The sequence below is a fragment of the Zosterops lateralis genome (assembly GCF_965231275.1).
Source record: "Zosterops lateralis genome assembly, chromosome: 1".
NCBI lineage: Eukaryota > Metazoa > Chordata > Aves > Passeriformes > Zosteropidae > Zosterops > Zosterops lateralis.
Window position 1 is genome coordinate 147,362,052 of NC_139762.1, and position 118,971 is coordinate 147,481,022.

Below are 118,971 nucleotides of genomic sequence, written 5' to 3' on the forward strand. Positions count from 1 at the left end.
CATAATATTAATACTGTAGGAGGTAAATATAAACAAAACACAAGATACTTTGCTCATGTCTGTGCTGGATGCCAATTTTGATATTGCTATAAGGTTAGAATATATATGAAAAGCAGTTTAATTTTAGAAGGTTAAGAGAGGAGATCTCTTCAGAAGGCAAACAAGCTATACAAGAACTACTGTTGTTTCTAAAATACATTTGCTTCTCTGTGCATTAAATAATATTTTCTCTTTTATTATGAATCAGGGGACTTCCAACATCACCCCCGAATGCAGTTTGGAAGGACTTCCTACTTGCCAAATCCCAATCCGAGCTGCATTTTGCAAAACCCCACTTCACTAGCTGACTTTGCTTGTAATGATACTTATTTAAGGCTGCTTTGGCAAGCCAGGAAAGAAGGGGAGGGCAGATGCTCCTACCGTACCAGCGAGTCTTTCTTCTCCATGTCTGAAACTTGGCGTGGGAGCTGTGCTCGGGGTGATCGGGAATGTCCTGGGGAGATGGGGAGTGTCTCAGGGAGATGGGGAATGTCCCGGAAAGATGGGGAGTGTCCCGGGGAGGTCGGGGCTGTCCGGCTCCACCGCAGCCAGGCTGAAGTCAGGGTGCCACAGCTGCCCTGGCAGGACAATGGCTCCATTGGGAGATGGCTGGGGGACAAAGGCGCTGCTTTCAGGGATGATTTTATATGCATACAATGTGACCTTTGCCTGAAATGGCTCTTTGGAAAGTGTCCCCGTCCTGAAGCTCTGCTTTCAAATGCAGAACTCTCGGGTCTTGCTTAATCTGTCCTTTTATTTGTTTTCCTTTTTTATTTTGTGCCGCAGATGCCTCAGGAGAGGTCATGTGCAGATAACAAGGTAGTGCTGAGCTTTTTCTCATCATTTAATAGAGCTGTTCAGTAATGGATAAGATTATTTTCTTCACTTTTCGAAGTCCTTCACCAGAATCTCCCATCTAGAGTGTTTTTTCTGCTTTTAGGAATTTAATTACAAAACCAGAGTACCCCAATTTCCAATTCCATGCCTTGGGCAGCCTCCACTGGCTGACACTTCCAGACAATTCCAAGCTCAGTCCACCTTTGCTAGAGTGAATCTAATTTTAAACTTATGCATCCAGATAACAAGAGCTGGGCCTTTGGGTTTTTAATGGATTGGATGACTTATTTATTATAAATAAATTTATTATGAATTATTTTTTTTAACTGTTATTTTTAAGTCTTTTGAAGGCTTCTTACTTGAATGGGTATAAATAGTGGCTGTCATTACACAGTGCATGAAATCCAGCTATCATGCTAGCTGGGCTGGAGGTGGAGGGGTGAAGACAGAATTTATCACCTTTACCTTGGGATATGGCAGTGAATGCTGCAGGTGAAGTGATGGGCCCTCAGAGTGATTCTTTATTAGATTACAGGGAAAGTTAATAGCAGGTTAGTCAAATTTTCCTTTATAAGACCTTGATTTTTGCTGTTTATTGCTCTGAAAAACTTATATTTGCACTGACATTTTTGTGCTGAAAAGATTTGGGAGTTTTGAATCTATTTTTAGTTTACAGCAAAACACACCAAACGTTTTTGAGATTAAAACAAAGAATGTGTTCTTTTCTATATACAAATGTTAACCAAAATTGTCTGTCCTTTCCATAAACAGATCTCAGGCTTACATACCCTGGAGCAACAGATGAGATTTTGGGGACCAGGGAAGAATGGCCTTTGTCAAATGAATACCTTCATTCACTGCTACCAAATTCCGTACAAATTTTGTTAAGTTATAAATCTGTAAGAGATCTTTGAGTGTGCTGAGCTCTGTGTGCAACTTGCTTACACTTAATGGCTGAGCTCTCTGGGGATCATCTTCCCTGGGTGTCTTTGAGGCCCTTACTGACCATGGGTCACACTGCAGGTTTATTTCCAAGGAAAAGAGTTTTAAAAGCACTCACATTCCCAGCCAGATCCAGGAGTGAGGTCATGGCTGTCTGTCATACATCACTCCCTCAGCACAGTTGCACACACAGCTTGCATCTCTGCCATAAAAAGTGTGGTGTTGAGCATGCTGGAAAAGCAAATTTCTTGTGCTGAAATAAATCCCAGCCCACCCCACAGAAACCCCAAACCCCACTGTGAAATCTCCCCAACCATCCTCCCTATTCCCTACAGCTCCTTCCTTCAACATCAGTCTTTCAAGGAAGGGAACATTGAAAAGGAGGATAAAATCAAAGCTTTGAGGAGCTATTGCATAGGTAGTAGGTCCTGTATCATAAATGAAACGGGGCTGCTGTTGGAAAGACAGCACAGAGCACCTGATAATGCACAGAGAACACAGAAGCAGATAGATTTCAAGTGTTTGGGGAATATTAAAATGTCAAAGAATTTTAGATACAAATTCAATTAGAGTACTACAAGTAATGAATGCAAGCAAATTAAAACATACATATCTTCTGCAATATCTAAACACAAAATATCTGTGCAATGGGAGCAAAAAAGTATCAGAGAAAGAGAAACAAACTAGCAAATGCACAGATCTCCACCTCATAGCAGGCTGTTCCCAACACTGTGCTCTCTAATACCTGTTTGAATTCCATGTAAAAAAAAAAATGCATCTCACTTGCCTTAGAAGCTAATGTGCAGCCTGTCATGCCATTGACAACCATTTAGCTTTATATCACTGAAATATAATTTTCCTCTTTTTTTTTCTTTGATTTTTGCTTACCACTTTAAATTATTTGTTACACGTTGAAAAAGAATCTATACTCCAGCAGAGGGGCTTAAACTTACTGTTACAAGTGCTCTGCTGAATAAAGACATGTCTACATTATAAACTAAATGATTTTTCCACACTTACAGAGTTAATATATACCTGTATTTGGAGACAAGCACAAGTTTTCCCACTTAGTCTCACTTGAGCATGATTTGCAGGAACTGCCAAGATTTAACATTTCCCAATATATTCATCACACTCTAAAAATATTTTGGTCAATCTTTACATCAGTTTAACACCACAGCATTCTTGGTCATACAGCTGCTCACTTTGGAGTCATACCCAATTAAAATAAATCTTAGGCAACTCTCACTCTGTACAAACACATTCAGGCTATTTAGCCAAACAGATGCTGTTGTCCCTAAGTGTCATGGGGAGCAGTGGGGATTGCTTGAGGTGGTGCTTCCTCAGAATTAACTACCACAGTTCAAGCAGGGGCACTGACCTGGGGCAGAGGGGCACACAGTCATAGAAGTGGAAGCCAAAGGGTTTTGGGAATGGATTTCTACCCAAACCCACAAAATTTTTAAATGTGTATGTATAAAAGAGTTATTTAAGATCCCTAAAAGGCAATCTGTGCAGTGCCACCACCATTCTTTACAGGCTGTGGCCATCACTGCATTTTGACAGAATGGTTTAGGTCAGAAGGGGCTTTTAAAACTCATCCAGTGAGAAATTCCTTCCTAATATCAATCTGCACCTGCCCTCTTTCAATTTGAAGCCATTTCTCCTTGCCCTATCACTACAGCCCTTGTGAAAATATCAAGCAGCCTCTCCCTGCAGCATAGCCTCCGTGAGCTGTGATCAGAGATGTTGGATCTGCTTTCTGGACTTGGCTTTAGGCAGCAGCAAGGCACAAATTGCTCAGATCAGGGCAGGGCTGCACTTGCACAGGTATAGCTCCCTGTAAGAAATTTCAGACACCAAGGTCCTGTTTTGATCATTCAAAACATTCAGACTAATGAAAACAAAAGTGGTAACTTTCCAGGTACATTGGGTTGGAAATTAGTATTCAGGAATTTGATTTTACAACAAATGCTCTGAGGAGAGTACTCACTGTAAAGGGGCATAGGCTTGTGCTTTCTTGTCTAGCTTAGGTTAATGAAAATGATAAAAAAAAAAATTTCAATATTCAGAACACATAGGAGAAAAGATTGTACTAAGTCAGCTTTAAAGCAGCTGTTCTCCTCATCAGAAATCTGAACATCTCTTGATCTCATGCAATCAGAGGGAGTAGCCATATAATTAAATCAGGCCACACATTGAGTAACTGTATATGGATTTCTGGGGCTAACATTAGGATCCTATTTTTAAAAGGTGTGTTTACAGATATCCCAGACTGCTAGAAATAAAGACCTTTTAAACATAACTCCTTTTAATCCCTGCACTTACTGCACTCATTTTAAACAGTATTGATGCATATAAATTAATCAGAAAATTACACTGGCAGCTTGATATGCCATAGGTATTGCAGCACTAAAATCAACCATAAAAACCAGTGCTTCAAAAAAATTGTACTGCAGATAGTCATGAATAAAAGAAGACTGTGACTTACAAGAAATATACAACCCCTCCTCCTGTTAATCTGTTCCATATTTGATCACTGAGCTTGCATTGCAGCTGAAAAATATCCTGGGGGACTACTTAGTGTACTGCCTAATCCAGCCATCCACCCCCTGCAAAGTACAACCTCATGCGGTTTTGTTTCATTAGGAGTTTCTCTGCAGCTCCAGTGACCCAGCTCAGTTTCACCTCCAGCAAACAGGTCTGAGCATGAAGAAATGGCTTCTGTGGCCAGGACTGTGCAGAAATATGCAATTCTGTACCAGCATAATTGCACGAGCTGAGCTAATGGAAAAAACATACTTTGTCCAGTTACCTTCTAGGCATGGCTGGAGTTACTCCGTCTGCAATCTCAATGGATTATATGGTCTTGTATCTCTGACTTTGCCTTGGCATATTTTCTTGTTCTTAACCCTTCATTGACAGTATTACAGCTACATAACAGCTTTGTTCAAACTCCAAAGGTTTACCACTTCTGTTAAACAGTGATTTTCATGCCATTAAATGCTTTTTATTTCCACTAGACTTTCCCACCAGTAGGGATGTTATACTATCTTTTATCCTCAGTTAAAGGAAAAACATATCTTCCCTCTGGAAAAGTCATCGGACCCAGAGTTTCTAAAAATCATCAGTGAAAATATTAATCTTCTTTTTCCTGGGCTCTGTTAACCACAGTATATCAGGCTAGGAGTAGTTATAAAATATCACAGCTTTAAAAACCTGCACCAGCAGGATCCACTTTGTGAGGGTGTCAGCCATGGGGAGTTTGGGATGGAAAAGAAATGGCCATAAACTGCAGCTGGGGGTAAATGTGTGTGGGGAGATGAGGTTTAGGTATGTGAAGAATCACAAAGATCGTAAACTAAGGCTTCGTTCTCTCTGACCAACATGAAAAGACTTTTCCTCTGAGAGAGCTAGACTAGCTGAGATAGCTCCCAGCTCTCAGCTTTATCACTTTGGCTATCTTGCAGGGCACTCCAAGCCCTGGATAAGGCCAATGAAGAGCCACACAGAGCAGAGCATAGAGCCAAGATCTGTGGCCTGAGGGCTGACACCATGGTTCCTTATCTACCTGCCTTATCACTAAGACATTGCTCTCTACACCTTCAGTCCTTCTCTTCTACTGGTTTTCTTGTCCCAAAGACAATCCCTTTATGCCCTAAACCAAACAACATCTCTTTAATCTAACACAATTACAGGTCCACCTAACTTTGAAGTTCCTAGTCTTGTACAATATGTACAAGTGAAGTCAAATTCTACCTCCTGCACAAGATATACAAATTTCTTAAATTAAACAGTAACTCACAAATTGTAACTAGGGACCAAGCCAATAAAATTCCTAAAGAAGGAAACACAATAAATTTCAAGGCTACTCTTACCTGCTACAGAAATTCCAGTGTTGAAACCTGACTATAAAGGCCTAACAAGAGATGCTGCACTAGGAATGGGTGTTATGAAGGTTAAATAAAAAATAATATGATGATTACATACTCCCAGATGCTAACACCAATCCATAGGTGACAGAAGCCAACATAGTCACAAATACAGCCAACATACCCTAGAGAACAGAGAAGTAAAGAAACTCCAGACAAGGCTTACAGAGGAAGGACTGATGACTTCCAAGGGTTCCACTGCAGGGCAGAGGTTGAAAATATAAGTGGATTTACAGGTGAGACACCATGTGCCCTTGGAGCACAGCCAAGAATTTTGACCACCCACCATCTACTGTTCCAGCAAGAAGCTGTTGGTCCAAGCTGTGACATGACCTGGGTTGTTGATGCAGTGTTTGTAATTCAAGATCACTGGGTTGGCCACCATTACTACAGGGCTCGGATTTTCATCTTCCTGAAAATAGAGTTGAATCTCCAGAGAACATAAACATCTCAATCTTTTTGGGGCAGGGGAAACTGGATAAATGTTTTAGAAGTAAAAAAAAAAAAAAAAAATTATAATAAAAAAATATTATTTCTTATCATTTCCAGTTGGGGAGTAAAAGCTATTTCAAGTGATTAACAGCTCGTCCTTGTTGTGTGAAAATCCATTGTGAGAGGAAGCTACAAGCCCAACTTCAACATGGATTAGGGCCTTACAAGTGCTAGATTGAGCAGGTATCAATCACAGTGACAGCTGCTCCTGCACTGAAATGTACTTGATTGTGGGGAAAAAAAAAAACCAAGAGTGAACTGGCTTGTTTAGCTTTGGATGCTGCAGAGAGGAATGACTGTGCAGTGAAGGTTCTTGGGCTGCACAAATCAATTTTACACACAACTACTTGAGAATTCTAAAAGGACTTGTTTGTTCACAAAGCTTAGTTTATATTTCTGCTTACAATTTATACTTCTGTTTTTGATTTCTCACAACGTTTGTGTCCTATTTCCAGACCCCCCTGCAAGTCTTTATTCACTAAAGCTTTCAGAGTTTTTTTGTTCTAACGTTTTTGCCATCTAAGTTGTTTTTATTATGATGTACCACACGGAGTGCTATAACAGCCTGTGAGGGATAGTTTCTAAGAAGAATAAATTATGGGCATTTACAACAAAGCACAGAGCTTTTGAACATTTGGTTTCAACGTGGAAAGATTCTCTTTCATTTGAGAATCATGTTGAGGATTTATTTCTAGGGGACTTTTTTCTGCTATTAAGATCTAACAAAGCAATATTCTACTGAAGGCTTGTTTTTTCTTTGCACACTCTGTCATGGTTATTGCAGAGCTCTTCTGCCATTTCTCATTTCACTGCAAGGTACCTATGTGCATATGAAAGATACACTGTGCAGGGTTTGCTTTCAAGTTTTCCATTAAGTGGGGGGGAAGGAGGGTATGGGGATTTTGTTTGAGCTTCTTTTGTGGAGAGAGATTAAGGGAAGGATACGGAAACCAGGGGCAAAGTAGTTCTTTAAATAAATCCAGATCTCCCCTCTGTAAACACATGCCAACCAAATACACAAATTACAGCAAATTGGTTGTCTATGTTCACAACTGCGCTCATGCTAAAAACTAAGAAAACTGTAAGCATGAGTTAGAACATTTATTTGGACCTCCTTGAAAAGTCTTCCTTTCAGTAGGTTCAATCCTGCAACATAAGTAATTTAGCTCTCATGAGTAGTCCCATTGACTAAAAGCAGGGCCTGGATTTACAGGGTCACCTAAACCAACAGAGGAGTTTTGAATGCAACATTTTCCCATAAGTCACTTCCCATTATACGCTTTTGCCACCTGGACTCCATCTCCTTAAATCTGCTTTATTGGTCCCATATGCCTTTATTCCATGAAGTGCTCGAGCTTTGATGGAATGGAAGGGACACAAGCAAGCAGCAAGCAGCTTTCCTGAGCCGGTGCTGCAGCCGCGCTCCCAATTAATGCCTCCATTCATAGAGCCGTGTCCCCACACTGCACACAGGGAACAGCCTCCCACTTGTAGTGGCCAAACATGCTGGCTTCCTCCTCCAAATCTGCTCACAAAATCCACTGTGTCATGGCTGCCTCCAGCCTGCAGCTCTGTGCCCGTGTCCTGTACAGATGGAATTGCCTTTTGCTGAGTGCTGCTGAGGGCCCAACACCAAGTGCTTCAACTCCCGAGGGGTTTGTTCCCTCCCAGTGCCCAAGAGCAGGATCTCACCCGGAGCCCTGCAGGTCTGGAAGCTGGCAGCCTCCAGCTGGCACCACTGCCCCCTTCTTGTACCATCTATGGCTCCCACTTGGCTCCCAGGGGATTTAATTTAGTTCTTCAGAAGGCATAAAATACTTTTTTCCCTCCTGGTTTTGGTTGGATCTGTTTTCTGGCTGTTTAGCAAACTGACTCACCAGATCCAGCTGAGCCTCTGGGCTGATTCTCAGGAATCCCCAGAAGTGGAGTGGGAGGAGGACAGGACCACCACATTCAGAAGTCCTGTATTAACTAATTGTAGAATCATACATGGATTAGGGAAGAGAAAGACACAGCTCCACCTATCCTTCTGGCTGCAAATACAGCCTATTCTGTATGCAGCCAAAATAGGCTGTATATATCTCCATAGACGTTCTCCTTTTTGTCTGCATTTTACAATACAAAAAAAGTAAGAAAAATATTTTAGTGCAGATTTCCTGAAAACAATGGCAGTTTTTGGACCTGGACAGATTTTTAGCAGTACCTAAATGTATTTAAAAGCTGGCATGTCAGCTATGCACCTACTTTTAAGGTAAAGATGGAAACAGTTTGGTTATATCATACTCCAAGTCAAAAAGTGGGGGGTGGGAACCGCAAACTTTGCTATGTTTGACTTGAACTCAAGTGAAAACATCTGAAGGCTTTTGTGGGTGTTTGAACTTCTCAGTGACAGGAATCAAGGTAAAAGCAACTTGATTGTTTCTTTTTATCACTTTCCAGCCTTGGTACAAAACCAGGAATTCCTTAATTACTTCAGACACCAGTGGGGCTGGATTGGCAGCAGCAAGGAGCAGCTTGTAACTGCTGTGCTGAAAAACTCCCGTGTGTTTCCTTCCTCACAACGTGTCTCACAAAGAGATTTATGGCTGTGTTTTAACCACGTGTCGGTGGGCCAATGCATCAAGAGTTACAACAGAAAATTTGGAGGCTTATCTTCAGCTGAATTTTCCCACCAATAACTATTATAATTTATAAGTGTTTGAATATTTAATTAGCTGTATAGTAAGAATAAATACTAGAGAACAGTGGCCTAGATGAAGGAAGCAGGTCAATGGCACTGTATCCCTTCCCATCCCTGCAAAGGGCAAACAGGACCTGAGTAATGAGATCAGGATTTTTAGCTGCACCATGCTGCTCACAAGCAGCAGCAAGTAAGTGTGTAGGAATACCAAGAAATGGATGTTTATTTGCATGTCCTGAGGTTTTGCTTTCGTTCTTGTAGGATCTCTTACCATCAATGCTACTTCTGTCAATTCGTTTTCAACCAGAATCCCAAACATCCCAGCAGAGACAAGGACCCATGCAGTAAATTTAAGGTGGTGATCACTTGCTTAGCCACCTTTCACTAAACAAAGAATTTAAAAGCCACTTCTCCAGGGTTGATTTATTTTGATTTTGGTTCCTTTTTTGATTTTGGCAGTCCACATGCACAGGGTAGGGGTCTGTGAGACTGGAACAGGGAGAGGCAATGCACTTGTGAGGGGATGCCAAGGCTTGGGGCAGGTGAGAGCTGAACACCTCTATTTACTTTATATCTCATAGCACTGTACTTCTTGATAGCTCTCATGACATGGATGCCAGCAAATGAACAGCACAGCAAGGAGTCCCTGCAGGTGGCCTAAGCAACACAATTTGCTGTTATAGAGATGTGCTTTTTTCTCAGACCTTTTTTCAGCCAACAAAAGCTCAAATCCAGCTAAGGTGATGTCAGCTCCTCCCTCTCATTTTCTGGCTCATGCCCAGAGCATAATCTTGCTCTACATTTCAAATAAGAAACCTTTCGTTAGGGCTTTGAGCATTTCCAGTTTGAGCTGCTGCAACCTCTTCCATGTACCCAGAAGAGCATATAAAACTCAGCCACCACAGCAACTTGCCAATTTGTGTTCAGCTGAGTTTCTTGCTTCCATTTGGAGTTAGCTGTTACAGATCACAGTATTGAAATAAACATATGCCAGACTGCATTAATGAAGAGCTGTTGAGCTTAGAAAACTCCAAAAAGCTCTTAATCACAGTCTAATTTCAGGTTTCAGATTTTTTTTGGTTCATCTCAAAGTTCCAGATCCATTATTCTCAGTACCACTGCTGATTCTCATCTCAAAAGGTGAGAACACCTTCAGATTCAGCCTGCTGTGCCTCTTGCTATCATTGCACCCCTAAATCCATTACCTCAGAGTAAAAACATTTAATAGAACAAGCCTAGAGAAGACTGGCACAAGTTAACAGCACCTGTCCTTCTTCCGCTTTCTCTTCTTGCTTCACTAACAATAATTTCCATATAAATTTTAGCATATAAACGACTTTCTGCAAAAAACACATTTTACCTTTTACAAGGTGGCACCTTCAGAAAACACAAAACTACTACTAAAGTAGAATTTTGCTGTTTGAACTGTCAGTCCTCACACTTCTTCCAGGGGATCAATACAAATTTCAAAAGTAAAATTAAGCCCAAATATACTTTAAGAGATGACTTTTTAAGGTGTCTTCCTCCATTTTAAAGGATTTGTAGAGCACAATCCTGTCTTGTTTCCTTCCCAAGTTTCTTGCAAGACACTCAGGAATTCTTGATGCACAACAAAAAGCCAATTTAGGTATAAATGCAATACATGCATAGTAGAAATAAAACAAGTAATCATTTTTTTTAAACTAATTATTGGAGCATGTACTCTCCAGCAGAGTTTCACCCATCTATTAATTCAGCTCATACTTTACCAATAGGTAAAAGCAGCAGGATCAATGTGTAACTATGCAAATAACAGCAATAATACCACATTGAAAGTATTCCAAGAGTGCTGCCTCTCTCTTGCAAAGCAACAGTCTACTCTCTCTGATCCCTTATGCTTTTGCCACTCATCTCAGGTCAGACTTAAGATGAAATTGTTAAATCAGAGGCTGGGGAGAATGCCAGACTTCCAAACCCAGGCTGTGAAAGGCCCTCTCTGTCCATTGCAGAGTTTCACATGGACTGCAGACAGCAGATCTGAGACAGCCTTTCAGGCCTGTCTTTATCAGTCAAATCTCCTCTTGTTCTCTGGAGGAACCCCTGGAGAGACTTCAGCTCCCCGGTTGTGCTGGCACGAGGGGCCTTGGCTGTGTGCACCCCCAGGCTGCCAAACTTTCCCTTTACACAGGCCAGCTCTCAAGTGGCACCAGCCTACTGCTGCTTGCAGGACTTCTGATTCTTGAAAAAGGTTTGATATACAGAAAAATAAGATACTTGTCAGGAGGAGAAATTAAGCCTCTTTCAGTTTTATTACATTCATTCTATTTTATAGGTAGGCTTTTTCTTTTCTGTTTGTTTTGCAAAAGACATTATAATATAATAATCAACCACTGGAAAGAGTTTGCTTTTGATTGCTTTGGATGAACTGCCTTAGACAGACTGTGTCTGAAGTAGAAAAGATTAGTCCTGTATTTACTAACATGCCACAGGCTCAGGGAGAAAAGGGGGGAGTAAACCCTCAAAAAGGGCTGTTTGTTATAAAACCCACCACAAGTAATCAATATACCCCAAAAGAGCAAAGGCAGTGATGGAGCAAATCCTTAATGTGAACCAGACCGAGTAACATGCAACAATCAGCTTGATGGGTGAAGTAGTGATTTGGCAAATGTTCTGACATTTCTTGCCATGGTTTTTCCGGACAGTCATGGTGAAAGTAAGTAAACATGCCTCATCAGAAATAACATTAGCAACAGGCACAACAGTAACACACAGATGGGCTGTTCATTCAGAGCAGGGATTCCTTCTTTTACCTGGTACTAAATCTTAACCCTCCACATGGGGCCACAAAGCAGCTTAGATATGAACTTTAGATCAAAAATTCACTTCCATCAAAATACTTCTGAGCTGGAGGTGCAACAATGTGATTGCCAAGTTCTCCCTTCATGGCAAAACCAAGAGATTCCCTGAATTAATCAATATCCATTACAAATGTTTGAGGAAACAATCCAGTAGCTGACACTTTCTGCCTCCCCAACTCATGGACTTTCCATTACACAAAGAAATTCTGTATTTCAGCAACAGGATTACCCAGGCCTTTCTGGGGAATTTTAAGCCAAAACAATTTCCTCGCCTAGAAAACAAAAATAAGAGGGTTAAAACATATTGAAGGTTTAAAACATTGAAAATACTAATTGCTATTCCCATGTAGCAACTAAATCTTGACTTTTTTGTTTGCATTTCATGAAGGAACTCCTCCCATCCCTGGGGAGCATGAACTGTGCAGAATGGAGAGAAGCAGGAAAGGGATATCACATTTTGTCAAGAGATACATTCAGTCCCTTGAAAAGGAGTATCATATATAAAATCACTTAATAAATCTTCAGCTCAAGAGCTACTAATCAAGGGCTTTTTCAGCCTCTGCAAACTCAGATGATCTTCTAATGCCCAGCCCTTCTTTCTGATTATCTGCAAAGAGATGTGAGCTTTTTTTGGGACACCAAATTTGGGGGGAGGGGGGATTGAGACAATTCTCTAGACTGGAAATCAACAGCAGCAATTGTATACAAAGGTTGGGACTTTTGGATAAAACATCAGGGCCCATGGGGAACATTTTTGCATTAAAGTCAGTGTTTGATTCCAAAATTTGATCTCTCCAAGATGGTAAGAGGGATTTCGAGAAAACAAGACCATCACTCAAAGTGTGACAGAGGCTGTTACAACATCATCTCCAACAGGCATTAACACTGAGTACTGGGGTTTGATTCTGCTCCAGGAAAGTGCTATGCTAAGCTTTGGAGAAGATGTGCTAAATTGAAATGTTGTCCAAAGAGAAAACCAATTATATTCACCAAAAGTCCATCTAATGTTTTACAGTGACCCTAAACCAGGCAGATTTAACAAGGGATGGCAAGTAGCCACTGACTTGACTTGAAGGTCACTTGTCAAATACAAACAGTGATCAAGTACTGAGAAGCCACATGGTGTTTAAAAAGCAGCACAAGGCTGAAGGGAACTTGAAGTATGGCTGAGGGACAACCTCCTGCCTAATGCAGGCAAAGCTGCCAGCTGGTTTTGTGCTTCTCTGCTACCAAGGACCTGACCAAGATAGCTACAAATTCTGTGTTGTAGAAGACATCCAATGTAGGCCAGCAATTCTCTTCCACTTTTTAGTATATTCATATCTCTGCAACAACCAGCTTTAGCATGCTCCTAGAGTCTCAGCATTATCACCTAAATGCAAAGTACATCACCCAAAATGTACTTTAGGTCACCCAGACTAGGTTAGATTCCCACTGCCACTCAGTCTGTCCTCTGGTCAGACACTGATTCATGTCTGTTGCTGTGGCTCATATACATCCAGTTCAGGTGCTTTCTGCACAGGTCTCGGTGCCGTAGACCCTTGTTTCAAACAACATCAACCACAGCAACAAACAGGTGTTCTTACACCCTTGCTTCAATCTGCTTCCCACATCAAAACCACACAGCAAACCCAGGCAGAGAGCTGTTGCAGATCAGAAATGTTGAGCCAGCTTGCTGTCAAACACATCCATTTTGCAATGCTAAATGCTGCTGAGAAGAAAGGGGCACAGAACACACCCTTGCTGTTCAAATGCTGCAGAGCTGCACATCAGGGCTGCAGGACCAGCTGAATCTTCCAGGTGCTGCCAGTGATACTGACAGCAGCACAATGGCTCAGCACAGTCACTGCATGCAAATTCCTGATTTCTTTATTGTGGAGCACCATTCAGCTTCTCTGTGGACAAGATGATCAAGAAATGTCTTTGCAGTCATGTCCAAGTAGCTTCCAAAATACCTTGACAGCACTCCTTTGAGGTAAAGGCAGCACCACTTGCAGATGAGACACTGGGACATTAACAAACTATTTCTACCACATTAAGGAGTCTATCTTAAGACTTCAAGAATGCCAGTTTCAAGAATGCACAACATTATAAACCACTACTACCACTGTCTGTAATAGGCACTACCAGAGACTGGCTGTACTGGATGTGTGCAGAACAGACCTGTTACCTTCAGATGAACCCATCAAGACTCAGCAGTTCTAATCAGAGCTGGGCATTTCAAGCTGAGTGCTGAACAGAGAAGTTAAAAAGTGACCTTTTCTAAAAATTATAGCTGAAAAGACCTGACAGCAGCTCTTAATAATTATGTCTATGGAGACACAGAAACAGGATCCAGCTCTCCAAAAAAAGACTGAGCTGATTTGAGCATGACCAGATTTCTCCTGCAGCCCCATTCCCCACTCGAGACACTGTGTTGAGGTTGTCTCATCATACCTGAATGCCAAGGTACTGTGCAAAATTGCCCAGATGGTCTTATGTCCATTCAAATGGACTTTATTCATATTCTCCAAAGAGAGTGCTTTGTGGTTTGTTTTTTTCTAAAGTATTTTAAAAGACTGAATTCAAAGAAGAGCAGTTCCTAGTGTGCTGCCTCCTTCATGGTTCAACAGCAGTACCAGAACATGTCTGGCTTGCATGAGGTAAGAGATTGGCAACCACAGCTGCTGTAGGCTGTCATGTCATGGTAACTCATACCTACAGAGGAATAAAACATTTATTTTAAGGAAATGGATTTGAAACCTGTTGGCCAGGAGCAGGGAGACTCCTGAACCTCTGGTTATATCCTAGTGGATCGTGTCTCTAAATGATTCTGTCTAGTCATCTTTGCCCACTGTTCCTTGATGCCCAGCTTTTCTTCCTTGTTGCTACGGCCTCTCAGATCTTCCTTTGACTTTATGGGCCTGTCACTGGTTCCCTTTCACAGTTCTTGATCCATTAACTCAGCTCCCTTCCTCCCTGGGCTAGCTTAGCTTTTTATTTCATGTTTGATTCACTTTCACCAAAGATCTGTCCAAGCCAACAGACTTCACTCTGGAATGGCTGAGGCCAAAGTTCCCTTCTGCTGCCTCTGCCCTGCTGGCAGTGATAATGTGACTGCTTCAGCCTCGTGTCAAGGTGCTAACTCACAGAAATTCCCAGGGCTTTGGTTTTGCCATGCTGGAGTCTCTTCTGGAAACCAGGCAAGGACTTCTAAATCACGTGAATGGTTTGGCCAGTTTTACCTCTCACATCCACTGAAAAATGTGAATCTTTCAGTATTTCAGGCAGATGTTAGTGGATGATTCAGGGAGCAGATACACATGGTTGCCAGCCATTGAGTTGAAGAAGCCCCAGAGAGAGTCCAAGAGATATTAAAGTAAGCAAAACTGAGAGTTAATCCAAAGCTTGTAACTTGCTCTCAGCTCCCCTGGGAACACACAACACACACTGAGCAATGGATTCCAAAATATTAAGAAATAAGCTAGCGTGTAAGAAAAATAAGGATCTCCTGTTGAATTAAGGAGTTAGGTCATTAATGCTTGTTCATATTACATTACTCACACTTGAGAGACAAATAACTATCTGTTGCCTCACTAACCCACATATTTATTTGAACAAATATTTCCCAAGAAGTAGGGAGAGAGACCCATTTCAACAGAAAAGTTCTATATTATGGTCTTATCATAACAAGCCACTTCACAGTACGCTGATGTGTGTCGTGTACAAGCATCCATTGTGAAAAGCTATTAACTGTATCTCATTTTACAGTGCTGACATGTTGGTTCCTTCACAGAGGTCATTAGCTCACAATGGGGCCTCTCATTTCCCTATGCCTTTCTAAGGTTTTGCTGTATTTCAGAATCAAACCTTAGTATTAACCTTAGCATTATTAACTCAGAGGGGCATGATCAGTGCCATATAAAGTCAATTTATATAGAAATCTTGTAATCATTCAGAACAAATGTTATATATATATATATATATATATATATATATAAGGAAATCTACAATCTCTGAATGGAAAGGACATAGTACATGATTAAGTCAATTTCAGATGCTGAAGATGTTTAACAGAGTAGCCTTCCAAAAAGGAAAAAATACCTAAATCCTAAACAAAACTACCTATTTTCCTCTAAGCTGAAAATGCTGCTCAGTCACCTGTTCCCAGGCCAGCCTGTAAACAGTGCTGGACATGAGCAGTGTGTGGAAGTGAATTGCTGCCTATGTTTTGATCAAACAGATCCCTGATTGCTGCTGGAACACCAGCATGACCCCCAGTCCAGAAAGCAGAGAGATGCCAGGCACTGGTGCTGCTCCCCATCCCCAGTGACTCCAGCACCCCAGAGCTGTGCCAAGGGCAGAACACTGCATCCATCCAGGCTGTAGAAAACACTAGAGACTGTCAAAATCTCTGAAAAAGCAAAACAACAAGGTTTGGGAGTAGACAGTGGCAAATGCCCAGATGCCCTCACCTGCACACATGCATTTGCAGTTTTTATCATCTCTGTAATTGTCTCAAGGCCACAAGAGACTATTTGGTGGCACCTACTGATGCCCTATGCATAAACATACTTCCATCTTCTGGTTCAGCTCTTCGTCTCAATGAGGTTTGAAATCATGTCTGAGCTGGGCAATTGTTAAACAACAGTAGAGGAAAAGAAAATTGAGAGAAGGAAGAGGGGAGACAGAAGAGCAAGGGGATGGTGCCAGGGAGGAGCTTGAGAGCTGATGGGGTGGAAGGTGGCCTTATCTGTGCAGTGTATTCAGCTCCTGAGAGCTACACAGTGACTCACCTTCCATCCCCGCCCCCCACCCCACCCACCCCCCCCCCCCGGCAAGGTGCTGATACAGCAAGTGCTGGCACATGAAATGTCCAAAACAGCTCATTTGTGTGGTTGATGAACATTTCAGTCACAATGCAGAAGGTGGGCTGGAGAAAAAGTCCTTGCAAGCACCTGGGGTGCTTGCAAGTGCTTTTTTGCCCCCCTGAAAAGGCAGAGAAGTAATTAGTAAGTAAATAGAGGACCTCAGCAGTAATTTGAAGGAAGAGGGAGATGCTGCCTTCACAGAGATGAACTCTGCAGATACAAAAAGAAAATAAGTTCTGAATTATACCAGGATCCAAAAAGCTGGGAAAGTCATGTCCTTCCAATGAATGTCAAAGACCTAAGAATATTAAGTATTACACATACAAGAACTCACCACCTGGACCTTTTTAATCACTAATAGCATTGTGGATGCTTTATACTAATTCATCTTTGCATTAAATATCAGTTACCAAAACCACTGTAGGATTTACAGCTTCCCTCTTTTCTGTAGCAGACAAGTAACTGCCAGGAGTTGCTTCAGGAGCCCAGCACACCTCAGGAGCAGAATCACCTCAGCCTGAAAATCTGCCCAGATTACTCAATCTCCTGTCATCCTCGGGTGAAGCCTCCAACATATTTAAGTACAAGAAATGAGAAAATCTGGAACTCACGCTGAGCAAGCTGGAAGGGGCTTTCAATGGTGTTGTAATATCTGCTTCAAATGGTGGCACTGATTACCCAAAATCATCTCAGATTCTAGTGAAAGGCCCAAGTCATTGCCTTAACTCACAGCCACAATCTGAAATACATACTAATGAAAATACAGCTCAAAGGCTAATTCCCAACTGTGTTTCTGTCTGCCCCAAGCATACATTATACGCATTATTACAGAACAGGTAAATCAGGTTCAGAGTATATTTGATTTTTGTAAAATAACTGTAACTGAGTCCTTTATCAGTTCTCCTACAGTGTAATTGCATTTCTCTTCCATGAAGAGATGTACAAAAAGCTTTTATTCTCTCTCCTCCTTTATGTCTTATCCTACTTATTGAGTGCTGAATGTTTCATAGGGCACCTGGAAGATTTTCAGTGCTATTAAAAAAAATGTCTCTTGTAAAAATCTGACTCTCAAAATAAAAGCAACAGAAAATGTTCAGTATTTTGAAATTAGTCAGCTACTTAGTAACATAAGAATTCCAACATTATAAAATGACATTTGAGATAGAGAAGCATTTTTTATACATACTGCCCCAAACACAAGAAAGATGCTTGCACCGACTCTCGAACTGTAAAAGGTCCACAAGGGATGTCTATGTTTGATTCTCAGAGAGGAGAAATAAGCTGTAGCAGCCTGCTGGCCACAGAGCTGGGCACGCACCATGAAAAGCCATGACAAGGCTCAAATCTCCAAGTGTAGGGTATCAACCTGCTCCTAAAGCAGCTTAAACCCTCTGCTTTAGTGGATGTCTTTGAGTGATTTGTCTTTCTTGAAGCTTGGACTGCCTCAGACATCTATTATATCTATAAGCTGCAGGAAGACTTGAAGGCAAAGAAATAGTAGAGAAAACAAGTAATGACAGCAGCAGCTCTGTAATATCTAAAAAGCAGCAGAAGCTGCCTTAGGAGGGTGAGTGAGAAAGCTGATGGGACACCTTTAATCTCTCCAAGTCTCTCTTCCCTGAGGTAACAGACCATCCCAGACCCTTCTGTTCCTCCATATCTCAAGTTTTTCACTATACAGAAAAACTAGGAATTTACTAAAATCGCAAGACAATAATGCATTGTTGAAAACTTCCACGACCTCTTTATCAATTTGAAATTTGTAGTCAAATAGTTTCAAAACTTCGAAGTCAAATAGTTTCTATCTTCTAAGAAACCTTCTTCCCCAGCATGCTTTGGTTCAGCTACTGGGTGGGAAATGAGCTACAAAACAAATAAGTTTCAAAAGAGTTTTTCCTCCCAGAAATGCAGTTTTGAAAAGGGGAAGAATCAATCAGGCCTTGCAATATGCTCTCATTTGTTATCTGCTTTCAAACTATGCCTTATGTTTTAGGGAATATTTTAATTTAGAAGTTTAAGTTACTTACACTTCCCAGAGTGCTTAATATACAAAATATAGAAATATTTAGAAAATGAAAAGTGAATTTTCAGAACGAATTACTTCAGAGTAACTCTTGTGAAATTCAATTCTGTGGATAAAAGAAAAATACAATATAACAAATTAATAATAATAATGGAAAGCATAAAAGTAATAAATAATGTTCTATTTCACTTGAAATGACTTTTGGAGTAATTTTTGAAGTTTCTTTTCCACTCTATCATTGAGACCAGTTTTTTTTTAACACAGCAAAGAAAAAATAAGCTCATCTCACTCCAACCTTCCAAAATGTCCAAAATGAATCTGATTCAAAACAATCACTCAACCAATTCACAACAAAATTAACGCTCCCAAAGAGACACAGATGTGAAAACTTGAATTCTCCCTATTGTATGATTTTCTCAGAGCAAAATCACAAGAAGCAGTGGAGCCAAGTGAACTGGCTGCTGCTGCCAAAGAGGAGTTTGTTCCTGCTCACACCTCCCTCCCTCCCTCCCTCTTCCCACTCCACCCTTGACTCCAGAAGCCAGGCATGAGCCTTGCTGCCTCCTCAGCCTCTGCACAAAAGTTTCAGCTCAGTAACAGTGCAAGAATAATCCCAATTTTATTCACAGGTTAGAGAGTTATATCAAGCCAAAGAAGAGCCCAGTTAGCAAAAAAATTCCTACATGTAATTGTGGGGTCAAGGAGCTGTGGGGGAAAAAGAGCTTCTTGCTGCAGGAGGGACAAGGTGTTAAACCAGCCCAGAGCACACCCATGTAGATACACTTTCATTCAGAAATTAAGAAAATCCAGCTAAATATGCTTTCATTTGTTCTGTCACTTTATGGTGGTCACCACAACCTAAACACCATACTAACTGTAGGATTTTTCAATAAAATGCAAAGTCTTTCAAATGAAATCCCAACTCTTCTACATCAACAAAGGCTGCTAACATTGTAGATTTATCAGGACAAAAATAATAGTAAAAAAAAGCCTTAGAAATATGTTTAGAATACCTGTATTTATGGTATCAGATGACTGTGGAATAATGCAGACTTTAAATATCAGCTGCTGTGACTTAATTAATATGTACTCATATATTATTGTCATTTAAAATTATAAAACCAAAAAGTAAATATATATTTTAAGAAGATATATTTTAATTAATATATAAAAACTGAAACATACAAAAGTAATTAAATCTCATCTAAAACATTTTTACTTACCTCGTGTATTTTAAGGGCTGCTGTTTAATACCGATACTCCATTAAAAACTGGGTTCTTAAGTTCTGAGAATGAACTATCATAAGGAACTGAAAACAATGGCATGACTCAAAATTTCTATTAGAATTAAAAAAAATTCTATTTCTATGAATATGAAATCAATTAAAACTAAAAAGCTTTTATATTCCCAAAAGCTAAACACTGTGAGACACTAATTTTCATTGATAGGAGCCCCCATGTCAGCTTGAGTGCTTTATGAACAGCAAAGCTTATAGATACAAAGATGTTACGAGCTCACCCAAGGACTCCATGAAGGTGCATCCTGCTGTCCCTCCCTCCACAGCACTGGGACACTCTGACAGGGCCTGGCAGTGACTGACCAAAGCTGAAACTCCTGCTTACTTGGACACCCAAGGCGAGGAGCTATGTCCTGATTAGATGCTTCAGCATGCCTACAAATTTAAGAGATGCAGTACTTACGTTGTGGAGATTTTATTCTATAATTATACCGAGAAATAAAGAAAAAAACCCAATGGAACATCTGCATTAGAAATGCATACAGATATTTTAACCTTACGTATTTGCCCTACACTTATGTGTGTTCTAAAGTTTATATTGAACAAAATAAAGGAATTCATGTTAAAAGCTGATATACCAAAATAAGTTCTCCAGACTTTGCTTTGTGTATTTTCAACAACACATTAAATCTACTTATATGTGTAAGGTGCATTCTCACAGTATCTGGGTAATACCCTACTCAAATAAAACATTTTACCTTTTGTTTTAAGAAGAGTGCACTATAAAGCAGGAGTTTCAACCCAAAACCAGAACTCACATCAAAAGCAACTGCACAGATTACAGACAACCTGTGAAGTTTGAAGGTGGAGAGAACAGAGAGATTAATCCACCATCTGAATATCAATCTTTAACCTGAATCAATGTCACTAACTTTGAAATAGTCAAATAACTATTTGAAATTATTCAAGTAACTTTGAATCAGTTTTTCAGCAGAAGAAAAACTCAACCTAAATCACCACTTGTGAGATTTTTGGCAGGCAAAGGCCTCAGTTTCCTAAATCTTCTGCAAGCGCTGATCACATCCACGGAGGCACCATGAGAACTCCACTGACAAAAAAGGAAGATTAAAGAAACCACGAAAACAATCACAGCAGTGAGGTCCCTGCACTGCGGTGGGGTGAAGCATCCCATAAACATCCCCTCCAGACGTTTGCCAATCTGCTGGTTAAAAGCCTACAAGAAATGAGTTTTCACATCATCATTAGGTCTCTAATTAGAATGCTTTTCATCTTAATATTCAACAAAAATATTTTTTCTTGTGAATAAAGCTAATCCCACCCTTCCCAAAGGAAATACCAAGAACAACTGATAAACATTTTTTGTTGTAGCAATATTTTATGTATGTGAAGGGTGAGTTCCTCCCTCCAATTTCTTTTATTGTACACCAGGAATACTCAGTTTTTATTATATGCAATACTACCTCTTGCTTCCATCTGCCCACTTACTTTTTAAAATGTTGCCCCAAATCACTGGCACTCAATAGAACAATTACTTTCACATCTTACATAAAAAAAAATCTGGTTAATCCTTAAGTGACTTTTGCAATAGTATCAAACTGCAACCAGATCCTTATTTTTCCACTGCACCATACAAGATGAGGAGACTGACTTGCTTTCATGCACTTCCCGTTCCCTGTAGTACAGTATTTCACATTCATTCCTTCTGAATTTCAGTTTGCTTTTTTGAATCACCTGTGCAATCTGCCAGATTATTCTGATTTCTGAGCACACTTACCAGTTTGTGAACATTGCCTGTCCATGTTGTACCACCTACAGACCTCAAACTTTGTATTCCATCAAATACAGTAATGGATATTCTGAACCAGGAACATGATGTAACCTCAGAAACTGCACTAGAAAAAGTTTTTTTAGATTCTTCCCCTCCCTTCCTTACCTTCCAGTTTTCTATTGGCAGTGTCCTTACCATATTTTCTCAGTATGTATTTAATAGTTCACTTAAAGTCATACAGCAAAACTTCTGATGGCAGAATTCCTGTGCTACAGCTCTGCCTCAGTCCTCTGCCTGTATCACTGAACAATACATTTTCCCTCAGCCTAAGAGTGTAAATCCACATCTCTGAAAGTAGAAACTACACCAGTCTATATTATCCATGACCTCAGTTTTAAAACATAAATGCATCTGCCTTCAATCTCCCAAACAATGCCAGCTTTCATTGCTTATTAGCCCAGGTCTCCCACAAACACCTCTGGCACTGTTACATCACTGCTTAGCTAAGGGAAAAACACCTCAAAACATTTCCATTGAGCTATTACGCGCTGTCTCACAAGGAATGCTGAGCTGCACACATGGTTAGTACCCAAAACACGCTCAAACCACATTCAGCCCGTGCTCAGGTGTTCCTCTTGCACCTTGAGCTCACCTAAGCTCCAAGAGCTCAAAGCTACTGCTAAAAGGAAACCCAGGTGGGCTTCCCCTGACACAGCAAAGAAGCAGATCAGGAGAGGCTGCAGGGCTGCCCAGGGCCACCGTGTCTGAATCCAGCCCCAATGTGTTCCAAGTGCAACAATTAGCACAACTATCCATGAAATATTAAAGGACATGGTGTTTGAATAATAAAATAAGTATATGCATATTACAAAATATGTAAGCCTATCATCTTTCTAGTCTACAGATAAGTTTTTATTCCAAGAACTACAGGATTCACCAGCAGGTACAGAATATAAAAGTATTTATTAACTTTCATGAAACAGAACACAGCTTAAAAAAAGTCTTCTTGGGTCCCTCTTGAACTTTCTCTCTTTGCTCTAAGAAGGAGAATCAGTCTCTCATGAAAATTCATGAAAATGGATTAAAAAAATATTTAACCCAAATACAACCATCTTAATAGAATGCTATGTGAACTCTGGGCTGGGCAACAGAAGCTAACCAGTACACGGAAATAAACACTGCCTCTACACTCATATTAAGAAAATAGATAAAAAGTGGCAGAGATTATTTATCTCTATTATTAAAACTTTTTAAAAACAAAGTTTTTAAATAGAACACTTCCTAGGTGTAAATAGTACACTGTATAAAACACAGCTAAAGAAATTTAAATGTATCCATCATTTCAAGTCCCAGACCTAGTTTAATCTACTGATATATTTCTCCTGTGGATTCATGAGCTGATCTTGCTTTCAAACAAACCACCCCTGAGGAGGAAGAAATACATATTTTTCAATATTTTAATTTTTAAACTTCTCAGAATTTTTTTTTTTGTATTTTAGCAAACATCTTTCAAAAGCATATTCCAATGTAAGCTTGAAGAAAAAGTTCTGCTTCTGTCAAAATAATTCGCAAACTTTATTGAATTTTTAAAAGCCTGATTACAGGACAAAACATGCATTATGCATTTTGTTAAAATTCCAAAAACAATTGCAGAATTTAATCATATTCAAAGGCTCATGTCCATAATAAATACCACCAGCTTAAAAGCAGCCTGGAATTTTTCAAGAGTTTTAGTATCGGAAAAATGCAAATGTTCTACATATTGTTCTTTTTGAAGTCTGACATTACGTTGCAATGGTTAAAGCAAGAAACAGGTCAGCTGAAGACTAAAGAAAATCCCTGTCTTCTGAGGAGATCTACACTTAGTTATACAATACTGCTCTGGAAACAGTCTATCACCAAAGGCCTGGCAATTGGCTTCTGCTTAAAACATACTCTGCCTCTAACATTCTTCAAAGGATTAAACCATAATTGATTCTGGCAATACACATGGTAAGCGTGATGTGCAGGGGGTTGCCAGTGGACATGGGGCCCTTACATAAAGGGCTGTTTTCTTTGTTTAAAATGGAAAAAAAGAGTGGGAGGTGTGGAGAACAGTGAAATACAAAATGAGTCAGAATCATAAACCATATTTTTTGAATCAGATTTCAACAACCACATATGCAAAAAGAAGGCTTCAAAGGTGGCAGAGCTTCTGAATTGCTAAGGCAATTCACGTATTCTTAGTTCCATAAAAAAGTTAGAAGCTATAGTTCTGTACATCCTTCTAAGCACTCCAAGAATATTGCAAGTTGAACTCCAGAGAAGCCACTGGCATCAGTCTGAAAGTGATGGGGAACGGATTGACCGTGCACTGGCTGGACTGTTAGAGAAAACAAAGGGATCCTTTTCCTTTTCTTTAGTATCATGTTTATGTTTATGCTTATGCTTATGCTTGTGTTTCTTCTTCTTTTTCTTGTGCTCATGGTGGTGATGGTGATGGTGATCGCTGTGTTTTGAGGAGTTTGACTCTTTACTAAACACAGAGAGTGGAGCTGCTGAGACAGGGTGCATGTTTATCTCTCCAGAAGATTGTTCCTTACCTAAAAGAATGGATACAGTGGGATTAGCAAATGTTTGACTTGCATTGTTTCCAAACATAAAAAATTCTGAACTATTACATAAAACCTACATTACCTCAAGGCATCAGTTTAAACATAAGAACATGGAATCTGTTATGATGTTTGTACCATTTAGCTTCAGAGAAGGCTCTGAACATACCATTTAAGTTCTCACACTACTGATAATTTTTAGAGATGGTCCTTCCTTCCTCAACAGCAAAAAAGTATCCCAGACAATTAGGAGCTGTAAAGAGCCCTAAGAAAATTAAAGTCATACTAGCTTCCTGAAATTAATTTTTGAGTAGGAAGGCCACTATACCCTGAATAATGCAAATGCTTGTGAAAATTCTGATATAAAGTGCAAGACTGGCATAATAAAGTGGATTTTTGGGGTGTGAACTCTTTTTGGGCAGGAGGTAAAGCTCCCCACAAGAACATACAAACATGTTGACAATGAAAAATTAAACTGATTTTTCTAAAAATTGCCTCTTGCAACCAATTTAGCCTGTTTGAAAGATTATACAAGGTTGTTTTTCTTAAACAAAACCAAATCCTAATAAAGAGAATTATACAATCTTTATCAGTATATATTTCACAAGAACACTAGAACTAGTTATATATTGAGCAAACCTGGTATCTGAACCAGAGGAAGGAAATATGATCCATGACATCTCAATTCAGGAATGACTTTCACATTCTAGCTTTGGCTTATTTAATATTTCATTATTTCAGACAGATTTCAATACCTTCAATAGTAGAGATTAAAGGGCATTTTTCTAAGGATATGATTGTTAAAAGAGTGGAAACACTTTGAAGGCAGGAACACCCCGATTCCTTTAGGCAGAAATTGAATCAAATCACTCACATGGCAAGAATGCTTCAACAACTAGATAAATGTAGAAAAGCACAAGCAGATTTCCAAAAGCAATTAATCCTCAAAGTATGACTTAAAATGGATTTTCTTCATTGCTACTTTAAATATGGGGGGTTTTCCCACTCAGTTTTTGGTGAAAATACCCCAAATAAATAACAAGAAATGTTGTTATTTGATGTTACTACGCAATTATCTTTTTCTGTATATTTGAAAACATATTTATTTTCCAGTACATCTTTTTGTTCGGCTGGTTAGTTGTGTAGCTCTAGAGGCAAGAATGATTTCTCTATAGTAATGATTCCTGGAAGTCTAAAGAGACAGCTCCCTGTACTATGACAAGCAAGTATTGAGAACAATTTCCATGCAATTTTTCTAGCCTTACTCAAAAGATTGAGAACTGATTCAACCATGCATATATATAGGAAAATTTCTAGATGGTACAGCTGTCCTTGGTTTTGTTTGTTTGTTTATAAGTATGTCAGGAAAAAACAAAATCTACATCTATATGAAGTGTTTAGAAGTCAGAATACAAAACATTTTTATAGTGAAGATAATCAATAACTTACTACGGGACATGATGGAATTTCTACTTCTTGAAGTCTTAAGCAGAAAATGATTTCTTTCTAGAAATATGTTTGGTCTTAACCACAAGACAGGAATATGGTGCAATATAAAATTCTGTTGAGGTTATGAAGGAGGCTAGTCTGGAATACAATACGTTCCTATAAACTTCAAATCTCTAATATGAAAGTATTTTAAAAATGTTTATTTTTTATTTAATCAGAACAAGGCAGCAGTAAGCTTATGCTATCAGTGCAAAACCCTACATGTCAGAACTCACAACTTTACTTTTTTATGTATCTTATGGCAGTTAAAGGAGATGCACACCAATTCCAACTTCCACTTGCTGACTTCAATGCATACCTAACTACCATTTTTTTACATTGTTGTCTGGAGCCATTCTCAACAATGAAGACAATGTGCAAGTATACTGCATTTGATGCAAAAAGGTACAAGACTGCTTTACTATGTAACTATTATATTTTTTAAAGGAATTCCTCCTGTATCTAAATGTATTCCCATAACCTGAGGCCTTTCTTCTAAAGCATTCAGTGTTTAGATGACTTTATTTAGCAGCTGCAAGGATACAAAACCAGCCGTGACACAGACAATGGTGCAAAAATGAGTATATTGCTCAGGCCATTAGGAAAGGAAAGGGTGGAGGCTGTATCTCAGAAAACCAAAGCAGGCAGTGTTTGATACTGTTGAAATAGGCTGCAGGTGAATGGTGGCAGTGACACAAACAGAGCTCCTAGAAACACAGAAATAAACGTCTTGGCAAAAAGCCTGAAGACCACTGGTTGGTTGTATAGAAAATGTACAAAGGATTACCTGAAGTACAGAAGACATTCTCATGTGTTCTCAAGCTACAAGCACGATACATTAAAATACACATGGTAAACTCAAGTCAACTTCAAATAGAAGACAAAACCCACACAACATGACACAAGTTCTTAAAACTTCTTAGCTCCATTAATTCCAAATTGTGGAGCTATTTTTATATGGAAACTAAACCTTCAAGTCTAGACACAACATTTGTAGCAACATCAAAGCTAAGCCTCTGAACTTAAAAATTTTTAACCAGAACTGGTATAAAAACACTGGTTAACGTCTGCAGGGATGATGTAGCAGTAGTGTCAAGTGAAGATGGAGAATGCAACCAAAGAGACTCTCCTGACTCTTACACGACCTGCCACTTGTGCTAATTTCCTGCAGTATACTGAACTACCAGCTCTGCTAAGGCAACAGTCTGTATTATCACCTCATTACTCAATTCAGGTGTGTTATTAAAAAAATCTGTTTGTTAAAGCAGTTAAACACCATTGACTGGAGTAAGTTAGGGAGCAAATACAACAGTAGTTTAAGCCAAAAGGACCAAAGGGGTGGTGCTGACCACCTAGAGAGGCAGGAAAACCTTCAGGAAAGGGAGAAATGGGATCCAACTGCAACTCAAGGGCTACTGACACTTAAGGAGACAGTCAACACTGGGAATATGGAAAAGATGTCAGAAAGAAATGAAAGAATGTCATTACAAAAATCTGCTTCTACAGAGCCAGCAATAGGAGTACACACACAATTTCTTCACAGAGGTCAATAGTGAAGAATGCAAACACTGTTAAAGAGTGCTTTTAAATCAAGAATCAAATATATTGATCCTGGATGATGGCTCCAAAAGACTGATCACAAACTACTAACTCAGTTTTGTGCTAAAAAGGACAGACCTATAAAAGCTCTATCAAAAATGTTACAGATCTCCATCATACAATTCAGTGTTGAACCTACAGAATCTTTTTTCCTTCCTTTTAATTAGTATCTACTTAAAGCCTATGCCAGGAATGTTGTAAGTGCAGTTAAGGAAAGGAAGACTAAATAGAAAATGCCTCACAGGGCAGTATAATCATCCTTTTATCAACTAGGGTAGCAGGACTGATGCAAAGAGGCACAGAGCACTCCCTCTTCCTGCAGGGAACCCACTTCTTCCTGGCACAGAGAGCAGGACTGAAACTCGGGTTTCACAAAACACAGAAACACACAATAAGTGGAGGGCGAGCCCAGGAGCTGCTTCTGAAGTGGTCAGTGGCATTCCTTGGAAGAAAATGCGCATACATGTGTCTATCCACAGGGATCTCCTCCTGTTTAGGATGTGGAGATTCCAATGTAATTGTTGGCTTTGTGGTGTTCCAGCTAGCTGGGTAGGTGTTTAAAATTAGACAAGGATTATGATCCCCACAGGAGAAAGATCAGAATATTTATGTACCGTTCGCCCCAGGGACAAATACAAATGCTGTAAAAGTCATGAGAGAGAGTGAAATATGAAAGCAAAGATCTTGTAACTTAGTTTTAAAATTAAAGGGATTTGGACCTTGATAAGCTCTAAAGTAACATCTTCTGTCACAAAACAAATTGCTGCCAGATAATTCTAACACCCTGTTCACTTAAGTTTTAATACTCAATGGTGCATTAACAGTGAACTATATTGCTGGGTAGAGTGTTTCAGCTATTTTTCTCTTATTTTGTTTTTGAACTTTTACGGTTTGAAAACTTGTAACTTGAGACTTTAACGTGCCAACAGGCTTTCATGAGACCTTTCATATGGTCCCTCCTGTGTTTCTGATTTTGTGTGAAAAGAGTGGGATGCCACAAACTTACAGCCCCTCTGTTTCTTTCCATGGCCAATGAATGTAAAGCAGCTGGCTGATACAGGATTTTTACAAACTGACACTTGTTTGAAATTACCCCATTTGCACCCTAATTTATTGAAACATAAGAGAGGGAGAAGACAAGTTCACAAATCATAGCAAAGGCTGAAGCCCATGGGTCCTGAGGACAGGCTGGTGCTGCAGGCTATGGGAAGAGGAGGAGATTGATACAAGCACTTAATGTGTCTCTTCCAGAACCCAAAGAAAGCTTAACAATGGGAAAGGTAGTGCACTCTCTTTGCCTAGCAGTTGAACTGCATCTCTGGCTAGCGTCTTCTTTAAAGAGAAAACATTCAAAAACCAGAAAATACCATAAAAACAGTTTCGAAATTATCCTGTTTTTCCTTATTTCTTCTTTTCTTTTTAGCGTTACTGTGGAAATGTCCAAGACACACTATTTTTTAATTTAATACTGTGTTTATGCATCTGCTGAACCACCAACAAAGTACACAGAAAAGGTTACCAGGCATAAATGATTTCAAGTTTCCAGAATGCAATGTCCTGTAATTAGTCTAAAGAACCAGAATTTTCAAATTATACATCTCTGAAAAAGGTTATCAATTTTCTCTCTAGGAGAGTATTCTTTTAAGGTCCATGGGACAAAAATTAAAGTTTGAGGGTGAAAAACAAAGGTCTAGTTAAAAAAAATAAAACCAGCCAAAGGTTTTCTGAAGCTATGCTAAGCAAATCAGTTAATTTGGTACCAACATGAACATTTTAACTAGCTCCAATTTACAGATTCATTTGACTTCAATTTTTTAGTGGGACTTAAAACCAGACAGACAATTCCTTATAAATATACCAAAGGTAAAAAACTGAAGTATTGTATAGACAAACACCAAAGCTGGTGTTTTAACTGGTAAAAAGTTTGATTGCCTCATCTGACTTTCATTTAACTATACTGCCTTAAACAAAAAAACCCACCTGTGGTGTTATTTTTACTATGTTTATTTTAATACTCTAGAACATTCTATTGAAATCCCTGTTTTTGAAAGAAAGAACATCTCAATCAGGAAGCCAATTCAGAATACTTTCTACATTTATCAGTTTCAGGTAATTAACTTGAAAACTTGCTAGCCTTATTCATCTTCTAGATTTGAGAGCGTTTTCTCAGAGACAGTCAAAGATACAGTGTTATGTTGTTTTTATTAAATCATGGAGTTGACACACTGCAGTAACACACTGATGTAATTCTTGTTTCTGTTGTCACTATCTACAGGGCTTGTGTTTCTATTAAAGCTGCTTTCTTTACTTTAGAGTAAAGCACTGGAAAACACTATTCCTTGTGAAATGTACTATGAACCACATACATACTACTGAGGCAAATTTATCTACAAACCTCAAAGCCTATGAGCTACCACTCTGGAAACAGTTATATCTTGAGCAATAAAGTATAACAGACACTGTACTAATAGTATATGTCATTAAAAGGCATTTTAACAGAAGAGTTGTAAAAACTTTTACCTCCTCAGAAAGTAAGCAAAACCCCATTGTTGTCAGTAGTGTCCTCGAATCCAAGAAGTGTTCATTTATATTTGCCGTGTGCTGATGTTCCCTTAGCACTTTTTGGCAGAGAGCCACTAATGGCTGGACTGTGATGTACTGGTGCACTTACAGCTAACTTGGATAACTGCAGAGGACTGGGCGTCTCACAGTGTTTGGACTGAATTCCTATTTACTCCTGAATCCAAACTCCAGGTGCAGTGATTTGCACCACAGGCTTGGATCTGCTGCTGTGAATGTACAGTTTAAATATAATAACTACAGTAGTTTACCTCTACACTTTACTGCAGCATATGCATTATGTCCAGTTTCAAACTGTTTCAGAAAAAAGTCAATCCAGATAAACCATAATGTCCTGAATGTGCAGTAACTGTGATAAACAAGACCACAATCCCAATCAATATTATGACTGTGATCTAGACCCCCAAAGTTTCATGTACACAGTAAACAGAGCAACCACAAAATCAGCAGCAGCAATTTCCAATTTGACTATCCTGGAAAACTACAAAAAGATTAACAGAATGGCCAAGGAATCTGTTTGATCTGAGTCCTAATGCTCAGGAGGTCCTCAAAGCCCACTGCCTCTGAATGTCATCAAAAAAATGAACTGCCAGTGCACAAAGAGAACATCACTGTATTTTATTTTTCTCTCTTTTACAGAAATAAAGACACAATTGGATACTGCTTTTTATCAACTTTCAAGCCATCAAAACTAGTTGGAAAAAGTTCAATTAAGTATTTATCAGTGATGAGCCATAATGACATGTAACAGATCATGCAGCCAGGCATTTATTTTGGAAGCAGAAAAGACCAGGTCAATCAATAACCACTGAGAGATACAGCAGAACCTTTTAAAGGTTACTTCTGACATACTATACTTTCAGATGAGTGAAATATTAAAGAAGTGTACCTTTATCTGATTTCACTGAAGTCAACAAAGCAAGACAAGTCTCCTTACAGCCTGAGAGATCAAATCTGTTGCTTACACAAAATCTCATCCTGAAAGTCTTTTATCTTAAGATTTAAGTGAAGGGAGTGTTCCTAAAATTCTTGATGATTAATAGCAAATAAAATCTGTTCTCACATTAGAAATATAACCTTGCACAGCCTTGGAGGTTCAAAGGAGGCTACCAAGTTTCTAGCCCTAAGGGCAGATGAGTAATCATCACAACAGCATTCTCTAGAGAGTTCACAACTAATGTTTTGTTTGTGTTAATAATTTCTTGATAAAATGATTAGATTCCCTTACAACTGCCAGAGTCCACAGTTCTACTATTACAGTCCAGATGCTTTAGTAGAATTTAAACCATTTATTTTCTATATGAACTAGGACAGGTGCTGTAGTTGTAACACTGAAACCTGTAATCCAGCAAGAGCAGTATTAGAAAACTTAAAAATATTGTCTCAGCCTTAACCTTTTTAACCTTTCACATCCATGGGCAGAAACATACATAAACATCCCTCCCCCCTTTAAAGGAAAATAATATTTTCCTGGGGTTAGAGGGGTTACATCAACTTGACCAAATCCAAATCATCATTTGGGGTGGTCTGGGAAATGGAAAAAAAAATAACCCAACAATCCAGCAAAAAACCACAGATAGGACAGGACCCAACGTGAACTTCCTCCTGGCAGCTGCTTTTCACATGCTGTGTTTGGCTGATGACCTAACACTTCATGTGACATGTGGGGACATAGCCCACAGCTGCAGGAGGAGAACTGTGAGTGGACTAAGAGCACTTAGTGCTTACTCCTCCCAAATAGGAGTCAGAACTGAGGCAGATTTACTAACAAGACACTGAGACCATTTCAGAACCTGCTGTCAATCTATTTCACAATAATCACTCCCTGAAATGCACCCATCCTCCATCACTGCTGTAAAACCTCACAGGCCCTGTGATTCCTTTGTAAAACAGAACACTCCTATGTGTGAACAACTTTATTTATGTAAGCTTTTATTTTTCCCCATCTGTTTCTTCTCAGCAGTGTACCATTTCCTAAAGACTGAACTATCTTTATTTACTCAGTTTGTAACTCATACATGCCTGCTTCTAAGAAAAATGTCATGAATAAGAAACAGGTGAAATTTTAGAAGCAAAAAATATGTGAAGTTGAACTGTTTCTAACTGCACAAATAATAATAAAAAAAGAATAAAATAATTTGAAGTGTTTCAAAATAATGCTTGTCAAAGGCTTACTATTTAAAATAAATTCTGGTGCAAAACCTGGCATTCATCCATTTATTACCTAGGAAAGAAAATGTATTACAGTTGCTGAATGTCTAAACAACAGAGGTGAGAAGGTCATCCAGGACACAAGTGATACTAGAAGCAGCCTGTGTCTGCTTTGGGTCTATAAAAGCACCACCAGCCAAGTGGCCACTGCTCCACTCTTGGTCAGACTTTACCCTTTCTGACCTCCAGCACAAACTTGATCCGCAACAGTCCCGGAGCACAGACCTGGCACACACAGGGTCCCTTAAGTCTTGTTTGTGACGTGTTTGGCAGAGTTTTGTTTATGACTTTATATTCCATAGAGTATGTAAATCTAGTGAAAAAATTGTTGCAAAATACCATGCAAGAGTTATAAATACTAATCCTCTGCAGATCAGCTTTGCACTTGGCATGCCCTGGATGCGTCATTCTTTGCAATAATAGAAACCGTGATGGCTGACCATAACATTGAGAATAAAATTCAAAGCAGCTCTGAGAAGTTTATACTAAAGCTTTGCAGATATAGGCTCCTAAGTTCATCAGAGTAACCTATATGCAGCCTGCTCCTTTACCCTGTTGAAGTAAGTAAAAAAGCTGTGGGTTTTGCTTCCCTAGATACCTAACAGCAAAGCTGTCTTGGAGGAGTTGGCTGTAGGCACATGTCATTAACTGAAGGCCATCTGGAATCCAGAAACTAGACCTCCCTGTGTTTTAATGTCCCCATATGAACTTAATTTCTTAGCTGAGAAGTGACAGCAGTTACCTTTCATTAAAAAAAAAAAAAAATATCCAAAGAAAGAAGCTATAAACTCCCTTAGTGGATAAGGCACCTGCCAAGGAAGGAAAAATGTTATGTTACTCCTCAGAATGGAGTATGAGCCTCCAGCTTCTGCCCTACTGGCACCAAGGCAACAGTCTCAGCAGGATTCTCAGGGCAGCAGCATCCAGCAGCCCTTATCTTAAATGGGGCCACTAAACTGCCTGGTCATAGAGAAAGTAGGTAAGGCCACCTGTCAGCACAGCTCAGGACCTAGGGCAACCCAGGATGTAACCAGCATTCCAGATCTTGCTGCTACGGTCTATTTCTGTTTTACACTAGGCAGCCATTAGATAAAAACAGAAAAACAAGCAAGAAGGTAACAACTCTGAATTCTAAAGCCAAAAGCTTCACTTTTACACAATACACTACTACAATCTTAAAATCTTCTTCTGAATCTGTATGCAAGATCCCTCAAAATGCTTGGTACATTGTAACATGACCTCTGCTTTGCTCCACTGGCACATTCTGGAACTGAACTTTAAAAATGTTGTTAAAACACTCTGAGAAAATGAGACTTAACTGCTGAATTTCTTTGCTAGTGACAGAGAAGCAAAGAAAGTGGAAGTTCAACAATGAAGTTCAACCTGTTTTAAAATTTCTAAGAAACACTATGCCTTGAGAATTATTTTGTCAAGTATTGCATTAAAAAAGATACTAAGAGAAGTAGTAAAAGAAAGGAAGTGCTTGAAATGAAACAGTTTACTCACAGATGCAATCTTTTCAACTTTGGAAAGCCCTTCTAAATAGCTTTGAGGCTTGTATGTTTTTAAACTGCTAATGTTAAGTTATAAATCATTAATATTTGAGGGTTTTTTTTACCCAAGGAGTCTTGCTATTTTTTTAACCTTCAAAATTACTAATTTTTAAATGACACCTATGGCAAAACAAGTTGTACCTAACTGCTTCTGGGATTCTACTTAGACTTTGTGCTCTTTTATTCATTCCTTAGCTTTTCACTTCCATAAGCATGATTTATAGTTGTCTTACTTAGATATATGTGAAAATACACTTATCTATACACCTACTGAAACCTAAAGAAATGTTCCTATGCACTCTTTACACAGTTCTTGGAATTCCAGTAACATTTAACACTTACAATAAATAAGCAGCAGCAAAAACCATCTCACAACTGAAGTAGTTAAAAAAAATACAACCACCTTGCCTATAAGTTATTCATACCTGGTGTGGATGGTCTCTCCAGCATATTCAAATGATGGTAAATGAAGGCTTGGCTGTCATGAACTGTGTCCATGTCAATTTCCTCTTCCTCTTGAGAGTTTGAGAACTAAGATATCAGGAAAAAAAAATAAGCAGATGCTAATAACTCATAAAAACATTACTAAACAGAATTTAAAATATTTTTGAGGTAAACTGGGGGTGAGAGGGAAAGGAAGTGATATCTACCACTGTAAAGGAATAAAAGTTCAATAAAATTAAGAAGGGTCAGTGTCTTTCCTTCTTTCTAATTTACTGTGAAGCTGTGCGAACAAGAGCATTATCTGTCAACTTTAGTTCTGGTCAGCCAATAAAGCATCTGATAGGCAATGATTTTGCCAAAGTAAGCATAACAACTGCTGTACATATATACACAGCATGCCTTTTGTTTGAACACAGCTTCAAGGGAAGCCAGCAGACGCCACTGCTGTTATTCTGAACACCCTACACATTGTGCAAGTTGAATTTCCATTTCTTACTCTGATTTTGAGTTTGACTTTACTGTCTTCATTCTTCTCTAGTATTTGCCCTGGCTCCAATGGAGACCCGAGTGGCATATCAGCCTTCCTCTTCACCCCCTGCTGATGACCAGAAATGCTGGATGCTGTTTCCTTAATAAGATGATCATCCTCCTGAAGCAGCATTAAAAGACCAAAATTAGAAGATAGCAAGATCCATGTTTCAGAGAAAGCGACCTGATACCTGAAAAATCTTCTGAGTAAAGTGGGTGATTTGAACAAAGTTTTCTCTGTAGTTCTGGCAAGAAGTATTTTCTAAAACCCTGCATGGATTTGTGCCAACCACTCCTACAAACATAGTTTCTCTTTACTTCTATCCCTGCTCCCTCTGCATATCTACCATTGGCATCTTTTCTGTCGCTTCTCACAATCATGGTACTGTTGGTGTGCAACAACATTTGCTGCCTCTGAATAACCTGTCTATAAATCTGTGCCTTGCAGACTCTCCTCAGGACACATCTCAGCTGAAAACCTGTGATAGCCTCTGATCTACACATGGGATTTAGCTAAATCTTCTTTTAGTTTGTTTTAAAAACTAAAGCTTACTTAGTAAAAATCATAGTGGGCAGTTACAATTTATTTTTCTTTATTTTACAACAGTATTTATTAAAAAAAGAATAAAATTGTTTTGTAAATTACTGCTTAGACTGTAAAAAGAACAAGGTCAAAGAAATAGAAAAATAGAAGAGGTCTCCTAAGTTATACATACTTTAATGAAAACAGGAGACAGGTGTTTCAAAAAGTCCAACAGACAAAATTTAGAAGGGAAAATAAAGTGTCCACAAAAGCAAACATAATTAAAAGCTCACTAAAAACTATCAAAGGCATATATATCATAGACTCTAAAGGGCATATACTGCTCCCCTGAACTGCTCTTCTTCTGTCCTACAAAGGGCACTCTAGCCCCACAAACTCTTGCCCTGAACAATTCAAGTTCCATTTTATGAAGTGGGTAACTTTTATCATCCTCAGCAGGTCCAGTGCACTACTCTATCAGTACTGATTTTAACATGTTTATGCTCTCAGTGTATGTCTACTTTTAAGAATCTAGTTAATTTGATAAATTCTATCACCTGTTTATTCTTTTTCCCCCTCAAATATGCATTTCCCTTTTCTCATTCCTTTTATTTTGTCAAAGGCACTGCTATTGTGAAACACTTCTGGATTAACTTTGTCTGATATAAGAGGCAGTCTTTCTTTTATGCTACTAGAAAATCAGTTCCCTGAATTTAGGTGGAGTTCCAGTGAAAATAGTAACCTTCAGGGGTAGGAGAATGGAGATGAGGAATAGGAGAAGATACAAGGGATGAAGTACAAACTGAGGCTTAAATCACTGCTGTATTTTCACACCAGTGCAAGCCAGTACACTGCTAAAGGAAGCAACCTCATCCACACACAGTTCTGTCCTGGGGTGCCACAAGTGTTTTTACAGCTCCGTGATGAACTGGCACAGGCAACTGAAATAGCTGCTCATAAAAAGGTACTGCTCAACAGATCCTCCCTGATCCAGCTCACTATTGTAGCAACAACTACTATTAGTTGTTAGTACAGGGGAGAGGAAAGTTTAGGAAGAGTTAAGAGGAAATCTTTTGATAGTCTGGCTGCAAAAAAAGTTTGGGTGTTCACTGAACTGCAGCCTGAAAGTCTGCCAACAAAATGCCTCCTGCTATTTAATTCTAATGATTAGGTGGAGCAAATTAGGACTTACTACCTGCTCTGTAAATATGCAGGACAGATCTAACAATGTCTGACTCTACCACCATTTTCTCCCCCTGCTGGAAAGGGCCTGCAGGGTACCGTTAATTAGTACTCACAACAGTTTTCTGTAAAAACTATTTAGACAATAACTATGGGACTGATAAAGTAACAGTAAACCATCCCATTCAAAAGGGTAGAAAGAATTTCAAACACGCTAATCACAGGCTGTTTTTGAAACTGTTAAGAAAAATCACTTATTATTTCCACGTCTGTTGATTTGTTTTCCCCTTCATAATTAAATTTGTCCAACAAAAATATTTAATCTTGCAACAGTGGTGGCTATTCTGGAGGAAACTATGACCTTAATAGTTTATAAAAATTTATTTTCTAGCTATGCAATGGAATATGTGTTAGAAGCCTCCAAATACAGAAAGATACCAAACTGAATGTATGCCAGTCTTCAGAAGTTGTTACAAATCCTTCAGAGCACAGTACTAAAATGTCAGATTCAAATGTTCAGTGCAGATGTGTTAAAATTTCAACCTTCACATCACTTAAAGTTGTTTAAAATGAGGTGTATCTATCTATTTTAAGATGCAATAGATTTACTGATAAAAAGTTTTGTTTTGGAAAATTGGATAACTTGCCTATAAGAAACAGTCTCAAGAAGAAAGCTTTCATCACAGCATCAAACATTTCTGTGAATCACTTCATATCTCATAAGCAATATATAAAGTTTCATAGAGAACAGAAATGATGAGACTAGGAAAAAAAAAAACAAGTAAAAAGCTTGCATATGTGATGTAAAACAGTTAAAAAATGTCCAAAAAGTCATGGTATACTCCAGCTTTTCAAGTGGACAGAATAAAGAGCAAGGAAGTAAGAAGGTAGCTTAGGTAAGGCATGAGAGGCTTGAACACAATACAAAATAAAATCAGCAACCCATGCAAGAACTCGGAGCCAGCTGAACAGGATGGATGCAGATGGTTTGTGCTTACGGTGTTCTGAAATCCTACAGACTGTCCATGATTGTTACTACTGTTCACAGGCTCCTGATTATTTGCAACTGATTCAGGGATAATTGTTGGATTGAGTACAGCCTTCTTTTCTTTCAGGTTAAGAACAAGTCCAAGTTCTGGTAATGGTAAACAGGAAGGTCTGCTGAGGCCAAAGAGTGTGAAATAGAGGTCCACAGCACCACATCGTAATCTCCAGTCATGTGAAGTTCCTAAAATACAAAAGAGATTGTTAATACAGAGATAAAATCTCCCCCTCTCCCACAAACATAACAGCTTAAGTAATCTAGGCCCACCAGAGTATGACATTTTCTGTGCTTAAGATACACTTCCTTCATTATTCCAGCCTCTTATTAGCTCTTACTCACTTGCTTTCTTTTTAAACTTTCCTGTTTAAAAGGAAGGTTTTAAGTTTCCTGGGTTGTTAGACATGTTTAGAAGAAAAAGACTGGAAAATTAAGTGCTATAATAGCATAATGAAAAATAAAAGAAAAAATAACCACACCCATACGCCTTTACTTTTCAAGTTACACTCTTAAGTGTTTCTACTGAACAAGTAAATAGAAGACTTCGTTACCAAACTGGCTTCCTGTATCAATGGATTTGGTTGCATTTGCCTATATATTCTACAAAATATAGTAAGAGCTTTAAGCACAACTAAAGATCTTTACTCTCTGCAAACTGCATTGATAAAGAAATGCACAAGCAAGCTTTTTAACATTATTACTACATCATGTCCTTCGCTACATACTCAATAATTTATATTCATACTCAAAGTATGTATTCTTCCTGCACAAAGCAATGCTTTATGTTTTATTATTTTTCACTGCAAACTGTGTAGTGCTTTAATATCTTCATACACAAATGGTCTAAGCACTTTTGGCACCAATCACGACAGAAGGATATTTAACATCTGGTGCAATGCTGCAAATACAGCAATTCTGGTGTTAACTCAGCCCAGCTCTTGACTGATTGCAAGTTTATTGAACACATTGTTCCCCAGCAGGAATTGAACTGTATCTGGTAAACAAGACACAGATGTGCCAACTGCCATGTTAATGTGGCTGTGCAAGACTTAGCACAAAATAAAATTACAAGATCTATCCCTCTAAATAGTAGTTTTATGGGGCCAAAATAGTGTTTGGAGTAAGCTTAGCTTACCAATTACACTTATCCAGTAACAAATTACTTACCCGTACCAGTTTACACTTACCCAGTAATAAATGAAAGCAATACAAATATTAATCTGGACATTTCTAGCACTAAAATACTCCCCAGAGAATGACATATTCAAAAATACTAATTTTAGAAATATGATGATATCAATTTAGTTCAGATCAACACAGTAAAAAAAAATTACATATATCAATCAGAGTCTGTTCTCCATTAAATGAAAGCAACTCATGATTCTAGAATCCTAGAACCTTTAAACCTGGCTACAAGCTTGTCACACATCAACAATTTTTTTCAAAGTGCCCTGGAATGCTAGAGTTATCCCTTACAAAAAATTAATCGAAACATGATGTCATCTTGAGGCATAGAAATTTAGGTGCTTAAAGCCCCACAAACCTTAGTAAGAATGTATACCCTATTTGTTACTTGCAAAAAGAGGTAATGCTTGTAACACTGCACGCACTCTTCTCTCATGAAAAAGCAAAAACAAATTCTCTGATGGGAACATCAAAATTGTTTATTTTCTGTGTCTGACACTTGGCAAATCCTATGAAACTGAACTACTAGTAGTCTCCCCACTTCAACCCCTGGAGTGTAGCTGTAAACTTTTAAACACTGAATATAATGACACACAGAGAACAGAAAGCCTGCAATGACCTAAAAAAGCTACATAAATGTTTATATGTAATCTGTGTAGTAATGTGCCAGATGTTCAAGGGCACTTTGTCAGGACTGGATAAAACTGCTTCAGTAATGAAAAACAGGTCAATGGTAAAGATGCAAGCCCTTCTCTCACTAGGCTCTTTCCTAATCTCACAAGGTAAATTGAGTTTTAGGTCTATAATGCATTTCTAAAAATCTTATTTAAATTATCTATACCAATGCTGTCGTCTCATATTCTCTGAGAGTTTAGAAAAAGAGGACAAATAAAGACTATCTAATATAAAGCAAGTGTAACTAAGTGTAACACAGACACCATTATTTGAGGGAACACTTGCTTTGAACAATTTTGAACATTTAAAGTATGATTCTGTGCAGAAGGCATCAAAGCACACTACATCAATAGACAAAAGAATGAAAAACAAGGTTAGGTAGCCTATGTCATTAAGATGTTCTGGAAGTACACAGATGATATTCAGCTTCTGAGACTGGATTTTCAATTTCTAACTACTGAAACTAAGAGAGCTCTTGACATATTCTGAAGGAAGATTTTAATACTTATTTCAAAAAACCTCACAATAAAACTCTAACACAACAAAACAACAAGCAAATAAAAAAAACCTAACCTGAATTCATTAGTTTCCAAAGTTGATCTACCAAAGCTTCATTACATAAGGGGGACTCCATATTCTTGGTGAAAGGTGGATTTTTGGTCAGCATATCCAAAATCTTATGCCTGAAAGAAACAGAAAAAAAAAAATCTTTATTAAATTCAAAAGAAAAACCCTAAGGTTTGTTCAGTTTGCAATATTCTCACAAAATCCTGAAACTTACAGGATTACTTCCAAATTTTTAACCAATGTTTTATGCCTTTAGCTCTTCCTTTGGTCCACAATATGCATACACAGATTTACCAGCAACAATATAATTTAGAGATAAAAAGTAAGGTGCAAAACAGTAGGACGTTTTTAGACATAACTGTTAACAGTTGTAGGCTACATTATGCTTTTCTGTTTAGTAATCATCTTTCTTTGCACATTGACTTGAAAGTTTACCAGGAAGAAGCAACACTGGCAAATAAAATAAACTCCTTACATACTGATACCAAAGAGTTTTTAAATAACTGTAAATGTTTATGACTGATACAAAATGGCAGGGTCAAAAACAGTGACTTGCACATTTTCCTGGAAACAAACACTGCCAAAGTAACTTAAGTTACATTGATTTCTGAAGATCCAGCACTTACCTTGCTGCTTACAGTACTTACACACTGAACTGAAAGTAGATACAATTTTATGTCTTCAAACTTGGCCTTGAAAACATTTAATGAATTCTTTGTTTCTTTACTTATTATTTTAACAATTTTTCTCACTATAGCTACTTTTCACCTTGCTGTCTTACGTATTTGGAACAAGAAGACTCTTGCAGATAGATACTTTTTTTTTTTTTTGCATTTTCTTTTAGAAGAGCCTAAAATATTGCATTTAATTCAAAATTTAAACTCTTCTTCAAAAGGATACAAATAAAATTAAATCTCCTTCTTAAACTGAAGCTAAACCTGTATTTATTTCCATTAACAAGAATGACAGAAATGAAACAGAACAACCTTGCAGCTATGATACTTGTAAGAAATCACCTATATAGAGTAAAAGTAGTGTTATTTAACTTTGAAACTCAGTATTTTAATGGTGGTCATAAGAATAAAGTGTTGGGAAAAAACAATTATTATGAACCTCAGTGTTTGTAATAAACATGCTAAAATACCCAACCACTAGTGTGAAAATGAGGTTGAAACAAGCAATAGTAGAAATTTCACCGCATTTTCACATGATCCTTTCACCCCATCTACAGTCTGACAATTCTTTTCACCCCTTGGCATCCAAATATTGAGCGCACTATGTCTCAGCCTGTCTTTTCTAAATATCACAAAATCTTTTTTGCCATATGCGACATCATATTTATACACTTTATTTATGATCAGAAAATAATCTAACTTCAGACTTCTGCCACAAGGTAGAACATAAAACACAAGAAAAACATAATGCAGCATAAGAACAGATTATACTAATTTTTGAGATGTGAACTGTTGAAACATCTAAACATGTTTCAATTAATGTAAAATAACAAGAAGGAGAAACAGTTTTGTGAAGAAGGAGTATTCTATTCTAGTAATTCCAGGTGAAGAATTTACTTAGTAGCCTCAGCATTAGCAAAATACCTGTCTCTTTATTAACTCACCTTATGTAGGGTACAGGATCATTCTGAACCATAGTGAGAAGCCACTGTAATTCTTCATAGCTCCTATCAACTGCAAAGCAAAATAAAACAAAATGCCTATTAAGATATATAAACTGGAAGAATTTTGATGAAGACAATCATGAGTTCCTGAATTAGGACATGAAGAACATGAATCATTGCAACTTAAGAGGAATTCTACTATTTATGGAGCAAATTCAAAGTAAAAAGTGTCTTACTTTACATGGAAATAGAAACATTCACAGAAGCCTTACACGCCTCAATTGTTCAATAATAACCAACTGGACTATTTGCATGGGCACTGATTGGGAAAATCAGAGTAAAGGCTCATCTTGATATTGTGTGGTTCCTAAAATGAACACATTCAAATATCCTTTCAAGACTCAGAAGCATATCATCTTCTGTAGAGAATATACAATTCTCATACACAGGAATCTGTGAAAGATTATTATCTTTACACAGGACAGAAAGAGGGCTCTTAGAGGGCTTCTATAAAACTGCAATTATGCTTCCCTCATTGGCCTTCATTGAAACCTATCAGCACATGCTTCTAGAAAACTGCTGTTTGACACTGTTGGAAACAAAGTCAGCTTGTTAGTCTGAAATGTAACTTACATTACAAAATTCCTTTGGTTATCAGAGTAATATTACAAAATAGGAAACTACATGAGATACCATCATCACTCATTATACAAAACATGAAAGAATTTTTATGTGATCTTTTTTTCAGGTGGTAACTGTAAGATTTTTACAGCAGTATTCTCATTCTTCAAAACAATGAAGAGAGTGTATTAATCATTACTGGATAGACAGGTCCAAAACAATTTCTATTGCTTTCCATCTTGTGGTACCAGCAATGTGTTTCTTTCTTCCCCTAGCCAACTGTATTTTTAGTTATAAATACCTCAGTTCAACTTTTCTTCCTTATTTTGGTTTGTTTTCAGTCAATAATTTTAAAATATAACTTCTTTAGTCCAACCAACTCTAGTATCTATTACTCTTTTGTTATTTCACTAGAGTACATTGCTTTTAACAGAAGAGGCATTTATTTATTTATAATATAAGAACCAGCACTTCATTCTACTACAAGTTTTAAAAATGCTTTGGACAATTAGAACATGAGACCCCTTTCTGGGCTAGCAAAAGACAACTACATTAAAATATTGCTTAGACAATGGCTGGAGAGTCTTTTGCAGACCACTTGCAAGTCAGCCCTGCTCTTCCTGCAATCCAGTCAAAACAGAACAGGTTACACTGGGGAGGCTCCAGTAAGCCTTGTTTAGAGGCAAAATGTATTAGCCCACACACAGTGCACTGTTCAGAGCAAGGCTACACAGTTCTGGATGATGCCAGACCAAATTTGTATCCACACAAATCAGAACTACAATCTCAGATTTGCTTAAAAATGAGAAACTTTTGAAAAACTATGCAGAGATCATACTTTTAAGGGATTAGTGACTTCCTGTGCTCAGCTCAGTGCACAGCTGCTCTTCCTTAGCTTGGGACAGAAGGCAGCTAGAACACTGCAAACAAAAGTTGTTTTGCACGTAACAAAAATAATATTTTATTACCACACAGCAAAGAATTGCAACATTGCAAACATGATGTCACAAATATTAGCAAATTGTAATTATTTTGACTAACAAAAGGGACTTGAAAATGCCTTTTAATTAGAAAATTATAAGCCTGGGTGATTAATCCTTTAGGCTGATGGTACTGGATAACAAAACCAGGTAACGACATACTTTTGTGATTAAAAAAACCTTTTTGCATGTTTTCAACTTATTTCTGCTAGAAATGAAGTAAGTCTTCCCTGCTATTTGCCTTATAGTGTAAACTAAGCCTTCTAGGCTTCCAAAGCTTTGCTAGTAATACATTTAATCTGCTCTTCAAATTTATATAGGAACTATGAAACAATTTGGACAGCAATGACAAATTAAACCTGACCTCAGGCAGAATAAATCTTATTAGCCAGAAGAACCATATACCAGGCCTTGTTTGGGGACCTCACAAAATCCTATGTTCAAACCTTCCATGGGAAAGGGAGCCTAGATGAGATTATCTAGCACACTCTGCCCAACTGCATCTGGAAAACCTCCAGTGATGGGGACTCCACCACATCCCTGGAGAGGATGTGCCACTGATTGATTGTTCTCACTGTAAAATATTCTCTTCTTGTATCAAGATGAAACATCTCTTGGTGCAACTTGGACTTGCTAATCCTTCTTTTAATACAGAGGAGAGAGACACTTCATCCACTTTGCAGCTGCTCTCTAAGTACTGAAATATTGTGATGAAGTCCCTCTAAGCCTTCCCCAGGGAGAAAAGAGCTAACTCTGTCACTCCTCCCTCACAGAGCAGGTTCTGCACCCTTATGATAATATTCATGGCCCCTCTCTGGACCCTCTGCAGTCTGCCCACAACTTTCTTAAACTGTGAGGGCTGCAACTATACACACTGCTTGAAGTGCAGACTGAATACAAAGCAAAGTGGGATGATCCCATCTTCGTCTCTGTCAGTATTGCCCCTGCAGATGCAGCCCAGGATCTGATCTGCTGCAGCCACACACTGCTGACTTGTGGTCAGCCTGTCATCCACCAAGACCCCCAGATCCCTTTTCAGTGATGCTGCTCCCCAAGCACAGATCCTGGGCTGTTCTGGGCTCTTTGGTTATGTTGTCCCAGGAGCAGGACCTTGTAGCACTTGTAAAACTTCATCCAGTTCGTGCTCTGCCAGCCAGCCTAGGTCTGTGACATGTCTCCCTTCTGACAACTGTCCACCTCACCACCAGCTTTCCCATCAATCAACTTGGTGAAGCTGCTTCCAGTGCTGTTCTCCACACAATTTCTGAATATGTTCCCTGGGGCACCCATTTGTGACAGGCTGCCAGCCTGAGTAAAAAGGGATCACCACCCTCTGAGTGTGGCCCATGACCTGAATTCTCACCCACTGCACTGACCACCCATCCTGTCTGTAGCTTGCCGGTTTGTCTAGGAGAACACTGTGGGAAAAGCAACATGTGTAGATTTTCATACTTCTGGTAAATATAAACACCAGTGATTGCTTTCTGAAACAAAAATATCCTTGTGATTTTTTTTAAATGACAAGCAGTGTTGTCTCAGTTCCCAATTGCAGCAGAGCATCTTTGACACTGAACTTCAACATTCATCAAATTTGATAATGGTTATTTATTTAGAAGAGTTTGTTGGTACCTCTTCTAAGTATGCAACTGCCTTGTTCTATACAAGTAACTATTAATATTCATTTAGCTCTCACAAGTTAACTTTAAAAAGTTAATAAATTGTGTTTATTTCAAGCCACTTTATATAAACTGTCCAAACCCTTGTATGCTGCCTCACGCTTTTTTAAAAGTTACCATTTCTCAAAAAAAACCCTTGCTATTAATGGCAAAGAAAACAACTTAATCAGTTCCATGGAGAAATTATTTCTTTTCAAGTAACTCAAAAAAAGTAGTGTTATTCCTATCCTGAAAGTTCCACCCAGAAAACACAGACTTTCCTTTTTATGGAAATTACAAAATCTGTCAGCTTCCTTTACAAGAACTGTTAAAAGCCAGCTTTGGCACAAGCAACAGGCACTGGATAGCTGCTGGTTTGCATCCAGTGTGAACTGGAAACCAGGTAATTGGGAACAATGAAAATCAGATCTCTTGGCCAATCATTTCTCCTTCCAAAGCCAGGTTTAGGGCCCTGCAAGACAAGCACTGCTAACTTTTCTATGGGTAGAGGAAGGAGTCAGTTAGCACATTGAGTTTCTGGATCATCCCTCCACCAAAACCCCACCAGTCTTACAGCAGGAGCAGAAGCTCCAGTGTCCAGCTGAAGGTTGTATTTGAGAAATGGCTGATGATCAGCTAGATAGCAGGGTGTGTGGTGAATTGTAGTGACTATACAGAAGATAGATATTTGCATCTTCTACCTCTGCATCAGAGAAAAAGCTGGTGTAAAGGGGCAAGGCAGTTAGGTACAGCAGTATTCTAGTCTGTCATTATCAGATCTCACAGTGGGCTCAAAAACCCTGTTCAGCCCCACCACTGATTTCAAGTAATATATTACTTTTCACCATTCAAGTTTTAGCTTCCTGTAGGTTTCAAGCAACTTACTCTATTATCTTCCCTACACAGGCACCTCGTTTGATCAGCTATTTTAAAGGTGGACTTCATTACTTTGTAGTACAAACACTTCCTTATTCGAGTGAGTTAATAACTATAAATACCATCCATAAAAGGTCAAGAATTTAATGAGAAAACATTATTTCTATCGGTTTGTCTTTCCACAGGGTGAGATGAATTAGTGAGAAGATTGTTCTAAAGGGAAAGAGCTGATGAGTAGGCTTTCTATTCTCCAGCAAATATTTCCACTAACATTCTGTGATGGGTGGAAAAGAGAGAGAATTGCATAGCATTAGCACAGTTCTGAATTCTAGCTGTGTATCACCCACAGGATCAGCAAGTGGTCTGTGTATAGTGAATTAAGGATACACAGGATCTGGTGGACTACAGGAGGGAGCCTGAAGGCTGCTGGGTGCACAGCCTCCCTCAGTTATCAGCTGTTTGGAATGACAGCCTGGTTTCAGTCTGTGACTGGATGCCTGAGTTTCACCAAATCCATTCACTCAAGGATTCCGACTGCCTTAAAACCTCCCACTGCTTATCTAGTTTAGGAAGTCTCTGGATAGAGTAACAGAAGTAACGTCAAAGTAATACAGCCCTTAATAAAAAGGAGAAAATAATTATTCACATAAGAAGCAAAGGAAACTCTCCTTTACCCTGAAAACAAAACAAACCCATGAAATCTGAGACTGAATAATTAGAAATCTAGATCCACCTGTCTGCTACAGAGGAAGAACTGAAGGATTCGTCCACTTTGAAAGGTATAAACCTCCAAACACAAAAGTATTACAAATCTGCTGAACAAAGAAAGACTAACCCAAATAAATGAACAGGACAATATAATGCTAAATTAACTTTACGTAATGCAAATCACTGAAGCTGTAATTTCTAACTGCCATTAGAAATCTGTCAGGATTGAGTATCAACTACAGAGCATTTAAGAAACTGTCCAGGGTTTTTTTTCTCATGGACCTGCAACAGTCAACTAGGATAAAGCCAGTAATAGAAGAATGTGAAAATCTCACAAGCATCAGCTCTGTATAAGGAATGACAAAACAGAATCAGCCAAAATATCTCCACAACAATCTAAGTTTCCAAAATTCATAACCACAAGATGCATGCAAAAAGCACATTTAGGGTATCAAGAAGAAGGTAAAGCAAAATCAATTTCTTTGACTAACAATTATGGCTGAAATAGACTAAATCAAAGCCACTGAAGTGTTATAGACAAATCACCAAATCTCCTTTCTGCCACTCATTATTTCAAAACATTGGTACCTGATTCAACTTGCAAAGCACTGAGAAACAATGCTCAGCACATCTTCATAACGCTTGTACTTGCTGGGACAAAACAATAAGAGAAATCTCAGTTTCTTATTAATACACCTGTCACCACACAAGCTCTCCTGGTGGACACTATTTTAACCTAATATTAATGAGGTAAGCATTACATTTGTATGAGAATTGTTATAAAATGTCAAAATACTTGGAAAAAACCTACCTTTTGTATAATCAACAACAGCCTCCAGTGCTGCTATTCGGACATCGACAAAATGCCCGTATTCTGCATAGGACTTGAAGAGAGCAGGATCACTTGGGACATGACCATTCTTCTGAAGCACTCTAATTGCTTTTAAACAGCTAGAAATGGTAGAAGAAGAAAATTTACATCTGCTTTATGGAATACCAGTCAAGAAAAATAAAATTACTTTCCTCAAATCAAGTATTGCAAATTTGCTGAATTGTTATCCATATTAACATGATTAACATGTTACAATTACTGCATTAACACACAGCTCTTATTATCTCTGCATTAGGCAGAAACACAAAATTTTCCACCCTGTCAAATCCATTGCCTGGTTTCAGTAGAGCCATGATAACTTAGAGAAAACACAGCTCAGATGATGTTGCACACTCTACAGTTATTGTTGTGAAAGGAAAAAAAATCCCAAATGCTCTTCTTAAAGAGGCACAGGATCTTCAAATTATGATTGTTACTAAAGGTCTACACTGACAAAAATTAATGCTGAAGCATAAAGCAATCAATACAAATTTCCATTATCAGCTTTTGAAACTTGAAAGGAATTTGACCTTTAAGATTAAGACATACCAGCTAAAATCTCAAAAGCTAACTACAGAAAAGTACACAAACCCCATTGAACCATACCTGACAGTGATAGTATGTCTGTAACTGGGAAGAAGCTTCTCCATATTGAGAAAACGGGTAATTTCCTCAAGAATAAGTCGTACATCAGGATTTAGGTTATCCAAGGTTCGAACCTCATTGTTCACACTGACTGCAGGAGTCACAGAGTTGGCCAGGGCATCAATCAGCTCGGCACGATAATAGTTGTCTGAAAACTAGATAAAAACAATAGTTAACACAAGAAATTATAACAACATATATATCCTTTCAAAGCTAAGAAATGCTTAAGCCCTGCTACAGAACAAATCTTAAAACCAAGACCATGGGAGAAAATGCACGAGAAAGGAAAACAGGAAAAAAATGGTTCTGAAAATCATACCATTAATCCAGCCATCAACTTCATGAGCTTCTGAAGCAAATTAATAAGCTCGCTGCTGTTTAGTGAAGAAAATCTTACTACTTCATCCAGCCCTCTTACCTGGGCTCATAGTTTTTCACCCCTTCATTATGCTGTCTTTGGAATCTATCGGTTGTGTTAGTAAGCAGCAAAACATATAAAAATAAAATTTACAAAAAGCAGAAAGAAGTACTGGATTTGAATATTAGTTACTTTAACCTAAAAAAACCCAACATCTGTCAGATCCAGCAGATGTCAAACATATCTAGAAGGGACACATGGAAACGTGAAGCTGAGTCACTCCAGTGGTAAGAAGATGTCAGCACATTGCTGATGCTACTGATCCTTGTATTTAGGTGTCCAACTCTCTACCTCCCCCCATCCATCATCCTTATTTCAGTAACATACAGCACATGTCTTGTTGCAGTAAGTTTTCTACACACAAGAAAAATGAAGTTTAAGAGACTTCAGACTGGTTCCACTTCACCTTGGATATTTAAATGGAAAGATTATGCTAGGCTCCTAGCTCCAGAGATGGAATTCTGTATCATCTCAAGATCTTAAAGGTCATTTAATCATCTTTCAGAAGTGGTCTGTGTGGGAAGGAACTCGGGGTGGCAACATTTCCAACTCAAATGGTTCAGTTTAGCAATGGAATAATATTAACCTGTGGTTTGCCTGTTATTTAACCAGATGAAGACAATCCAGTTCTGAGAGCTAGAACTGATACTCACAACACAGAATTCCAGAGTCCTGTATAGTGTTAAAAAAAAAAAGATTATTTCCTTTCCTTGCTTTTTCAAATACTCCTCTCAAGGTGAAATAAACATCAAAAAAAAAGTGTTTAACTTCTCATGCTACATTTTATCCAAACACTTGCACCTTTTGAATAAAAAAGAGTAAAGCAAGGGAAGTGTATGTGCGAATGAAGACAAGCAGGACCTTAGTAACAAGCGCACAGAGATTTGAAACATCCAAGAAGTGCTGCCATACAAATGTCACCTACAGAACATTCTCTAACATTTACTGCATCACCTTTTCATCAGCTCTGAGCTAGGTATTTGCAGTAGTGACTTCAAACATCATGCAGTGTACTAACTAAAATATTTTTCATTAAAAAAAAAATCAGAGATTAAAATAAACACAATCTTTACCTTATTCTTCCTGTTATCGTTATACTTGATCAAATCCAAAATAAACATTAAAACCTCCTTAGGACAAAGGTTGTGAACATCTCTCAGAAGGGCCATGGCAACAGGCATAGTCTGTGTAATGAAATTAATTATTATCACTCTTTATATTATTGAAATGATAGTTACACCCTGAAAAGAGGAACATCCTGAAAATCAGCAATTAACAAATTTACAACAGCAGGTGTCTGAAAAGCTGTATTTACATACTTTTTGAAAGTCAGACCATGTACTATAGAATTTTCAGATCAAATAAGCTATACAGTTATTGCTCAGTAATTAGTCACAGTACAGACATTTCAAATAAAAAAAGTATATCCAAAACCAGACTCCCAAGTCAAGATACTATTAAAAAGGTATCAAATGAAAAACCATGACACAGAAAATGATGATGGAATCTATTTTGAGATAGGTACTGAATTTGAGTCTTTTCATGTGAACATGTTGTCTAAGCTTCCACTTTCACTGAGACATAGAGACCCAATAGCAAAGTCTGAAGAATTATTAGCCAGGCAGCTGTTACTCTAGGTACTTATTTTAGAATGAGCTAAGCAAATCACCAAGCTCCACCCAACAGAGATTTAAGAATCTTACTCTAGATCTACAAACTTGGCACACAGGATTAAAAAGGAGGCAAAATGTAAGATTTAATGGTAAAGAATGAACAATGACAAAAAAAGCAGAAAAACACAAAAAGAAGGTCCAAGAATGACACAAAGGATGAAACAGTTATGGACAGAGTAAAAAAACTCAAAATTTGAGTCTTCTATAAAATCAGCAATATGAAATCTATTAAATAAGAACTCAATCACCCTGTCAAGTGAATCTTGAGAGAAGAGTACTGTAATTAATTTTATTATACAATGAACAACCAAAAACTATAGGTTACAGTAAAAAAAATCCTGTGCTAACACCAAAATAAAGAGCAGCAGTATGTGATGTTGACAATAGAAAGAAGAGGGTAAGAAGAATTATGCAATGTCTTGAACTAAAAAGCCCACCAATTTAAGAGTAATAAGATTTTACTTGCAGTATGGTGTAACTGCTATTAAAGAATAAAGGCAGTTGCTGAATTCACCTAAAAGATAAAATTAGTATCTTCCTTACAGTCCTATTTAAGAATGAGCTCACAAATACTTGCAAGTAATTATATAATAATATATAATTCTCCATTCTCCTGAAGAAATGGCTAACTTAACTTCAGCTACTAAGCAAAAATAGCTAAGAATTTGTTGATTTTTAATAATATGAAACAAATTGAAGCCATATGAGAAAGAAATAGTTACTTTGTTTTTTCTTAAAGAGTAAATAAGGTTTGTGCTATCCATGTTCCTGTAATTATCAATTGTAGAAACATTTTTGAATTTTTGACAATTCTTTCAAAACATTCATTGAGAAAAATAAATTTTACCTTTTGAAGAAAGTAACTCTGAAAGTTCATGAAGTTGTTGGTCTTCACAATGTTTGGACAAGTCTTACAACAAAACATTCGGGTAAAGAGTGACTTCATGGCTGGTGGTCCTGTCCACGTACTTACCATGGAATTTGCAATCTGAATAAGTAGGGGGGAAGGGAAATCATATTAAAATGACCACTGCAAGTTTAGTTTGGCTGTAGAAAAATACACATTTCCCATAATCAAAAAGGATAATTGCCAAGAACATTCTCTCCTTTAAATAGATACTTACTTTCATGACTGTATTATCTTATATTAGCTAAGTTTTCATTGTCATTCCTAATATATCTTCTCTACATTAAAGGTAAGTTTTATGGAAATGGTTCCATTTGGAAGACATCTGCAACTAACTATCCTTCCATGATAAACTTCTGTTCTTCATTATTTTCTCTTTTATATATTTTAGATGAAAATTCTGTGCTTACTAAGCCAAGTTCTCTGACTCTACGGACGCCAGCGATGGAAGGGGATTTTGCAATACCAACTTCCCAAATTTACCCTGCCAGTAACCTCAGCCTAGACTTTAAAACAGGCCTCAGCCACCCTAAGAATAAAAGACCACCCCTAAAGTTAAAGACAAGGCAGCTCCCTCTAACTTTAATTGTCATTTACTAAAAGACTGTGCATTGAGAACAATTTATTGCTGTAGTCTGCTTGCTGTAAGACAGTTAAAGTTTCACAAAGACAAAACTGCTTTTTGTGCCTTCCCAGCATTGTGGGTTTCAACATTTGCTGTATGGAGTATTGAATGCCTGCAGACAAGAACACCTGTGCCTGCTGGTGGTTCATCTGCCTGATCTGTATGTGCACACAAACAAATGGGACCAATGCAACCCTACAGTGTAGCAGGAATTCCCATTGTAACAGATCCACCACAAACTAAGGAAAAATCTCTTCTTACAAAGGAAAACCTGAATTCGATGATTTCCTTCTAAATTATGTAACTTGCTTCAAAGGCTATTACATATGCAGTAAGTGAAGGAAAACAAGAGGCTATCTGAACACGCACAGCAACCCACTTCACAAATGTCCTTGTGGGAAAGTGGTGCTTTATTATTGAAAACCATTTTTCCAATAAGCCAGGCTTCAAAGGAAAGTCAGAGAGGGAAAATACTGCAATCCATCTTCCCCTTGCAATAACTGAAATGTTTGAACTAAAAATGCAGGTACAGCTTTTTCTGAAAGCTACAATAACTCTTCCTGCAGAGGAAGATCAATCCCAAAGACTGCTTAGAAACTATGATAAAGAACTTAAAACTACAAATATGAAATTTATGTAGCAGTGTCCAGTAAAACTCTAATCCCTAAAATTTCAAAGTATATACTATGTTTACAAGATATTCACTACTGCATTAATATCAGGATGTACATTTTTAAATATTAATTTCTTAGTGTAAGCATTTGATTTCACAAACTCTGTAGATGAACAACTATTTTCAATTAAAATCAATAGTAGTCAAACCATCATATTTTCAGTATTTTTTTGGTCTTATCATGTGTTGTGACTCATTTGAATTTCTCTTTATTGACAGAATCTGATTTTTCTACTTATTCTACTGAAACATTACACATTCTGAACTGTAACTGCCCATTCCCCATACAGTAGCACGAATGATCTATCTTGCATTATTTCTACTTAAAAAGGCAGGAGGCACACTCCATTTCTGCATCATTGAATTCAGTACAGCATAAAAATACAGACTAAGGTGTAACTCTCATGCACATCTATGAAACTCCTCAATGTTTGGGAGGGGGAAGTTTGTGCTGGTAGTGTTCCTATTGCAGAGTTTATAACACATCACCTACAGTGCAATGGATCTGAACTGGGAAATCAGTCCCTGTACTCTGAGGAATTAAGATTGTGACATTATTTTCTTCTTTCTCTGTATTTGTTATTTGTCCTGAAGGACTCAGCACATCGTGTTTACACATGTTCACACGTATCTCTTAATTTATAAAGGAAGATTTAATATGTCACCTGGATAATTCACTGCTTGAGAGACTGAAGTCCTGTTTAACAATGAAGTATACCAAGAAAGTGTAGCAAATTCAGTTTGATAATTGCATTGTCACATATAATTTCTCTGTATCAACATGAGTACACAGATAATATCTGACAACAGTAACTACAACCCAGCTAGAAACTGTAAATCAACAAAAAAGACCCCTCCTCCAGAATTATCACGAGGGACAGCTTTTTTCAGTAAAGAATACAAATCCTGAATATTTATAGCCTGAGAAAATGAAACTCAACAACAATAGGAAGTTATCCTTATTAAAGTCCTGATGTTGGAATCAGTAATAGAATCTATTACACTTTTCTTCCAGGTAACTTACATAAACATATCTACAACTTTGTTCTGCCATGCTCCTTCACCTTGATTTAGTGTCACAGCCATAATTTTTGCTTGCCTTATCTTCTTTTCTGCAAGTCAACCACCTTATCCATAGACCCAAGATTTTCGATACAATTACAACTGAACAAAACCGCCAATGATTATCTGCAGCCCAATTGCCTAAGAAGTTAAAGACAGAAAAAACTATAGCATTTAAATGTTGCAACAACTGCTCTTTTAATATTTCCCTGTGGAATATATACTATTAGATATTCCAAGTGAGTTTGTTATAAAAGTGCATATTTTAAGTTGGATACTGGCAGCACTAGAATATACACTGACAGTTTCATATCAGTGTTTCATAATATTAAAATAGTTTGTCAAAAACACTGGGATTTTTATTTTCAAAATATGGCTGAAGGCTTTATTTCTGTACAGAAACTAAATTATTCCCAACAGCAGAAAGAAAGATATATGTCAATAATCTGAACTCTACAAATGGTCAATCAGTATGTCTTCATGTCCATAAAAGTCACCAATAGGCTGTTTTAGAAATTCTTGTTCTTCTGTCCTTCCACACACTTGTTGTAAAATTAGGGGTTTACTAATTTTCTTTTTTAATGTTAATTTTATGTCTAAGAAAAAAAAATCCTCCATTTTCAAGGAAATTATTTGGCTTTTTAATATTTAATTGTAGCCCAACTTGATGTTTATTTTGTGACCCTATTCATACTGAAATGATATAGAGCAGCAATCTGAAGTCCAATTAGAAAAAGATGAATTTCAGCACTTCAGAGTTCTCAACAGACTGGCCAAGGAAACTCCCAGTAAAATAATAAAAAATATACTTTGGGTTCTGAAAAAAAAATTAAACAAAAGTCTTTTATTTCTGCCACTTAATGAAATGTGGAAAAATCCCTTGTGGTTTTCATGTCTGACATCTCAATTTTGACAATTATAAAAGCTTTCTGCAGTCTCCATTTACAGACTAAAATAAAACTTTCCTTTCAAATCAGTCATGTTAAAAATACTTGGCAAATACATTTAAGAGGCTAAATATCAAGCCAGTTTAGGAAGTGTGATGAGTTTTGACCCATTTTCAGCCATTTAGAAAGTCTAGTAGATTTCCTCCCATTCTCCCATCCACAGCACCTCACCTTTGCAAGGCAGAAGCAGGCCAGCATTCTCACTCGGTAGAAACATTGTTCCTGTTCCAGGATGTCAGTCAGTGCAAGCCGGGATGCCGGAGTGGGGAACTTTTCCAATGCCAGAATGGCTTCTTCTTGTGCCACCACATCCCTCTCATACCGCAGCTGATACTGCCACATGAAATCAGACTGTTCAAACTCCACCTTCCTCAGCACCGACATATCGGGATCTATTCTTATCCACAGCAAGGGGGAATCAGCACTAAGACAGACATAAAAAACATCAATGGCTTACAAAATTTCCAGACTACAGAAATTCTAAAGATCTTCTAACTTGACAATTATTACCTTGTTACGAGGTATTTGAAAAGTATTTAAATTCAAAGAACCATAACAAAATATAGGTTAGAGAGAACTTTTAGAAGTCTCCTGCTCCAATCTCCTGCTTCTAGGATGGGAATTCTAAAGCCTCCTGGGGCAACCTGTCCAAACCTCTGATATATCAAAGTGAATATAGTATTTTAGTATTTTTAATCTATAGATCTTTGTTTACAGTAAACTACTGTATGATCTCAGTCTATTTAAGTCTATATGCTCAGATACTACAATTTTCCAAACTGATAAGCACTGTATCACCTTCTAAAGACTACAAAGAAAAAAAAATCCAAGAAAGAAAATCTGATGGTAAATACACTTTTTTTTTAAATCAATAGATGTGAAACTCCTTTACAACCACTCACATGCTATGATGTTGAAAGCTGACAAAGGTTACCATGAAAATTATGATAAAAATGAAGATTAAAGTTATCCTACAGATAAAATGACTCAGTTGTATTCCAGTTGTATTCCATTCCATAAAACAAACATTTTACACTTTAGTATTCACACAGCACCATGACTGCAGAAGTAATTTATGGGAGCAACAAGCATGAATTATGCAATACATTCTCTTACTCATTTTCCACATAAAAATCACAAAAGCAGAGTAACAACATGGCATTAAGAGAAAGTTTGGATGATGAAAAGAGTATTATTATAAATATGATGCATATTTCTGTATACATTTGTAGAAAATCTAGAACTACCACCAAGTTAGTAGCTAGAAAAGAAACAACAGTGAAAGAGTATATACACCAAGATTTAGAAAACAGAATGTGTATTATCATACACATTATCATCACATCAGACGCTTGAAGCAGAGGAGTCCAAACTGGACAACAGAATGACCACACCACAGATCAGGTTATCAGATAAAGTGCAAATGTCTTGCACAAAATCCCATCCCACTCCAAAGGCCATTCTAAGATCACTGAAGTCTCAGCTCAGGGTAACACAGCAGAGACCTCAGCATAACTGATCAAAAAATACTCACAAATATTTAGGGTAATTATCCTTCAATACAATTAAATGATATATATGTCAACTGTCACATGGCAATGACAGCAATAACTTGATCACTGTAAATACATCTTAATTTTTTTTTCTCATCATGTATTAGATGAGGTTAAATTTATGAGAATCTGCAACACTTTTAAGGTGACAAGCAATCTATCCTTCTTCAAAGAGACACCACTGGCTTTCAAGAGCAGATTTTTTACTTCCCTCAGCCAGAAAACAAGGTGCCAACACCTCCACTGTTTTGGAGGACAAAACTGGCTCCAAGTCCAGGAGGGCAGAGCAGGTATTTACACTGAACAACAATTTGTTTCCAGAGCTTAACAGTTCCAACTGAAATTAAAGTCAGTGTGGATTTCAGTGTGAAGCACTTATTTTTAATCTAGAGGAATTATTTTGCAATTACAGATTTCAGGAACTTGTCTGTATTAGTGGCAGTTAAATGGTCTTCATCAAGATCCAATGAAAATTGCTCTCACTTTGTTTCAAACAAATTCTTGTCTATATTTTACATATGAAGTCAGCTGAAAGGTATCACTGGAAATGTGTTGGAGTCAAGTAATTTATTATCACCATACCATGCCCAAGATTTTTTATAAAATCTGATTATACTGGTTAACCAATATTTTTTACACTTTGCACACATACACACACTGTAGCATTTCCCCAGCTACAGCAGAAAAGTCTCAGCAAAGACAGAGAGATGTGGGATAGTCTTGAAAGCTGTCAGTCATATCAAGTATAACTTTATTATCCAATCCTTCAAAACAGCATGCTTTAAACAAGGGGAAGATGGCTCACACTCACACTGAGAAACTCCAACAAGCCAACTTACTCCATAGCAGAAAGGTCCATATCCACCTCTTCTCCATTCATCAGTGGAATCTTTTTCTTCTTATTTCTATTAAAAAGGAGTAAAACAAAAATTGCTTAACAGACTGGCAAATATATGTTTATAGATGAAGTCTGAGACTGCGAAAGTACTCTGTGTATTTCACTGCAAAAAAATGTTCTCTCCAGCAAAATATATTCACAAATTTGAGCTATGCATTCATTTTACAGCTTTTACTCCTACCATTTTTACAATTACACATAAACATAAAAGTCTGAGAAGTAAAATTCAAAGTAATTATTAAAATGCATTAGAAGATGGAGAGAGACTCTGTGGGAAGTATGTCACTTTTCTAGTTCCTTAGGTTGACCTAACATTCCCAGCACTCTCTTCACTTGAGGCATTCCTCTGGCCTACATTTATCTTCCCTCTAATTTGTGATTCCTATTCAAAAGCACTTTGAATAATTTGATTAATTAGTCTTCATTCAACTCATTCTACATAAGTTAGGTTTTCATAAAACTTTTACAAAATGACTTACAATTAAGAACTCTGTAAGGTTTCTTGCTGTCCTTAAACAGTAAGAAATTCTCCACTTACATCACAGGTAAATCTTATTTAGTAAGATTAAGAAGAAGCATGTATTTATCATCAAGTGTCCTGTATGTTTTCATAAATCCGTAATAAAAATACCTGCAGTTAGTATTTTAGCTCTTACCTTCTGCTTTTAGAGTGGCAAGGTATATCATGCTTAAGACTGTTCTCTTCAATCTGCAACGTATGGTTGAATGAGCCATCAAGTTCTTGCACTGTCACTTTAAGAGGACCCTTCAAGTTCACAATATTTTGTTATTAACATTAAACTTATGCTTATTAATGTATACATCATACTTGAACATGCAGGTAAAATATGGAAAATGGACCTTACCACATATTTCTGAGTTCCAGGAGACGTGTAATCTTGTTTTATTTCCAATTCCAATACATTGCGTTTTCTATTAAACGCAAAGCTACCATAAAATTTTACCACTCCACTCTGATCTCTAATAAGCAGTATAGGAATTCTACTGCACAATGCAATAGTTACAAAAAGCCATAATTCTCAATTCTTAACATTTGCTTTGTGCTACTTTATTCCTAGAATTTCTCATTCCAAGAAAATCTGGCAATGAAATCAATCATGTTCATTCACAAAATTCTGGGGTTTTACATTCTTTAATTTTTTTTTTCTTTAAATAGTTCTTTAATGTCCAATCATGTCTCTTATGGAGAAAAACTGAAGTGCAATGAAAACTACCTAGGACGAAGACATTCTTTATGAAAAACTATTCTGGACTCTACCACATCCAATGTCCTTGGCATGGTCTCAGAAAAAGTAATTGTGTAAGACCTCAATAATTTCAATATGGTTTTACTATGTATTTTAGTTAAATAAAACTAAGGAGAAAATGAAGACATTAGTTTCTGTTTTCTACCCACACTACCTTAACTTCATTATTTTATTGCTGTTTTTCAAACTGGGTCATGTGAGCATTCACATGTGTGTGTGTATATGAGTTCACATATACATGAGAGCAAACAACATGAATGATAAAAAGTGACAATCTCACCCTAAAATTTTGCCCAGGAAATGATTTCTTCAAGAAAACTTTTCCTGTGAATAATTTCATCACTCATTTCTGTATGACACACATACTACACGTTACTTATAGTAAGCAAAACCACTAAACTGAAGCATTTTAGTCTAATGCACATACCCACAAATCTCTGAAAATATGAGACAAAAGCAAGGGAGGAAAATCTGTTTTTTCATGTCCCAACATTTAAGGCAGGAGCTTCCATATTCAAAGACACTTCTTATACAGGGGTTATTAACTTTCCCCCCAAAATTTAGTCATTTGGCTAAATACCTCAGACTGGGTCTGTTCATGGAGGCTGCCTTCATGGGACTTTGTCATCAGGTACAGTTTAGGACATTTTTAGTGATTTCTTGAGCACAAGGTTTACATGCAGCAGCAGCACAGCCCTTGCTAATGGCATAAGACAGCACTAGTTATAGCAGTAAGATCTCTTCTCAAACAACATAAAGACCTGCTGTGATCTTACAACATGGAAAATCCATTGCCACAGAAATTGCAGTGTTTGAAGCATAGAAGGAGTTTGCAATCGTAGGATTAAATATAAGTCACGGTTAACAGGGATCAACCTTGAGGCCAAAGTATAGAGAAGGTGAAAAAATCTGCAAATGTGTGAGGTACAATTTCCTTCTTCCTTGTAGAACAGATTTATTGAAGATTCACCCAGCTGAGACAGTAATGCTGACATTTAGGTGTAGCTGCAGTGTGAATACAGAAGTTGTGTTTTTCTTAAGTGCTTGGCACAGCCGAAGTATGAAAATTAGAATAATGTGTATTCATACTTTATGAACACTTCTGATGCAAATAAAATACTAACCTCTCAAATTACTCTATAAATACTAATCATACAGTGCTTTTTAGTTAAGATATTGAGATGCATGAACGTTGTTAAGTCAGCTCAAAATATCTACCTTTGTTCTCTGTTACAACAGTAAGGTATGTTTTTGCTGCAGTCACGTACAATTCTAGCCTGGAGTCACATTAAATAAATTAACAATTAAACCTGTTAAATGGAGCCACTTCAAATTTCCCCTCCTATTAATTCAAAATAAGAAACTCTGTTTCTTGACTATTATCACTTAAATTTGAAGAATCAACACACAGAGGTTTATTTTACCTGAAATTGTGCTATTAACATAAGCTACCAAGCTATTACAGTATATTGTAAACTAACAGTCTGTGCTTTAGGTTACTTACTTCATGGTGATTTACTGGAAATCACATATTAAAATGCACCAGACTATAGCATTTTCCGTGTCCAACTTCAGCATATTTCTATGGGCAGTGTCCTCTGGAATCCTTTTAGTATAATTTGGCCCTAAATTCCAGCAGAGTTCCTGTGCTTCTTTCAAAGGAAAACTTAAAATAACGAAATCCCTTCTAATAAAGAACATGCAAAAAACCCAGCATAATTCAAAGGAGTATGAAAAGACTGTGGACTTGTGGCTCACATATATATCTAATTCAGAGAATAATGTACTTAACTGATTTATGCAAAGATATTTCATACCCTTCTTCACATCCTTTTAGTAGTGCCAATTAAAAAAAAAAAAATCATTCTCCGTATTAACAATCCAGACCAAGAATAAAAAGGATACACCCACTGCTTTATTAAAGGTTGGATGTCTTTGCCTGAGACATTTGAGATAGATTTCAAAAACCCAGATGTGGAAACCAACATCTGACTCCACATGTGTGACTGGAACTTCTGAGATGAAGCAGTACTGGCCAGACTCAACAACTTGTTGAAAACCTAAAATGATAAAAAGTTATTACTTTCCCTAAATACTTATATGTAAAGTAAGCTTTTCTGTTTAGTTTTAATTGAATTGCAACTAAAGGCTGATAAACTCACTTTCTAATAACTGGCTTTAAAAAAAGGTTTTCAAAATAAAGACGTTACGGGAAATTATTTGCTTGACCATATCAGAAATGTTCAATTCTCAAATGTATCTTTCTCAAAGTTACACACATATATGCACATGCAAAACCCATTAAAAAATCACCAGCTTTCAAAAACTATCTACAGTAAAAGAAATCCCTGACTATATCTCCTTTTTCAGAATTTAAAATTTCACCTGATTCTCTGCAGTATTTTCAACCTGACAACTACCTTTCATAGCTCTAGCACAATAACAGACCTGTCTTCCTTAAAAATAACACCTAACCAAGGAAAAAAACCCCAACCCTCCAAAAACCTGAAGCCAATATGAAAATATCACTCATTTTTTAATGGTTTATTTGTAGCACCCTATTCCTTCTAAGGTATGTCACAAAAGATAATTAGTAAAGAGAAATTAAAGTTCTGCAGAAATTCAGTATTTCAGAATAAAATTACAATCTTCTATTTAAATGCTTCTAATATAAGCATCTAAGTTTCATCTAGCACTGAAAACCTTATATAATGACAGAGCTGGATTCTCGTTATTGTCATTATTTTATAATTTCACAGATTAGCTCACAGCAACAGAAGTCAGGGACCGTAAAACAGGCTTTCAGTGTGAACAATGAATCAAAATTAACCAAACCAATGAAAGACTTCAAGATTAAAGAGAATATGCAGCACTGTAAGTTATGTATAAGAATAACAGCTAACCTTATCCTAACCCAAATGACCAAATGTTTGTTCAGTCCTGCTAAAACTGAAACTGCAAAAGCAATCCTATGATAACCTGTTCTGTTCTTCTCTGAACTCTCTTTAATGAACAGAAATGCAACTGAAGACAAAGAGTTTTTTATATTCCACATAAGCATCTAAATACCTACCTGTAACATGAACTCCATGCTAATTCTGTTCTCAATCAGTCTCATAACAAGATGTGCTTTACACTGGAACATAGTGTAATACTCCCAGGACAGCGTATGAGGGTGTTTGATAGAAAAATGTAAATGTGAAGCAGGGCTGGGGAAAAAAAAAGATAAAGAAAACATCTATTTTTCATTTTATTGAATAAAACTTAAAATGTACTCCAGCAGCCAATCTTAGAGCTGCACCAAAACCTACTTAGGATTTCTTGTACTGCTGTAGTTACAGATTATGGGCATAGTTAAAATGACCACTCACTTGTCCAGAGGTGACAAGGGTGTATGTACCTGGCATCCAGCAAGGGCTGTACAGAGATTAATGGCACATGACAGCTGCTGTGTAGTGCTGTAGAGACAGTGAAAGCACCAGCAAACTGAGCAAGGAACCTGTGACTGAGTCTGGAAACTACTCATGAATCAGCAATCTTCCTTTTCCACTTCCATTTAAGAGTGACTGCATGTAGTATTTTGTATTTAAATAAGTAATTGTCACAATTCAAGAAAAGTAGGAGTTTTACAATCCACAGAACACTTCATGTGATGGGCCTAAGGAATTCCTTTCTTTTTATTTTAGTTAGCAACTTTATCTTTCAATATATTGACAAACTTGATGTCTTCTAAATCAGATAAGATGTCAAAAAAGACTAGGCAGGTAATACTTAATCCTTGAGAAAAATAAAACTTTTTTCCTGCCTTTTAAGGAGACTCTTATCGGAGAAGTAGAAATCATTAACAGTCTGACTTAATTTTATTGATGACCCAAGTCTGTGGCAACTCTACGTTGCTTAGCTATGTTTTTTCTTTTAGTATTTTTCACAGGACATTTGAGTTCTCCATGAATGAGTAACAAATATCTGAAGAAACCAGGTTTGCTGAGGTTCACTAGCAAATCTTCCAGCAAGACAGTATCAACATTTAGCTCCTTATCTGCAGCCCTTAATAGATGGCAAGAGCCAAGGCAGCTGCAATACCTTGACAACTTTTCCATCTTTCTATTTACTGGGAGAATCCCTTGACTTTGTTCACGAGTATCTATTTAAACATCTTAATAAGACACAAAAAGAGAAGTATTTCTGAATTTAAGCAAGTATTACCCTTCTAAGATACAGTAATTCTGTGAAAAGAAGTACATAGGTTAACTCCTTGTTTGTAGTTCATAAGCAACTGCTGAAGTTCCCCTTATCACAATTATCCTGTTATTCTGAATACTTCTCTATTTTGAGGTAGGGAAGGACTAGCCACCATGAAAGAACTGAAATTCAAGGAGGAAACTGAGGTTGTGGCTCAGACATTATATAATAATCTGGTCTCAGAATAAAAACTATTTCTCCAGCTTCAAATTATACAGTTGATTGACTTTCATAAAATTCTTCTCTTGCAAATTACAACTGAGCCAGGACCCACAATCCCAAGGTCCTTTTTTGAATTTACTAAGTGTTGATTGATTTTGGTACCAGTTACATTATTTAACTGCAGAACAAACTGAGACAAGTTTGCATTTGACAGTCACATTTCGTAGTTCATTCAATATTAATACATTTCTTCAGATTATATTTTTCTTCAATCATTGTAACTCCACAGTTTTTATTGAATTGGCACAAAAACAGTGTTAAGATTACCAATATGGACCTAGAACATTTCTTGAAATAGAAAGTGAAGGAGCTTTTCCACAGAATTTTATAATGCTTATGCTCTTGAACATGGTCCAGCCATTCAGTGTAAACCCGGTTATTAAGCCTCTTCCATACAAAATATATCTACGTGAATTTCTAGAAGTTTTTCATTTTTACAGTAGGGTGGTACCAGCACAATCAAAGGCTGAAGAGAACCACAGTCTGAGAGAGGAGGACACAAAATGAAAAGGTTACACACAGAGCTTTGTTCTGAAGTTTTCATCCATACAGCAGTTAATCTGCAGTTTTCTTTCCTTCATTTTCCCAGGCTCTGGGATTTTGTTTTTTAGAACAAGCAGTCTGAAGTGCAGTGTTTGTGCTACACCAGACATAAACAGGAAGAATCTGAGATCTTTGTTTTGCACACAAATTAATTCATGTGTCTGAAGGAAGTTGGGTTTTTGTTTTCTTTTTTCCCCTTGATGATTTATTACAATATTTTACTTCTAATTTAGCTGAAAAATGAGATTATTACTTAGCACAAATTTTCCTCGTATTATTATTAATTGGAACTGCTGTGCTGCAAATACATTTGGCAGGAAACTGTATCATAACAAGCAGAACAAAGATATGAAATGCATAGACTATATTGGAGGAAAATGTTTTAGGCTCCATTATGAAAATACTTTCCTTAAATCAAATTATCTCCTAGAGACAAGAACATACCCACAGTTTACATACAAGGGAACTCTGCAATCTACAAAGAACAGCAAATTGTAATTCACATTTAAGTGATGCTATGGTTATTACTAACAAGCTGTAAGACAATGATGTAGCAAAATAACTGTAGAAACAATATCCAGTAATAAATCACAGCAAGGAAACACACCTTTAAGAGCATTAGGGCAACCTTTTGACACTTGTGTCCAATTCTAGAATAAATATAGTGAAGCTAATAAAATTAACAGTTAAGAGATTTTGATTTTAGTGAATTTCCTTCTTTAAAAATTTGCCCCTTAACTCTAGTTTCATCTGATCTATTACTGTGAATTTAGTGATTTTCATAATTCATTCAGTTCTAAATCCAGAGTTTTAACTTTAAATGAACAAAATCTGGATTTGTACACAATCAAATACAAAAGAACCACTGTTATAGGCAATTTTGGTTGTATTTTCATAATACAGAGGCTTGTGCTGCAGTAAAGAACAGAAGTTGACATAGCTGAATACCTGCACAGGCTCAACCTTGCAACTGCGTACATGCTGCCTGCGTGTTTCCAAAGTGCAACTCCTTGTGGGGCTGTGTTATAAGGAGATAAATTTATGCCAGAGAAGAAAAACCCAGCAAAAGCTTGTCACTGAAACCCGTATCAACTTAATGATCTGACAGGTGGCAATTTTTTTTTTTCTCTCCAGTGTTTAGTACTACTCAGTGAGTAGGACTGGGGACAAGAGAGAGAAGGGGAATCATTCTAAGATAGACCTTCTAAGCTACAGTTATAAGGAAAATAAAAATCCAGCCAGCTCACAACTGGTAACTAACAGTACTTCACAGATGACTGACCTAATACTTTTCTATCCCCAGTATACCAAGAAATCTCAGTCTAAGACTAGAAGGTGATATCTGAGAGCAGAAAGAAAAAAGAGCAAAGAAATAGAAAGCTGATGATACCATAAAAAAACCCTGAAGATTACTAACCACTCCAGAAACAGCTCATGTCAAAATTCTGGCTCCATGTTCTCTCTTATCCTCTTACTAAAAAGCAGTTTTGTAACAGAATTAAAAACATTCATTTATACTTCATTCCTTTGAGATTCAAATTGAAAGGAAAAAAACAAAAAAAACAGGTATTACAATATAGTCAAGATGTACTTTATGGGACTGGTAATACATGCCTGGGGCGGCTTGAGATCTTCGCAGCCTTTGGCCTTGTGCTACACAACACACCCAAGGCATATATTAATGGCCCCATAAAAACATACCCTGCAATGACTTGCAGCTTAAATAAACATACTTGTCTTTCTCTTTTCCTCTCCGAATATTGGATGCAGTAAAACTCTCCAGTCTTCAGTTCGTATGCCACGATTTGATCTAACTCCTAAGAACAACATACATAAGTAAGCATAATTTTGAAGAGCAGAGAAATTATTTGAAGAGGACAGGAAAGCTTTTAATATTGTTCAAGTCATACCTCCTAATAAGCTTGCTTACAAAGGGAGAAATATTTTAAAATCAGGGATGTTCCTGAAGTGACAAACAATAATGAAACAGTAGAAATTAGCAGTTTATACTCGTTCAGGGCCTGAATGGGGGGCTAATCCCCAACACTGCTGAACTACATTAAAACCAGAGTATTATTACTCAATAATAAGTTGTCTTCAACCAAAAGAAATAAATGTGATCAGCATTTCATGCAATGGAAAACAACTACAGACACACACACACAAAATAAATATAATGCAGCAAATACAGAACCAACTAACCAACCAAATAAATAAATATTTATGTCTGCCCCAAGCTCTGCATTGAATCTGAACTTGTGCGATGTCATGCCCAGGTTAACAAGCACACTTTGAGGCAGGAGGTTTGTAAGGGCTCACTGTCACCCAAAAGTCAACATGAATCAAATTTTATCAGCCTAAGCACAGGAAATGGAAACTGATGTCTGTCTGCAACCCAGTGTTAAAGATTTCCCAAATGTTCATATGTATTGAGATTTTGATACATATCAACTTACACACTTTCATATATTGGTAATACATTAGAAAGAGGGCAGAACTAGAGACTGTAACAGTAGCACTTCTCAGTTCTACGTGGACACCTTTGGTTTAGAGTGGACAGATGACCAACATGACCAACTTCTGCTGCAGACAGCAACGAACTCTTACAACAGATCTCCACCCAGCTCTGCTGCTCTCTGCAGCACCCACACCAAGAGCACAGACAACAGGAGACTGGTGAACTGAATGAGTATTAGGCAGAGAAGTACGTGGTGTTGGGTCCCCATGTGAGTAACAGATGTAAACTGAGCAAGTGGGGTTAGGATTTTCTTTTAGGAATAGGAAAAAAATGCGGTGACAGAAAGAAGATATGTATCTTTTTGTGAATAAATGTTACTTGTAAAGAATGAGGAGTCAGTGCTGCTACCACTAGAAAGTACCTGTCTCAAAGATTACGTTTGGAAACATAAGCTATAGACAGAAATTTATTTTCCAAGAAAAGAAATCCTTTCAAACAGGGATTTTTTATTGTTTCATTATTTCATTTAGCACTTCAATGATACTGAAAGATACCTGAACCACCACTGATCCAAGCTAATACTGGAGCCTTTCAGAGCTATATGGATAGCCATCATAGCATAATATATTCACCAAATACAAATCCTTATGAATTCTATATTTTGTTCTAAGTATTCCAAAAGTAATATATTTTTTTATTCTTTTTTTGGTTCAGGATTCCAAACAAAAAAGAGGAAAACTAATTGCATGGAGAGACAACAACAATTATTATTCATATGGCATTCAAAAATCTATTTTGGTTTGTATGTTCAGTGTTTTTCCTTGCAGCAAGAGGTAAAAATATTCTAGCTCTGAGGTTTGTCACTACCAAAAAGGCCTTTACATTGCAATGCAAAGCTAAATTATATTCTGGTTTTATACTTCTTTAATGCAAAATGTCTGAAAGGTATAGAAAATGCTGTGATGTTACCTGTTTAATCCAGTGGCGATACTCATTAACACCAAAGGTTTTTTTCATCCAAAGGCCATAAATGTAACCAGAGATTCCTTTTAGCACCCATTCATCTGACCTATTATAAGAAAGAAACATGAATTATATCACTTCAGAGGATGTTTTGTAAGGGATGGTATTTCTGACCAGCTCAAAAATAGCCACAAATTTCAAGAGGTTGTATAACTTCTCTAAGTCAACAGAAGTCTGATGAGCTGTGAACCAATTTATGAAACTTGGCACCTGGATGGGGCCAATGAAACTGAAAAGTCAGTTAAAACTGAACTTTTACCACAGAAATCCAGATTAAAATATAAAACCAAACTATTTAAATGGAAACAATAATAATAAACAGGTGGAAATGGACACTGAAGTTAAAGCAACCGCTAATCTATATGATCTTAATTTCTTGATAAACAACTCTGTGCAGTGCAGAAGGTTTGGACAGCAAGTAGACAAAATACCTATCTCACAATTTGGTGGACACCTTTTTAAACACATCTTCTCTAAGTTACGTTCTAAGAGAGAAGAAACAGACAAAAACTACAACCTGATCATGAACTAGAACCTTAAATAGAAAAATTACATTGTACATAGGGTATGATGAAATAAACAGAACAAGAACATATGAAAATGGAATCATTATGAAGGATGCAAAAGATTTCCTTCATCACAGAAGAAGGCTAGAAATAAAGAAGAGAGCCAGGGAAATTACAACAGTATAAATGTCAATTTAGGAACATGTTGATTTCCCTTGTTTTTATGACAAGGATGCTCTGGGACACAGAGTTTTGCCATTAAAAAAAATAGTAGTGGGTTACTTGTTCCCAATAAATAAGTGCGTGCAAAAGGATTTAAAATAAATACTGATCAGAACTGTGAGAGCCATTTGGGGAGGTTTTCTGAGACATTAGTTATAGCCACTTTAGCAGGAATTTTCCTATTTGACACTATTTCTGCATCCTCCTTGCTGAATAACTTCTTAATTTATTAGTTCTGTGCTCTAAAAGTACTTTGCATGCAGGCTATACTTCATCATTCAAAATATCTAACAGAAATTGACTGATAATGCAAAAGAGTTACCTTTCTAAAATTTTCAGATGCCAAAGCACAGTACAACATTCAGGAATATATATTCAACCTATACAATCTTTGGAACTTTTATCTCTCACGTTCTCCTTTCAAAACAACAAAAAATACTAATGGATTTCATTTATTGAGCTGAGTTTATTATTTTTAATTTTTCCCATTTTTTGCTTTATTCTATAATTACTGTTTTACTTATTTTTCTGATAAAATGCAATTTGCAAATTAAAATTTGAGCTTCCTAGATCCTCTCCATTTTCTGAAGAATACTATGGTAAACTACTTACCAGGACATTCTGGATATGAAACATCCAAAGAATTGCTGGGCCAGGGCCTGTGCCAAGCATCTCCTTGTCAGTGGAGTTTCATCTATAATCATTGCGCTGTGCAAGAGATTTGTGCTGGACCCCCACAAAAAGAAAATAACACAACATGAGCACATGAAACACAAGAGATCTTTGCCTTAAAAACCAAAACAAGTAAAATAATTTTTTCATTATTTTTCCACTGATTTAGTAACATCTTTTTTAATTTTTTATTTTTTAATAATCTTAAACATGGGCAGATCTCCTGCTATTATCATCTATACACAACTCTCTGTATAGAGCCTAAGCAGTGTAAGTGGTGACACTCTCCTGGATTCCTATTCCAGTGGCAGAAAAATACAACACAATCAAATTTCTGCACTTAATTTCAGATTAAATACTTCACACATGGCATTTCTAATTCAGAAGGAAAATCATTGATAGTTTTTTTTCTTTTAATGAATCCAATATCTTTATAACAGGTAAAAATGGAAAGGGTGTTAAAAGCCTGTAGTGTCAATAAAAACAAGCCTTTTCAAACTAGAAAGCCCAAAACTCAGGCTACAAAAATAAATAGTTTCACACATTTCCCAACAGGCTTGGATCTAGAGCTTCTAGGCCTGTGGATTTAGAAACTGTAAGTTTCTCAAGCACTAACCTGAAAATACTCATGGATGCATAAGCAGCTACTTCAACATAAGCTTCATCTATAAAAACAGTCTTGAAACAGGAGTAAGGATAGCGGCAGGTAAGAATCTCCTCATAGAACTCAAACACCTCATGAAGGTATGACGTGGTGTGTTTGAGCAACGGGAGAAGCTGGGGCAAGCAAAAGTGAGTCACCTACAAACAAAGGAAAATTTGTTACAAGACCTATGAATATATTTAAATACATAAATATCAAGTATATGGCATATCAGGGAAGAAACTCAATTTCAACTAAATTCACCTCATAAATTCAGACATAAATGGCATTACTGCTTACTTAAAGACTTTTTTTTTTTTTGGAGATAAATTTAAATACAGGCATTACTAGACAAGCTTTATCATATGACTGTACTGATGAAGGTTGATCTTGACATACCCATTCTTAGACTAATACATACTGACTGCAGTATAAAACACCACTAATTCTTTAGAAAAAAAAGGAGGCTTCTATGATGAAGATTATTACCTCATGCATGTATGGATCAACAAGGATTTCAAAAGGTCCAATTGCCAAGGAGATGTTAGAAGCTGCAGTTGGAATAGTCAGCATGTAATGGAAAGTCTTCTTTCTCATGTCATGGGTGTACACAGTTTCCACCAAATCTCCATTTGAAACAGCCACCATTGCAGCATCTACAGTATACTCAAGTTTCCAGGTACACAACTCAGAATATGAATCCACACAAGGAAACCAAAATCTAGGAAAGTTAGGATTGGGGGGAGAATGGTTAACAATTATACTTAACAATTCTACTTTTTCACAGGTGATTTTTCTTTCAAGTTCCAAACTATATCCTCAAATACTTTAGGAATATATGAATGTTGACATACTGACTCCTACAATACATTAACTTTATAAAGCTTCACAATGTATTTTTGTCTTTACCTCCTGCTGAGCTATAAAGTCTAGACATTCTAATTACTAGTCATTAGATGCCACTTCACATTGGTAAACTCCTTTCAAGCACAAATTAAGTTTCAGAACTTTTTAAACTTAAAAAAATTGAAAGAAATTATTTGTATTTCCTGTACTTTAATAAATAGAATTATAGAGAATAAATAGTAAATACAAATTGAACATTCAAAGACAGTTTTCTTACCTTGTAGAATTTTGATAACCGCATGAGAAGACATGAGCCCCTCTTTCTGCCATGTTGCCCTCCATATTGGGTACCACGAAATGAAGGCCTCCTTTTGGCTGGTCCAGAGAAAAGTTTATATGCACCTTCAGGACTTTTAACTCTGCAGCACAAAGACCAAAACTGAAGTAAGTAGATACAACTTACAGGAAAGCTATTTCAGAATAGTAACTCAGTTTTGGACTCTAGGTCTTTGAAGATTATGTGATAACTTCATTCTCATGGACTTCCCAGTCCACTTAAAAGTACAGCTCAAGGCTTACAAAACAGAGACCTCCCTAAGCACAACTTATAGGAGATTAATTTATAAGAATCTTTATTAGTTAATAAAAACTGCAATTGAAGTCACACTTCATCCTCCAATTCCCCAACAGTCAAGCATATTTATGCAGACTGTACTCTAACCATGATCTCCTTGGCATCTTGCTGAAAAAAATTTTCTCCAAAAACTCTATGAAGCAGGCATATTCTTAAAAAACATATTATTGTCATTTGCAGTTGCTTAAAATCTCTTATTATTGTTAATGCTTTTCTTGTAACTTAAGTATCTTCTCTTTGGTTTAATTCCACAGAAATCTCACCTATGAATAGACTGGCAAGAAAAGAAATTCAAGCTTATGCTGAAATTTATCCCACAAGTATGACCATATTTTGGCACTCAAACTTTGAAAAGTGAAATTATACAAGTTTGAGTATTTTCCTTTCTAGGCTTGCATGTAAGGCAACAGGAACTTACACAAAAATTAAAATAAATAAAAGTGTCTTTCCCATTAAGGTGCATCTGACAGTATTGCATGAATCAGCCTCATGATATAGTTGCTATTCTCTCAGAGGTCTCACAAATCCATGGGAAAAAACGATAAAGACATGTATGAAATAATACAAGGAATTAGTAAGATCCCTGTAAAATAATCAACACTGGAAAGCAACTTATTAAAACAGTTACTTATTCCAGGATCTAGCATGCTAGTTTATAAAGGAGTTTCACTACCAAATCAATTTTAAAATGACAATTTTTCAAAGCGAGATTGCATAAAATTAGTAGAGCTTTGTTAAAAGACGTATATAATTATATCCTTGTAAACTATTTTCTTTGTTGGATCATAAAAACTGTAAGCAGTTTCAAAATTACAATTTAGCCCCCAGTACACTCCATTATTCCCACTTCCTCAAGTATTCTCCTGGGGTCATGACCACCGAAGAGTATGTTTGTATACAGTGCAAAGAAACCTTGCAACACTTCTCCATATTACAGAGAAATTTTTCAGAGTTCAAGTGGAGCGGAAAAAGGAAACAGTAATCACAAATTCATAAAGTAATGTAACACTACTTCTGTTTCTTCAAAGCTACTATCTTCCTAAGCAAACTTGTAGCTGACAACTCTGACATCTTAAATTAACTCTTAGTATGGTCTCCTTACCATCAACATGTTTCCAGAGCTCCGAGGGAACCTTAATGCAGAGTTCTCCATTTCCAGCATCAGGGTCCACAGCACTGACAGCGGCAGCATAGGCATTGGAGAAATAGTTGAGGTTCCTCCTGTCAGAAATACCCAGTTAATTCTTGAAGTACAGTTGTGCTGAAGCACAAAAAACAACTTTGGAAGTTAAGGCAATTTCTAGACTGAACTTCAAGGTGCATGGGCAATCATGTGTTTTGTTTTGTTGTTAAAGGAGTGGAAGAGAAAAGGAGTAAAGATTAGATTTCAACAACCAGAACTTAAAATATGGCTCTTGTAAAAGTGATCTGTGACCAAAAAGACTTAAACAGTAGTAACTCCCAGTAAACTGAGAAATGCTCAGTGTTCTTTTCTTGCCAATAAGAGTAATAATATCTACATTTATTGGAATAGAAATTAATTCTGGGTTTTATTTTGGATGAAGTTTGTATTCTAAAGCTCTGTCTTAAAGATCTAGTTCCTCATATATTGCAGTTCTGCTCTCATCATTCTTTTCTAAAGGTAAGATTTTAGCTTGGCAATGGTATTTTTCCCCTTTAGCTTGATGGATAGGAATAGGGGCTTTTTAATGCACTTGTAAATAACATATAAAATATTGTATGTTAAGAGTTTGGGCTTTAATGCACAAACACAGAAGTATGTGCTATACTTTTTAGTTTCCAGTTATATTTGAAACATTCTTCTTTTTTTAACTGTACTGCAATTTATTTAAGATGCAAACACAGTTTTTTGCAATCAGGTACAAGCAACTATGTATCAGCTGCTCATTAACTGCTCACTTCACTACAGTATCATATCATTACTTCAGTCATGACTTATATTAATTGTTTTCTACTGAAATGAGCAGGAACAAGCATATGTCTTCTGTTAAAATACTTATGAGCAGAACGTTACCTTACTAATGTGATTATATTTAGCCACTGGAGTATGACCAGTCAAGTTCAAAAATAACCCTGCTTTTATAGTTTTATGTGATAGCTTTTATACTTTTTCAAAACTGATTTCTAAATTGTTTAAAGCACAGAAGCAAAATCTTTCTTAATTCTAATTCCCCAGCACACACAGTTTTTCAAAAGCTTGCACAACTCTATACCTGAAGAGAAAGTGTTTGACTAACTTATCATCTTTACCACAGAATTTAGGCACTGCTGATGAATCCGAGCACTGTGGAAGCAGGACTTAATCAAGATAAAGCAGTCATGGAATCACACAGCCACAGAATACTCTGGTTTGGAAGGGACCTTCCAAAGTTACATGATCGAACTCTCCTGGAGGAGGACAGAGACATCTTGCACCAGATGAGGTGGCTCAGAGCCCTGTCCAAACAGCCCTTCAATGTTTTCAGGGATGAGGCATCTACCACCTCCCTGGGAAACCAGTTCCAAGGTCCTCACAGTAAAAGAGTTCTTCCTTTCATCTTGTTTATATCTACTCTTTGTCCTACTGAACTGATGCCTTGAGAGGTTGACCTTGAACAGAGACTAGACAGAGTGAAAGAGTAAAGTAGATATGTATTGAAAGGCCTTAAAGGATACACCTTGGGCAGTACAAGAGCCTGGCCAGGGCTACACCCAAGATGGACCCAAAATGGTCACAAAACAGACAACTGGTCACGAGGCTTCACACTTTTATAAGTTTTGGTCCATTTGCACATTGGGGTTAATTGTCTAATTACAGCTCAATGTTATAAATTTCCATCCTCCTTGTTGCTCTCTTCAGTTCTCAGTTGTTTATACTTTTTGGGACTGAAGTGTGTAATTGCTGTCCTTGGTTTTGGTCTCAAGCTGGAAAAGACTGTTTTCTCTGCCTACCCTGAGAAGACAACTTACTGACGCTTAATATGAAGCTCAGAGCTATGCACCTAGGCAGCACAGAATCTGAAGAATATGAAAGCTAAAACTTAAGGCATCAGTCTACCCATCTTCCTCATAAAGCCCTCTCTAAGTATTGAAAGGTTGCAGTAAGATCTTCCTAGAGCCCTATCTTCTTCAGGCTGAACAGCCCCAACTCTCTCAGCTTTTCCCCAGACAGGTGCTCCATCCCTCTGAACATCCTCTGGATCTGCTCCAACAGATCCATGATCTTCTGTGCTGAGGACCTCAGAGCTGGACACAGGTGGGGTCTCAGCAGGGCGGAGTGGAGGGGCAGAGTCCCCTCCCTTGCCCTGCTGCCCACATTGCTGGTGATGCAGCCCAGGACACTGCTGGCTCTTTGGGGTGCAAATGCACATTGCCAGCTCATGCTGAGCCTCTCATCCATCAGCAAGCACCCTGAAGTCTTTCTCCACAGGGCTGCCTGCAGTCCCTTCATCCCCCAGCCTGTACTGATCCTGGGGGTTGTACCGACCCAGGTGCAGGATTACTTGCACCACAACGGAGTAAATTAACTTTTGGCAGGGGACTCCACCTTCCATGGAATCTGAAGTCCACACAAAGCAGACATGATCTCATTTCAGTATTTTGCTCTCATCTAACCATTCTCTATTCACCATCCACAAAGGAAACAACCCAAATTATAATACCTTACTTGGAAGAATAAAGCGTAATTAACCATGCCACCAGCACCATTCTGTAAGTCTAGGTATGTCAAACACCATGCTTAATATTCCGAGTCCTCCACATAAAAAAAAACTTCACTGAAACAGTGAAATATATTGAGAACATATTTTCACGTAGTTCTTCATCTTTGGCAATAATAGTGCACAAATTCCCTGGCACCACTACCAAGACTGAGAATGTCAGGAGCAGTAAACTTGTCTACTTTGCTTGGAAGCTTCTGAAAATCAGACCTGAATAGTAAATGGGACCACTTCAGTATAGAAACACACAAATCTCAAGTTTTAATATATTTTTCTTTCCCTTTTTCACAGTTAACTGTACCTGAAGGTAGGATATAATGCCACCATGTTTTAAAAAGGAAAAGGTTGAGTTTGTAGCCTGGAATATAGTATAACTTCAGGTATGGCTCCAGAACAATTCTGACCCAATTAAACTCCAGCTGATATGCTGTCTCCTAGTCTCATTCACACATCACTAGCACCTCACTCACTAAGGATATTACTGTTCATCTGATCCTGTAGGGATGCAGCTGAAAGAGGCAAATGGGTAAATAAGTCCTTTTTTTCTAATCAGGCAGCTTTTAGTTTGTTTGCTTCCTTGATCTGTCATACTGAGGGGTCAAAGAACCTCCCCAAGCCAAGTTGCTTTAAGCTGTCCTTCAAATGGCACCCTAGAAAGGCAAACAGATATCACTGGAAAAACTCTATGTAGAAAGAGAATGCATGACTAAGAACTATTAGTAAACAAAAAAGCTAACAACAGAAAACCACAGTAACATTCTGTCAGGCTGTGAAGTCTAAAGTGTTTCATTTTACTCCAAACTGTTTTTGAAAATTGACTATTATTGATAGGTATCCCTTTCCTACACATCAGTGAGAATTTGTTCTAACTTTGAGGCTTGTGATGAGCTTGTGGCTACACTTTAAGTCACTGGGTTCACAGACAGGAAAAGATTATGATTTTTACAGCAAAGAAGGTAGACTCCAGAGCTTAACATTTTATGGAAAACAAGTCTATTCTTATATTTCTATTTTTGTGAAGTGTTCCAGTTCAAATGGGTGATTCATTGTAAAAGGAATCCATTAAAGGCATAGTACCACAGATTAATCTTTTCATAGGTCGAACCATTCTCAATAAACTGAATATGGCCATTTTAAGAAAAATAGAGCACATGCCAGAGGTTACAGCCCAAGGAACAATGATAAAATTTCCTAATGCTAAGTGTAGATTGACAATGAAAAACAAATATGTATTCATGGTCTTCTCCCAGGAGAGATACATTTTGCTATCAGAATTCACCCTAAACACAGTTAATTACAGCCCAAGTGCATGCAGCTAGAGTGACTGTAAAGAAGCAATCCTGCAGAGACTTATTTTGTAAAATCACTAATTGATTTCAAACTTCCATAGTATTTCTCATTAGTACCTGCACCAGTGCTACAAAGGTATGTGCCAAACATCTAGTCCATCAACCACTGTTTTCCTACAGTACTTAACATCAACTTGTCAAGGTAAGTTCTTTGCTCTATCTGTAATTCATTACTCTTCATTACCTGTAATTCATTTACTATTTTACTTTGCTTCCCATATAGAATAAACACTTGATATTGGAGTACATATATGATATACCATTTAAAATACGTAATACATGCACATATAGGTGATTTATTAATAGGGCAATGATTTGAATCTTCTTCATGCTGAAAAACGTAATTCGCATTCCTGGTCAAGTTTAAGGGCTTTGTCATCCCTATTCAAAAGTGCTCTGCACCTTTGTGTTGTGGCCTAGGAACTCTCCTATTTAGTGTTTCCACTGAAACTACTTCAAACCATGTGCCACTTGATCTCCCCACCATGCCCTGTGGTGAGCTGCAGAGGAGAACTGAAGCCACAAAGGGAAAGAATCATGGATTGAGATAAGAACAATTTACCAGCAATGAAACAAGACAAAGAACAGTAACAGCAACAATACCAATGACAACATGTATGAGAAAAGAGGTGAATGGTGAATACATGGTATTGCTCACCCTGGGTAAACTCCTGAAAATACCTGACCCCTCTGCCATGCTATGGGACCTGGAAGTGACCCTTTCTGCCATCCCTGGAAAATGAGGCAAGTGGTATAGAATGATCTCCAGGTCTAAACCTTCCCTTCTCCCGACTACTGCAAAAATGAACCCTGTCCTGGCCAGGGACAAAAAAAATAGACATTTTATTTCTGACAAAGTCTATAATGAATTTTCAACTAGACAAGCATCATATCAGTGTAAATAAAGGCTATTTATTGCAGCAAGGCAACCACAGAATCACTAGTTTGGAAGAGACCTTCAAGATCAAGAGTCCAACTCATGCCCTAACACCAAAACCACAGCACTGAGTGCAACACGTGCTCAGTCCACCAGAAATTTTTCTATTTTGTACAAAGTCTAAAGGCTTAATTGACTTCTCAGAATATTGCAAGACAGGCATTACCCTGAAGGCTACCCCATTGCTCACTCTCACAGCTTACTACTGCTAGTAACTAAAGCAACAGTGAAGTCAAAGGATAATCAAAACATCTTCATATTTTTATTGTTTAAGTATTACAGGCTTCAAGCTTAAAAAAAGACAAATGAACAGGCACTGGACAGGAAAGTATTATGTGCACATTAGCTAGCTATACAAAAATATAACTTCCTTTACACAGAATAATAAAATGCAGCAGCTTCTCAGCCTGACATCCCAGTTATGGCACAAACGTGAAGCACACCAGGATCATCACAACATCACATATCAAAGATTAAACCACTGCACCCAAACGACAAACTTTTGCTGCACCTATTTAACAGTTTACAATCTCAACTGTAAGACTGAGAAAAAAAATATCTCCTTTGCCAGCTTTAAATGAATAGGACTGAGTTGTCTCAGTATTCAGAATATGCACTGGGATTTCTACATAGAATGTAGAAGTACAGCCCAGAAAAAGCAAACTCATTTCTCTTATACTGACAGAATTGAAAAAGCAACAATTTACAAGAAAAAGAAAGATAAGAAGGATAGAAAGCTGTGACACTCAGTAACAGCAGCCCCAAAGCATGGGCCAAATAGACATTCTCCAACACTATATGCAGTCTCCACAAGATTTGAAACTTTTCTCAAAAGCACGAGCAAAATGGGATTCTCAGCCACCTTGTGTACACAGTAAAGTGAATTATTTCACACCATACACCATTGTTCAGGTGTTTGCTCAGTCAAGAAGGAAGTGACTGCATTATCTAAGTTCATCCATCTATTCTGATATGAAAAAGCATGCTGTCCTGAAGCCTCCAGAGGAAATTACAAAACAGGAGTCCAACTTTACTTCTAGATAAACATTTAAACAGTCTTTCACTAGTTACCTGAAGTTATGGTTTGGGACTAATGGATAAATTTGCAATGGCATCAACACTAAAAATATATTTAATGTACTAATTAATGGCTTCTAACCTTTCCTACAAATTTCACCGATTTTAATTACTGTTTTAGTGAGGGTTTTTCTGATATTCAGGGGAACTGAAAATATACATGACTAAAAAAATTGTTTCACCTTCTCCAACACTGCAAATGTGAAATGACTGAGACCACGTGTCAATGATTTTTTTCCTCAAAGATGCTAAAACCCAATAGTACTATTTGAACGGAAAACAAGTTGAATATTGCAATTCAAAACACAAAGAGGTGATCTCACCAAGAAGTAGCAAAGAACATCATAGTGAAACAGACGGAATTGTGTCATCCATAAAGCTGAATTTCTCAACCTTCTTTTAAAGTGTTTTCTTGCATGCTGAAACTTGCACAACATAACAGTGAACCATTTCTCTTAACCTCTATCAGCAAACATAACTTTTCAAGTCAGAGATGCTGTAGCAATTTTTCTAATCTTTTTTTCTAACTGAAGGAGTAAGAAGTCTTCAGAGTATTCTAACTTTGATAAAAAGGTAGGAAAGTGTCCATTAAATTAACAACTCTTCTAAATACTTATGCCCTAGATAAGCTATTTGGAAAACACTTCTTGACAGAAAAGACTGTAAAGGTTGGAACAGACTGCCTAGGGAAGTGGTGGAGTCACCATTCCTGAAAGTGCTCAAAAAACACATGGACATGGCACCTGAAGACATGATTTAATGGTCATGGTGGTGCTGGGCTGACAGTTGGACTTATGACAATATTATGAGTCTTTTCCAATTTCAATGCTTCTATGATTTTACATGTTCTTTTAGAAAACATCTAAGAAACTAAAAGCATTATCAAAACAGAAGGAAATGTTTTTTATATACAATCTTATAACTTGAACTTATATTTGTTACACAATGAAATGAAAAATAAAAAAATACATCTAACTTCATCTAATATTTTGTGATTCATGTTGCCTTTAACTTCTGAGATACAGAAAGAGGCATATTAGTTTTTTGTTATGGATATTTGGTGACCTCTGTCTTTCATAACTGTGAATAACACAGGAGTTATGAAATACAGATATTTTCTATTAAGTTTGAATAGTATGAACAAAAAAAACTCTCACCTTCTCCACAAAATGACGGAATTCTCTCTCCTAATCCCCTTTTTAACATAATGGAATGCTCACTCTGATAATTTTAAATGGTGCTCCTTTCTCACATCTTCCAGGAGTTACACAGGATTCGAGTTATTACAGAATCACAGAACAGCTGAGGTTGGAAGTGATTTTTGAAGGTCTTCTGGTCCAACCCCTCAGCTCCAACAGGGTCACCTACAATCACTTGCTCAGGAGCATGTCCAGATAACTCAAATATTTCCAAGGATAGAGACTCCACAGTCTCTCTGAGTAAACTGTCTCAGTGCTCAGTCACCCTTACAGTAAAAACTGTTTCTTGATGTTCAGAGGGAACCTCTTATGTCTCACTTTGTGCCCACTGTGTCTGCTGTCAGTGGATGTAAGTTAAAATACATGAAATTCTAACAGAATACAAGAAAATGTTTCTTACTGTGAGGGGCATCAACACTGGAGAAGGTTGCCTGGAGAGACTGTCGAGATTCCATCCCCAAAGGCACTCAAATCCCAAATGGAGACATCTCTGTGCAACCTGCTCCACCTGACCCCACGTCAGCAGGGGAATCAGACTAGATTATTTCAGTCAGTCTTTCACAGCCTAAAGGACTCTGTGATTTTTTTAATCAGCTGCTGTTAAACAACACTTTCACTAGAAGTTTTTAAAAATTGAGCCAATTGTAAATTCAATCAAGCCAGCCAAAAGAAGGTGTGAGAATATAAACGTTCCAGCAAATCAAAAGAGAATACCTAGGGAAAACATTTGCCCATCATGCTCTTACCAAAAATGAAATGGCTACAAGAATCTTTGCTAAAGCCCCTTCCCATGTAAGTTCCCTAGGACACACAGGATGCCACATGATTTTAAATATACTCTGCAATATGAGATGGTGAAGAAATTTGAAACTATCTCTTTCAAATTCTGAAGTGAGTTCAGGTTCTAGGACTTATACTGCTACCTACAACAATAAATAATGAAAGTTTTATTCCTTAGGAAAGGCCAAAAGCTTTTCTTTCTAGCTCTTCATAACAATCTAGAATTCCTGGAATAAAGATTCTGAATTTCTGACATAATGAACAGTAGCATCGATAACAAAAACATCAAGTCACAAGGCAAACAGAATTACAGAATTATATACTCAAGTGGTTCAGTATCAAGACTGAAAGAAAATTTCATAACTCTGAAAATAATCTGGTGCAAAATGTGGTGTCCTATATAAATGAACACTGTGTTTGCAAATGGAATTACTGAAGCTCTTGCATTACTGATGAATAAAGGAATACACAGTGTCTGCCCTGAGCACAAAGATCAAATCCAAGGCCTTTTTTCCCCATAAAGTACTTCATAGAAAAAAAATTGATACTTTCAGAAAACAATACAAAGATATATTAGCACAAGAAATTCTAAAGGAGACTAGAGTAACAGTCAAAATTTTGCGAAAATACTTCCCCAAAATTAGGGCACCATACCAAAAGTTACCATTAGAAAATGACCAGGTAAAACTTGACAGAAAAATAGAATATGTTATACTTAAGAGCAACAGAAAACACAACATGCAGAGTCTTGAACACAGCACTTACTGTTTTGACTCATGGTGACAGACCTCCAGCGTTGGGTCGTTGTAGATGAAAGCAGCTTCTAAATCATTGACTCTCACCCTGTAAATGCGGCACTGTTTGCTGTTCAGCTTGATTCTGTTCAGGTTTGCAACTGTGGGGAATATTGTCAGCTCCACGTAACCCTATGGAAACACAAAGCAAAACCTTCTGTAAGATCTTCATCAACTCAAAAAATAGAGAGATAGAAAAAATTATTACTAATATAATTTTAAAAAATCACTGATACAAAGATGGTATTTTCACATTTAAAAAGGAAAATGATTTGCCCTTTAGATTTTCTACATTTTCTTTCATGTCATTTAACAGGTGGATTTTCGCAGCTGTAAATGAAACAAAACAGAACATGACTGACAATCAGGCCTGTTTTACTGGAAAAAAAACCTGCTTCTATTGCCTGGATTTCAAGTTATTAGTGCCACTATGTTGTATGTTTTGGTATCTGAACTTGAGACAAGGATTCTTAAAACCTAAGCAGAATTCTTTTAAACAGATATGTACATTGACAAAGGCCCTTGGAGACTTTAGGCCTGACATGATGAAAGTCTCTTCAAAGCCCAATTTGAACTGTAAATGGCTCTGTAATATTTACAAAACAGCAGCTTTCATTTAGAAATCTTTTTCTAAAAGTTCTCACAATAAGAAGGTATTTTATTTGATATATCTCAAGCAGTGACAGACTTATGAGAAGCATCAGATTAGAAAGTGTAACATATGAAGTTGTGAGTGCAGTTTTTCCTCCAAAAACATGAAGAAAACCCAGACACTTAATTTCTACTTCACACTTTATGACGGAATACTTACTACAACAGACTTTCTCTGAAAATTTATATTGTTGATACAAACTACCTGATGAGTTGTGCTGAAAGAAAAAAAGAAAAAAAAATAAGGTTTTGCACAAATGCCAGCATTTAAAATAATACTTTAACTCAATTTAACAGAAAGCCACACAGGATACATGTACATATAGATAAATACCACAAATGGAATATACTTGTATAAAAATCATTAATGATTGTCTCAATCTTTTATGCACTCTAAACCAAACAATGAATAAAAAAAGTTACCCACAATGTCAGGAAAGTCCCCTCAAAAATCAAACCAGTATGAACATTACTGGTAATACATAATACTGGAAGAGAACATAAGTTTTGAACAACACTTATCTGTCTTTAAAAATAAAGAATTATTATTTCTGTTTATTTTCCTGTAGCAGGTGTCATCTTCACAGCAGTGCATTTCATGACTCAAGATAAAACCTTGACATAATTCAACTTGTATGGCACATCACACTTTATCTGCACGTAAGATAAAGTGTCTTCCTGTGCATTAAGAAGTGACATTGCTCCAGATGACATAAAGTTTGATAAAAAAATTCCTACAAGAGAATTGCATCTAAAAATGGATTCAGATGTTACTTACATTAAGTGTATATAAGAACATTGATTCTACTTAGAAATACATTTGTGTACCAGATTTATAAAAGAATCAAAGAGGCATAACAAGAAATCTATAAAAATGGACTGAAATCCACTACCACCTGCTTTGTAGCTTGGTTGCAACCCAGATAGTGAATGTGTAAAAATGACAATTTGCTTTAACAAAGCACCTTGCTGCCAAGGCAAGCAATTTTTTATACATAAAAAAGCCCTCAAGTCCAAAAGGCTTTTTGACACAGTACATATGGAACATAACAGTATGGTCTTTTGCAATGATGCCGTGTGAAGAATTGTCCAAGGTTTGAAGAGCATAATATAAATATCTTCGTGACACTGAATGGTTGACAGACTTAATGCCCATGAAAAAGTCCTTTTACACATTAAAACATACATCTGCAACACACATTTTCTGAATGCAAGCTACACCACAAGCAACATCTCCGACCTTCTTCAATAAATCATTATTATTAATCAGCCTGATTCAATGTGCAGTGGTTTTAAGTATAGCAATTTAAAAAAAAATGGATACTTATAATTTATAGGGTCTTGGGCTTTCAAATCCTTTGTCTCCTTTCTTCCTGTTCATCCTGAACCGCAGCAGTGAACACACAGAGAGCTGACCGTCAGACTGGCACCAACACCATCCTCACTCAACGGGTCCTCCGATTTTCCCCCGTGTCCCGCCGTACGCGATCCCTCATCTCCCGGGCGGAGGGTCACCCCGGCAGTCAGGAACCTCCAGCTCCACTGAGCACCATCCTTACAGCACCGCCACCACCCAGGGCCTCTATAGAACCTTCTGTGGGTGCACACGCAGCCCCTCTGTCCGCGGGGGTGATGGAACCAGTCCGGAAGCGCTTCCTCTCCGCGGGAACTACGGAAAATACCCGGCTCAGCGGGCAGCGCCGGCGGGAGACACGGAATCAGGAGGGCCGCGGGCAGAATGGCCGGGCAGGCACGGGGGGCCGCGCTCTGGGAGCAGCGGCTGTGTCGGAGAGCCGGGCAGGGTGCGGAGGGCGCAGCGGGCCGGGGAGAGGCCGGGCCCGGCGCAGGGTCGGCCCCGCGGGTCTCCCTCAGCAGCGCGCCCGGCGCGGCCCCGCCGCAGCCGCCGCCATCTTGCCCGTCACCTCCGACCCCGCGGTGAAAGGTCACGGCCCGCCGAACTCAGCCCTAGCGGGAAAGGCCTGCGGAGTTTTGGTTTTTACAGAAGGAAGGCGCAGCGGCGGCGAGAGGAAAGGAAATAAAGAAAAAAAAAAAAGAGAGAGAGAAAAAAAAAGGGGGGAATAATAAAATAACCCTGCCGAAGAACCCCAAAGGAGAGCGGGGCCGCGCCGTGTCCCCGTGCGCAGGCGCGGCGGGTCGCGCAGGCGCGCGCCCGGGGAGGGCGGGAGCGCGGCCCGGAGCCACCTCAGCCTGTAACCCGCGGGTGGCGCCAAGAGATAAAGCTCCCTCATAACCGAGACGGCTGTGACTTTAGATTCATCTGTTTTAGGTTAAAATAAATGTTTGCATCGAAGAAGCTGATGGAAGTTTGAAAGCGTCGTTTCATTTTGAATGTCTAACAAAAGCCATCAGGAGCGTTGAACACATGGAATGATCACACACAAGAAAAATTAATTTAAACAAACCCTTCTCACAGCTGTACTGGAATTGGTATGTCGTGACATACTTAATTTCTCATTTGTTTTACAAAGAAACCCCTATGTAAATACAAACTTGGATGACAAACACAAAAGTATCAACTGTGCTGTGTATTTCAACTAAGGAGCCTTCTGGGATGCAATGGAAGGAACGTCCAAGGCTTTTCCATTCATATTGCCATTGAATTCTAGGAGTAAACTTTCCAGTGCTATAAGGGGACAGCAACTGTTGGAACCAGACAGATCTTTCCAGCAGAGCCATTCTAGGTCTCCACACAGCTGGTCACACACCACACCCCTGAACCAGCAGAATGCAGCACTGGGCACCAATAAACTGAGCTCAGGAAGTAGCTTTTATTTCCAAGTACACACACCATGCATCTTAAGAGTTTTATTTGATTTAGGAGGGGTTTCTCTCCTCTCCCCACTCAATCTACAGCTGGAATGCTGGCAGCTCCGAGCAAGGTGTTTCATACCTCATATCTGAGTCTGATGGAAAAAATACTTATTGTATCAAATAACCTACAACTGTTAAGTTTAAAATATACATCTGAAAACGATCAAAAATTAAACTCTGGTTTACTGACATGCACACAATCCTTTTTAATGATTACAAAATTACCATCTCAGGCACACACCACTTCGTGGCAGTACTAGAAAAAGATCCTGTTCCATTGCTCTACACAGAACAATATTTTACTGTAAGGTTTCAAGGCACAATTTCTATGTGCAGTTATTTGCCATAACAAAGATTAAAAAAATAATTGTACTACAAAGTTTTGTAGGTTCTTTAAAAAAAACACAAGCAGTTTTCTGTAAAGCATTAGTTTTACCTCAGCTATGTTTTAAAGACCGTTTATAGGAAATTCGTAACACAATGTCCAACTACTTTCTCTCATATTCACACTTCAATTAGGTTTTTTTGTAATATACATAAGGCCATTCATGCCAAATATTAAAGTGTCAGGTGCTTGTGCAGATGGTGTTCATAGACATGACCTTAAAAAGAAACACTTTTCAAAATTAAGACTGGTGTAGCCTCAATGGAGAATGATTTGTTCATGAGTCTGATGAGCTCTGTGCTATTCAAAATGTGAACACTGCAATGAAACTTTAATCTTTAAAAATGGCCACTAATGGGCAGAAGACTAAAATTTCCATTTTGCTATTCAAATAAATTCAATTGAGGGGGTTTTAAATTTTCATTTCAGACTTACGGACAAACAGATTAAGCGTATATTCAAGAAGCAGGTCAGCTCCTAGCTTAACTTGACACAAAGGAGAAAGAAGCTGGGCAAAGGAAAGCTGGCAAAAGAAGGTGAGCTGAATGTTATTCCTTAGAGGTCACAAGTGCTCTCACACTCTCAGCTGGGCAGAAAACACAACCTCTTCAAGCAGCCTAGCTGCTTAAACTCAAGTACATTGTATAATGATGGTTGGCAACTCCTTTCCCCAGAAGGCAGCAGCAAGTAACATTCACTGTTACTACATTCAGTATCCTCAGTTCTTCAAACAATACTTGTTATGAGATGGGTCTTCTAGAATTATAAACTTTAACACCATTCAGCGTTGAGGAGCGAGCATATTTTGTCAAAAGAGCACCAACAGTCTGCTTCTCTGCACACAGGTCTCTAAAGAGGAAATAAAGCACATGACATTGGGATTAAGAGATAATCTCACACAAAATGAATCTGTAAAATATTTGTAACTACAGCAATAAACTGGATTAGGACATTAGGAAAAAAAACCCAAACTATTCTAGCTATCACATAATGCTTTAAAGTTTAGAACTTACCTTGACATATAAGCACTAGGCAAAACTACATTACTTACTTCAGAAAAAAGAATTTTGGGTTTTAGGTTGAGTTATTATTATTACTGTTCTCTAACAGAGTCTTCAACCTAGCAAAACAGTTACACTACAGTAAATTTAGAGCCACTCATAAAGGGTTGATGCAGTTACTTCTGGGTTAGTATCAATAAATGCTCACATCTATCACAGTGGACATTCCAGATAATGCAGTAGTGTAAGTCATAACCACCAAAGGAACAAAGGATGCAGTACAGGAAGCACTACTGCTCTATAGTTCTAGTTTTGTAAATATAGAGACTCATTGTAAATGTCAGGAAGTTTAGCCTTTGAATTGTCTGCTTTATCAAATGAGAGTTATCACCCATTTAAACCCAGTACGATCAGCTTTTTACACACATTTTAAATCCAAACGAGAGTTACAGATCCCAGAGGTGGGTATTATATTCATATAGAAACCATGTTAATTTAGAATGAAAAGTATAGTAGTATCATTGGGGCAGTGATAGCTCATCAGAAGCCAGCTGTGTAAAAAGGGAAGAATATAATACCAATTATATTTTAATAGAAAGAAATACATCCTTACTGTATATAAGGGGTAATATCCACTTCTGTCCATTTTTGCCGTATGCCAAATAAGCTGTTGAATCTTTCCTGATTGTCTTCAGGTAAGTCTTCTACTTTTAGCAGAAAGATGGTCTCTGGTCTTGAGTTTTTATCCACAAGAGCCAAGCCCTGTAGACCAGCGTCAGAAAGGAAATGTTAAGTACCAACAAAGCAATTAAACTTCCTTTCTTCTGACAATATTCCATAGAAGTTGCTCTTTGTAGATCCAAAGCTGCCTAGAACTGCACTACTAGAGGCAAAGTGAAAAAGTACCATAAAGGCACTGTTTTACAGGCAGTATTTATAATTTCCTTTATGACAAGAAGAGAGAATCCACTGGGTTCCAACATCTCTCTACCTTCTTTGAGCAAAAGGATTCTCCTAGTGTTTGCTACTCTTCTGGCTGTCACTACAATCTGTTCAACAACAGCTTCAGCTTCTGTTCCAGTCACATTTACAAGTAGTAACAGTACAGCTGCAACCTTTCTTCAAACAGTGAAATGTGCCTGAGTTACAGAAACCTGAATTAGCATGATTCCAGACTACTGGTGCTTGAATTCAAGTATGCTTCACAATATCCTCTATAAGTTGACAGAAACAACACAATACCCAATAATGGATAAAATCTATATATGACACAAGTCAGTTACAGCCTAGTCACAAAAGAATCCATACTTCTTTAATGTGTTTACCTGAAGCTGATCAAGCCTTGTTGTCATCCCCTCAGGGACACTCTGTTGCCAGACTTCTTCAAAATCTGATAGATTGAATTTAACTGCATTTTGCAAAAGCATTTGTGCTATAGCTCTGCATATTTTATCTTCACGCATTTCAAAGAAAACCTCCCCTGCTAAGAAGCAAAAACTAGGTTATCTTGGGTTCTTGCCTTTTGATAAAAGAACAGCCTTGTATTTCCATTCTGTTCTACAGTCTTCTACACACCAAGCATCCTCTTTTTTCTTTTCCTTGGGAAATCATTTGACTTGGTATTAATTTGGATAAATTATGGTATCTTCTCATTCTCAAGAACAAATTATGCAGAATGCAGCAGCACTGTCCCAAGTACAATATTAATTTGTATCAATAAGTGTTTGCCCTCCATGTTTTCCCCTTTCACAGTGTATCGTTCCTCCTACAGCTCTCATTCCTATTTCTGAATGCCTTGTATTAAAGCATTTGCTAAAACAACTAACAAAACTTTCACTCCTTTAATCACCTTTATGAGATTACGAAGGGATGAAACTTCATTTTCTCTCACACTGGCTTGGCTAAAATTCTCTGAACCAAATCAGGTATAAACACTTCCTTCTATTGTTTCAGCCACCTGTCAGACTCATTCCTTGTGCAAACTGCCTAAATATATTAAGACAAGAGTCTGTTGTGACTCCAATTACTTTTTCCTAAGTCCTTTAATGTTGAGCGCAACTCCTATTTCAGCCAAAGGTGAGATGAAAGGCACCGTGGAGAAGACTTCACATTGAGATTAGAGCAGTGCAGTATTATATCTGTGTGTGAGATGGACAGAGGAAATCTAATCAATACAACCAGCAGATCTTGTGCTGCAGTTCAAGAGATCAAAGGCAGATACCTACTTCAGGCAAGCTGAATTCATGCCATTGACTACTCATAATAGCACAATTAATTGCTTAAATATCTGAGATCTTTGAGGGTATCTAAAGAGAGATGCCAGCTAAATTTTAGTAGTAATCTCTCTTTAGTCATGAAATTATGGATTGTAGACAGCTAATAAATCATTTCCAGTACCTCTGTTCACAGTTGTCTTGTACAATTTAATAGCCTTTTTTTTTTTCTGTGAAACTTCCTTTAACAATTGTACTGATTTTTGGCCCAGTTTGCTCCCTCCCTTATACTAGCACTGTAGCATACTCATTTTTTTTGGCAATTCTTGGGCCAAAACCTACATTTCATCATTAATAACCATTTATTTTATGCAAAGTTAAACCATATAAGCTTTCCCAAACTTACCATCATCAGTGTATTTCCTGCCGTAGCTTAAAAGAATGTGTTCTATCATCTCTCTGGAGAAAAAAAAAAAAAAAAACAGAAATCAAGTTCTAATACTGTTTACTAGGACACTACTGAAACAGTTACAAAAAGATTAAGAAACAGGTATGGAGAAAAAAATAAATTGCATAGAATGGATGATGAGACACATTTTTGTGGGTGAAATGAAGAAACTGGTAAAAAAAACAAAGTAAAAGGGAGAACAAAAGGGGACAAATAACAGATGGAAGCTGATTTAACCTGTCAACCCCAAAGGTCTCTTCCACTTTCTATTTATAACTAGCAAAGACTAAAATGCATAAGGAAAATAAGGAATAGAGACTGTTGCAATATCACTTTTTTCCTAATAAGAAAGAATTGTATCAGAAACAGTGTGGCCAGCAGGACCAGGGCAGGGATTGTCCCTCTGTACTCAGCACTGCTGAGGCCAAGTGCTGTGTCCAGTTCTGGGCCCCTCACTGCAAGAAAGACATTGAGGGGCTGGAGTGTGTCCAGAGAAGGGCCACAGAGCTGGGGAAGGGTCTGGAGCACAGGTCAGATGATGAGCAGCTGAGGGAGCTGGGGGTGTTCAGCCTGGAGAAAAGGAGGCCCAGGGGAGACCTTATCACTCTTTAGAGCTCCCTGAAAGGAGGCTGTAGCCAGGTGGGGGTTGGGACTCTGCTCCCAGGTAAAAAGTGACAGGATCAGAAGAAATGGCCACAGATTTAGATTGGATATAAGAAAAATTTCTTCATGGCAAGCATTGTCAAGCACTGGAACAGGCTGCCCAGGAAGTGCTGGAGAAACCACCCCTGGAGGTATTTAAAAGACCTGTAGATGTGGCACTTAGGGATGTGAATCAGCACTGGAGTTGGCAGTGGTGGATTAATGGTTGGACTCAATGATCTTAATGTTTTTTACCAGTCTGAATGATCCTATGATGCAAGTCAAAAATTTAGCAATTAAATATCCCTTACTGAATAACAGGCACTTTTCTGAAGCTCTGTCATAAAATTATAGCCTAATTGCAGATATCTTTTTGAGCCAAAAGCCAATATAATGGAAAATGCTACATATTGTAAACTTAAGACTTTTTTAGAGTGGGAATTTTGAATTACACTAGAAAACGTACCCCCCTCTCAAATAGTATGCAACAGGTAAACCGAACATTTTTGGCTAGCTATAGATTCAGAACAGGTATTTCAAGATGCTCAGCAATTTACAACTTAAGCACAAGCTACTTCCATCATTTACAACACAACACTAATGTTTCTACTATGAATCAATGGGAATATTACCAATAAACACTACAATCAGTTTACTAACCTGTCTAAAAATTCCCTTGAGTATTTTTAGAAACACAGAAAATATATCATTTACATCATTATAACTAAAATCTACATTTGCAAGACTATAATTTTAACAGACAGTTAGTAAGTACTGTAATTACTAATAGTTAATAATGAATATAGGTAATTTGAAGTACTAAAAAATAATAGTTTACCTGGGTTCTAGAGTTCCAAGTTCTTGAAGGCAGACACCCAGAGGAACCTTACTCAAAGGCCAGGACTCTGAGTCTATTAGCTGAGTCACATGATTCAAGAGTTTCATCTCATAGTCAAAATCTAGAATTCTCCAATATCCTGCCAAACAGAGCACCAAACAAAACACTGTTAGAAGGAGAACATTAACACCTTACTTCTATTGCCATTAAGACACATTACTAGAGTCTGAACATTCAGGTCACACATTTACAACATGCAGCAGCTTTCTGCCTTTTTCAGGATTAAAAGCTGAGAAAAGGAACTAAATAGTAAGAGCAAATGTAAGGAGAATGAAACTTAAAAATCTCAATTGCTTGTAATTCTTTAACGGTCACAGATCCAAAGCCACTACAAGTATCACTCCAAGATGAATCAGATGTAGAAAATAATATTTATTTCAGGAACAGAACTGCATGAACAAAACCAGCTGCATTGGCCCTACAAAGCAACAGCTCAGGTCCACAGAAGTTCACAGAAATCCAGACAACTCTAGGACTGCCATCACCTTGTGTCCCAATGATAGTCTGAGCATGGCCCAAAGTTAAGGATGAGTAGGACCTGTCCCAAGGGGAGGCACTTAAGCCTTTCCTCACACTGAGATAAACCCAGTCCAGGAGGACAAAGGACTATGACAAGGACAGGGTTACCTAAGAATCAACTATTTTTGCCTCTAGAACTACAGAAAGCAGTACCCACTCATTCATGAAGGGCGTGACCAGCTAAAAAATATTCATGCTGTCAGTGGGGTAACCTGATGCCAGTGTTTGTAGCAGTAAAGGAGTTATCCAAGAAAGAGAGACTGGCAGTGCCTGCTCAGCTTCATCCTTCTGATCAGATTTGCAGAGCACATGGATCTATGGAAACAAGTTTTAGAACTTTGAAGTAGCTTGCACCTTGAAAGACAAGGATATGGAATGGGCCTTAGAAAAAGGAGACATATTTTGGGGGAAATAGCAGGGTTATTTCCTGATAGGTAATAATATTCTTTAGATATGAATACCTTCAATTTTGCAAGCATCTATAACTTGCAATTGGTGGAGTATTTCTTCTTCGCTTGCTTGAATCAGATTTAACAAATCTTCTGTTGTATACTGCAATAAGGAAAAAAAAGAAGGAAATAAAAGAGATTATTCTTACTTCTTTGCTTCAGCAACCATACTAAATATAAGCTATAACGAACGAAAGACTTAAGATAGATTTTTTTCCCCCAGACTCTGAATTTTCTAAGGTTTGCCATACTCTCTGAAACCTTTCCTGTAACTTAAAGCATTTTCTCAAAGGGTTATTCAATATAAAAGGCAGTCTAACTACAGGAAAGTCTTTGTACCAGGCATAAGCAATATACATGTATTCCCAGAATTCAAACCAGCACAAACAGACCTTGTAAGTGAAGTATCCCAGCAAAAATGAAAAGTTAATGTGTTCTGGCTTTTCTGAGATGGGATACTGTGGTGAAGACATGGGTGGAACAGAAGTTATCATGAAGAGTGAAGTAAATGGAAGAAATACCAGACTTCAATGCACAGGAAGTAGGACACCAATTCCCTTATTCACACTAGAGCCTTTCAAATCAACTCTAACATTAAAGTTCTGTTGATTATAGTTCAAGAATATTTCCTATCAGAAAGAAAAACATTGGATTAAGTATTGGATTGAGATCTATCAGACTATAGGAACACAAATGGAACATACCAACACTAAGATTGGATCATCCACATGTTAAAAAACCATTTAATAAATACAGAAAGGCCTCCACTTCCTGCTATGCTATTCCTATCAGAGTATGTTGAAGTACTATCAGGCCAAGTTCCCATCTGTACGCCAATGAGGGATGATCCTATTATACAGTACTTAAAAAAAAAAAAAAACAAAACCCACTGCCAGCAATTGGGAGCAAAAATATCCCCAGATCAGTATGTGTGGTTGAAGTTTAACTGCCATTCAGATGCCTTGCACACAAGTCCTATGTTTCTGCTGTGATGTGAGCCCAGCAATCTCACCAGCTTTTCTGAATACATCACTGCTCTCAGCTCTGATGCTTTTATCAGCTGCATTGCCTGTGCAAACATAAATGGAATGGGTTGACTTGCACCATGTCCACACCAGCAACTTCCAGATAATGTATTTAATATGTTTCTTGTCCTTATCCTTATCAGAAGTCTATGATCATCTGAGTATGCCATGTCATTTCACTGTAAAATTCAGTACCAGCCTATATATTTATAAGCTTTTCTCTAGTCTCCTAAATCACAACACTATGCAACAGGTTCCCTACAGTGCCATAGATGTTTATGGCTCTTTTGCTGGAGTTCTCTGTGTACAATACAGTCCTGAAAATCATGAGAAGCTTACGGTAAACAACCAAAAGTAATTTGTTTTCAAACAGATTAAAGGTGGCCTATTAGTTCCCAGCACATGATAAATGTTACGTGTAAGCAAACAAAACAACAGAAATCATTACTACACATACATTGTTTGGAATTTCAGTGAGAATTAGTCTCATAGGAAAGAGCTTTCCCCTGCAGAGTTTTCAGATTCATTTAAGAACTTCACCAAAGGCAAGGTTAAGACATGTCTACATTTATCAGATATATCTAGTTGTTATTCAGTAAGCTACTAGAGGTAATACATCCTCCTTCAAATTTTCTCCTTTCGTTTTCAAACAATTTAAACTCTTTAACTTTTGCCATCCCTTATTTTGCTGTATGTTCACCTATGCATACATCAGCAAAAGTAGGCAATTCTGGGGGCAGGATTCTGTAACTAATCAGAAATCAGCCTGTTAATCATCCAAGAAGAGAGAGGCATCATGTCTCTCCAGCGAAAATTAACATCTGTGTTTGCACGTCCAAGCACATGCAGATGGTTTGTTGGTGTCAGCTTCAATCAAGCCTCAGCATAAAATACTTGGGAGCAACTACTTTTTGGTTTTAAAGTCAAAAGGAAAACCAACCAAACTAACAAAACCCCAGAATTTTTATCAGCCTTTTATCTAAGATCATATGCTGCACAATCCAGGTCTCTCCATTACTCTTTAGGTCCCAAATTGAATTTCCTGGAAACATGGTAAGACAGCAGGACAGGATTTCATTTGTTTTCCCTTCTTTTAGTGTGTCTTATTCCATGCCTTATATAATCCTTGTTACTCTCTTCCACTCCCTTCTTCTCTTTGTCATCACCAATTTACTGATTGGCAAGCAGTTTGCACATGGGTGTGCTCTGACCTCATACATGACAGACCCAAAGAAGAAAAGGCTGCATTATACCTTACTAGTCATGTAACTCTCAAGGAATTTAGAAAAGATTCTGAAGGTTGTCCTCCAAGAAACTTCCCCAGGAAAAGGGAAATGCCCAGTCTTCTTTGATGTCCTTTGTTCTCCTCTTTTAACTAATAAAACAGTTGCTTACCTGTACTCACTGGAAGGACTAACTACATCCACCTTGTTTAGAATAGAAGGGGTAATTTATTAATAAAAAATATTAATGCAAAGAAGCACTGTCAATCATGTAAAGGAAAGGGATTTTTCTGCTTAAGGATGTATCTTCACTTTAATTTGCTCGTTACCAATTACAAGAAAGCAATTTACACAGCTGATTTACCTTTGAAAATGTTGAAGTCTGATCTTTCTGACTATCAGGCCCTTCATATGGATCTTCCATTAAAAGCTTCCTCAGTTTCTTCAGTTTTGGTCGACATCTCCTTAATTCCCAATAGTTCTTGGAGAAACCAACAATCTACAAGAGAAAACAGCGACTCTTTAAACATTTTAGCATAGCATCTGGATTCAAAGCTGCTTGCCAAAAATTATCAGCAAGCAGTGTTAATCTAGTCACTGAAAACAAGAAACTATTAATAGGGAAATTACTTTAAAGACAAAACAATCATTGCAATGTTTTCAATAAAAATTTACTACAGACATTGAAGAATAGAAACCCACTGTTGATTAATAAAAACATGCTTGTAGTGTGTAAGACAAAGGTATTTTGGGGTATTTTAGAAGTCCTCCATTAAAAAAAAAAAAAACAACTAAAACTTTAAAATAATATTCCATTTAAATCAACTACAAGCAAAACCACCTATATATATAAGAAATCATATATCAATTCTAATACACAAAAGTCTCTTAATATTAATCTGTTACATAACTGGATTGGCAAAAAAAAAAATCAGCTAAACACCAATTTCCTGATAAACTTCAAAGCTTCATGTCAATTAACATTTACTAAAGTGCTAGGCTTTTTTCCTGCCAAGTTGTTTTCTGATCAATTTGGTAATAAGAAGATACTCGAGACAATAAATAATTCTAATTAATATTCCAAAGCTTCTAACCTGAGCTGAGCTCTGTGAGGTGAGTAAAATGGCACATGTTTAAGCTGTGAGTATCAGTGGTGCAAGTGATACAAATATCAGCACCAAGACTGCAAGTGAAGGCCAGTGAAGCCCCAAAGTACTGAGTACACACAGTAGCTTTTGCTATGTTTCACAATTTGCAATGTAAATGAACAATCTAACATTCTTGAAATCATTTTGAGAGCTCTTAGAAATAAAACTTTGAAAATAGCTCCTAAGCAAATGCCATTTTGTGATGTGCAACTTCACAGGAATAGTGAAATTACTAAATGTAGCAAAAAAAAAAGGCATATGGAAGAATATTACTTTCTCATTAATCTACTTCAGCTTGAATTAACTTTTTACAATAGCTCATTAGAGACCTCATGAAGAACTGAAGTTGAAGTAGGATTATTCATCAATGACGCCATTATGTCCATTACAGCAAATAATTAACTAACAATATTTGCCTAGCTATTTTTAATAGAATTTTATTAACTATGTTTCAGGAGGGCAGAGAACAAAGAATTCCTAAACTGAGAACTCTAAGATCACTCACTTTGACAAATGTTTTGATACACTAATTGAAAGAGCCACCTTTAAATACATTTCTGTATTTAAAAAATAGTATTCAGACACGAAATGATAAAAATCTCCCTTCTGGGGAAAGCACTCCTAAAATCAACCTGTAAATAGCTTACTTTAAAAACAGTTGCTGACACTGAGCAATTTTATTTTCTTAGCAAGCTTTTACTACTTACCACAAGTAATTATTATGCACAGAAAACAAACCACAGTTTTTAATTTTTGGAAACAATAATTATCACACATTAAGGAGAATGTTCAGCTGTCTCAGGAAGGATCCTTAAGGCATTTTGGACACCCTGAGGCATAGCACAGCCCTGTGTAAAAAGCACATTTATAAAGACATCCTCCTGGAACTGGTCAATACACAAAAAATCTTGTGGACACTTGTCCTTTCTCCAGTGGCAGCCTGCAATAGCAGCTAAGCAATACCACAGGGCATCTAAAATGGCATTAGAAGCCTATGTTGAGGCAACTGAATCCCTGCTGGGCTTCACATACACATCTTAGACAAAATACAAGAAATTATAGAGAATAAGAAAGCAGAGAATTAAAGCAAACAAACAAAACCCCTGAAAGACACACCTGTGGATGAATAATATTACAAGATGCTGGATCTGCATTCAGCTCCTCTGGAGTTTTGCAGCCAGGAACAAACAGCAGCATATTTGAGGTATCTGCTATTTTCATGTCATAAGTTTTATCTTTGCTGCACAACACTGCGTGTTCGTCCTTTTCACCACGGATTACTAGGCTGGAAAAAAAAGGCACAGAAATAATGAGGTACTTTTACCTGAACACTTATTAAACTTGTCTGATATTTTCTCACATTTATACATTGGTAAAGAAATTGCAAAGTGCAGGTCTGTTTGGCTGCAGCAGTCACAGTTCACCAAAACATAAAGATGGAAATGTCAATTAATCTAATCGACTATGTTTTTCCCTCTCATTTAAGTGTGGGAAAACTCAAAAGACAAGCATTTAAAGTTTTTATGCAGAACACAGCTGAATGCCTACAGTCCTACACCAGTTCACTCAACCCCACTAAAACACTGCTTAACTTATGCTTCATACGTGAATTAGTTCACTAATCTTAGAAATCAGATTACAGCGAGAGTTGTTCTTTAATGAGGACTGAAGCTGCTCCACTGTGAAACAAAAAAGCAAACAGAAATTGTGTCTATTGTGCAGAGCCCTTCAGATAATTCATACCTATTTTCTTGTAAGTAATTCCAAACAAGAAAGAAAATCATCTAGAACAATTCTGGACAAAGAGACTACGTAAACCACCCTCTTCAGCTCACATACTTGATTAAGTGCAGATTCTGCATGAGGAGGTGATAATACCAAAGCAGGATCACAACAGGAGAACATTCAGTTCCCCCCAGGCTACATATACTAACCTAAGTGCTCAGATTCATTTTAATGAAACTGCTCCTCTTGTTTCCCCAAAGCCTGAATGCATGAACAAAGCTCAGCTATGCCCCAAGGGACTGACATGATTCAGTTCTCTCACAGATAATACTTTATCAGTATTGCACTAAATATGAATGGGCTCACTAACATACATGTCAGAGAACTACTTTCTTTAGAGGGACTTCTCATTCTGTATCACTTTAAAGATTTTCCTTATGTCACTGGAATTGTAGTAAAGGAAGAAATTTAAAACATTATCAAAACCTTATTTAGAACCTGCTCTTGGTCCAGCGTTTGGTGTCACGTAACCATCCTACGCTATGCCCATGTTAATACTGCACATCCTTCCCCGCCAATTTGTCTATCTTTAGGCACCCTGCCATCCAGCAGACCTCAAAAGTTCTAACAGGAAAAATCTCAAAGTCAGCAGCATTCTTTTAGAGACATAATCTCTTTTCTAAACCTGTGTTTCTGATCACAGACCATCCCGACTTGGATGGGACCCACACGGATCGCTGAGTCCCGCTCCTGGCCCGGCGCAGGACTGCCCAAACAAACACACCCTGTGCCCGAGAGCTTCTTGAACTGTGGCAAGTTTGGTGCTGCGACCACTTTTTGGGGAGCCCATCGCAGCATCTTCTGAGTGTTGTTCAGAAGCCTCCACAGCAGAAAGTTTTCCATTAAAAAAACACAAACAAAGAAAAACCAAATAAAAAACCAACAGAAACCCCCAACATGCTTCTTATAAGTCTAAATAGTTTTTAGTTTCCAGCAGGTTTAAGGTACTTAGGGGGCAGCTACGCAAACCGCACCAGAGGAACACAAGTGTGGCCAAACCCGCCTTCCCGGGCCCTCCCGCCGGGCCGTACCTGCGGCCCGCCTCCAGCTCGGCGCACAGCCCCGGCTCCAGCTGCAGCAGGCAGCACTCCCCGCCGCCGGCCTGCGGGCCGAAGCTGAGGCACTGCACGGCCGGCAGCAGCTCCGCCGGGTTCAGCTTGGCCGTCTGCAGCGTGGCGTCCACCTGGGCGCGGCTCCGCACGGCGGGCCCGGCCCGCTCCGAACTCCGCGCCACAGCCGCCATTGCCCGCCCCGCCCCGGCCGGGCCCGGCACACGGGGAGGCGCGCGCAGCCCGGGTTGGCTCCGCGGTTGACGGACGGGCGGCGGGGCGGGCGGGAAAGGCTCGGGGTTGTGAATGGATGACTTCTCTGTGCGCCTCCGCCGGCTCTAATTTGGGACAAACCTTCCGATTTCATTTCTGTCGGGCTGCACAGGAGCCGGGCTGTGCTGCAGTAAAATCTCTCGTTATGCAAAAAATACGACTAAAATGTGCAAAAGTAAATAAAATTATAAAACGTTGCATAAACAGGCCCGATGTGGAAGTCACTGCCCAGCTTTGAGGCAACATAAAATCGCAGATGTGTTCAGGATGGAAAAGGCTTCTAATATCATCAAGTCCAAGCCTTTATCCAGCGCTGGCAAATCCGGCACTAAACCATGTCCCTGAGTGCCGCACCAGCGTGTCTTTTAAACACCCCCAGGGATGGTGACTCCACCACTTCCCCGGGCAGCCTGTCCCAGAGACAGACCACCTTTTCTGTGGAGAAACTGTTCCCCACTATCCAAGCTAAACCTCTGCTGGTGCAACCTGAGCCCACTTCCTCTCATCCTGTTACTTCTTAGCTGGGAGAATTCCTGCCTGGCTGCAGCCTCTGTTCAGGGAGTGGTGGTGAGCAATAAGGCCTCCCCTGAGCCTCCTTTTCTCCAGGCTAAACACCCTCAGCTCCCTCAGCTGCTCCTCATCTGACCTGTGCTCCAGACCCTTCCCCAGCTCTGTTGCCCTTCTCTGGACACACTCCAGAACCTCAGTGTCCTCCTTGTACTGAGGGGCCCAGAACTGGACACAGCACTTGAGGTGTGGCCTCAGCAGTGCTGAGTACAGGGAGAAAATCCCTGCCCTGGTCCTGCTGGCCACACTGTTTCTGATCCAGGCCAGGATGCCATTGGCCTTCTTGGCCATCTGGGCACAAACTGGCTCAGTTCAGTCACTGTTGACCAGCACCTCTTTTTCACCCAGGCCTACAGCATTACTGTGCCACTCTCAAAGTTTTCCCTTGACACCAGAGCGTGACAGCAAGTGTGGAGAGAGGGAGATCGAGTGTCCAAGCCCCCACAGTGGGCCTGGCAGTGGGTGGGAAAGCACTGCTGAGGCAGCTGCCACCCGCTGGCGTCACTCACCCTGGGTCCTTCTGTCCTTCTGGGGACGGTCTGACCAAGGGCAGCTATCCACAGGTTCTCATGCATACATGATCCCTCAGGAAAGGCCTTGCACAGCCTCCACGTGGAGCTTCGTCTCCCCATGATTCAGGGCTGAGCTCAGGTTCTTGCTGTGGCCTGATGGGGCTGCCAGAGGAAGCTGTGAGGAAGTGCTCGAGCTAAAGCCATGACACAAATGAGTGGAAACCACAGGCATGTGCAATTATTGCAATGGAAAAAGTCTGCAGCTCTGAAATTCAACTGGAAGTCTATTGATGTCCTTAAAACATAAGAAGAAAACAGAAGTAGAGGCTCAGAACACAGCACCTAAGCAGCAGCAGAAGTCAGACTTCTGCAAGGAGCAGCACACGATGCCTCTTCCCTGCTTTGTCTAGGACAACTGGCTCCTCAGGCACTCACTGATTTTTGCTGCAGGGCATATTACACTCAGCCTGGTAGTGTGTTAGCCCTAGCTGCCTGCTGTGTGCATCAGATAACAACTAGTTAGTTACTCAGTGGTCCTAAGTTATGTCTATGCATTTGCAGAGTACCTCTGTGCTTGGTGTACATCTGTACCAAATGACCTAGATGAGAAGGTCATAATCCCTTTTATGTGGGAACCACAGAAGCAGGAGCTGGTGGGATGGAGCTGGCTTGGTTCAGTCCCAGCCTGGAAGAGAACAACTGTTGTTGTATGTGACTGAGTCAGGCATCTTCTGCCTTCAGAAGGTGGTGCCTGAGTGGTGCCAGTGAGGCAACTGGCCCTGGAGAAAACTTTGGCTGAAGTTATTAGGCAGTTACCTCTGTCACAACAGATGTGCAGTGGTTTGCTCAAAAACTCAGAAATCTATCATGTTTTCATGTTTTGTTTCATTTATTGGAAGGTGGAAACACCGTCATTGTGCACACAGGAAACCAGAGACACTCCAACTCTGGCTAGTTTCTGCTAATGCGTAGGTGCAGACTGATACATGTCTAGTCTTATTTGAGACTTACATTTTGCTTTAATGTAAATCTCTTCATGCACACCTCTCAGGTAAGTCAGAAAATCACTTCTTACCATGTAAATGCTGAAATAGTTACTAACTGAATAGCAGTTTATTTGTGCTGGCTTTAATTTTTACCTTAATTTGTGCAATTTTACAATGATCTCACACACCTGCTTCTTCTTCTTTCTACTTTTCATTCTGTGAAATAAAAAAAAAATTCTGGTATAGACAAGAAACTGAATCCAAAACATGGGTTCATGAAGTTTGTATCTTAGGATGTTGCCGTGCGCCTGTTCCTCGCGGCTAGCCCTAGGCACACATGACAGCAACCTGCCGCTTTGGATCCTCCACCTCGCCCTTAGAGCTGTCCCACCGCAATGGAGCCGACAGGAAATGAGAGAGGGACTCTCCGGGAGTTGGGAAGGAAGGTTTATTCCAAGCCCGGGTTCTCCGAGGAGAGCCCCGAGAAACGCAGTGCACCGGCTTAAATACAGAAAATCACAGGGGTGGGGAAGGCACAGGACGACCAATGGGATGGAACCAGGGAGTGGCAACCAAATGGGGTGATCCAGCCAGGAGCAATCCGAAGAAAGGCGGGAAGGGACCCAGCCAATCCCTAGGCCCAGGCCTCAGGGAGATTGGCATGGGGGGGTAGGGGTGATGGACAGGGCTGGTGGCGGGAAGGAGCAGCCAATCAGGGGCTGTCTCCAGGGCAGGCAGGGAAAGGGTTATATAACTTGGGGGTAAACAACAAGATGGAAGACAAGGAACAGGGCCAGGGGAGCCATTTTGGGGAAACAGAACTGGGGTACAAATAACTGAAACCTACATAAACAGGGTCACAACCCCACAACTCCCCCTTTTGTTTTAATTAAAGAAAGCTCGAAAGAGCTTTAGTTAGTCCTTTTAAAGTGCGGTCTCCTCATCTTGCGCAGCTAGGCGATGTTCTTCTAGTTGCCTTAATGCGCTCTCCAGTTCTTCTAGTTCAATGTCCACACTGGCGCCGCCCTCCAGGTGGTTCACGGAGGGGGAGGTGTTGTCTGAAATTATCTTGAGTAATAATCTTTTGATCAGCGTGAAAGCAATGGCAACAACAAACAAGATGAAAATAATGGTGATACATGTTTGGATAATAGAGCCGGACCAAGAGGAAATCCCCATTTTGTCGAAAATATTGTCCAGCCAGCCCCCCGTCTCCTTTTTTATCGTCCCCACCATGTCCCGTATCTGGACTATGGACCTCTGTATGTCTTCCGCTTTGCTGGTTAGGTTAAAGCAGCACAAACCTTCAAATTCTTCACAAGTGTGTTGGTGAAGAAGCAGCAGGTAATCAATGGCCACCCTGTTTTGCAGGGTGGCCTGTCTCGTGATTCTCTCCTCCGATAGGAGGTCCGTAAGGGCGTTGGACGTTAAATTTGCTTGTTTCGCCACCCAGCATTCTAATTGGCTCAATTCCCCCATATTTTTCGCAATGGCTACCCAGGGCAGGAAAATAGTCACGGCCGTAGCCTTGGCCCTGGACCAATGCAGGATCTCCGAATCGCAATCCGGGTGGAGGTTTGCCAGGCCTCTCTTTTGGATTGTTGTGTGCTTGGTTGAATTTTTCTGAATCCAATTAACAATTTGCGTTTTGTTGGGTGTGAACAGCTCCAACTTCCCGATTGTGCATGGGCCTCCGATCAGAAGAGAGGGGATGCCGGCGTAAGCTCTATCCCCGCAAATCAAGAAGGTTTTGGGAGGAAGGGCAAGGGGTTTGGTGCTCGAGGTGACTGCTACATGGGCCAGGGCGGAACACCACTTACTGGCCCAGTAAGCGTCGTGCACCTGCCTGATTGTATGGTATAACTTTCTCTGGCCTTCGGAGGGGTGGAAAGTAAACTGAATACAATATGGAGCAGGGGAGGAGCCCAGGAGATCCAGCTCCTGGGGCTCCTGGGAGACCGCGGGGAGGTGGTACACCCATTCTTTCCAAAAGGCCAGGGGGTTTTTAACCAAGTGGGAATCATGATTAATTTCCTTAAAGTGGGCCATGGGGATAGGCTTACGGTTGTAAGACGCTTTGATTCGGAGGAGCTGAGGGGGGTACTCACTCTCCGCGAACGGGATCCCCACAAGACACGATGACAAGGGATCACCTGCTGCTGCGGAAGACAAACAGATGTGGTCTTGTCCTAACGACCGGGCCAACGTCTTCCAGACGTTGGCCTTCGGTTGTGGGACCATCCAAGTCCAGACACGGGCGGCGAGGCTGGCCAGGAGCATCACCCTGATGACATAGGCGAGGCTCGGGGATCCTCTTCTCGCGATGGTGGGCATGGTCCGGCTCATGGCTCCCTTGGGAAAGAAACTGAGAGAAACTCAAAATGAGTTAAAAAACCATTGGGGGATCTCTGGTTCCGGATTAAGGAGGGAGGAGGAAAATGGGAAGGAGTCATCTCAATCCTTCTCGGGGGGGAACATCCAGGCGGGTAATGTGCTGACTGCCTCGCTCCCCGCCTCTTCTGCCGGGCCTCTCTGTTGCCTTTTTCCCTCTGGACCTGACTTTCTTTTCCTCCGCCAGGAGGCGACCGCGACCTGAGCCGTGGAAGAGCCCTCTTTGGAGGGTTTGGGAACATAGGGCCTCACGTTTCGGGAGGGGATCCACCGTAAACCGGTGTCAGTGGAGACGCAGGCGTACCCGCGCCCCCAGGTGACTAAATCGTGAGGTCCCTGTGTTCTCAAAGTCTCCGGGTCTCTGATGAGGACTTTTGGCCTTTCGTGGGGCGCTAACCGTGCGCTCCCACGAAAGTGCCTCGTCACTGGCGGGTTCATGGTCTCAAAAGAGCAGTTTAAAAAGTTCAAAGTAAACAAGGCACGGGAGAGCCTGACTGCTGGTGGTTCATTCCTCAAGACTGCGTTCTGCTGGGTGAGGACCCTCTTGATGTTCTGGTGGGTCCTCTCCACCACAGCTTGACCCGTTGGGGAATAGGGAATGCCCGTCTTGTGTTCTATTCCCCACTGCTGCAGGAAGTTGCAGAACTCCCTGGATGTGTACGCCGGGCCATTATCAGTTTTAATCAACTTGGGGATACCCAGGAAGGAGAAAGCGAAGATCAGATGCCGGATGGCATCTGCCGATTTCTCCCCTGTGTGGGCAGAGGCGTAAACGGCACCCGAAAAGGTGTCCACCGAGACGTGCACGAACTTCCACCTCCCGAAGGGGGCGAAGTGCGTGACGTCCGTCTGCCACACCTCACAGCTCGATAACCCCCGAGGATTAACCCCGGTGGGCATTGGAGGGACCGAATTCCGCTGACAGGTGGGACAAGCGGCCACAATCGCCTTGGCCTGGTCACGGGTAAGACGGAACTCCCGGACCAGACCTGGGGCATTCTGGTGGTGGAGCTGATGGCTGAGCTTGGCCTGCTCAAAGGTGTTAGGCAAGGGGATCACCTCCACAGGGGCAGCGAGAGCGTCAGCCCTCCTGTTTCCCTCTGCGATGATCCCAGGCAGGTCCGTGTGTGACCTGATGTGCATCACATAGAATGGTTGCTTCCGGTGGGAGATCAGCTTAACTAACTTCGAAAGCAACTCGAAAATGGCAAGGTTGTCCACCTCCTGCAAGACGGAGTTTTCAGCTCTGGACACTACTCCAGCTACGTATGCCGAATCGGTAATTAAATTGAATGGCTCAGTGAACCGCTCGAAAGCCCTGACGACAGCGGCCAACTCAGCAACCTGAGGAGATCCCTCTACCTCAGCAACATCTGACTCCCACTGCTGAGTTTCTGGATTTCTCCAAGTCATCACTGACTTGTGAGTTCTCCCGGACGCGTCAGTAAAAATGGTCAGGGCATCAAGGGGTTTCTTGCTCTGAACCGATTTTAACTCCAATTGGAATGTGGAGTCCGAATTGAAAATTTTATGGGCAGGCCGAGTTATTGAAATTTGCCCAGAGTAGCTGTCCAAAGCAAATTGGAGAGATTCATTCTCCATGAGGAGGTGTTCAAGCATCGCCTTTGAAATTTGGCCCGAGGATAGTCTAATTGGCATGTGAATGCACTCAAAATCACATCCAGCTAGGTCCCGAATCCGGAGCCTAGCCTTCCGGATCAGGTCGGCCATCAGCTCCTGTGGCCTTGTCATCCTCTTGGACCTGTGATGACCAAGGAAGACCCACTCTATGATCAAGAGCGGATCGTTCCCGTCCCGGTCCTTTCTAAATAGTTTTTTGATGACCTCATCCCATTGGAATATCAGTCCCTGGAGGTGGGGCAGCTTTCCGAAGATCGCGAATCGGAAAGGCAGGTCAGGTCTGCACCTGTGGGCCTGCCTGGTGGACATGGCTTCCTGGACCTTTTCAAGAGCTAGTTTTGCCTCTGAGGTGAGTGACCTTGGGGAACTAAACCCCTCTTCTCCCCCTTTCAGTAAACTGAAAAGGGGGGCCAGGTCCTCGGTAGAGAGACCCAGCCAAGGCCTCACCCAGTTCAACATCCCACACAGTTGCTGGATGTCCGCCAAAGTCTCAATTTGTGTTTTGATCTCCAATCGCTGCGGAACAATGGTCCGCTGACTGATAACGAGTCCCAGGTACCTCCAGAGGGGCATTTTCTGAATCTTGTTTTCCTGCAACTCGAACCCTGCAGCAGCCAGTGAAGCCACTGTAAGGTCGAGCGTGTGGGCCAGCAGGTCATCAGTGGGGGCGCACACCAAGACGTCATCCATGTAGTGGTGGATAACGGCTTGGTGTGCGGCTGCACGCACGGGAGCAAGCAAGGAGGAGACGTACCACTGGCAGATAACAGGAGAGTTTTTCATGCCCTGGGGCAAAACCCGCCAGTGATATCTCCTTCTTGGGGCTTCTCGGTTCATGGTGGGAACCGAGAAGGCGAAACGTGGAGCATCGTCCGGATGCAGAGGAATTTGGAAAAAGCAATCTTTTATGTCAATAACCGCCAATTTCCAATTTTGGGGAGCATGGTCGGGGAAGGCATCCCTGGTTGGAGGGACCCCATGTCTTCGATAACTTCATTAATTTTGCGGAGGTCGTGAAGAAGCCGCCACCTGGTCTTATCGGATTTTTGTATAACGAAGACCGGGGAGTTCCACGGCGAGGTGGACTCCACAATGTGGCCTTTCTGCAGCTGCTCCTCCACGAGCTCGTTGAGCGCCTTTAGTTTTTGATTGGATAGTGGCCATTGCTCTACCCACACTGGTTCATTTGAAAGCCAATTCAGCTTGAGGGTAGGGCGCTCGTCAATGGTCACTGTGCAAACTTTGGGAGGGTCCGGAAAGCCAATTGTGACCCCTCACTGCTGCATAAGGTCCTGTCCCCACAGGGGTGTCTCGTAGTTCAAAACGAACGGGCGCAATGAAGCCAATTGTCCGTTCGGCCCCTCAATTTGGACCATATCCTTAGCTTGTTTGGCCAATTGTAACCCTCCTACTCCGGAGACGTGCTTGGCCACGTTTTGCAATTCCCAATGTGACGGCCACAAACTCTCCGGAATGACCGTCACATCCGCCCCCGTGTCCCAGACCCCTTTGATGTCCTTCGTGTCCCCACCCACTCTGAGCCTACATGTGTCCATTGGTTTTGTACGTGTTATTTTTCTCACCGATAGGACACTCGGCGTCGGCTCTTCTTCGCAGCCCATCCCCGTTGTCATGTCTTCGTCCCCCACCTCCTGGCACACTGAGAGGAGGGGTTCTGGGATGAGCTGCGCGATGATCTGCCCCTTTGGCAGAAATGCGGGTGGGTGGTCTGTGTGCAGCCATAATTCAAATCACCCCGGGTCGGTGGTGATGATCCCGGGCGCGATGTTTATGTCTAAAGGTGTATATTTACAATCCCCCACTATGACATATTTGCAGCCGATCAGGTCCCACGTGCCCCTGTCTTTTGAGACCACGACGGTGTGCCAATCGCGGTCCCGCAAGTGAAGAGGCTCTGCCAACTTGAGCCTAAAGGGCTCATACCTTGAGTCTGTCGTCAGAGTCCCTTCGGGCTCGGGAGCGTAGATCTTCTCCGACGGCTTTGCGTCCTGCGGAGGAAAGTTGTCAGTCTTGTCTGGTGTAAGGGTCATGTCCAGTTTCTGAAAGGCAAAATTGGAATCAGAGAGGTTAGTTGTTTCCCCGGCGGTGCGGCCCTCCCTGTTTTCGTCTTCGCACCGGGGGGCTCCGCGCTCGGCGCCTAGTTTTTTTGTGCGGTTGGTGTTCCCCCCTTCCCACCTCCCCCCTTTTTCAAAAAATTGTCAAACTCCGCTTTCTTGGGGCACTGGCTGGACCAGTGACCCCTCTGCCCACAAAGGAAACATGGTCGGTCCGTTGGAGCTTTCTTCACAGATCTTGGTTGGTTTGATGTCCTTTCTTGGTGGGTAGCGGCTGCAATCTTGGGCATGGCAGGCTTCTTCCTCTGCAGGGTCCGGGCTTTCGTGATGGCGGCCATAGCGCTTACTGCTTTCAGCATCTCGTCCAGGGTGGGGTATTCTCCAGGGGCTTTTGGAATCCTTAGAATGGCTTCTCTGCATTCTTCATTGGCGTTCTTCATCGCCATTTCTTCCAGGATATCCTCCCTGGCTCCCACCCTGGCCACCTGCTGATCTATGGCCGCCGTTAGCCTCTCCACGAATGCCACGAAAGGCTCCGTCGGACCCTGCAAGATCTCATCATAAGGTTGTAATGGGCCTGCCGGCCGCATTTCACAGAATGCTACCCTTGCCTTTTCTTTTATTAACTCTAACACCCCTTCCGGAATATTTTCGGCCTGGTCTGAGGCCGACTTCCACTCTCCCTCCCCCATCAGGTGATCTAAAGTGATGGGGTCCCCGCCATTGTCCGTGGCCGTGACCGGATCCCTTAACATGCTAGGGAGTGATCGTCCTAGCAAATCTTTCCAGGTGCTCTGCCACAACTTGAACTCCGTCTTATTGGACAGGCACCGGAAGAGTTGCTTGAGATCGTACGGGACGACCACTTGCCCTGCCAGTGAAGACTCAAGGAGGCCTTGGAAGTACGGACTGTCCCGTCCGTACTCCCTAAGGGTCTTCATGAGATCCTTAATCAGGGCCTGGGGAAATGGCCTCCAAGTGGCTATCCCGGCCGCCCTACCGCGGTTTCCCCGGTAGGTAACTGGTGTTAATGTAGGAATACCACTTGGATCGGGGCTTCCGGTTTCCTGGCCTTCCCCTTCCCGACTCCAACCGTGGGAACCGGAAGAGTAGGCGTGGGAACCGGAAGAGGGGTGGGGCCAGATGGTAGGTGGGGCCGACGGAAGGGGCGTGTTTCCTTGCGGGGGTGGAACATGGGCGGAGTAGGAGGGCGGGAAGGTGGGTGGAGAAAGGGGAGGGGATTCCTTATGGGAGAGGGGAGGGGTTGAGAGAAAGGGGTTGGTACTTTTAGACAACGCCCCGGGGGCGGGGGAACGGGGACGGGAAGGGAAAATGGAGGAGAGCGAGGACGAGCGGGCAAGGCGCCCGCCGCCATTTTGGGAGGAGGGATCCGGGGTGCCATCTTGTGTACCAGGGGTGCCGGGCTCAGCAAAAGAAAACCGAACTTTGGGCTTATTAACTGGGAAGTTCTGGGGAAGGGAAGACTCCTTGGCGGGCGGGGTGCACCCGCTTTGGCAATCCCGAGCCGTCTGGCCAGGACAGCTCGGGCGGGGGGATTTGCCGATCCTCAAGGGACCCGGGCTAGAGGCTCCCTTAAGGATGCTCGGGCGGGGAGAAGGGGGACGGGCAGGAGGGTTAGGGCGTGAACCGGGGAGACTTAACGTTGAACCAAATGAGCTCCCTTTCTGCACTCCCTCTAGTTTTATCGTGGCAGAACGAAGCTGCTTGACCCAATACAAGAATTTTTGTGCGGTCTGATCACCCGCCCTGGCCAGATTGGAAAATTTAACATACACCGCGGACCAAAATACCACAGTGTCTATTTGGCGGGTGGTTGTTTTTGGAAAGTGCAGGAAGAGATATCTAACGAATCTTTTGCAGTCTCCCTTAGAAAACTTAAAATTAGAAACAACTAGGAAACTCTTAACCTTACTGTAAACCTCTCTCTGTGGGGCACTCAGCCTAACACCCATGGCTGGTAGATGTTACTTTGTGCCCACAACAAACCCAGAAGCCTCTCAAAATAAAACAACAGAAAACCAAACCAAGCCGCACTCTAAAAACCCAGCCAGGCCACCAACCTCGGAACTGGGGGCGATCCAAAGCAAAAATGCCAAAGCACAAACACAACCGAACTCAAAACACACACAAACCAAAAAACGAAGACACGCGGACAAACCAAAACCCGGAAGAGGCAGACGTAGGGACCCCCAAAACCCAGCGGGCTCCCTCCCTACCTCCCCGGGGGCTGCGCAGCCTGGAAACTCCGGGTTTCCCCAAGAGTTTCCTTTCCCTTTGGGAACCTCCCCCTCCCTCGGGGGATGTTTCCCTCCCTGGGTAAGTTATACTTACCCCGTCCGTGGTCTTTTAGAGAAAGTCGAGGCTTCGGATTACCGGCTCCGAAGAGGACCTCTGGGCGTTGAGGCTACCCTCTTCGTCCCCTAGGAGTGCCCTGCCGAGGCAGCTGCTGCACTAGGGGCACACAATGCGTGGATAACTGCACGAGTTATAAATCCAAAACAGACCGACTGTCTGTTGGCCACGTCCTGTGCCGCGGTGGGTGTCAGTTCCGAAAGGCAGAGGGGCCCCACGTTGGGCGCCACCCCTGTCGCCGTGCGCCTGTTCCTCGCGGCTAGCCCTAGGCACACGTGACAGCAACCTGCCGCTTTGGATCCTCCACCTCGCCCTTAGAGCTGTCCCACCGCAATGGAGCCGACAGGAAATGAGAGAGGGACTCTCCGGGAGTTGGGAAGGAAGGTTTATTCCAAGCCCGGGTTCTCCGAGGAGAGCCCCGAGAAACGCAGTGCACCGGCTTAAATACAGAAAATCACAGGGGTGGGGAAGGCACAGGACGACCAATGGGATGGAACCAGGGAGTGGCAACCAAATGGGGTGATCCAGCCAGGAGCAATCAGAAGAAAGGCGGGAAGGGACCCAGCCAATCCGTAGGCCCAGGCCTCAGGGAGATTGGCATGGGGGGGTAGGGGTGATGGACAGGGCTGGTGGCGGGAAGGAGCAGCCAATCAGGGGCTGTCTCCAGGGCAGGCAGGGAAAGGGTTATATAACTTGAGGGTAAACAACAAGATGGAAGACAAGGAACAGGGCCAGGGGAGCCATTTTGGGGAAACAGAACTGGGGTACAAATAACTGAAACCTACATAAACAGGGTCACAACCCCACATTAGGACATCTGCTATGTAACAGAAACTCAATAGAAATTAAATCACTGGATGTTATCCAGGAGTTGGCATTGATCTGTGGTCAGGAACATTTGTAGTAGTTACTAATTTTTCTAATTAATTTTCTTTATCCTGGTAGTTCTGGTTGAAGATGCTTTTTATATATTTTATACATATATTTCAGAACTGAAATGTTTGTGGTTGTGCTGCCCACCATCTTTCTCTGTCCCTCATTTACCCCTCTGGAAGTTGCTGTTCAAGGTGCAGCAGAATTGGCAGGTAAATTCCCTGGAATTTTGGTAGAAATCAGTGGCTGGATGATATATTGAAGCTCCTACTTGGGGGAATGCTGCTCTGATCTGTTCTAAGTGATTGGCCTATCACCAAACACATGGACATAAATCTACAGAGATGTCTCATTTCTCAGGAAACAACTGGTGTTATGCATCTGTTTTCACTGAGATAGCTTTAGAGCAATGACCTGACAAAAACAGGTTTGTCTAGAAACTCATGAAGTTGGTTTCTTGAAACATGGATGAATCGTTTAATTAATTTGAATTGCAGAGAAAATGAGATGATGAACTATCAATGTTGCTGTCAATTTATAAGGAAATACAAGAGAGCTTGGTAGGATCCTGAAATTATTTTATATTGATGTTGTGGTGTGATTTATTTGCTTTGGAGTTGCTATAGCATAAATGAGTTCTGTTTTCAGTTTGAGCTGGTCTGGTGGGCTGAAACTGTCAGAGTTCAGGAGCATGTAACATCATGGTACAAGCAGGGGTGAAACTCACCTGTAGGAGAATGGAAGGAAGAGTTGAGGAAGCAGTAAATCCAGCCATCCTGACTTAACTAATCACCAACAGCTATCAGTCCACCCAGGTGCCCCATTGGAGGCTTTAAGTGGCTGCTGTGAGTGTGCAGCTGTGAGCGTGAGGTATAAGGTGCACATCTATCAGCATAAAGGAGAGATAGACTGAACTGCTGAATAGCCTCTGCATTCTCAGCTGGGCTGGGGACAGGGCAGGAATGAAGTCAAGCCTCAAGCAAGATAACCTTTGTCACGGTTTTTCAACTGACAAATGTTAATGGAAATTAGTGTTAATGGAATGTGGCTGATGATCGTTAGTGAAGTTAGCAAACAAACAAAAAAAAAAAAAAGATCGTTGAAGATTGTTACAGTCTTGCCTTTGAAGTCTTTGGCTCTGTATAATGTTTTCCAGGACTCAAACATCAGGGATGTGAACTGTTAAATAAATGAAGGGCATCTGTGACAAATCAAATAAAAGAAATAACTCCAAAACTCCACAACTGAAACACAGAATGATGAAGCAGGAGATAACAGTGCATGTTACCACTGTCAGGCTCTAGTCATTAGATAGCATATTGGGAGGATGACTTCCCACATGTGGTAGCAATTCAAATGCTTGGGAGCTCTACTGTAAAATGTAGTAAGAAAATAGGGCTACATGAAATGGGGTGTTCAAATGACAAAGATGTACACACTAGGAATTTACAGATGTCCTTCAAAGTACAATAGAGGTAGCTGAGAAAATAATAATTTAAAAAAGGATAAAGCCAGAACTGGAAAAACTGGCACAGTGCCAAAGTTGAATATAGTAACACATTATCAGCTCAGTGATAATTACACAATTCACAGTTACAGTTACTGGAAATTATTCCACAAGAGAGGCTCCTTTTGATTAAAGCCTCATAAACCCTAGTTCAAGGATTTCTTTTTTTCAGCTGGAATGCCATCTGCAATATTTAAAATTAGCATGTGTGTTACATTTTCACTCATTAAATGACAGTTTCTCATTGTCTATAAATACCTGCCATAGGATGTGCTCATTGTGTTTCAGTGCAGAAATGACCACCAAAGCTTTAGGTGTGACTAGAGTAAGAGCTCTGAATGCTGTTTCAGCACATCACTGACTCCCATGAGACACTGGGAGAATGACTGTCTACAACAAATGTGTTATATTTCCTTCCTAAGAAAACAAGAAAGAGGAAAGACCAAACAGAAAATACCAGTATGCCATTGTATATATAAATCCATGGTGCACACCTATTCTGAATAATGATTGTCTAGTCTGTCTTAAATACAAGAACTGGGGATTACTGATGAAAAGAACAGAAAGTAATGGATAACAGGAGACAATGGATATTTGTGCAACACACTGAGAAACTTGGGAGGTGTGGTGAAAGTCCAAATGACTGTGTGACTGTGATCCACAAAAGAGTTAAACAGTTCATAAAGATGTGCTTGTCTCTGTTAATCACACTATTCAGGTTTTAGTCCTACTCAGGATCCTTAATAAATGCAGAACCCCTCAATCACTCGAGTGCATACTCTTCTGCTCTTAGAGTTAGTTATTGAGACATACTTTAATTTTAAAACTTTTTTTTTAGTGAAACTTAAAATAGCAAAACAGCAGCTTGTGTATTCTATGTTGCAGACTTTGGTTCATTTGTATTACTGTACCCCAGTAAAACCATCATACCTGATGATGTCAGCCAGAAAAGCACCACAAAGCAGCAGCTAATGAGTCCAACACTCAATCAGGGAAAATTTCAGCCAATTAGTAGAATAACCAGATAGCTCATTGCTACCTCAGACAAGGCTGACTTGTCAGTCTTAACAGGCCACCAGGGAGATGCAAAACACATATATTCAAATTAGGAGAAAATAAACAGCTGTAACCAACCCTAAATATTTGTGTAAACCATACAATAGCATGGAGTATCTCGGTGACATAAAATTGGTTCTAGAGTGGAAATACTGGAGAAGAAACACTCAACCACAAAGCTGGAAAGCAAAGGCCAAATAGTCGGAGCTCAAACACAATCAAGACAATTCAAAAATTACTTTGAGAATTTCACCTCATGCCATTGTGACAAGCAAGAACCCAGATGCTCAATGCTTATGAGACAAATAACTAGAGACCTGTTTTGTTGCTATGTTATTTCTTTGCAGGGGCTGCATGTGTAATTGCAAACAAAGGCAGAAGACCAGGCATGCAACACTGGTTTCAGAATAAGGTGGGGTAAACCTGAGCATGCTGGTATCCAGCCTAGGTTGAGAGCTTCTCGCAGTCTCAGCCAGTCAGGCAGGACATTTATTGCTGCACAGCGTGTTCTCACAGTGTAAACACTGCTGCAATGGGTGTGGGAAGGTGCTGTGATGTCTGCTCACATTAGCATGAAAGTGTAAGCTGTTTTTTTCAAGAATATAATAATTACAGGGACCCTTTTAAATTTAGAATATATGTCAGGCAGCCATGTTAGATCATGGATGAGTACATCATTAAAATCTTTTGCTCCCTGTACATCATCTTCTGGGTAGTTCTCCAGAGTGCTTCTACCACAGCAAAGCCTGTAATTTTGCTAGTTGGGAAAATTAACAGCAATACTGTTACTGTTACTGTTTACTTCAGGCCCTAAAATTTAATCACATAAAACACCTGCTGCTAGAGAGATTTAAAATGGTGTTATCATTAATATCTAGGAGTTCCATGAGATAAATGCAAATAAATATATTTTTTTTAATACTGTGTTGAGAATTTTGTGGCTAATTTTAAGGCTCAGTCTGCAGACCTTATCAATACTGACAACCAAAATATCAGTATGTGTCATCTGGCAAGTTATCCCATCATCTCACTTCTTGACTATCTGCATACTAGTAACTTCAGAGAGTGGGTGGTTTTTATTTTATTATTAATTATAAGGCATTGCTGGAGATATATACTACACATATATCCCAGCAAACTACATACTTACACTTTCTGTATGAATCTAAAATAAATAAATAGGTTAATCAATTTAATGTGAAAACTGTGGCCATTTAATGCAAAATATTTTTAAAAACCCACACAGGAAAATACATCAAGTATTCTATTTGTAAAGAGAATACAGTGGAGAATAGAGTGGCACAGGAAAATGACAGTGAAAAATGACAGGATGAAAACTTGAATGAGAAGAAGCCAATATAGGAAAAGCTCAACAAAGGAGCAGAAGCCTTACATGGGAAAGAATGAAAGGCAATACAAATGAACACATCATAAAAATTCTGTCCAATGAGCCTAATGCTGGAATGAGCTGCAGAACAAATACCTGATTCTGTTCCATTCTAGGTGTTTCTCACATTTCTGCTTGTAGGGCCTTCTAGTTTCCCTGTCAGGCATGATGAATAATGCAGTCTTGAGCTGTAACTGTCCAAGAATTACCACTTCACTGGATTTTGTCATTCTCAACTTTCTTTCCAATGCTGAAATGTTAGATGAGCAGGCTGTACCCTTCTCATCCTGCTCCCCAATATACCTAGAAGCCCTTTAGCCCCAAACCATCAACCTGACATAAAAATGGAAAAACTCTACCGACATTCCTGCAGGAAACATTTTGTTCTGAATACTTCCTTCTACCCTCCTCATCAGGTACTAGGACTTATGCCTAAAGCATCCCATGTCTATCATATTTTTGATATTTTTCTGTGAAGATGCTAACCATCTTTATTTTTTTCTCCTGCTGCTGGATTCAGGAGTTTGTCGTGACGACAGATATTTTTCCATTGTAATCACTGTGTAAATGAGTAGCTCAATTTTTTTCTTACAACTCTGTGAGTAATGAATAGTAGTGACTATATCAAAAGGGCTGTCAATGTCTTGAAACATTGAACAATTTGACATAATGTGGTAGGCTCTAACTAGGCTAACACTGTAATTTTCCACTCACTGGATGTTTTGGCCTCTCAGATCCCCAGTCACTATTGACTCAGAGAAGTTCACTGCCTGTACACTTAGGAGAGATTCTTGTCCTTTCACCTTCTCCTGTCTAAGTGTTGGAGACTGGGTCATCAGTTTTGACACAGACCTTATGTAACAGAATTGCCTCTCCCTGGGAAATTGCTCAGTAAGTGGACGATGAGGCTGCCCTCACCATGAACTGCTTCAAGAGAGAGATCCTGTGTGAGGCATGAGGCAAAATACTGCCCTTTAAGCCCATCTTCAGAAAGCTAAATGAGTTTTCCTCCAAAATTTAATGATTCGAGTGAGAGAAACATCAAAGGCAATTAAAAACCTTTGAAAGCTTTAATTAAAAATTCTATGCAGGTTCCATTCCTGGGGGAGTGCACACTGGGGTCTGTCAAACGGATAGAAAAAATAGATGTTTAGCTGATCCTATTCCACAGTAGGGATGTTCAGTAGGTGGGTCTTCTGAGATGCTTCTGGATGAGTTTTCTATATTGACATTTTTAAGAGTGGCAATTTGGAGGGCTCCTCTCCAGAGAGAGAAGTCAGTGCAGATAGGGAGAGAAGGTCTTGTCTCTCTGACAGTTGCTGTGAAGCCAGTGTAATACAGGGAGAAAACTCTGAGGGACTTCACAAGGGGAATTTATTCCTTCCATTTCCTCCCTCACCATGGCTTTATTGCTGTTGTTCCAGCTTCTTTCCCTCTGTTTTGTCCAGCTCAAGTCTTTCTTATGTTCTTAGTGGGATGCTTTTCTCACCAAATCCAAGGTGGGAGTGAACATTGGTGAAATTCTCTTCTTGGACTCAACAACTACAGGCTGATTTTACATGGTTTTTTTCTGCTGAGCTGTTGAGAGCAGAACAGTGTTTCCAGTACACTTCAGCCCTTGGCAATATTGTTTACCAGGTTATCTATTTCAAGAAACCTGAAATTGGTCTTATGAGAGAACCTTGATATGGTTCCCGGTTCTGTGTTTGGTGCCTCCTCCCAAGAGTTTTTTGGCATCCAGTTACCCTGATGCAGAGCTGCAGAAGAACTCTTTCTCCACAAAGAATTCTGGTTCTCAATAGCACTGAAGATACCCTCTCTTTAGTTCAGTACAGGCACTGGTCACACCTGATCATTTTTCTATATCTCAGCACACTGTAGAATCTGATTTATTTTACAATCATGTTCTACTGAGTTAATCTCATTGCTTCAGCACTCTAGGACATCCAGAAATACTTTGAGAACCCAGGAAGTCCCAGCCAAATGCTTGCAAAGTGCCTTCCTGAAAGAGAATATTGAATTATCTGGTGTTTTACTGACTCTTTCATTTTTACTAGATTGGGCAGTTGTTTTTGGTGTTCAGTGGGGAGGGAAATTAACGATGGAGTCAAATATGTTTGTATTTTTAATTGTGTGCAAATATTGTATTGTCTAAAGATTATTCCTTTATAAAAATAGCTTAATTTAACCCTCTTCTTCTTTTGTGGAGCATCGATTCACTACCATTTTCATACTTAAATTCTCGAAAGGGCCACAGGGTGGCAGAGTGACTAAACCATGGCCACAGTTCTTGATGCGGACACGGACACGAGTCCGGCGCAGCTGCCGGGTGATGATTGTCCCGGGGCAGCCGAGCGATGCCATCGCTTTTGTAGCGCTGCCCATGTCCCGCAGCAGCGGTGGCACATCGTCACTGTGCCCCAGCGAGGTCTGTGAGCCACAGGAGCAGTTTGCTGGCGAGGATTCCTCAGGCACTGGGTGTCTCTGTGTACCCCACAACCTCACGTAATGAATTACAGGGTGGGATGTGGTGAAGGACAGAGACACTGCTGAAGCCTCATCAGCCTGTGATTCTCTGCCTCATAGGCACAGCTGTTTGGACTCTGTCAAACTGCTGGCCTCTGTTCCTGCCACCAGAATCACATATCCCTGGAGATGTACACACTGCACCCTTGCACCCAGCACCTACCCCAACCCTGGCTGTGATGCTCCCCCTTGGAAACAAAGAGCCAGAGTGTGCTCCCTCGTGGGCAGTGTGGAAAGAGTCAACGGAAACTTGTGCTGACAAGCAGAAATAGATAGCAAAGGATACTAAGGTGTCTTAGACCGAATCTCTACTCTTAGGTGTTGTCTCTCCCAGAGGACAAGAAAACCAACCCATGCCTGAGTGTTCAGGGGCTGATCACAACTCAGTGTCAAACCACCAGTTCAAGCCACAGTGCTTTAAGAAAACATTTTAAATCTTGCAACCAGACACCAGAGTGCATTAACACATAGATGTGGCTGGGGGTGGCTTTTACCACGGGGCTAGAAGGTGTTGTCTTCACACTTGAGAAGTGGTTTAGAGAACAGTTCCTTGTAGCTCTTAGTCACATTTCCCAGCTGACTCGGACCTCCCAGTCCATGCATTAGGCTGGATACTACACAAGTCTAGGACCATGATCTGGACTAAACATATGATATAGACAAAACTCTTAGTTGTACAAATTTGTAATTGCTGTTGGTTAAAATGCAGGATAAAATAAAGATAAAACAAACAAACAAAAAGTACTACTGGAAATATATATGAACTTTTTCAAAGAGAAACCTGAGGTTTCTGACAGGTTTACAGGTGCTCTTTGACTTGTAAATATTTTTGTGATGCTCAAAATTTGAAAGTATTGGAAAACAAATGAATATATGAAATAAGAGGAATCAGAAAATATTCCAGGTATAATAAAGTAGAGGGCAACATGCATTTGTAGTAGTGCAAAATGCTGGTTTAACACAGCATACTGTCAACTGGAATTATTTGGGTTACTGGTCTGATGCGTATTTCTGATTTTTTACCTTACTGAAGCTGCTTGTTTCTATAAAATATTTACCTCCTCACAAGAGCAAACACTAAAGCAGGTATCTATCTCTTGGTCGTGCCTTAGCTGTCAGTCTGCACAGAAATGTCACTACCTCTGTCTGGCTTAGTGAGTGTTTTAATATGTAATACAAAATGGAAAAGCTGTGTAGGGAAAGGCTCAGAAACCCCCTTTCAGATTGTCTCTGTATATCTCAGGATGAAAATGTCTTTTGCTCTGCACTTCAGCCCACTATTATAACAACTACCAGGTCAGTAACACATGAAATATAAGAATATAAACAGATATGATTCTCACTCTAGTGCTGAAAAGTTGGACAGACTGTGAAAAATTCCTTGGAGGCTTTTGCAGGAACTTGGATGCAATAATAGAAAAAGAGAAGTTTAAACCATATCCTTGGTTTTTTTGTTAGTTGGTTTGATTTTTTGTGGTTTTGTTTGTTTGTTTTTAAACTTACTAACTTTTCCTGTGTTTTATCACAAGACTAAAATTAGCTTGGCCAGATGCATTATTTGAATCACACAAGCACCAATTCTTATGACCAGTTCCTAGCAGACAACTTAAATGGTTCAAACTTAGGGCAGCAATGAATGTAATCTGTGCACTTCCATGTATGGGAAACACTATTGTACATAGCCTGAAAAGAGGAGGGGAGATTGGACAATACCTGGTAGTTCCTATGGTGCCCCTTCCCAGGCCTCCAGTGCTAAGGAAGTCAACCAGTTGAAACACAAAGACAAGGGAGCTCTCTTTGCAAATAAGCATGGGAATATAGGAAAAAGCCTTCACACTAATTTTCCATGAGTGTTGCAAGATCTACTTAGATAAAAGGTCAACTTAAAAGCCAAAAACCATTTTGTACTTGTCTTTCTCAGCAAAGAGAGTGAGCAAGTATTTTTAAATTTGATGTTTACATAATGCTGTCTCTTATACAAAAGATGTTAGGGAAAAAAACCCCAACAAAACAAAACAAAACCACAACCATCCAACAGCTTACCTGCTAATGCCTTTTGTCCCTGAAGTGTTTCAACATCTTTTGCATCCATGTAATTTTCCTGTTTAAAAATCTCTAGTCATCCCAGCAAGGGAAAGCCAAACAACTTTATATGGGACTCAAGAACAATGCAATAGGAGAAATAAGAAGTATAGACATGAATACTTGTCATTTTTTCTAAGGATGTCTTGTGTTAAAATAAGCTTGCAGAAAATTGACTAATGAGATTAAAGAATTCATTTATCAAATATCAGATTAATTTATTGAGCCACAGATACAACCATCTTCAAAGCAGTGAAAGCAATATTCATATTTCATTATGTAAACATCTAGTGTTTCACTACTTGGGCATTTACTGTGTGAGATAAGAAGGTTTATACAACGTACTAACATGTTTTCTAAACGCAGTACTCTAATACAATGTGCCTATTCATGCATGGGGTTCCACAGAGCGTTGTGACCTTGGTGGTTCAAGTGTACAGCCTTATATTTCACTGCATGCCAGAGCTGTTCATGTCATCAGAAGTCACTGGAAGATACTTGAGCTACTCCTCACACCTGTGATACCAACCCTCTAGCAGACCTATGCAGCTTTTGTTCCTCTCTTGATGTTGTGGAGGATAAGTTTGGAAGTGTCCCAGGGCTCCAGCTCAAAGATCTGTCATGCTGAGGAATGCCTCCATCTCACTTAACTTCAGCCATGCTAAAGTAAAACTCAGGTATTCATACCCAAAATAGGCAACAATGTCTAAAGCTGATCCTATATCTGAAAAAAGACATCAATCTACTTACCAGAGGTTGTCTCAGAGGGATGCCTTTCTCTCACTTGTTGTCAGGATTTCAGACTCTGCACATGCTGTTCCACCTCTTAGAGGAGCATTTTAGTCTTCATGACCTCTCCCTTGGGAGGAAGGGTCAATACAGCCTAATTTTTTGTTAGACCTTATGTTCTATAGGAGTCTGTAGATTAGAAACAAGTTGCAAACATCCCATCAGGTTATTTTGTGTAGCTTTTTACCGTCAAGGTTATGTCATTACCTTTTTTTGGGTGACAGCAGGCTTGGAGTGACTGACAGCCAATTCCCTCCTCTCAGGATAACTGTAAGAAATTTCACTGTGAACATGTGGAACAAATTACAAATGGGATATCAGTGTGCAAAGGCCAACACAAAATTCTATAATCATTAAATAATCCAGTACAGGAATTTGCGCTGGGCTGCATTTTGCTAGTTGCAAAACCGTGCAGGGAAAATATGGATTTCAGGCTGCAGTTCCACAAGCACCCTCTCAGGATACCTTGTCACTGGATAAAGACAGCTTCTTCTCCCTCTTCCTCCTCTTTTGTTCCTGTTTCAAGCTGCTAAGGCCCACTCTACTTTGGTGTCAGCTCTGGCACTCATTACACCCTGCAACCATCTGCACAGCTCTGCTCACTAGCTCAGAAGAAAGTTCTCCACTTTCTGTTACTCTTCTACCTGTTTAGTGAATTGAATTGCAACAACAGAGATCCTAAAAGTGGAAAAACTAACATAAGACACCTTGCAGATTGTGCTGCCAGAGCCTGGAAGAACGGTGTATTTCCTTTTAGCAGCAGTGAATGGATGAAATCAGCCAAACTCAGGTGAGAGAGCCAAGGATTTACCCAGAAATGGTCTGCAATATTCATCCTCTTGAAATTGTCTTTCCTTCAGTCATGTGATAAAGTGCTTGATAAAAATTGCTGTGTACATTCTTTGTCTTAAAGATAAGGTCAGATGAGATGGCTGTTTCAATTCCCTTTTTGTTTCCTGCTCTGTGAATCTGTACTTTGTATGCTTTCAGTATGAGTGGAATTAGAGGCTGTTTGCAAGTATTCAGATTAAATGCGTGTCTTCCCAATTTACAGAAAGTAAGCTCAAGCTGTAGTGCTTACAGTGCTAAGGTATCCCTGTCTCTGGCCCATATGAAACGAAGGGAAATTGTGGTTTTCTCCCCTTGCCATTCATGGACCTCTAGTGCTCTTTGAGACCCACAAAGGTGCTCATTGAAAGAACCCTACTGGATTGAACCAAAGGTCCATCTAGTCCTGTGTTCCTCTCAGTGGCTATTATCAGATGTGTAGGGAGCAGCAGGGAAAGCACATGTGAAATGTCACACAAGTGCTTGCCTTGTGAGACCATTATTTTTAGAACAGAGAATTTCCTGAGCTGGATGTGGCTGCTGTCTGCTTAGTAACCCTATGTAGATTTCTTTTCCAAGTATTTTTCTGCTTAGTTCCAAGTCCGTTCTTTTACATCCAGAGCCACCTTTGGTAATAAATGCCACAAATCTACTATGAGCAATGCAAACAACACCTTCTTCTCATTGTCTGCACTCTCATTACTACTAGTTTCACTTGGTCCCTTCTTAGTTTTTCTTGTGGCTCTATAATTTTCATTCTGAATCGATGACAGTATTGCAAGTACTTTAGCAGACACAATTTCCATGCACACAGAGTATGTGCAGACAGATATAAAGGTAATGAGTAGGCAATCAAGGTATTGCATGTATTTGGAAATGAAAACCATGGTTGGACCACTGCAGAAGATGCCTCCTCCTGGACTTTTTGGAAGAAAAGGACGATTCCTTTTTCCCCATCAAAAATGTTGACAAACAGCGTTTGCGACCTTGCAATTTATTTCCCGTTGCCAAGACAAGATGTTCCTCTGCCCTCAAGAATTCTGCATCCTCTGTCGCCTGGAGACAAAAGAGTTGACGTGAGCAGGGGACCAGGGTTTGAAAATAACCCCCGGGTGGCAGATAAGCGGAAACGTGGACAGTAGAAGG

At 39.4% G+C, this 118,971-nt stretch overlaps 2 protein-coding genes across 2 annotated transcripts; both read right to left on the bottom strand.

Moving 5' to 3' along the window:
• Positions 1–22,610: 22,610 nt before the first annotated feature.
• On the bottom strand, positions 22,611–82,715 carry TAF2 (TATA-box binding protein associated factor 2). The gene is given in 28 exon segments (XM_083855166.1): positions 22,611–24,241; positions 34,107–34,212; positions 34,622–34,774; positions 37,357–37,586; positions 39,834–39,943; positions 41,446–41,515; positions 47,097–47,236; positions 47,763–47,956; positions 49,293–49,403; positions 50,740–50,880; positions 54,278–54,530; positions 56,499–56,564; positions 57,214–57,323; positions 57,424–57,538; positions 59,731–59,885; positions 60,899–61,034; positions 64,566–64,584; positions 64,587–64,610; positions 64,613–64,649; positions 66,260–66,359; positions 67,654–67,767; positions 68,330–68,514; positions 68,846–69,077; positions 69,480–69,621; positions 70,939–71,057; positions 79,663–79,823; positions 80,503–80,556; positions 81,670–82,715. Coding segments are annotated over 28 exon segments (3,597 nt in total). The 5' UTR covers positions 81,724–82,715; the 3' UTR covers positions 22,611–23,975.
• A 483-nt stretch (positions 82,716–83,198) lies between these two features.
• DSCC1 (DNA replication and sister chromatid cohesion 1) lies at positions 83,199–97,431 on the bottom strand (the record flags this gene model as incomplete). Its single annotated transcript, XM_083861130.1, has 10 exons — positions 83,199–84,408; positions 85,174–85,322; positions 85,886–86,040; positions 87,180–87,232; positions 88,702–88,840; positions 89,742–89,832; positions 92,342–92,476; positions 94,242–94,410; positions 95,942–96,297; positions 97,309–97,431. The coding sequence occupies 10 exons, from the start codon at positions 97,429–97,431 to the stop codon at positions 84,300–84,302; spliced, it is 1,479 nt and encodes a 492-aa protein (XP_083717256.1). The 3' UTR covers positions 83,199–84,299.
• Between the last annotated feature and the right edge of the window lie 21,540 nt (positions 97,432–118,971).